At 41.4% G+C, this 133,831-nt stretch overlaps 2 protein-coding genes across 6 annotated transcripts; both read left to right on the forward strand.

Annotated features, from left to right (window-relative positions):
• Nucleotides 1–38,503: 38,503 nt before the first annotated feature.
• Nucleotides 38,504–78,039, forward strand: ccdc112 (coiled-coil domain containing 112). Of its 4 annotated transcripts, none has more exons than XM_078396323.1 (10): nt 53,600–53,734; nt 55,336–55,463; nt 57,961–58,082; nt 67,830–67,919; nt 68,690–68,765; nt 72,026–72,404; nt 72,797–73,213; nt 73,858–73,953; nt 77,297–77,418; nt 77,513–78,039. In XM_078396323.1, the coding sequence occupies exons 1-10, from the start codon at nt 53,696–53,698 to the stop codon at nt 77,541–77,543; spliced, it is 1,500 nt and encodes a 499-aa protein (XP_078252449.1). In that variant the 5' UTR covers nt 53,600–53,695; the 3' UTR covers nt 77,544–78,039. The 4 variants fall into 4 exon arrangements, with proteins under 4 accessions (XP_078252452.1, XP_078252449.1, XP_078252450.1 ...); XM_078396324.1 differs by lacking the exon at nt 53,600–53,734 and adding an exon at nt 53,916–53,995 and having other exon boundaries at nt 77,513–78,038; XM_078396326.1 differs by lacking the exons at nt 53,600–53,734; nt 55,336–55,463 and adding an exon at nt 38,504–38,597 and having other exon boundaries at nt 77,513–78,036.
• A 1,697-nt stretch (nt 78,040–79,736) lies between these two features.
• pggt1b (protein geranylgeranyltransferase type I, beta subunit) lies at nt 79,737–121,647 on the forward strand. Of its 2 annotated transcripts, none has more exons than XM_078397026.1 (9): nt 79,737–79,857; nt 84,488–84,606; nt 87,507–87,574; nt 91,476–91,627; nt 96,104–96,236; nt 116,679–116,724; nt 119,613–119,797; nt 120,833–120,941; nt 121,189–121,647. In XM_078397026.1, the coding sequence occupies exons 1-9, from the start codon at nt 79,763–79,765 to the stop codon at nt 121,368–121,370; spliced, it is 1,089 nt and encodes a 362-aa protein (XP_078253152.1). In that variant the 5' UTR covers nt 79,737–79,762; the 3' UTR covers nt 121,371–121,647. The 2 variants fall into 2 exon arrangements, with proteins under 2 accessions (XP_078253152.1, XP_078253151.1); XM_078397025.1 differs by having other exon boundaries at nt 79,739–79,881.
• The last annotated feature ends 12,184 nt before the right edge of the window (nt 121,648–133,831 follow it).

Below are 133,831 nucleotides of genomic sequence, written 5' to 3' on the forward strand. Positions count from 1 at the left end.
TTCACAACTCTCTGTGTGAAAAAGTTTTTCCTCATCTCAGTACTAAATGCCCTATCCCTTATTCTTAAACCGTGCTCCCTGGGTCTGGACTCCCCCAACACCGGGACACGTTTCTTGCACCTAGCGTGTCCAATCCCTTAATAATTTTATATGTTTCTATAAGATCCCCTCTCATCCTAAATTCCAGTGAATACAAGCCCAGTCGCTCCATTCTTTCATCGTATGACAGTCCCACCATCCCGGGAATTAACCTTGTGAACCTACACTGCACTCACTCAATAGCAAGAATGTCCTCCCTCAAATTAGGAGACAAAAACGACACACAATACTCCAGGTGTGGTCTCACCAGCGTTCTGTACAACTGCAGAAGGACCTCTTTGCTCCTATACTCAACTTCTCTCGTTATGAAGGCCAACATACCATTAGCATTCTTCACTGCCTGTTGTACCTGTATGCTTACTTTCAGTGACTGATGTACTAGGATACCCAGGTCTCATTGTACTTCCCCTGACACCATTCAGATAATAATTTGCCTTTCCATTCTTGCCTTCAAGGTGGATAACCTCACATTTATCCACATTATACTGCATCTGCCATGCATCTGCCCACTCACCCAACCTGTCCAAGTCACTCTGCATCCTCAAAGCATCCTCTTCACAGTTCACACTGCCACCCAGCTTTGTGTCATCTGCAAATTTACTAGTGTTACTTTTAATTCCTTCATCTAAATCATTAATGTACATTGTAAATATAGTTTGTGAACAACTGGGGCCCAGCATTCGTCACAGCCTCCCAACCTGAAGATGGCCCATTTCATCCTAACTTTCATTTACTGATTATTATCCAATCTTCCACCAACACCCATCTATTCTGCCCAACACTAAGCACTCAAGTTTTGTTTAATAATCGTTTTGAGACTCCTTTTTAAAGGCATCTGAAAGTCCAGTTGAACTGTGTCACTTCGTTCACTCGTCTATTCTACTGGTTACAACTTCAGCCTTCCTCTCCCAGCCTCTTCTTAACTAGTCTGTGGGATAGCTCCCAGTTTAGATACCAGTCTCCTGGATAGATAATCCATTCAGTTTAATCCTTTGTTTTTGCACGGGTGCAACTGGATGACTTGCTGAACTATATCAAAGAGCAGTTAAGAACCAACCACATAGGGTGGATCTGGAGTAATCACAGGCCAGGCTGGATGAGAATGGCAGATTTGTACCCACCCATTTTGATGGATGGGTGCGGTGCGTACATATCATATGAATAATATGTGAGAATTTAGTCAATTTCACGGTCATAATTATTCAGTGCCTCTTCCTGCCCACGGACAGCAAGGGACTGCACCCACACCCAGAGGCAAAGACTGAGCTGCCAGGATAAGCCAGGACCACATGGGGGTGGTTTATTCATGAGGTAGTGGTTTATTCTCTGTTCCCAATTATTAAGTGTGTTTAAGTTTCAAAGATTTAAGACCAACACTACAAAATGTTAGTCCATTGAGTTCTTCCAAAACTATTAGGTGTAAATCCATTGAATATTTTTGAGTTTGTGAATTTTGCTTAAGAAATGCTGGTCTTTTTAATGTATTAACATGTGCGAATATGAAATGATCACAAAGTACTAATTTTGAGGTTTTAGATACAGAATGCATGTCAATGTTACCATATGTAAATGTGAATTTTGCTATATAAATGCTTGTCTTTTTAATGTATCTGAACCTAAAATTATACAAAGCACTAAATCTGAGGTTTTAGGTGCAAGATGCGTGCCAATGATACCATGTGTAATCAAGAGTTTAGTCTTCATTTCTGCAGTCTTGTGTTGGCTCTCGTATCTACTTTAACTAAGCAGGAGCAGTGGTGATGCAGTGGCTAAGTTACCAGACTAATAATACAAAGGCCGTCTTCAAAACTTCTATAATAATATTTCAGCTGATGAATTAGTTCTCCTCTATGTTGAACAACACTTGAAGAAGCATTGAAAGTGGAGTCAGCGCAGAATATATTCTGGGTCAAGGACTTCAAGACTGGCCCGATAGCACCACCACTGGCTGAGTCTGGAATGAGAATGCCGCCAGACGAGGCTAGCGTATCCCTAATCCTTTTGTGAGAATCAGAGGATCAATCATGTCACCTGCAGGTTGCTTTCCAGTTCTGTTGGGTCTAAATCCTGGAACTACTCCCCAAAAACATTGTGGGAAAACCTTTACTGCAAGGACTGCAATGGTTCAAGAAGGTGGATACCACCAACTCCTCAAAGTTGGGCAATAAAAACTGTCATTGGCAATAATGCCCATATCTCACAAAGTGAGTAAAATAATAACTACTGGCCAACCTTAAGTTAAATGTTGCAGTTGATCTATTTCTCTCCTCTATGGTATTTGCGCTTTTAAATGATTTGTTTGTTTTTAGACTTCATTTAATTTTTGTCTCAGATATTTAATTCACATGACACCCTTGAATCTCTTGATATATTTCCAATCCCTCAGCAAAGAGAGCAGGGGCAGGCTTTTTTCCAGTCGGCAGTATGTGAGGGCAGAACTTGATTGACTTTCCTTCCTCCCTATCCTGTTACTGTCTCGCAACCAAAACACATTGTTCTTTCTCATATTATAAAGTCATTATTTTCCAAAGATGGAAAACAATGGAACTTCCTATTTTCCTCCTCTACAATCTTCGGACTGGAATGTTGCTCACTCAACTGTGTGGTGAGATTAAAGATGTAACAGGAAAATCTGGTTAATGTGCCCAGTGGATCAGACACAACACTATTAATGGCTGTGAACCGATCCCATGACTTAGACTGAGGTGTGCCACCGTGATGTAAGCAAGTAAATTATTTTAAAATCATCTTGAAAAGCCTGAAGATTGCTCCTACATAACCTCCACCTTTTTCAACTAGGATGCTGTCTGACCTTGATCATTGGGTCTTGATCGGGGAGCTTCATTACATGAAAGAGAACTCCTTTTGTTTCAGGCCAAGCAGATAGCATTTGCAAGGAACTTTGTCAGCCAGCAGCAATACAATTTCTATTACAGGATGTGTCTATCACTACCAATGCCAACAGTTATTGTCCATCCCCAATTGCCCCACGTTAAGAGGCCATTAACTAACAGTTTAATATTGCTCCAATATTGTTTAATATTGAACCACGTTGTTGGAATAAATAGCGGAACAGATTAAGAAAGGGTGGTAATTTTACTTCCTGCAATGGTAGTGACAAATTGATTTTTGTTTTTATTATTATTATTTTTGTTTTATTGGAAGCATTTGTGTGAAAAAAACATGACAATTTTGTGGCTTTATGAACAGCTTCAATTTTAACACTGTTCAAAAAGTGTCAAAAGAAAAAAGGGGAGATACACCCGACAACCAGGCCATGTGCCCGCTCACCCAGCCCTACGAGTGATTTTGAATTGTGTTCAAATATTGTATTGTTCGAGAAAATCTATAAAAGCTGACCATATTTAAAAAAATTGCTTCAGTTTGTCATTTGAGATAAAACTAATTCTCTCTAAATGTAATGTGTCCATCATTTCTGTAATCCACATCTTCACTGGAGGAACTTCAGCACTTTTCCAGAATTTAAGTATGAGTTTTTTTTGCTAATATTAGTCCATAGCCGGCAAAGTGCCGCTGAAAAACAGTACTACATGCTTCTGATATTCCCAGTATTATCAGTTTTGAGTCTGGCTCTAATGGGATTTTCAGTATATTGGAGAAAACGTTGAATATTTCCGTCCAAATACTTTCTATTTCTTTACATAGTATGAAACTATGGATTAAAGTGGCTTCTTGGAATTAACACTTATCGCAAAGAGGGGAAGCACTGGGGAAAATTTTGTTCAGTTTGGTTTTTGAATAGTATAACCTGTACAGCACCTTGAACTGTATCAGGCAATGTCTGGCATTTAAGGAGCAAGTATGGATATGTTGTAAGCTTTCGTCCCATGTATCATTGGAAATTTGTTGACCCATCTCATCTTCCCATACATGCCTGTAAACCTCAGATGATGGGGAGTTGATGTTTTGAAGAACATTGTAAATGTAGGATATCAAGTTCTCTGTATCTGCATGTCTATTCAAACATTCGTCAAGTTTGTCTGGACTTGCAGTGTTGTAGTTTTGCATATGTTTTCACATAGTCCCTAACCTGAAGATATCTGAAAAAATTATTCGTATTCAAATCATATTTCACCCGCAACTCTTGGAAGGAGGAAAAAGTCCCCTTCCAGTATAGGTCTCCCACAGTATTAATTCCTTTGTTCTTCCACCGTCTAAAATAGAGGGTTTAACAGAGGGGTTATTTGCAATAGGAAGAAGAGACATGTCTCTCAATTTAAGACTGAACTTCAACTGTTTCCAGATACAAATAGTACCATGAATTATAGGGTTATAATCGTACATTGACTTATTCAGAGTTATTGGAGAAAGGACAATCGAGCCTATGGAACAAGGCAAACAATCTTCTCTTTCCATTTTTAGCCAATTGGCCTATTGGTATGAATCATCCAACCAGAAGATTATGGTTTTAATATTCGTTGTAAGAAATAAAATTGGGTAAAGCTAGTCCATTCTCTTTGGATTTGCACAAGTGCCGTTTATGTATTCGGTGACTTTTGTAGTCCCATATAAAGTTAGTAACAATGGAGTCAATTTTTTTAAGAAAGATTTGGGAAGATATATCGGTATTGTCTGAAATAAATATAAAAGCTGCGGGAGAAAAATCATCTTTAAGGCATTCAATCTGCCAAGGAGGGAAATAGGTAGAGTTTTCCAAAATTGAATATAAGTATGAAATTTTGTAATTAATGGAGGGAAATTTGTTTTAAACAGGAGGGAATATTTCCTGGTAACGTAAACTCAGAGATATCTGAATTTATCGGTAACAATTCTAAAAGGGAACTGTTGGAGCCGGGTAACATCTTGTTCGTTTATTGGCATAATTTCACTTTTATTCCAATTAATTCTGTAGCCAGAGAAGATGCTGAATTGGTCTATAATGGATAGTAAATTTGGGATACTAGTTCGGGGGCTAGTGATGTATAATAGTACATCATCTGCGCAGAGGGAAATTTAGTTCGTAGTATGTTTAGTATTGTATCTGTATATGCCTGGGTGGGACCTGATGCTCTCAGCAAGTGGTTCTATGGCTAATGCGAATAGCATCGGGGAGAGAGCACATCCTTGTCTAATACCCCTGAATAAGCAAAATTTATATGAGAGGGTTTGATTGGTTAATATTCTGGTGTTCGGGTTCCCATATAAAAGCTTCAGCCATAAGATAAAGTTTTCGCCTAATTGGAATTTTCCCAGCGCTGTGAAAAGATAAGACCAATCAACTTGGTCAAAGGCTTTTTCCGCATCCAATGCAATGATTGTGAGGTCTTTATTCGGTATTCTATGTGAGTATATTATATTAAACAGACGTCTCAGATTAAAGAATGAGTGTCGTTTAGGTATGAACCCGATTTGATCTGAGTGTACAAGTTTGCCAATGACTAGGCTGAATCTACGAGCCAGTGTCTTGGCTAGGATCTTCTAATCGGTATTTAAAAGGGCAATTGCTCTATACAATCCTGGCTCTTCTGGATTCTTATCTTTTTTCGGAATTAATGTAATAATTGATTCTGCTAGAGTGTGCGGTAAAGTCTGTTCCTTGAACGCTTGGATATACAGGCATTGTAGAAGTGGGGAAATTATATCGTTAAATTTTTTGTAAAATTCATTATTGATCCCGTCTGGGCCAGGGGTTTTTCCATTTTTCAATGATTTAATAGTCTCTGAAATGCCCTTTACTGTTATCTCTGAACCCAACTCATTACGTTCGGTCTCACTGAGGGTTGGAAGATTGCACTTATCCAGAAAAGTCTGCATCATCACTGAGTCGGCTGTTGTTTGAGATGAGTAAAGGGTTTGGTAAAATTGTTGAAATCTTTTGTTGATATCTTTGGGCAGTGAAAGTAGTTCTCCTTTTTCCGATCTAATTTTATGTATCGTACGGTAATTTTCTAATTTGCGAAGTTGTCTTGCTAAAAGTTTATGGGGTTTATTGCCGAATTCAAAGTATTTTTTGATTGGTAAATTGAAATGCCCTACTGATTCTTGCTGAGAGTATCTGGTTTAATTTGTATTGAAGTGCAGCTATTTTGTTATGTTTTCCTATGGATGGGTCAGCAGCATTTTCTGAGTCCAACTGTTATATTTGTTTATCTAGTTCCTGTTGCTCTGCCTTTCTTCTCTTGTTCTGCGATGCTCGGTAAGAAATAATGCAGCCTCCAAGGTAGGCTTTAAAGGTTTCCCAAAGCAATGTTGGCGAAATGCCAGGGGTGTCATTTGTCTCAAAGAAGATTTCCATCTGTAACTTCAGGTATTCACAACATTTAGCCTCTGCGAGTATTTGTGCATTAAATCTCCAACACGGCTGTCTTTTCGCCATTCCGTCCAGTTTCACAGAGAATGTAAGAGGACAATGATCTGAAATAATAATATTGTGATATTTTGGGTTGTGGGTATATGGCAGAAGTTTAGAATCGACCAAAAAATAATTTATTCTTGTATATACTTTATGGGCACCTGAGTAGAAAGAATACTCTCTTCCTGAGGGGTTGGCAATCCTCCATACATCTTTTATATTTGTGTTATTTATATACGTATTCAAAAGTTCACTGGACTTGGATGTAATTATTCTACGGAATGAAGATCTGTCTAAGTATTGGTCTAATACACAATTTAGATCAGCCCCGATTATCAAATTGGACTGGAACATATCTGGGATTAAATTAAATACTTTAGTGAAAAATTGGGGGTTATCAAAATTTGGACCGTATATGTTCACCAAAGTCAGTGAGGTTGAATACACTTCTCCGGTCACTATGATATACCTGCCCTCCTTATCAACTATTGTAGATTTATGTTTGAACAGGGTACCTTTGTGGATTAAGATTGTGGTACCCCTGGCTTTTGAGGGAAAGGTGGAGTGGTACAGCTGTCCAATCCACCTGCACCTCAGCCTGTTGTGTGAGTCATTCTTGAGATGAGTCTCCTGGAGGAATATTATGTCAGTGTTAAGGGATTTTAAGTGAACTAGTATTTTACCCCTTTTTATTGGTTCATGCACGCCCTTGACATTCCAACTACAAAAGGTAAGTCCTTCCCCCCCCCCCTTTTGCTTGCTACATCATCTTGCATAGTTAGTGTATGTATCTTCTGCTGAACTAAATGCTCTAACACAGTAATTAAAGTATTTTTTGGAATATAGGCTGAGTAAGAAACCCCCCACCCCACTCCCCCACCCCCCGTGAATATCACCAAGAGAAATGCACATTAGCGCAAGATACTAAGGTATATATTGCAAAAATAAGGGAAAGAAAGAAATAGATAATTAGAAAACAAGAAAAAAGGAACAAAGTACAGAGACGCCGCTAACAAACATCTCGCAACGGCAGTAAAGTTAAGGTAACCTTCCTTACAATTAACTTCTAATACTAGTATTGTACTTATTTGATAACCCTGCACCTATAACGTGTTAAAGAACTAAACAGAACCATCTTTTAAAGGCTCAACATTCCATTCTACTTAACATTCTATAGGATGGCATATTGTGTGGAAGAAGTCAAAGCTCGTCCTATTTGCGTTTCAGCAGATAATTAAGAAATACACTTTGGATGTTGGAGTCTTTAAAGTAACTCCGCCAGTAGCAAAATTTGAGTCGTCAAGGTAACTGAATAAATAGTTAACCGACATAGGTCTCGTAATAGTTATCTTTCAGTTAGTAGTATTTCTACCATATTATCAAGCGGCGAGCCATTAACAGCCAGTAGTTTATAGCCTCTATGGGCTAGTACTTGTCCCTTGGTGACTCTGGTGATGCTCTGGCCAAACAGTAATGCTTCGTTTGGGTCAGTGAAGAGGGATTCAGCACCGTCATGTGTGACACGGAGTTTGGCCGGGTATAATAATCTAAATCAAACTCCTGGTATTAAAGACAAGAGTCTGACAAGAGTATTCCTCTTGTCTTGGAAAAGAGTGCTCTTTGTTTAGCGACTTCAGGGGGATAGTCCCTGAAGATCCTTATCCGTTGAGCTTGATATGATAAGTTCCTATCCTTGGCCAGTTTACGAAGTATTTCCTCCAGGACATGACAGTAATGCACCCGCAGGATCAGGATTTTTGTTTTTAATGACAATCTGGTAGTTTCATGATAATTTTAACTAGAATACTAGAATATTTTTTTTTTAAGTTTAATTACTTGAACTTCAGTTCTCTAATTAACATTGTAAGATTTGAATTGATCTGTGGTCTGGAAACCTGCCTACCAGTCCAATAACTTCCGTTTCCTTTTGGTTGTTTAATTGTTTTTAACATATTTTACTCAAAGATAATACAGACCAACGCTTCGTGAAAGCTGGTATAGTTGTGGTGTTTGACTGAGGAAAGAAAAGAGCGAGGACATGGGTTCTAACTGTGGAAAAAAAACATGATGTAGCTCTCTGCAATCATTCCACTTCACTCCCAGCGTGGGTGAAAATGGTGAGTGGGAGATCTGGCACATCAGGTGAAAAAAACACCTGAATGTTTCAACAGAATGAAATGGAAAACACATCTAAGTACTTCTTAAAAATTGAAAACATTAGAAAAAAGAACATAGTGAGTACAATACAAAGCAATGAGTGCAGGCCAATTAATAATAATATGCTGCCCACACCTTTTCGTAATATTGAGTTGGAATAAGGCTTCTTCTTCCTTTCTGTGAACAGTCATCACTTTAGCAAATGAAACAAAAAGGACAATTTTACTTCCACCTTATCTGTCTCATTCCTCTCCTTGCCCAGTATTTTTGCCTCCTTCAGAATAGAAAGGTATGATAAAGAAGCCCTAATGAACTTGTCCCACCTAAATTCACTTTCTATACTGAAGGCTGTATTTTTCCGTAGACTGGATAAATATAGGAGGCCAGGTTATCAACACCTCCCTGCTTCAAATTCTCTTTATCTCCCACTGCCAGAATTAATAATAGCAGCCTGACCCCATCTATGGTATATTTGTACACGAGAAGAGAAGCAGGGTCCAGCTGTCCATTTACTTATGTTCAAAGGGAAGAAGGGTCTAGACCCGAAACGTCATCTATCCATGTTCTCCAGAGATGCTGCCTGACTTGCTGAGTTTCTCCAGCATCTTGTGTCATTTGGTTTATTTATATTCATCTGTTCTCATTGCATGTGCATGGGGTTTTCTGGTAACTAGGAACTACAGCTTGCATTTATGATGTAATTTTGAGGAACCTTTAACATAGAAAGTCACCTCAAAATGTTTCCAATGAACTATCAAGGAAAGGTTGATATCAGGCAGTAGAGCAATGATTTGTGTGTCTTAAAAGAGGTAACTGAAGTGGAAAGGCCCTTAAGATAGGCAGTTCCAGAGGTAGGAACATTCATTAGATAACATTCATTACAAGAGGATTTGAATACAAGAGTAAAGATGTTTTACCACAGTTATATAGGACCTGAGTGAAACAACACCTAGAGGGGTTTGTATAATGTCGATCAGCTTACTTAGGGCTGTTTGCTGTACAGGGAGTGTGATAAAGATTCATTAAGCTTGTTCCTGGGTTGGTGGAACTGTTGGTGGAATGAGGAGAGATTGAATAGGCGCGGGCTACATTTTCAAAGATTTATATGATTGAAAGGTGGCCCCTTTGAAAAGCACAATCCTAGAGGTTTTGATAGATGCAGGGAAGTGTTTCCCCAGGCTGGACAGTCTAGAAGGGGATCACAGTTTGAAAGTAAGGAGCAGGCCATTTATGATTGAGATAAATTTTGTTACCTTCTTGATGCAAAAGGATGGTGAACCTTTGAAATTTCTGCCTCATGGGAATATTCTACCTCAGAGGCCTGAGGTGATTGAAGATGGACACAAAATGCTGGAGTAACTCAGTGATTCAGGCAGCATCTCTGGAGAAAAGGAATAGGTGAATAGGTGATGCTTTGGGTCGAGACCCTTCTTCAGACTGATGCATTTCTGGATATTGGATGAATCAAAGGATAGGGGTGGAAAGTGAAACAGAAGATCAGCCTCAAACTTGTTGAATACCAAAGCAGGCTTGATGGACCTAATGGGCCATCCTCCACTTCTATTCCTATGTTCCTCTGAGGTTGGCAACCCATCCACATCCCTCAGTATATATTCTCGTCACTGCGCACCTTCGATGCTGTGTGTAGCAGCCAGCAAATCTTCGTGGATAGCAACCCATGGTCCTCAATCTTTACCACACTGAAGGATAATGATGGCAGGTGCATTGGAAAGTCCACTTCAAGTTACACATCAACCTGACATGAAGATAAATCTTTATTCCTTCATCATCATTGGGTCAGATGCCTGGAAAGTACCTACCTAACAGCAACATACAATGATTTACCACAAGCCATACCATCATCTATCACAATGGTTCCTGAAGGAGGTTTCCCATCACCTTCTTATTTAAGAACCAATACCAGAAAATACTGCAAACCCTCAGCAGGTCAATGATAATCTGTGGAAAGAAAAGTAGAATCAACGTTTTAGTTTTAAAGCCTTTGTCAGAAACGTGAAAGAAAGAAAAATAAGTTTGTTGAAAGTTGCAGTGAAGGTAAAGGGATGGATAGGCCAATGAGAATATCTGTGATAGATTGAGGCCAGGGTTGCTCTGGGGAATATTTGATAATAGGGCAGTTAGATTTTGACAAACAAGTATAATGTGCTACAAACAACAGGTCACCCTACTATTTTTTATGTATTTCAGTTTGGTTAATTCTTCAAAACAGAGAACATTAAGCCCTAGACTTATTCTTGTAATTCTGTTAAATGCTCCAGGGTAATTCAAAAGCTGGAACCTACACCGTTGAGGATGACTACTCCATGATTTAATGTTTACAATGGAAATGCAATTGAAGGGAAATTCAGGCGTGCAGCCAATTTTCAGCACAGATGGAAAATCAAGGGTGCACAGCCATGACTTCCCAAAATAAACCTGCTGCAAGTGTCAGAGGAACACAGATCATACATTCATCCTCCAGAATACTTAGATATGATTGAACAGAACGCTTATCGCAACTGGAGTTTAATGGATGGATATTTGGCAAGAGGCTCCTGTGAGATTTGTTTTCTTTTTCAAATGATAGTGATGTACGTTAAAGAGTATTCTGCCTCCTTAGAATAAGTGGCATGAAGTTGTAAGTTATTCTATATTCCTAATATTTTTCTGTAGGAAATTTACCAAACTCCTGCTTTTAGATTGGCATCCTGAACCAAAAATGTGTAAATATTATAAGCTTGAACAAATTGTATGGAATGGAAATAAATGGGGAAATTCACTTATTGTACTTGATCATTTTGTCAGTATGCTGCACATACCTTGAGGTAAAGATTCTTCAACTGGTTTCCTAATAAAATACCTGGATCACTATATTTAAAATTTCTCAATTCCCTTATCAAATTGGCTTTGATCGTATAAGCGGCAACACAGTGGCCACTTACACAATAGAGTTGCTGTCGTACTGCACCAGAGACCTGGGCTCAATCGTGACTACAGGTGATGTCTGCACGGAGTTTGTACTTTCTCCCTGTGACCACATGGATTTTCTCTGGGTGCTCTGGTTTCCTCCCACACTCCAAATATGTACAGGTATATAGGTTAATTGGCTTCTGTAAATTGTCCCTAGTGTGTAGGATAGTGCTAGTGTACAGGGTGATCGCTTGTCCATGCAGACTCGGTGGGTTGAAGTGCTGTTTCTACACTGTGTCTCTAAACTAAAGTAATAAAAGTATGTGATGAAAGTTGATGGCCTGGATTGGTTCAAAAAAGAAAATGCAGTGTGAGAAGAAATACAGAATAAACGTCGTGACTGTGATAGTTAATACATTAAATATATTTAGACATTTCTAGTTCAGGATGCAAATTTAAAAGCTGGAGTTTGGTAAGTTTCTTGCACAAAAATATTAGGAATTTAGAACAACTTCCATCTTCATGCCACAAATTTTCATGAGGCAGAATACCCCTTAAAGTGCATCACTAACGAGCTGTCAAAGCTGTCCAGGTAGAATGCGAAGGCATAAAGTATGTGGGTGTTCCAATGTGGTTCACTGTCTTCTATTTATTTGCCAACTTGCTCTACTTGTGAACTTTGAAAATGGCACCAAAACATGGTGCCTCTTGAACGCGGACTCAGTTGACTATTTCTGTACACTTGGTAATTGATGATCGGGATATGGCAAAACTCTACTAGACTGTTTGCATGAAAAAGAATTTAATTGTGTTTGTATTTCACACATAAAAGCACCATTGAAGCATTGAATCCCAATCAATGCCATCCCTCCCTGTGAGGATACTTTGACATAGCAAGAAGATTTGGATATTTTGCAGCAATTTATTTTCCCATTTAGCTTTGGCATAACGAATCACCAGCTCGGGTACATTGAGGAGAATAGATGGAGAGGGGAGTTGCTCACTCATGATGGAGCCTACCTGGATTTCACCCTCGTGAAATTACAAGAACAGAGCAGACTCTGTTCAGGATGTGTGATTTTACTGAATATGATTTGAGGGATCTAAAGAGAATTAAGAATAAGCATGGTAGCGCAGTGGTAAAGTTGCTGCCTTACAGCGCTAGAGATCCGGGTTCGATCCTGACTATGGGTGCTGTCTGTATGGGATTTGTATGTTCTCTTCATGACCTTTGTGGATTTTCTTTGGGATCTCTAGTTTCTTCCCATATTCCAAAGATGTACAGGTTTGTAGGCTAATTGGCTTGGTATGATTGTAAATTGTCGCTGGTGTGTGTTGGATAGTATTGGTGTACGGGGATTGCTGGTCAGCACGGATTCAGTGGGCCAAAGTGCCTGTTTCTGAGCTATATCTCTAAACTAAACTAAATAAAATTTCCACTGTTACATAATTGTTTTAGTTTGGGTTTCAAGAGGCAGACAACTAATAGCTAAATCATAGACTTCTTTATATTCGTACCATAAATCTCCTGATGTTCATCGGTGGATTAAAGGATCCAATTTTATCAGTTCAAATTCTGGTATCTGGCTTACAGATATTTGCATCCCTGCATCTTAATTAAACAGCTTCAGTCAAGGCAGCTGATGAGAGAAATACACTAAAGTAAACTAAAAGTGTGAAGCTAAGAAGCCTGTCCAAACACAAAATGAAATCTAACAGAGGGTAACAATTTCTTATTTTTAGCAAGCATAATATTCCTGATTCTGAGTCTCTAGATATTCTGGATAGTGTGATAACAGATGAGGCAACACAATACAACTGCAGTACAATGAGATGTAATTGTAAAGTACTGACTCATAAAATCACCAATGAATTGCATCATTTAAAAATGAAGAACCATGCCTGCTGGAAATCTGAAATTGAACAAGCAATTCACAGCCTGTCAGCTACAATGGTGGTGGAGAGACTGCAAGAGGCGAGCAACTCATTGACAGTCAAACCCATCCATGTTACAAACACCTAACAGCCTACATGTCTAAGAGCCTAGAATGAGGATTCATTCATCACAAATCGAGAGGAAATCGACTCCAACTGAAAGGAAAACCTCAACTGTGACTCTGCCCTTGACTCCATCCAGTAACTGTTTACTTAGGCCAGCCTTGTCATCACTCCTGGCCAACAAGACATTGCGAAGTTTAGGTTAGTTTATTGTCATGTGTACCGAGGTACAGTGAAAATCTTTTATTGCATGCTATTACAATTGAGCAATTTACAGTGTACAAATACATGTTTAGTGCACAGTAAAGCCAGAAAAGTCCAATCAAAGATAGTCGAAGGGTCACCAATGAGGTAGATAGACGTTCAGGACTGCTCTCATAAGCCCATAAGTAATAGGAGTAGAATTAGGCCATTCGGCCCGTCAAGTCTACTCTGCCATTCAATCATGGCTGATCTATCTGTCCTCCTAACCTCATTCTCCTGCCTTCTCCCCATAACCTCTGTACGGAGTCTGTCTGTATGGAGTTTGTACGTTCTCCCCGTGACCTGCGTGGGTTTTCTCCGAGATCTTCGGTTTCCTCCCACACTCCAAAGACGTACAGGTTTGTAGGTTAATTAGCTTGGTAAATGTAAAAATTGCTCCTTGAGGGTGTAGAATAGTGTTAATATGCGGCGATCGCTGGTCGGTGCGGTCCCGGAGAGCCGAGAGGCCTGTTTCCGCACTGTATCTCTAAACTAAACTAAACTAAAACTGTACTAATCAACAATCTATCTATCGCTGCCTTAAAAATACCCACTGACTTGACCTCTCTGGTGGTGGTAGGATGATTCAATTGTCAGGCACAAAACACATGGTCTAGTGGACAGCTGTGATCTTTAACTTCACATATGATTCAGTGACCTGGACAACCTTCAGCAAGTATCTCAAAGCACTGGTACAATTAATTCTCTCTCTGCAAAATCCCCTAAATGCAAAGGAAGGATAAATATGTTACATCCTCCAAAGCCAACATCACACCAACTAACCACAAGTCTGCTCCACCCCTCCCATCCCCCCAGGCACCTCCTGCCACATCTGTGGAAGACACTGTTTCCTATGTTGACCTCATTATATACCTCAAAGTCCTACAACGAGCAGAAACAAGTCCTTCTTGATCCTCGATCTCCAAGGAAAGAAGTAGAAAGAGAAAGGAAAGAAGTAGAAGGAGAATTTCCTTGTCTCCTTATTGTTAGTTAGTGGAATTATCATTCAAATTGAACATTTGTCACGTTATAAATGATGCTTGTTATAAGTCTTAGAATTGAGACAATAAGGGAGGTAATTACAGTGTCAAATTGTGATTGTTACAATGTAATATATCAGTCCATGTTTCCTTTGTTTGGTGTTTGTCGTCTAATAGCAATAATGTCAAACGCTTTATCCTCTTGTTGCAAATTCCTGCCATTCCAAGTCAATTCAACAGTTGTTTTGCTGGAATTTAATTGCTTGCTTTCTTTTAGTTCTAATCTTTGGAACATTCACGACGCAAATAAATAACGTCACTAGAATACAAAGTATTTCTCTGATAAGCAAAAATAGAATTCATCTGATGTCATTTAGAGGTACTGAATATTTTAAAACATTCCACTGTCTTTCCAATATAATTACAACAATTAAAGAAAAATGATTTTCATTGTTTGCTCTGTTAATGTATAAACATTAAGCTGGACTTTCATATGAATTTAGAATGGTGCAAAATGATACTGTAGACTCAGCTTTCCAAGATGCTACCAGCTGGTGGGAGGTGAGCATTGGCCAAGATTAGCAGTGAAGTGCATGTTAAAGTAAATAAAGATTTTAGTTTAGTTCAGAGATACAGCATGGAAACAGACCCTTCTGCCCAGTGAGTCCATGCTGACCCAGTGGTTGGCATGGACTTGGTGGGCTGAACGGCCTTTTTCCAAGCTGTCTCTTCAAACTAACCTAAACCAAATGCATTCACATTCATTCTAGATTATCCTACTTTCTCACCAACTCCCTGCACACTAGGCACAATGTTACAGAGGCCAATTAATCTAAAAACTCGCATGTCTTTGGGGCATGGGAGGAAACCAGAGCACTTGGAGGAAACAGGGAGAACGTGTAAACTCTGCACAGACAGCATCTGAGGTCAGGATCGAACCCGGGTCTCTGGCACTGTGAGGCAGCAACTCTATCAGCTGTGCCACAGTGCTGCCTTCAACCTGAAACTTTAACTCTCTCCACGTATGCTGCTTGACCTGCTGAGATTTTCCAGCATTCTCCGTTTTTAGTACTTTACTTATTTGTAACAAATAACAGTGCCTCTATAATGTAGGTGACAAAGGTGTTTGTTTTTAAATGTTGGTTAGATGATTGGATTTCTTAAAATAGACTTGAATTTATAGGGATATGTTGGAAGTTACTCATATAACTGGCAATATTAACTTGCATAGCCAACAGCAAATTCAGAATTTCAGGAGTGGCACAGTAGCAAAGCGGTGGAGTTGCTGCCTTACAGCGCCAGAAAGCCGGGTTCGATCCTGACTATGGGTGCTGTCTGTACGGAGTTTGCATGTCGTCCCCATGTACCTCATGGGGTTTTTTCTGGGTGCTCCGGTTTCCTCCTACATTCCATTAACATACAGGTTTGTAGGCTAATTGGCCTCGGTAAGAATTGTAAATTGTCCCTAGTGTGTAGGATAGTGCTGCTGTACAGGGATTGCTGGTCAGTGTGGTCTATGGGCCGAAGGGCCTGTTTCCACACTGTATCTCTAAACTGAACTAAACTGATTTCCTGGGAAGCATGGAAGTCTTGGAATTGCAGGTAACTGATCAAGGTAGTTTTCCCAACTGCATTCTAGCTCTGCATTGCTGAGAGCCCAGTGTGAGAAGCTGAAATTCCAAAGACTGTTTGTTCTCATGATGGGGCAACCACTTCAACCACCTGCTTCAAGAAACTCTTCTCCACCAAATTCAACGGAGGAAAACAAACACGGGGAAACATGCTTACCATTAGATACACTTTAATTGATGATTTAAACATCATTAAATATTGAGGTATTTCATCTGACTTCACTTTTTTAATTTATTTAATATGTTTTTGAATGTCAGGGCCATTCACAAATACACAAGTAGTTTGAAAGCAATCTAAGCCAGGTTCATGGTCTAACTGAGGAATGGCAAAGGACTATCATGGAGTGATACAGTGTGGAAACAGGCCCTTCGGCCCAATTTGCCTACATCGACCAACATGTTCCATCTACAATAGTTGGACCTGCCTATGTTTGGCCCATATCTCTCTAAACCTGTCCTATCCATGTACCTGTCTAATTGCTTCTTAAACATTGTGATCGTCCCTGCTACCTCCTCTGGCAGCTCATTCCATACAACCACCACCGACCATCTTTCAAAGTATTTGCAATGAGTTGCAAGACAACTTTTTTTCCCCTGGCCTCAACATGTAATAAAACTGACAGAACCGTAGGCCTTCCATGTTGTGTCTCAATGCTGAGAAACATTCTTTAATTGGTGAGCCTTTTCCAGAGGAACCAGATCAAGCTAAGTTTGATGTTTTCATGTATGGTGGCTATGAGTGACACTGTTGACTGCAAATTCTAGGTCAATATAATATCTGCACAATTATAGACAATAGACAATAGGTGCAGGAGTAGGCCATTCAGCCCTTCGAGCCAGCACCGCCATTCAATGTGATCATGGCTGATCATTCTCAATCAGTACCCCGTTCCTGCTTTCTCCCCATACCCCCTGACTCCGCTATCCTTAAGAGCTCTATCTAGCTCTCTCTTGAATGTATTCAGAGAATTGGCCTCCACTGCCCTCTGAGGCAGAGAATTCCACAGATTCACAACTCTCTGACTAAAAAAGTTTTTCCTCATCTCTGTTCTAAATGGCCTTATTCTTAAACTGTGGCCCCTGGTTCTGGACTCCCCCAACATTGGGAACATGTTTCCTGCCTCTAACATGTCCAACCCCTTAATAATCTTATACGTTTCGATAAGATCCCCTATCATCCTTCTAAATTCCAGTGTATACAAACCTAGTCGCTCCAGTCTTTCAACATATGACAGTCCCGCCATTCCGGGAATTAACCTCGTAAACCTACGCTTAACATGGGCTTTGACAGAAACGATAGCATCCTGTAAATTAGTCAAAACATATAATTTATATATTAAAAGTTGATTTTTCTACTTTGCGGGACTTTTATTTCTAATCCTTTTTATTGTAACAGATTTGCTCTCAGCTGGTGTTTTTGCTTTCTGGCAACACACCTGTTTTTTCCTTAATAAAGAATTTGGGTCATCTTTGTGAATCAGGAAGCCTGGCTTTGGCAGAAGAGGACAACGCACAAATCATTTAAATAGGAGGTGGACGGTTCGTGTGTCCTAAGGGTCAGCACTGATGCACCAATGACACTTTCCAGGCTGCTGACAGCGACACAGTCATAAGCAGGTGGTCAGACAGCCACAGATTGTCAAGGAAGAGGGAGAAAAAATGCTTTCAAACACTTGCCGTAGTTTTTATGTAAAGGTTCCATGATCTCCACTGAGCACAGACAGACCTTGCCCCCGGGCAAATGAGTAGATAAAAGCTTCATAACTGGCAGGTAGTTTTTCAGAAAATCAAGTTTAAGCATTAATATGCTGGAAACACCAGATTGGCCAGAGTCCTGTGTGATTCTACCATGCCTCTGACATTAAACCAAATTTGTACTGAGAGAATTCCATGTGTAATATGAAAAATATCGTTCCACTCACCTTTGTGATTTAAACTGCATCTGACCATATTAATGGGATTGACTTTGACATTGACTGCTTATTTAAGGGTTCCAGCAGAGATATGTTTGAGCAATTTTTGACTGCATTTGCAATGCGTGTGAAGGCCTCACAAAGAACAAAACACCCCTAACATGGTTTTAATTAGGAATTAGGGTGCAGCGTCTGGAATGCCAAAGGAAGACATGTCGTTGTGATTCAATAGAAATTACTTTTTTTCTGAATTTGGATTAATACATGATTTAGAGATTTAGTCTACTATGCATAACCTATTACAGATAGTGTGTTTAAATACAAATTATTTACCCCATAGACCTTTGCCAATGATCAGAATCATTTTCAGCAGAAGCAAAAGTGTTCCTTCCCAGATTTGTAGCGGTAAAGTGTGTAATGTGTAAGTCAGACGTCCTAGATATGCGGACAAAGAATGTGTGATCATACAACATAATGTAAGCCAACACAGAGCAGCTAATGTAAAAATACTTTTAAATTAGCTCATTGGAGGTGAAGTTAATGGGGAAAGATTTAACCCCTATCTCTAGAGACAATTCTCATTAGATATTGGTATGTCACCTTAAGAAATATCTTTAGGTTTAGGTTTGTATTTATTATTGTGAAAAGCTATTTTACATGCTATCCAAACAGATCAGATATACCATACATATATATAATCAGTTCAAACTCAAGTACAATAGTTAGAACAAAGGGGAGCTGTTCCCAAACCAAGCTGTGATGTAACTATTGGCACAGTGGCACAGCGGTAAAGTTGCTGCTTTGCAGTGCCAGAGTTCTGGGTTCAATGCTGACTATGCAAAATCTATGCTGAGTTGTGCAAACCTGCAAAACGATCCATCCTTTTCCATTCATACTTTGTTTTTTTAGTCCGAGTCATTGTAGATGAATCTTTAGAGTTCTGGAACATAGTTCCTGTTCTGACATAGAACTATACTGTCTGCACAGAATTTGTATGTTCTCCCTGTGACTGTGTGGGTTGTCTCCAGGTGCTCCAGTTTCCTCCCATACTCCAAAGACGAGTGGGCTTTTAGGTTAATTGGCTTCCGTAAATTGCCCCTAGTGTGAAAGATGCAAAACTGGGATAATGGGTGATCGATGGTCAGTGCAGATGGTCAAAGGCAGTATGCTCGCTATGGTGCATCTGGAGAAGTTTGTAAGAGTCCCTGGAGATGTGCCAAATTTCCTCAGGAAGTAGAGGCATTGGTGTGTCTTCTTGGTTGTCCCAAGAGATTAGTGGGCAAAATTAGAGCACATAGTATTGGGGGTAGGGTATTGACATGCAGAGAGAACTGGTTGGCAAACAGGAAGCAAAGAGTAGGAATTAATGGGTCCTTTTCAGAATGGTAAGCAATGACTAGTGGAGTGCTGTAAGGCTCAGTGCTGGGACCTCAGTTATTTACAATATATATTCACGATTTAGACAAAGGAATTAAATGTAATATCTCCAAGTTTGCTGATGACACAAAACTGGGTGGCAGTGTGAGCTGTGAGGAGGATGCTCTGAGGCTGCAGGGTGACTTGGATAGGTTGGGTCAGTGGGCAGATGCATGGGAGATGCAGTATAATGTGGATAAATGTGAGGTTATCCACTTTGGTGGCAAGAACAGGAAGGCAGATTATTATCTGAATGGTGTCAGATTAGGAAAAGGGAAGGTGCAAGGAGACTTGGGTGTCCTTGTACATCAGTCACTGAAAGTAAGCATGCAGGTACAGCAGGCATTGAAGAAAGCTAATGGCATGTTGGTCGTCATAACAAGAGGATTTGAGTATCGAAGCAAGGAACTCCTACTGCAGTTGTACATGGCCTTGGTGAGACCACACCTGGAGTATTGTATGCAGTTTTGTTCTCCTAATTTGAGGAAGGCCATTCTTGCTATTGTGGCAGTGCAGCGTAGGTTCACCAGATTAATTCCTGGGTTGGCGGGACTGACATATGATGAAAGAATGGATCAACTGGGCTTGTATTCACTGGAATTTAGAAGGATGAGATGGGATCTGAAAGAAACGTATAAAATTCTTAAGGGATTGGACAGGCTAGATGCAGGAAAAATGTTCCCGATGTTGGGGGAGTCCAGAACCAGGGGTCACGGTTTAAGAATAAGGGATAGGCCATTTAGGACTGAGATGAGGAAAAACTTATTCAATGCCAGGGAGTTGTGAATCTGTGGAATTCTCTGCCACAGAAGGCAGTGGAGGCCGATTCACTGGATGTATTCGAGAGAGTTAGATATAGCTCTTATAGATAACGATATCAAGGGATGTAGGGAGAAAGCAGGAACGGAGTATTGACTTTGGATGATCAGCCATGATCATATTGAATTGTGGTGCTGGCTCGAAGGCCAAATGGCCCACTCCAGCACCTATTTTCTATGTTTCTTTCAGTGTAGTTGGTCCACAACAGATTATTGGTAATGTTAACTTCAAGGAACTCGAAGTTCTCAACCATTTCCACTTCCGCACCATTGATGGTGATTAGAACATGTGGTCCACTATGCCTCTTGATGCCAATAACTAGATCATTCATCGTGCTGACATTGAGGGAGAGGTCATTGCCCTGGTTCCGTGTCACTAAGTAATAATGTCAAGAGTAATATTGTAGAAAATTTTTAAAAGGTATATTTGAACCAGACAATGTACAGGATAATTATGGCTTCTAGGATTACAGACTGGCGAAGTCAATTATAATTTTAAAATGATCTCTGACCTACATTCCTTCTGAGGAAGTGCAGAACGCTAGGATTAATTCCACAGCGAAAGCAAATCATATTGTAACTCAAACATTTTATTTAAAATGTGTAAATCAGCATCTGAAAACCAATCATTGATGGAATATTCTACATTCTCTAAGCAACCCCCCCCCCCCCTCCCTGGCATTAATTTACTAGTGAATTTCCTTTTTTTGTGTTTTTTATTTAAAGTTAGATATTGTTGCACTTTTTAAATGCTGTGGGAGGAAAATAAAAATGTAGTATTCAGCAATGTGATAGTGAGAAACTATATTAGTTATTGAAAGGAATTCAATTAATTGTTAACCACCCTTATCCTTTTGCCTAATTTCATCTGTATGTCGTATGCCAGCATATAGCAGTGCCTTTAACTCGTGACTCTTGCCTTTACTTCATTGAGGCTGCTGGCTTTAAAAGCATAAATCTAAATTTTGAGATAGTGTCTTTGAACTCTCTATTTAATGTCATTATAGCAGCATCTTAATGACTGGGTCGGCAGTGCTTTGAGAAAGTGATCAACGTCATCTTCTCAAGGCTAAGCAGCCTGGGTAATATATGCTGTCCTTGCCAGTAACACCCACCTCCCTTGAATAAATAAGAAAAAACGTACAAGTTGCATGAGAAGATAATGCTAAATGGAAAAACAGCCAAACAAACTGAAATGCTTCAAAATAAATTGTTGGGCGTGCATTTTTATTGTATTGTTCTTTTTTCTCACTATGCACCACATTCATGAACACTACTGTATCTTATGTTTATAATTCTCGAGGTATTCTTTTTAAATTTAAAAAACGTCTTCTTTCTCTTGCTTTGTCAATAGCTCTGAGCATATGTAAAGCTCCCAAAGTTTTATATTGGATCGTTGAAGGTGCAGTTGACCCCACAGCAAAAGTTTATTGTGAGTTGGCTGAATTTCCTGTTCTGAATATTTTGTTTCTTACTAACTTCAGTAGATGCAAATGCTGCCTTGGCTTCGGGGTGTTTACAACTTGCAACACTTATACAGGATTTGTCTGTAGTGTGAAGCTGGAAAGATGATGGCTTCAAGTCAACACTGTGCCCAAATTTATATCATCATCTCCCTGATCTGCAGTTGCCAGTAATTGTTACTTTGTGCAGTAGCTTTCAACAAGAAGTGCCCTGAACAACTCAGATCATGCACAGCTAAGCGTTTTTAATCATTTTGTTCATTACCAGCTAAAGAATCTGTGAAATGACCCAATTTAGCCACACATTCAAGTCACCCTCATTCAAGTCAAAACACCATGAAATCCTCCAATTACTTTTAACAATACATCTGTATTTGTCATATGTACCGGAGATAAACCAAAACAATTAAATTATTTTATGGTGTATCACTAGGTATAACAACAATAAATATGCAATAAATTAACAGTTAATCTAAATAGATCAGTTTCACAGAGTATTGTATATTTTAGGAAAGAAGCCACACATTGATATCAATTTTTTGCTGACTGAATACCATTATTTCCTCTTTCATTGCTTTTCTTATAAATCTTGTGTTCGTAAATCCTGAACTCTATTCAGGTATCAACATATGTGGGTATACATGCATGCATGGGTGTACATGCATGCATGGGTGTGCATTAAATGAACTGTGATATCTGGACCTTCATTCACATAATTCTTATTTTCTATCACTGAATTTCTTCATAAAAGTGATGAATAACTGAAGGTAATTGAAATCTGAAAAGACAAACGGAGTTTGGAAATACATAACAGTTTAATAATATGTCCAAGAGAAAATAAAGGTAACCTATCTTCTTCTACCAGTTGCTGATAAACAAAATCTGTATTCTGTTTAAAAAAAAATTATAACTTAAGACATTTTTAGTGTTGAGAAAAGGCCAGGATGTGTTGTCTTCCTGATCTCAGTATTTTTGTTTCTTCAATGGAATTTCCTGACAGCAATAGTACTTCGGTTATGTGACTTTGGGATAACATTGCAAGATTTCTATCTCGGTTATTTTCCAGTGACATTGTTGAAGAGGTTTAAAGAGATTGCACCATCAAACATCTCTTTCTCTACCCCTTTCTATCTGAATTCCAAAGGGACTGCTCACTCTACGATTCCTTGGTTTGTTCTTCTGTCTCTACCATAACTCTTTGGAAAGGCCCTTTCCCATTGCATCCACAGGAGATCCAATATCTATCCTTTGAACTCTTCCCACCATCCAGGTGAAGCAGTAATTGACTTGTCCCTATTCCATTCTAGTATGCTGAATTTTATGCTCACCATGTGGTCTCTTCTGCGGATATTGTGGATGGCACAGTTGTAATCATGTATAGTCTTTCCACTGACTGGATAGCACGCAACAAAAAAGTTTTTCACTGTATCTCGGTACACGTAACAATAAACAAAACTAAATAAAGCACACTAGTTAGGCGACTGCTTTGCAGAACACTTTTGTGTCGTCAACCAGGGCAGGCCTGAGTTTCCATTCTCCTGCCACTTTAATTTTCTGTCCAACTCTCACTCTGACCTTTCAACTTCTTCAATGATGCCCAGCATAACCTCAAGTAACAGCATCCTATCTACTGTCTGAGAATGTTTGAACCTTTGGGAATTAATCGTGAATTTAACAACTGCATGTAATCACCCTTTTTACCCCACAGATGTAGTCGTATATTTTTTTGTTTCAATTTGCTTCCATTTCTCTCTTCTCTCTCTAACTGCCATTTTTAAAACTAATTGTTAACCTGACAACTTTGGTCAGTGCGCGATCACAAATGTTCTCCCTGAGCACTCTTCCCCTCCCACACTCTCTGCAACTTAAAACAGACTGGTTTTCTCAGTTTTCTAATTCTGATGAAGGGCCCTTGAGCTGAAACATTGACTCGGTTTCCATATCTACAGATGCTGCTTGATCTTCTGAATGCATCCAGCATCTTCTGCTGTGTCTTGTATATTTCTGAACTGCTTTGTTCACATTACCCAAGGTGGATAAACTGCTTTTGAAGCTGTTCAGCAGAGCCATGTGAGAAGTGATGGAGTAGAATGGACCTTTATTCTATGGCATTTATAAAATGAATAAATCTGATTTAAGCATATATATTAGAGGATGTGAAAGAATATATGCTGAGGGTTGTTTCTCCTGGCTGGATAGTTTAAATGCAGAGATTATTGTCCAAGAATAATAAGTCAGACATTGAGTTTTGATTTAAGAGCAGACATGATTTTAATGAATTGCAGTGCAGTCTTGATGGACTTTCAAGCGGATCCACATGTTCTTATCTTGAGCAGACCTCAAAACTTCTTGATTAGATTGATTAATGGAGAGAGAGATTGTGGGAGATAATGGAATTAACTTGAAACAAAATGCACTTTAGGGCAAGAGAGAGGGAGGTAACATTGGTATTCTGTCATCTCCAGAATTGCTGTTAGTGCTGAATAAAGATTTATTACAAAACCAGTGCAGGCGTGGTGACATATTAGTCACCTTAGTTTCTGCCTTGGGAATCCTGCAAGCCAGCACAATCCTTACCTGCTAAAATTTTGAAATGCACAAACAATCTTTCACACTGGATGTGTAGGAAGGAACTGCAGATGCTGGTTTAAACCAAAGTTAGGCACAAAAAGCTGGAGTATCTCAGCGGGACAGGCAGCATCTCTGGGGAAAAAGAATAGGTGACGATTTGGGTCGAGACCCTTCTTCACACTAGATTCTGATTAAGGGTGGGATCTCTTGAAATATAAATAATGTGGTACATTACTCTGTTTCACTCACCACAAATGATGCTTGAACTGTTGAATACAAGTATTTGTTTATTTCAGTTTCTAGCATCCGCACTTTTTTGCTTGAAAAGAAATTGTGTTTTTTTAAACACAATTTACCATTTTGGGACCAAGAAAGGTAATACTGTTCCTCTTAGTCCACAAAGAATCTTTAAATGCTAAAAGAAATGACATATGCCTCATGCAACCTAAAATTTGACCTCACTGAACTAACAGTGAGAGGAGGTGCACCTTTGGCTAAGCTTATAAATAAAAATGGTGAGTTTTAACCAGCAAAAACAACATTTTAAAACAACTGTTGTCTGCATTTGCGTACTCTAATCACAAGAGAACAAAAAATCTAATTTTCTACTGTGGTAAATAATATAACTGTGATTAAAGTCCTCTTAAGCAGTCGTTCAAGATCAAAAATGACTTCCTTGCATTTCATTTCTGTAGGATCTGTGGTGACTGATGGAGCTGATGTGAGAATCGCAGTTACATCCGCAGGTGGGGCAGGTGGGGCAGGTGGGGCAGGTGGGGCAGGTGGGGCAGGTGGGGCAGGTGGGGCAGGTGGGGCAGGTGGATTGGGAAGTGCTGCGTTGATTCTGCTATTTTTGCATCGCCTCTGCATACTCCCAATTAGTGGACTCTATGCTCTCAATACCATCCAGAATGCCCGTTCATCTTGAGCAGTCATGGACCAGGGATTGCCCACTGCCAGGAAAGGGTTATTCTGTTCCATTAGACTCACAAAGAACCTTTAATGCCGTTTTTCCAAGAAAGCTTTGAATCCTTTCTCTTCTCTACTCAATCTCTTCCTAATTAAGGTAACTATACATTGGTTGAACAATATGTGTCGATATGTGTAGCCCTTCTATGACTGTAAATAGAAATGCTTGTTTAATGACATTGTCACAGTGAACTTTAAATGTTCCTGATTCTTAGTCTACTTCTGGTCAATGCCAGAGATTTGGTGATGATTCAGCCATATCTTGGAAGTATCATAGTTGCATTCAAAATATAACTGTTTTTAAAATATTCATCCCAGCATTATTGTTTTATTAAAACTGCTGGCGAGTATTTTAAGACACTCATAATTCAGTTTAAAATTACATTTATTAGATCAAAGTATGATATATAATGCAATAGGCAGGTGGGTCACAGCAGTAACACTATCTAATTATCCACATTCTATCATCGATGTTGATAGATCAAGTGTTTCAGAAACATTATCTTGCATCTATTCATGTATTCATGATCTTAATTATGTGAGCACAATGTTGACATGAGCATTTTTTTAAATCCAGCAATTCTGATTTAATGACCATCAAAATCGTTGATTTGCAACAGGCTTCACAAGCCCATTACAGCTGCACCACCCCCATTCTGCATCCTTCATCCAAAATGTTAGAATGATATTTGTCCTTTGCTGTAGTGAGGTAGGTTGAAGCAGGTAATTTTTGTTTTGTTTAGTTTTGAGATGCTGCGCGGAAACAGGCTCTTCGGTCCACACCAACCAGTGATCCCTGCAAACAACTCTAACCTACACATACTAGGGACAATTATACCAAGCCAATTAACCTACAAATCCGAAAGTGTGGGAGGAAACCAGAGATCCCGGAGAAAATTCACGCAGGTCACGGGGAAAGTACATACAGCCAACACCCATAATCAGGATCGAACCCAGGTCCCTGGTGCTGTGAGGCAGCAACTGTGCCACTGTGTCGCCATTTAGGTAGGGCAACATTGCTTTCTTGTGATGGCTGTTGCATTTGATACATATGCTGAAGTTGACCAAAATGGAAGTTTGTAAAGTGGTCCTGATACTTCCTAAGGTTGAAATCTGATGTTTGGCATTTTAGCAGATAGCAATAAGCAGTAACTGAGGAATTAGAATGCACAGACCCCCTCCCCACCAGCGATTTTCATCTTATCTTTGTAACTATGCTTCTTACATTTGTAACCATACATTTGCTATTTGACAACAGTTCATTTATTTCCCTGTTGAAAGTGGCCATTACTCATTTTTCATTGCCATTCTAAAAGTGCAATCAACCATATTAGTATTTCAAATAACTGTGTCTGATCATTGGCTGATATATTGGATGACACTGCCAATACAAGAGGATTCTAATCTGTCAACTTTGGTATCATTAGCCTTGTAGAGAGGGAAGAGATTTTTGCCACTTAGAAGGCCAAACAGAGAGTCTGGATTCATCAGTTGTAATCATATTCCAACCTCCTTCAGTTTTTGTTCTAGAAAACTCCTGAGAATGATTCTGGGATAATCTTTTGCCATAAAGTACCATGCTAAGGACTGTTGTTGAGGCATATAGTCATTCAGGAGGCAACTGCCTATGTTTTCGTATAGCAGTTTTGAGGGATGCAATGAATTAAGGAAGATGACATCAACCAAACTGGAACCTAAATGTTGACTATGTAATATCAAAAGGTGACAAGTCGTCGTCTTCATTTTCCAGAAAAATATATAATTAAGCAAAAAATTGCCAATTTTTAAATCCCAGATAGCTCAACTTTGTTACATCATGCCTTGGATATGGAGCTTCTGTAACTACAATCTCCTAATGAGTATGACACTTCATGATGAGCATCCACGTCAGTGACTGATAAGGTGTTGCCATGTACTGGAAGTTACTTGCAGTGGAAATTTTCTTGGCAACAACATTGCAAAACAAAATGTGAGCTTGGTAAATACAAAAGTACATGATTAAATCTTGGAGGGAGGATTTAGGAGACTGTGGTAGCAATGGATATCATGGTTAGGTTCAGAAGAGCTGCATGGTTATCACCTGAAGATGGATCCTTGTTTGCTCCAGGCATCCGGGGTTAGTTCCAGGAGATCATGAAATACTCCAGGAGATAATACTGATACCCAAGAAGCCATGGTTGGCCCTGGCATGCTCAGATTAGATTCACAATGCTGTCAGCTTCCGGAGGTTTTGCTGCTTTGCTAGACAGTAGTAGGTTTCAGGGTGCATAGGTAAGCTTCAATAATCGGTGATTGGCTTTAGGACACCATGCTTAGAACTAGGTCTGTAGTTAGGTCCTGCCGACATGATTAGTGCCAGGATGTTGACTTTGGCTCTGGAGACTGTGGTTAGATCTGAAAAACAGCATTTAGCCCAACAAAACATAATTGGCTGGGCGGCACAGTGGTGCAGCGGAAGAGCTGCTGCCTTACAGTGCCAGAGACCCGGGTTTGATCCTGATTGCAGGTGCTGTCTGTATAGAGTTTGTACGTTCTCCCCCAGACCGGCATGCGTTTTCTCCAGGTGCTCTGGTTTCTTCCCACATTCCAAACAAGTACATGTTTGTAGGTTAATTGGCTTCGGTAAATTTGTAAATTGTGCCTATCGTGTGTAGGATAGTGTTAGTGTACGGGGTGATCATTGGTTGACACGGACTCAGTGGGCTAAAGGGCCTGTTTCCGCGCTGTATCTCTAGTTTGTACGTTCTCCCCGTGGCCTGCATCGGTTTTCTCCGAGATCTTCAGTTTTCTCCCACACTCCAAAGATGCACAAGTTTGTAAGTTAATTGGCTTGGTATAAATGTAAAAATTTCCTTAGCGTGTGTAGAGTTAATGTGCGGGGATTGCTGGTCGGTGTGGATGCGGTGGGCCAAAGGGCCTTTCCATGCTGTATCTCTAAACTAAACTAAACCACTGGTTTCTGGGAGAAGTGGTAGGTTCCACATTAGAGTATTTTTCCCTTATTTATACTTACTAATATTACAACATTGATTGTGGATGATCAGCTATGATCACAATGAATGGTAGTGCTGGCTCAAAGGGCTGAATGGCCTCCTCCTGCACCTATTTTCTATGTTTCTATGTAACATTGTAGGATGCCATTTAGCCCATCAGGTGCATTGCAAGGCAGCAAGGCAATTCCATCGGTTCCATGCTCCTCTCCTTATTTCTTGTAATCTTTCAGCTTATTCATTCTTCTGCCCATCAATTAGTTTATTAGTTGTTCTTTGGGATGTGGAAGAAAACCAAAACACCCAGCAGAAACCCACATGGTAACAGAGAGAACCCGGAAGGCTCCTCGTAGACAGCACCTAGGATCAGCATTAGGTTCCAGGAGTTGTGAAGTAGCAACACCAACTGCAGCTCCAGGATACAGGACTTTACTCCATGAAATCTTTTCTCCCGGAAAAAAATAAGGCTCCAGGAGACATGACTGGCTTCAGAAAACAATTTAAGTCTTTATGTATTCTCACACACCCATTAACTTTCATAGGCTCGTGGAGCAATATAGCAAGGCATTAAGCCCTTCAGAGCAACTCTTTCATGCCAACGAAGGTGGCCCATCTAAGCCAGTCCCATTTGCCTGCATTTGGCCCATATCCCTCTAAACATTTCCTATCCTTTCATTCTTTACCACATAGCTACTCTGAGGGATAATTTATAGTAGTCAAATATTCTACCAGCATTTGCTTGGGATACGGGAGGAAACTAGAGCAGGCAGTCAGTAGGCAAGTATACCACCTCCATAAAAACAGCACCAATGATAAGGGTCAAAGCATCGTCCCTGGAGCTATGTTTGTTGAGCTACAGGAGACCTTATTGAGCATACAGAAATAATATTTTGTGGTATTTGGCCCGGAAAACAGTGTATGATTCCTGGAACTAGTATTGGCTGTAGGAGGGATAGGGCACTAATGTGGGCAAAGTCAATTAGTTAGATGCTTCATAGAAAGTTCGAACTGGTCACAATAGGCCAAGGAGCCATATGAAACTTATTACTCTATGAAACACAATTTAGCTCCAGGAAATAGTGTTTGGCTCTGAGAAATTTAGAATCCAGATACGAGTAATTGGCTCCAGGAGAAAAGTTTGAATGTTTTACAGAGGGTTTTTTTTAATCCTAGGATTTTCTTTTTAGTGGGATTGTGAATATGAGGAAAAGCTTTCAGATTGTTCATCTGTATGACACATTACAAAATGATGATAGTATATTGGTTTATGTATATTAGTCATATAATTAGAGCCCTGCAGAGGAGTATGGAGCATGATCAAACGAAAACTGACATATACGTGGTTTTGGTAAAAACTGAATCACGACAGAATATTTAGAGGGCTGTTTTAAATAATGTTGCATAAGACGCATGGCTGAATCACAAAAGAGACAAAAGGCAATTATATTCTTCAGAAAAGTTGTTACGTAGATGTTAACCCACATATTCCCTAAATGCTCAATGAAAATGACTGGCAAATTACTTACTACAGGCAATATAATTTTTTGAAAAATACTTTTAGTGCCACAACTATGTAACAACTGATCTCTTGCAATTTCAACATTTTCTCTTGTAGAAGACAAAACTGTTTTCTCGTGTTAGGGAATCAATTTTCATCCTTATTTCTATTCAAGTCAAATTTATTTGTCACATACACATACACGATGTGCAGTGAAATGAAAGTGGCAATGCCTGCGGGTTGTGCACAAAAAGAATTACAGTTACAGCATATAAATAAAGTTAATAAGTTACTATTAGTGTCGACAAAAATTTAGTCTCTGGGGTTATAAAAGTTGACAGTCCTGATGGCCTGTGGGAAGAAGCTCCGTCTCATCCTCTCCATTTTCACAGCGTGACAGCGGAGGCGTTTGCCTGATCGTAGCATCTGGAACAGTCCGTTACTGGGGTGGCAGGGGTCCCTCATGATCTTGCTTGCTCTGGATCTGCACCTCCTGATGTATAGGTCCTGCAGGGGGACGAGTGTAGTTCCCATGGTGCGTTCTGCCGAACGCACTACTCTCTGCAGGGCCATCCTGTCCTAGGCAGAGCTGTTCCCAAACCAGACTGTAATGTTGCCGGACAGGATGCTCTCTACAGCCCCAGAGTAGAAGCAATGAAGGATCCTCAGAGACACTCTGAATTTCCTCAGTTGTCTAAGGTGGTAAAGGCGCTGCTTAGCCTTACCCACCAGTGCGGCAATGTGCGTTGCCCACGTCAGATCCTCTGCGATGCGGACTCCCAAGTATTTAAAACTGCTCACCCTATCCACAATAGACCCATTTATCTCCAGTGGCGTGTACGTCCCAATTTACTTTCCATTCATTGAAATTAAAGGTAACTGGAAGTCTTCATCATCCACATGTGTGCTTTACTAATCATAAATACATCATTCAGTAATCCTCAGCAAAGATGAAGTTAAATGCATGAGTTTTGTAGCATTTCTTTTACGCTATCATTGATATTAAATTGCCCCTGGTCTCAGCTCTGCCTAATTTTGTAATCGCCTTCGAATAGGTAACTCTTCAAGAAATTTGCCCATTCCTACATATTAATGACTCCAACATTGACTCCATTGCCTTCAGCTGCCAAAGTTCAAAGACTGGGATTCCCTTTCTGAAACCTCTTCGCCTCTATACCTTTCCCTTCCTTTATGACACTACATAAAACAAAATGTTCTGATAAACTTTTTATCATCTGCTCTTTTAATTCCTTAACTTAACTTCAGTTGACAATTCTCTTGCGAATGTTTTGCTGCATTAAATGTGTTATATAAAGTTTTTGCAAAAATCCTATAAAGTTTATACAAAAAAAGCTTTTCACTGTACCTTGGTGCACAAGACAATAAATTAAACTAAACTATAGGTGGTGATCTTCCATGTGTTTAACATAATGCATAATTTTGGTATGTTGTGGGCAAAACCGCTTTAAAGGACCCAGTCTAAGCTTAGAATGAGGAGAGGGAAATGGTGAAATGGTCAAATGTAATATACAGTCCGAAGAATAATGTACCAATTAATGATTCAAAGGATATAATTTCATAGTCTGATGTGTGAACATCCTATTGTCTTTTACCATTCTTCAGGTACTCATTGGCTCAATATGGCTGCTTGGGGTGGTGTTCTGGCCAATGTTGAGCAACAGAGACCAAACCAAAGTAAATAACATTTGTCGAGGAAACAACTGCTCCACCCATGCCCAGTGTAGGCTCAATGTTCTGCAGGGAACACCGAGAAATGATTTTAATTGTGGGCGGCACAGTGGCGTAGCGATAGAGCTACTGCCTTTCTGCCAGAGAACCGGGTTCGATCCTGACTACGGTGCTTGTCTATACAGAGTTTGTATGCTCTCCCCGTGACCTGCATGGGTTTTCTCTGAGATCATCGGTTTCCTCTCACAGTACAAAGACGTACAGGTTTGTAGGTTGTGTAGGAAAGAACTGTAGATGCTGGTTTAAATCAAAGGTATTCACAAAATGTTGGAGTAACTCAGCGAGACAAGCAGCATTTCTGGAGTGAAGGAATGGGTGATGTTTCGGGTCGAGACCCTTCTTCAGACTGATACTTGAAGTTAGAGAAGTCAATGTTCATACCGCTGGGGTGTAAGCTACCCAAGCAAAATATGAGGTGCTGTTTGTCCAATTTGCGTTGGGCTTCACTCTGACAATGGAGGAGGCTCAGGGCAGAAAGGTCAGAATGGGAATGGGAGGGGGAGTTAAAAGTGCTGAGCAACCGGGGGATCAGATAGGTTTAGGCGGACTGAGCGGAGGTGTTCAGCTACTACTCGCTTCTCTTTGGACTGCAGCCATTCTAGAAACTTTGCATACAACTACACGAGTAAAAAATACAAAAACACAATCAGATTTTCGAGATTTCGAATTGTGTTTCTGATTGTGTTTTTGTATTTTTTACTCGTGTAGTTGTATGCAAAGTTTCTAGAATGGCTGAAGTCCAAAGAGAAGAGAGTAGTAAATCCCTGCATATCAATTTTTAATGTATACTTATCTTATATATAAAGGTCTTGACAACTTTATTATCAAAAGAAGATTGGAGTGCAATTTCATTCTGAATTCCATAACAAAGTGGTTTTAAAAGAGATCTGTACAAAAGATATAACGGCAATAACAAGAGATGCATCAGTTAGAATATTGTCCTTCCAGAATTCGGGTAGGGATTTTAAGGATTTTGGAAGTGGAGAAATACGAAGGAAAATCATCCCCAATTACTTGAATTCTGATAAAGAACAAAGAAACACGACCTGAAACGTCACCCATTCCTTCTCTCCAGAGATGCGGCTTGTCCCGCTGAGTTACTCCAGCATTTTGTGTTTACCTTCAAAAGAAACACGGGTCCACTCCAATAACTTAAATTAAATTCCACACTGAATATTGCAACCCTTCTCAAAAAGAATAGAAAAATGACTAGCAGGAGAAATTGCAGGAAAACATTGGGGTGAACATGGTACATTTTTGAGGCAGAGTTGCCTCTCCAGGCCCTACAAAGTTGAATAATGGAATTTTATACTCTGACCCTATCTTCAGTTATTTTCTTATGTTCCTTTCATGTTTTATCACACTGTATAATTAGATTTGGGTGAAGAACTCTCATCTGTGTTTGCAAACCTGACTAGAACATAGACCATAGAAAATAGGTGCAGGAGGAGGCCATCTGGCCCTTCGAGCCAGCACCGCCATTCTTTGTGATGATGGCTGATCATCTACAATCAATAACCAGTGCCTGCCTTCTCCCCATATCCCCTGACTCCACTAGCCCCTAGAGCTCTATCTACTCTCTTTTAAATTCATCCAGTGAATTGGCCTTCACTGCCTTCTGTGGCAGAGAATTCCACAAATTCACAACTCTCTGGGTGAAAAAGTTTCTTCTCACCTCAGATTTAAATGGCCTTCCCTTTATTCTTAGACTGTGTCCCCTGGTTCTGGACTCCCCGAACATTGGGAATTTTTTTCCTGCATCCAGCTTGTCTAGTCCTTTTATAATTTTACACGTCTCTATAAGATACCCTCTCATCCTTCTAAACTCCAGTGAATACAAGCCCAGTCTTTCCAATCTTTCCCCATATGACAGTCCCTCCATCCCAGGGATTAACCTCGTGAACCTACACTGTAACTGCCTCAATAGCAAGGGCGTCCTTCCTCAAATTAGGAGACCAAAATTGCACACAATACTCCAGATGTGGTCTCACCAGGGCCCTATACAACTGCAGAAGGACTTCTTTGCTCCTGTACTCAAATTCTCTCGTTTGAACATTTTGGTCCTTTTGCCTGTTTTCTATCTGTTTGCACCTTTCGCCTGTTTTCTATCTGTACCCTGTGTCCCAAGCTTGGATACGAACAGGAGTAACATTGACGTCATGGATTGTTGGCTGCTGGTCTCCCTTATTAAGCAAATACAAAACATGCTCTGTAAATTCACAATGTAATTTTACCAACTAAAGAGGAATTAATTTAAACATTCTGAGACAGTGCATGTTCGAAAGCATTCTTTGAAACCTTATTTATAATTTACAATAGAGAACATAACTGCTAAAGTTCTCCTTAGTGTCAATGTCAAATTTGCAGTCTGACAAAGGATCCCGTTGACAAGAAGTTGGTACAGATCTGAGATCAGGAACCACACTGGAGCCATAACCTAGAGAATGTGTCAAAGTTTCCTCTACTTTAGGACAAATAGTCAACTTTCTGCTGTGTATTTTGTTTGTTTCACAAATGAAGATATTTTAGGGACCGTGTTGTGATTTATGGTAACTATTTCAGTTATTTTGTCTCTCTTGTGGTGCAAAAACAATTTTAACGACATTGAAATCCTGCAAATGCCTCTATTATGAGGTGTTTGTGCAAAGTACAGTATTAAGCTTAATATAACATGAATTTGTCATTATTTGGGGGACAAAATAAGCTAAATTTGTATAATGTGAGGTACATATACTAATCTTTGCACTAATGGTTTTTTTTGTTCATTCACTTTTTGGGTATTATTGCCAAGACCAGCGATTATTGCTTGTTCCTATTTGCCTTGGTAAACCATCTTGTTGAAATGCTGCATCACTTCTTTCAATGACACGACATCAATGATGCTACAGGGCAGAGCTTGTGGTTTTAGACCATGAGACAAAATCTGTCTCATCAATGTAGTTGCAAATCAGAATGGTTGTGCAGGCTGCATGTAAATCTATACAAGTTCCTCTATGCCTGCTGACTGTCCTTTGTGGTGGTAGGTGCCATGAACTTTGGAAGTGCTGGCAGAATAGTCCAGGTGAGTAACCACAACACATTTACATACGTGGCACATTTTGCAGGCACTGTGCACCAATGGTGGATAGAAAGAGTGTTTAGCATGTTGTATTAGAAAGCCAAATAGGCCACCTTGCACTGGTCGAATTCTCAAGTGTTATCAGTGCTGGAGTCATCCACATACGTGTAGAGAACCCCATGATGTCCTGCTATGTCTTTTAGATGGTGAAGGCACAATCACAAAGCGTTTGGGGTATGATGAGGTCTTGCACCTTACTCACTCAAGATACCTGTTTATGTAAAATGGTATTTATGTAGCAGGCTCAATTGAATTCCAGGTCAATGATAACCATTCCCCCCCTCTGACCCCCCCCCCCCCCCCAGCTAACCTCTGGGTATTGATGGTGGTGGTGGTGGGAAGTGGTGATGGATTTAGCTATTACATTTCAAGTTAAATTCTCCATTTACTGTATAGAGTAATTGAGCACAGAACCAGGCCTCTTGACCAATCTTTTAAGCATTTCCTTTGTATCCATCTCTACAGCTTCCTCTGGCAGCTTGTTCCATACAGGCACCACCTTCTCTATGACGAAAATTGAGCCTCGGGTCTCTTCTAAATCTTTCGCCTCTCAACATAAATGTATGCCCTGTAGTTCTGGACTCCTCTATCCTGGGAAAATGTCTGCGACCGTTCGCCTTATCTATAGCCTCATGATTTTGAGTATCTCTATAAAGTTACCCATCTGTCATCTATGCTGTAGGAAAAAAAAGTCCTTGCCTATCCAGCCTCTCCTTATAACTCAAGTTCTCAACTCCAGGTAACATCCTTGTGAATCTTTTCTGCACTAGCTCTAGCTTAACTACATACATCGTTTAGAGTGATGACCAGAACAGCACTCAATACTCTCAAATACGGCCTAGTTAACTGAAAAATGACAGCCCAACTCTTGTATACAATGTAGAAACAAGGAACTGCAAATGTGCTGTACAAATTTTTTTATATAAAGTGCTGGAGTAACTCAGCGGATCAGGTAACAACTCTGGAGAACATGGATAGGTAATGTTTTGGTTCGGGACCCTTCTTCAGACTCTTGTATTCAAAGTGGCTTATGCCTTCTTCACCACTCTGTCCACATGTGTCACTGTTTTTGGGTGTACCTGTACCCATAGGTATCTCTGCTCTACACTCTCCAGGCTTACCATTTACTGTCTTCTGACTATTTGACTTACCAAAATGCATCACCTCAGATGTCTAAGAAAATAACTGCAGATGCTGGGACAAATCGAAGGTATCTATTCACAAAATGCTGGAGTAACTCTGCAGGTCAGGCAGCATCTCAGGAGAGAAGGAATGGGTGACTTTCGGGTCGAGACCCTTCTTCAGACTGATGTCAGGGGGGCGGGACAAAGGGACCTCAGATGTCTAAGTTAAAACCTATCTGCCATGCTTTGGATCACTTCCTTGGTTGATCTAGATCCTTTTGTAAAATTGAATTTCTTTCCTCACTGTCCATTGTATCACCAATTTGGGGTCATCTGCAAATTTACGAACCACGGACCTACAGTATCATCCAAATTGTTAACATAATTGACAAACAACAGTGAACCCAGCATGGATCACTGTAGCATACCACTAGAATGCAACAATCAGGAATGCAACAATCCTCTACCATCCGCTGACTCCTTCCACCAAGCCAATCCTGAATCCAGTTGGCCAGTTCACCTGGATCCATACTGGGGATGGTTATTGCCTGGCAATGACCACAAAGTGCTGGAGTACTCACTTGTTACTACAGCAGCTGTCTACATGTTGTGTAAGTCTTACTGCATTCAAGGGTGGATTGAAGCCAATTTTGAGGAGCTGAAATTTGTGCCGTCATCAGTGAACATACCCATTTCTGACTCATCTAAAGTAGAAGAGTACAGCTCTGAATCAGGCCCTTTGGCCCACAATATCTGCGCCGAACATGATGTCAAGCTAAACTAATCTCATGGAAGTCCCTGTAGATGGCTACACTCGGAGACCGCCCTGAGGAATTCCTGTCATGATAACCAAGCCCTGGGATGATTCATCTCCAACTACCACAGCAACCTTCTTTTGTGCAAGGTGTGACTCCAAACATCAGAGTGGTTTCCCTTTGATGGTCATTAACATCAGTTTTACCAGAGCTCCTTGATGCTACGTTCATTCAAATGCTGCGTTCATTTTAAGGCACGTTGCTCTCATCACACTGCTGCAATTCTGCTGGGGCCTCTTGGTCAGCATTATTAAGTTGGGCCAAAGGGCTTGTTTCCATGCGGTCTGAAACTATGGCTACAAATGAGATGCAGAGTCCACTGGTTTGGGTGATATTAAGAGAAGTCTTTTAGCAATTGTCTTTTAGCAGGTCAATGTTGAGATAGTTGCCACCTAGCAGCAATTTCAGTAACACCTTTCATCATATTGATGATGTCTTGTTTTCTGTAGTTCCAATATACTCAGTTGTTCTCTGTAGTATGGCATTGCTGTTTTTGATACTGATATATATTTGCAACTTCTTTTGCAAGTACATTTGCATAAAACAATATCATTCTACACCTTTTTATCACAATGGTGGTGAATATTTTTCACCAATTGATGCCTGTAATGTTATCAATTTTATTCAAGAAAATTCATCCAAGTGTTCCATCTAGTGTACAGTTATATTAATGCAATAGTGATTGGCCTTTTCCTTTGAATCTCTTCTACTTGGGAATCAAGGCAGGCGATTCTTATTTGGAGTGGTCTGGAAATGGAGTAAGTAAGATTATCATGCAACTAATTTAGAGATCTTGATTTCAAATCCCACTGTGTTAAGTAGTAAATGTAAGTTTAATAAATTAGGTAATTTGTGCCTTCATTTAAATAAAATTTGCGATGAAACTAATGGCTTGCTATAAAATCGCACCCAAATCTTTTCCCAGTCAACTTGTTGAATGCCCTTTGAATTGGCCTAAAGGGTCTGGCAGTTGTTGAATGTATTGGTAGCAAAATTATGCAATGCAATGCATAAGAGATAGAAATTTTAAAAATGAAGAACTATGGAGTTTGAACTCACTTACTACCTTTCCAAAAGGCAGTGTGACAATGATTTAAGTCTAAATGTTATCATGCAGAGACATAGTTCCAAATTTATTCTAATCCCAATGTAATATTGTTGAGAACTTTGGCTTTCTAGTTCTACTGTAACCCTACCCTTGTTTGGGGAGTCTCCTAACTTTACAACACTTGAAACTCTGTGGAAGGAGAAATTAACATTTTAGGTCAGTCACCCTTTATCAGAACTGATGCACTGTTGACAGGTCCGTGACTGAAGTGTACATTTTCTCTCTCTCTCTCTCTCTCTCTCTCTCTCTCTCTCTAAAAAGATTGTCCCTGCACTGATCAGAATATCTGTCACATTCTGCTTTTGTTTTATATTTCCAGCACATACGTTTTTTTGTTTAAGTGGAAAATTGCCAAGTTGCGTCCTGTTCATTAAAACTAAGGCAAATACATACAAACTAGTTAATTATTACCCAATTAATTTCCGATAATATAGTTAAAAGCAAATTAGCTAATGGGCTTGTAGTTTTATCTTTTTTAATATTTGAAAAAAAAGTTTAAAAATTGAACATACTGCATTAAAAAACAATGCTTAAAAAATAAGATCAAGAATTAAATATTGTGATATCTCAGTCTATTTCAGTAGCAGGATCCCTAAACTAATCGTCTTTTCCTTCCTAAGCTCCTGAAGTTGTTCCCTGTTTGTGCCAAACCAAATATCTCACGCTGTTCCACTTCAGAAGGTTCTGGACGCTTCGCCGGTTGAAGGAGTGTAGGTGAGTGGCCCAGTAAGCTTACCGCGTGCTCTGACTGTCTAAGCACAGCCTTTGTGAACCTGACTGGCTCCCGTGAAGCTGGGGAAAAGTGCTGCTGCATAGACAGACGTATCTCTGAAATGTTTTGAGCCATTTCCTGGGTGTTAAGGATCAACCGCTGATTCTGCGTCACCAGTTCCCTGGTGCTGTCGGCCACTCCCTTTGTCTGCTGGGCCACCTGATGGGTGTGCTGAGCAACCAAGTGCGTTTCGTGAGCGAGCTCCCGAGTTGCCTGTGTGAGGTCCCGCATGAGAGGCTGGAATCCTTCCCAAAAATCTCTCAATAGCGCAGTTTGCTGGTTTTGAGCAGCAAGCAGTTGCCTATCAAAGTCATTCATCACGCTGTCCTTGGGTGGGGGGCAAAGATCCCTGTGACAGGAATGGCTCTGGTAAAGAGGATGGCACATGAGGGGAAGAGGGAGATTCTGAGGATGGTGTCCAACTTCTTGCTCCGTCCTCATGGGAAGTGACACGTGTTCCTGATGGCCCAGCCTCCTCTGCAGTGCATTCTCTTTCCTCTTTTACTGTGAAAAAATATTTAAAGTTTTCCTGTTAAATCACTAGAATGACACAATGTCGAAATCTTAATAAGCAATTAAGAATTAAATTGTTTAAACTTAGATTTAAAAACCAAGCTTCAAAATAACAAGATTGTAATTGAAGTTGAAAATATATTGTTTCTAAATGGGTTTTTGGGCAGACCATTTCAAAGGATTGCATGCTGTGAAGCATTTACTGTAAGCCATTTGGAAGAGTTTTTAGTAAACCACACCTGTCTGGCATCAGGTGCCATGAGATACATGTTAAAGCCCTGTGGTTTTCCTCTAATTATAAACACTAAATTATCATGAAATAACATCTCAGAGCAACATTGTCCCTTTCCTATGAAAAACAAAGCAGTTTGGAATTAAGATAATTGAAGCTAAATTAAATTTACAATTATTGTTGCCATTTAAACACTGGATTTTTGGCTCCAAGGTTTAGGAAAAGTAAAAGTAAATTCAAATCATCATTTTGAGGCCTAAGAAAACAATTTTCTCTTCCTAAATAGCACCTTCTTAATCTGTTACAACATTTGTCATAACGTAGCAGTGAAACCTGTGGTACAAAAAATTCTTGGATGTGGGATTTTACTGGAGTAATGACTACTTCTCCATGCAAAACACCCTCCCTCCCTCCCTCATTCCCATACCATCCCCCACACACTACAACTGGAAACATTCCTTATTGAAAATAGAACACTAAAGTGTTGAAATATCTCAGCAGGTCAGGCAGCATCTCTGGAGAACATGGATACATAACGTTTCGGTTCAGGGCACTCTGAGTTACTCCAGCACTTTGTGTCCTTTTTTTTGTAAACCAGCATCTGCAGTTCATTGTTTCCACTTATTGAAAATATCCCCTTTTTAATTGTTTTGCCATTCAAACTGCAATAATTCATTATGATCTGACTCTACATTAATTCAAATGCTTCTTGTAATAAGAAATGGACCCATACACTTCTTGCCAACAGCCGGTCTTTGTTATTTCAAGTCATACGTAGGGACACAAAATAAACCATCGCCAAATAGGAGAAAGGGGATATTCAAAACACAACTATCTCTCAGCAAGCTTTATATAATTTTTTTTTAGTGTACCTCATTTAGCTGTACCTCATTGTTGATGTCTGCTCTCTCCACAAAACCTCAAGTTTCACTATGATATTCACCGTCCCCACTGCCAACAATCATTTATCCAGCCTTCTACTCACATGTATACCCATCTTATTCACTTATTTTTACTTGTATAATTTTGTGTGTTGGTATTTTAGGGTAACATGCTGTATGTACTTGAACAGTTTTTAAATCTGTAATTCTTGCAAAACTTTTCTCCTATGCTCTCTAAAATGTTTTACAAATGTGTGGATATCTGTGGCTGAATATCACGCGTGTTTTCAAATGGCCTATCTAAGGTAATCAGCCATTGTGGTTGGTCTCAAGTTTATTCTCTATTTTTGTCTGGAGAATCATATCGAGATAGTCAATCACCCACATTTTTTGTTAAATGAACCGTGTATGCTATTCTGATCCATGCGAGTGCTGGTGTATCTGCTTTCTGCTTCACTCCTTCCTTACAAAATAAAAGCAATGAAAAATGAATGGATAAAATCTGCCGTTTGTGTCTTGTTAAGGAAAATGCACTTTCATCGAGGCTGTCCTCAATTTTATTCAAACATGAATCTGTTAAATTCAGATTACTTTATCAATTTATGTTAATCGCTCATGTGAAGATGCCTTGGAGATTTTTATGCTTCTCGTAGACACTTTGTAATGATAATTAGACATGTCGCTGTAAGGATTAGCACTTGCAAAGACCAGTGCTGTCTTTGGACAAAGAGACCAGTGAATCCATCTGTGCACAAAATTTTATCCCAACTGGAGATTGAAAATTAAAAGATCTGGAATATTGCTGATAAAAGAATTGGACACAGCTTAAACATTTTTTTCCCTTTAGTTTCTCCATTACAGATCTACTGTCAGTTTGTCTCTGAGGTATTGGTAGTCAATTAGATGAACTGTACATGCAGAGTGACCTTCATTTTCCTTCTCATCATTTCTGTCCTGAAACAATGGCATAGTAATATTTAAGAACATATTTTTCATACAATACAATATATCTTTATTGTCATTGTACAGGGGTACAACGAGATTGGGAATGCGCCTTCCATACGATGCAATAAATTAATTAGCTAATCAGTATAAATTTAGACAACCCAATGAAACAAAATTAGAAACAGTTTTAAAACAGAATAAAGTTCAGGTAGGTCTGTGCCGGTTCGCTGTGTGATGTGATCATCCGGCTCAGCAGGACTGGTTCATAGCAGCTATGGCCCTGGGGATGAAGTTGTTCCTGAGTCTGGAGGTGCGGGCGTAGAAGGCCTTGTAGCATCTGCCCGATGGTAGAAGTTCGAACAGACTATTGCAGGGGTATGAGGAGTCTTTGTGAATGCTGGTGGCTTTTCTGAGGCATCGTGTGTTGCAGATGCCCTCCAAGACTGGTAGCTGTGTTCCGATAGTCTTCTGAGCTTTATGGACCACCTGCTGAAGAGCTCTCCTCTCTGCCTCCGTGCAGCTGAGGTACTACACAGGGATGCCATGCGTTAGGATGCTCTCTATGGTGCAGCGGTAGAAGGTCATCGGCAGCTGTTGGGGCAGACCAGACTTTTTCATTGTTCTCAGGTAGAACAGTCGTTGCTGCGCTTTCTTGACCAGCGCAGCGGTGTTAGTGGACCATGTGAGGTCCTCCGAAATGTGAGTGCCCAGAAACTTGAAGCTGGACACTCTCTCCACACTGTCCCCATTGATAAAGATCGGAGCGTATTCCCCGTTGTGGCCTACGGAAGTTGACGATCAGCTCCTTGGTCTTGGAGGTGTTTAGGGACAGGTTGTTATCTGAGCACCAGTCCGCCAGGTTCTGCACCTCCGCTCTGTAGTTTGTTTCATCACCGTTGGTTCATGCTGCTTTATGTACATGCGTTTATTGAGCCTTGCACAGATTTGTAACCTCCACTGATTTTAATATATTTTCTCTTCTCTCTCTTACCCTCAGTCTTCCTCTTTCTGTGCTTTTTTATTTTCTCTATTTTCATCACGTCTCCCTTTAAATAAATTTGTCTATTTGATCAATAAATCTTTCTTCTTCCACATTGTTGCAAACTAGCTTCATGCCCCTTTCTTAATAGACGCACCTTGACATTCTGCTTTCCTTTAGGCATTATATACAGAAAAATCAATGTTTCTCAGAATGGACTCGGTTCCAGAGCCACAGAAACAGGGCCCAACACATACTTATCAACCAAGATGCACATCTAAGCTAGTCCCATTTGCCCATGTTTGGCCCATAGCTCTCCAAGCACCTGTCAAAATGTCTTTCAAATATTGTTATTGTGGCTGCCTTAACCACTTTTTCTGGCAGCTCGTTCCACAACCCTCTGTGAGGAGGTTTTCCCTGGGGTCCATATAAGAATTTTCCCCTCAACTGTAATCTATGCCCTCTAATTTATGATTCCTCTTCCCTGGGGAAAAAACTATGCATTTTCCTTTATCTACCTATGGCCCTCAGGATTTTATACACCCCTACGTTCGTCTGCCTTGTATGTTCTTCTTCTGTCGTATGTCTTTTAGACCTGCAGCTCCGTTGAGGCGAGCCAGGCCAACGTGTCATCATCCAGGTCAATCAGACCTCGTTCACCATTCGGTGGCCGGTATTTGGGGCAACTGGTGACTATGTGCTCCACTGTCTGTGTTGGGTCCCCACACTCGCAGAAGGCACTGTCCACGAGACCCCCACCTCTTCATCGCTACTCCATAGCGTCCGACGCCTGTCCTCAAGCGATTGAGGGTTATCCACTGCTTTCGGGGCAGGTCCTGGCCAGGGACGTCCATGGTTTCACCGATGTAGCGGTGTAGCCTAGATGGTTCCGCTGACTTCCACTGGTCTCTCCATCTCGTCTTGACCCAGGTGATCTTGGAAGTGTCAACCGGTGTTGTACAGAGCAGCTCGTGGGCTTGCAGGGCAAAGGGCGCCGTGACTTGAGGCGCACATGCCGTGGTGTCTCTGTGACGACCTGATGGAGAAGGTGGAAATCACTGGTCTGTGCCTTTCGAAAAAGGGCCAGTGTGGCTGCTTCTCGTCTGATGTTGGCCGGGGCGATGCCGGCAAGGACGGGCAGTAGGTTTACTGGGGTGGCTCGTAGGCATCCGGAGACAGTCCGTAGGGCGCTGTTGAGGGCAGCATCCAGCTCCATGATGAAGCTCACCATGTGCTTGTCTGGGATGGTTTCCAGAAACTTCATATGTAGACCACGCAGCCAGACAGTATCGTACGCAGCTGTGAGGTCCAAGAAGACAGCCCCAGCCTTCTCCCCTACCTGGAAGCTGTCCTCTATGTCTTGGCACAGGAGGGTCACCTGGTCCGCCATTGACCTACCGCTTCGGAAACCAGCCTGTTCTCTGGGCAGCTGGGGATCGATCACTGGGTTGAGACGTGTATGAAGGAGACGTTCCAGGAGCTTGTAAGGGACACACAGCAGTGAGATGGGTTGGTATCCCTTGGGGTCATAGCTGGGCATGTTTTGCTTCAGTAAAGGGATCACCTTGGTATGGCGCCAGATCTTTGGCAGCTTCAAGCAGCAGAAACACGTGGAGAGGAAGGAGCACAGCCAGCCGGTTTCCTTCTTACCTTGGTTTTTTATGTATTCCGGGTGAATGCTGTCGGTGCCTGGTGCTTACCGGTTCTCAGCCGTCGGATGGCCTGCTCGATTTCTTGTGTCCTGAAATCGTAAGATAGTTTGGAGTCGCAGCTCGGGGCCTTGTGCAGCTCGTGGACTCTCGCCGATGTTGTCCTGGTGAAGTCCTCGTCTGCTTTGGGGAAGCGGTCGTTGCTCAGCAATAGCGACACGATGGAATTTGCAGTGATGGGACACTGTGCCGGAGTTGTCGACCTGCCCATCAGCTTGTTCATGGTCTGCCACGCCTGACGGCTGGAGTGTGTGAAATCAATTGATTCCACTGTCTCCGTCCATCCTTGCCTGCGTTTCTCATTTAGTCTGCGGATTAGGTCGTTTGCTGCTTTGTCCCTGTCTACGCTGGTTTGTAATTCTGTGTGGGCGCGAAGCATGTTTTCACATTCGTCATCCCAGCAGGGAACATAGGCTTTATGTACACCGCGGGGGATGTTCTTCTTGGCGGCGGCCAGCAGCATCTTGCAGTATGAGTCATAGGCGTTGTTCAGGTTGGTGAGGCGTGGGTGTGGGAGACCAGCGGTGCCTTGTTCACTTGTTTTGTGAAGCCTACCCAGTTTCCTTCCGGAATTTCCACCTCAACGTCTTTCCCTTCCACGGGCTGGACCAGAGATGGAATGGTTATGAGCGATGGTCGATGGTGTGACCGGGGAAACCTGTCCAGGGTGCGTCTTACTGGGAGCGATTCGATGTCGCGACATTTTGCGAAGGCCAGGTCCGGGTTGGTGGTGCTGTTCCAGCGTGTAGAGTAGAAAGTGCGTGGCTCCTTTGGATCGTATAGGAGTGTTGCATTGGCGGTCGAGGCCCATGCAGCCAGGAGGTCGCCGTCAGCGTTGGAGCTGCTGTATGCCCAGTCTGTATGGTGGCTGCTGAATTCTCCAGCATACACACAGGGGCTGGGACGTCTGGCAGAGATGTTGGGCCCAACCTGCTCGGAGGCGGCTTATATATATATTGACGATGGTAGTGTCTTGCACTTTGGTTGTGATCCATTCTACCTCTGCATCCTCTGCGGACTGTGCTATGGCTGACCAGGCCATGTCGTTACGAACGACATGATGTTTGTCGGCGGTGTAACCGCCAGTGTATACCCAGGAAGTTTCAGGTAGTTCTTGTTTTCGATGTGAGTCTCCTGCAGTAGAACCACAGTCACCTTGTTTTTGATGGCAATCTGTTCGATGACGTTGAGCTTGGCGGTGGTAAGGCCTTCAACGTTGAGCTGCAGTAGTGCTAAACCTCGACAGTTGACGGCTTTTGACGGTGCCGCCTGGCCTGGGGAGGCATGGCGTTTTGCGGTCTGCAGACGTGGCAAAGACATTAGTTTTGCTTTAAGGGCTTATGAGCCTATAAGCTACTCGTGGGGGAGACTGCGTAGAGGCTGTCTTTGTCTCCCTCCCTTGTATGTTAAACCCCTTCCATTGAAATAATGCCCTTTAAACCATTAAAATTGCTCTCTTTGACTACTTATTTGCCACAACCTCTTATCTGACTCTTCTACTCTTGGATCTACCCTTCTGCCAATCTTGTTTTAGCCATCCCAAAGGGCACCCTCTCAGGATTCTGATCCTCTCCAATTGCGGTATAAATGTGGTTGCTGCATCACTCCCACCTTGCAACATTTAGATGAAACTCCAATGGAGTTTAAGCCAAGCAATTGTGAGCTGTTGCACTTTTGAGGTCGAATGTGAGGAGAAAATATACAATTGATGGCAACACCCTTAACAAATTTGATGTACAAAGAACTCTTGGGGTCCGAATCCATCACTTCTTCAAAGTTGTACCACAAGTAGAGTGGTAAAGATGGTTGGGGCATTGAGTATAAGAGTCAGGAAGTCATGATGCAGCTTTAAAGCATTTTGGTTAAGCCATATTTGGAGTATTGCTTGCAGTTCTGGTTGTCCCATTACAAGAAGGATGTGGAGGCTTTGGAAAGTGTGCAGGAGTTGTTTACCAGAATGATCCCTTGGTTAGAGGGTATTTTATACAGGGAGAGGTTGGACAGACCTGGGTTAGTTTCTCTGGAATGCTGGAGGTTGAGGGGAGAGGGGAGAGCTGATAGAAGTACAGACAATTATGAGAAGCATAGATAGGGTAGATAGTCAGAAGCTTATCCTAGGATGGAAATATCAAATACTAGAACCCAAAGCATTAAGGTGAGAGGTTTGAGGAGATGTGCAGGGCGAGTTTATGTTTACACAGAGGGTGATGAGTGTCCAGAACGTGTTGCCAGGGTTGCTGCTGAAGGTGGATAGGATTAGTGGCATTTAAGAGACTTTTGGATGAGTGCATGGATATGCAGTGAATGGAGGGATATAGATTATCTGCAGGCAGATAAGAATTAGTCATGACATCATGTTTGGCATATACATTGTGGGCCTGTCCCTGTGCTGTACTGTTCTATGTTCTAACCCATCCATTGATGGTTTCAGGTCAAGCTGGAACACTTGAAATATCTGACTGGGCATTTTCAGTTTAGCATAGATGAACTATTTTCCCCACAAAATTACAATATTCTGTGCAATTCTGATTTAGATGATTGCCAGTAGAAATTAGATCATATTGGTCCAGACAATGCCTTTCCTTGGACACCTACAACTCAACCAGGTACTTGTAGACTTGCTCATCTGGTGGCTGTGTAATCTTTAAAGGAACCCTGCCTTAACGTCTCCCAGCACCGTATTTGGAACCTGACTTCGGAAGTTCCCCCTAATTTATTCAAACAGCGTTTCTTCCAGACCAGTTTACAACATTTGGGTAGAATTACTGTGGAATCATTAGGCAACAGACAATAAGAAATAACTTCTCTTTATTTTGCTGGTGAATGAATCATGGAGTCTAATTGGGTTTCTTAAGCTCTCGGGGAGGCTATCTGGCACAAATACAGTGAGACCGTTAAAATTGGTGGGAGAAATCCAATTGTTTGCTGAATGGTAAATAAAGGCTTTCATTGGATTTAATTGAGGCTAATTAAATGTTTTGAATTGTCGTAACGGTAGATTATTTTTTAAAAAGCCACATAACTTTTGAAAGTCTTATCTAATTTTGAATGAGTCAAATTTATTTGGAATCATTGAGGATATAAAGCAGAGTTGGTTTAATAATGCGATGGTGAAAGGGCCTTGCTGCTGCCAAATCAGTTCTTAATGCAGCAGGTTGCTTGCATTGGGGAAAGGTCCTGACTTGCTGAAAGCCAATGGAGGAAGGTGCCAAAAAGAACTGTGTGCAGGCTAAAGGCAACTGGTGATCTTTGGACTTCCAATGGGGAGAAGGCAGGAAAATGCGATTAGGAGGTAGAGATCAGCCATGATTGAATGGCGGAGTAGACTCCATGGGCCGAATGGCCTAATTCTACTCTTATAGCTTGTGAACTTGTGAGATCCGTTGAGTTCTCTCTGACACCCACCTCCGTATCTCAGTCCTCCCTCTGACCAGCACCTGCCAGATCACCCACATTACACACAATCCCAACCTGGAAATATTTAACTTTTTCTTCAGCTCGATGGGTTAATTGCGGGAGCATCTTCAATTTACAGGCTGCCATCTTGAGGAAGAACGCTTACAATACCCTCTCAAGGACAACACTGGGTGGTCATTAAAAGTTGCCCTTGCAATTGGTGCTGACATCCCCTGAAAGAATTAAAAAGGGATTACAACCTGCTGTGACACTTGCACATGACATTTTCCAAAGCAAAGCCAAGACATAGCTGGAAATTCAAAACCAATATAAAGGAGGTGGTTAATGACAGTATTAATTGAGGGGGTTAGAACTAGAGCCAACAGGCCATTTCAAATGCAGATCATACTTCGGAGCTCATTTCCATGGTCTGCATTTGAAATAGCTTGTTGGCTCCAGTGATAACCCCCTCAATTAATATTGTCTTAATCACCTTCTTTAGATCCAGGTGCATTTTTTTCCAAACTAAATGAAATAATTGTCTAGATGCTATCCAGCAGATTGAGTTATTTATTATTTCCAGGACAAGGTATTTGTCAGCTCTGATTCATGAGCTGAATATTGTATTCCTCCTCCTCATTAATTGTAAAGATCACTTGGGAGGCGGGTTTGGAAAGAGTAAGTATGCAAATCCGTCATCCTGTTGTGGAGAAACCACTGTTAAGATAACAAAGTTTGGAATTTGGGTGTACAGGCATTTTACATGTTTGATTAAAGCATTTTTGGAATAAAACGCTTGTTCCTTTAATACCAAAGCTTGATTTGTGCGCTAGTGTTTTTGGACGAACGCACTCAAATTTACTGCTGACGGCTTGGTCAATTTACACGTTTTTGAATTACGTGCTGCTTTTCAGGCACACAATCCCCACATAAAATATTAGGCGCCTGTATATTCAAAATCACACAATAACTCAGCTGTATAATGATGGGTGGTGGGTTTCAGTTTATAAAATCACCCTTCTGGTCGTTATAAGTTTTGAGACAAACAATTCAATATTACTTGGTATCTTATTCAGGGCGCAAGTAGATGGCTGATTTAGGAAATGGAAATAACTTGTATTATCAGCACCTTTAAAGCAGGGAAATAACCCAGATATGGCAAGTGAGTGGGACGTTTGCTGATGGAGCAGAATATGGGAAAATATGAGGATATCCACTTTTGGAAGAAGAAATAGGAAGCAAATTAATTTTTAAATGTAGGGAAATGACAAAATTCTGCAGTACAAAGCATGTGGGAGTTCCAGCATGTGAAACATAAAAGATTATCATGCGAGAACAGCAAGTAGTTAGGAAATTGAGGCGAATGCTGGCCTTTATTGTAGGGGAGTTGAGTAGCAAAATAGGGTCAAGTCAAGTCAAGTCAATTTTATTTGTATAGCACATTTAAACACAACCCACGTTGACCAAAGTGCTGTACATCAGTTCAGGTACCAATAAATGAACAACTAAATGGCACACAAACATAACAGCACAATACATAAACAGTTCACAGCGCCCCCTCAGAGGGCATCAAACACTAGGGAGTAGAAATAGGTTTTGAGCCTGGACTTAAAGGAGTCGATGGAGGGGGCAGTTCTGATGGGGAGAGGGATGCTGTTCCACAGTCTTGGAGCTGCAACCGCAAAAGCGCGGTCGCCCCTGAGCTTAAGCCTAGACCGCGGGATAGTGAGTACCCCCATATCGGCCGACCTGAGGGACCTGGAGATAGAGTGGTGGGATAGAAGATTTTTGATATAAGGGGGGGCAAGCCCGTTTAGGGTTTTATATGTGATTAGGAGGAGCTTGAAATTGATTCTGTACCTTACTGGGAGCCAGTGGAGAGAGGCCAGGATTGGGGTGATGTGCTCCCTTTTACGGGTACGCGTCAGGAGTCTCGCTGCGGCGTTTTGGACCAATTGTAGGCGGGACAGGGATGATTGACTGATCCCAGTGTATAGGGAGTTGCAGTACTCTAAGCGGGAGGAAATGAATGCATGAATGATTTTTTCAGTGTCGTCAGATTTGAGGAATGGTTTGATTTTCGCTATGGTACGAAGCTGGAAGAAGCTGGCCTTTACCACAGCGTTGACTTGCCTGTCAAATTTTAATGCCGAGTCAAATATCACGCCCAGGTTTTTGACGTGCGGTTTGACCAGGGGGGATAGGCTTCCAGGGCTGCCTGTTATCGTTTTGATGGAGTCGGGGGGGCCGAATAGGATGACCTCAGACTTGCTCTCGTTTAGTTGAAGGAAGTTCTGTGCCATCCAACATTTTATGTCCTCAAGGCAGTGCATGAGGCTGATTAAATTTGACCGGTTGTTGGGTTTCAGGGGGAGATAAAGTTGTGTGTCATCCGCATAGCAGTGGAAAGAAATGCCGTGCCTTTGAATGATTTGGCCGAGGGGGAGCATGTATAGAGAGAAGAGAATGGGGCCTAGGATAGAGCCTTGTGGAACCCCGCAGGAGAGGCCAGCTGGGGAAGAGGAATAATTGCCTATGAACACTTTGAATGACATTTACAGAGACCAAATCTGGAATTCTGTATATAATTTAGATCTCTATATTTAAGGAAGGATATGCTTGCATTGGAGGGAGAGAGGTGGAGGAGATTCATTGAGTGGATTTCTGCGTTGAAGGGAAAAATATGAAAAAAGACTGAGCAAGTTGAGTCTATATGTATTTGAGCACAGGAGGATGAGAAATTATCTTACTGAATCATACAAGATTCTGATGACCCCCCCTCCCCCCACTAAGTGCTGGAGTAACTCAGTGGGTCAGGCAAATTCCTGGAAGACATGGACATATGACGTTTTGGGTCAGGACTCTTCTTTAGAATCGATGCGAAACATCAACTGTTCAGGGTAGAGGCGTCTTAGATTGGAGGGGATGGGTTTTAAAGGGGAAAGATTTAAAGGGGATCTGAGGGACGTTTTTCCACACAGAGTGGTGGATATATCGAATGAGCAGCCGAAGCAGGTGGTTGAGGCAGGTACAATTAAAACACTTAAAAGGTATTTTGTCAGGTACTTAGGAGTGGTTCAAAAGGATATGGGCCAAATTGCAGGTAAATGGGATGAGCATCTTGGTTGGCATGAATGAATTGGGCTGAAGGATCTGTGTCTGTGCTGTATGATTGTAATGATGCTTGAGTTTGAACACGTGCAGGGACTGAGTTCCAACTCATTCACCAAAGCATGAGAGGATGGGTCTTGCAGTCTACCTTTGGAAGAGTTGTGGTCATCTACCTATCTGTCCACATAGCACCGTACCACTCCCCGACTATATAGATTCAATGAGAAAAAAGACACAAAGTGTTGGAGTAACTCAGCGGGTCAGGCAGCATCCCTGGCTAAAGGCGAAAGGTGAAAGAAAGACAATATGCTGTTCCTAAGTCTAACATTTCACTTTTATCCCCCATCTTTCTCTTTCTCTTCCAGGAAAGGTCCTGACTCAAAACGTCACCTATCCATGTTGTCTAGGGATGCTGCCTAATCTGCTGAGTTACTCCAGAACTTTGAGTCTTTTTTTTGTAAACCAGCATCTGCAGTTCCGTGTTTCTAGCTTCAATGAGAGATGGATTGATATGAAGTCATAGGTCTTCAATGAGCACCACTATGATCTTTGATCAGTACAAAAATAAGGTTTTGGGGGAGACTTTAAATCGGACATAAAACCTCTGGTTAACCAAGGCAGCCCTGATCCCTGCCCTCCCTTAACATTTTGATGCATGAATCATCTTCAGCAGCAAAGGCACTGGGAAAATATCAATAATGCTGACTCAACAAAATCCTCCAAATTTACTGGAGACACAAACGAACCAATGTCAACATCCTCTCCCAGGTTAAGTTCCCAAGCAATGTTAGGCAGGTTGAGACATTCACATGTCCAGTACCAAAGTTTCATAACAGGCACCCTGGCATGGGAGGAGATTACCATCTGGAAAAAGATTCAAGGATGTGCTGAAGGCTTCCTTAAAGAAGTATTCTCACCATCTGCTGAGAAATTCTGGACCATGCTCAGGTCCAATATGTCTGGGATTGTATTGAAATCCTTAAAACCATGCATTGGGAGTACAGAGAAATCCTGTGAAAGTAGTGCACTACCTAACAATCAACCAACTCACCAGCCTGTCCTTCGGACTTCTCCAGCCCAGTCTGTGAAAGGTCTGTGGTGCCCACATTGGTCCCATTAGGCATCTCAGAAACACCATACTGGAGTGAAAGCGAGTTCTCCTCCATCGCTGATGGACTCCCTAAGAAGAAGAATGTCAGCCGTGATCTTACTGGAGCAGAGATGACTGGTTTAATCCTGTAATTTAAAAAAGATTTTATGTTTTAATATCTGTCCATGGAATATCAAATATGAAGACATAAGGGTTTGATTTAACGTGCGTTTGTTTACCTGTCAGTCTGGGTAGGAGCTTGCATTCTGAACCTTCGGCTTCCAAGAAAGTTACGCTAAGCATATTTCCATTGCCAATTTAAGAAAGTATATTTCCTAGTTTTGTTCCTGAAACTATTATTTGAATAGTCTGGAATCAGTCAGTTTAAATCTGAATCTTGACACACACATGTTAAACATGAAAATAAGCCAAAAAACAAAAGTGCTGGAGAAAATCTGAGTCAGGCAGCAGCTGTGGAAGGAATGGACAACATTTTCAGTCTGGACTCTTTTTCAGACTGATAGTGTAGGGGGGATAAAGAGCTGGAAAATAGAGGTAGGGTGGGGCAAAGCCTGGCAAATGATAGGTGGATACAGGTGAGGATGGGTGATTGGCAGATGGGTGGATTAAGTCGCAAAGGCTAGAAGTGAAAAGGAAATCAAATGCCCTTGTCCAAAATTTCCCTTTTATTCCCCCTCTCTCCCCTTCCACCCAGCTCTCTCCCTCTGGCATTACATTTCTCTCCTTTCTTTATCTTTACCTTTTTCTCCATCGATCACTTGCCAGTCTTTGCCACCCCCCACCCCCCGTGTTTTCCAGGATTCTCTCCTCTTCGCCCCAACCCAAAATATTGTCTGTACATTCTCTCCACAGATGCTCCTTGACTCGCTGAGTTCCTCCAGCACTTTATTTTTTGACTCGGATTTCAACATCTGATTTTTTTTGTGTTCCATGGAAATAGGCCATTTGATCCAATTAACCCGATTATATCCCTACTACCATTGAAAATCAACTTGCCTTTACATGGCATTTAAGGGTTACCAAAGGACTTTACATGCAATGAATTACTGTGATATCAGAAATTAGTTAATGTAAAACATACAGGATAACTAACTCGTGATGAGCGGGTGAGTGTGAAATGCAACAAACAGTTAAAGTGTGATCATTTGGGGGAATCAAATACCTGCATTTGTGAAGTCAACACATTATTTCATTATAATGTAATCTTGGCTCAATGCCTATCACGCTCAAATTAGATTTAGTGCTGTTACGTGTTAATTGAAGGAAACACTTACTTGTCTCCAATATGGAAAGTCTGTGGGATCTGGTCCACCCATGCAAATTATTGATTGAGGATGCATGACCCTATGGACTCTCCATTCCTCTGGGGTAAGGTCTTCTGGTCTGCAGGGTCCAACTTGAATTTGGTGTGCTGCTCTCGCCAAATTAGCTACCTCTATGGTGCGCCGCATTAGGTCATCCCAACGTGTCTTGATGGCCTTTACAGATCTTTTGACACGTGAGACTGCATTGACCTTGGCAGTGATATCCTGCCATATTTTGTCATGATCTCCCTGTGACAATCTGTGGGCACGGCTGAAAAGTTGGTCCCTATGGGTGGTCACCTCTATAATCAGCACCTCCAACTCATCTAGAGCTAAATTTGTGCAGCCTCTGTTGCTGTTCTGCCATTTTGCTGAAATCTGCCAACTCCCTGCAGCACGTGGCCAACTCTCTGCACCACGTGGCCAACTCTCTGCACCACGTGGCCACCTCCCAACGGACAACATGCCCGAAAGTGTTGTGGCCTGTTTTGCGGAATCCGCAGACTTAACGTCAAACACCCGGTTCAATCATGTGCGAATAAAGCGACTTGTGGGGAACATTTCCGCAAAGCCACTCATTTGCGTTTGCGGAAAACTTGCAGACATTTGGTCTGTGTGTGTGTGCGTGCGTGCGCAAAGAGTAAAGGCGAGCAAGGGGTTGGGTGGAGGCGGGCAGGGACCGAGGGGGGAGGGGGAGGGGGAGGGGGAGGGGGAGGGGGAGGGGGAGGGGGGGCGCAGTCATTCACGGCGGGATATCTGGCGGCGGCGGCGGCAGCAGCAGCAGCACACTTGCGCCGCTGATTCTGCAGCGGGTCGGCCTCGGCGCCACCTGCCGGCCGCAGCGGGCACGGCGGCGGAAATGGCCGCCTTGGCAACGGCGGCGCCCTGCGGCCAACGGGTGGGCAGCGGGCCCCCACCCCTTGCCCACGGGGGGGGTGGGCGGCCCTGGGACCACCTGGTGTCGGGGAGATGGGAAGGAGGAGGAGGGGGCCCGGTGTTTGTAGGGGTCCGGGGGAGGGAGGTACCCGGTGTTTGGGGGGAAGGGACATTCCAGCTGTGGGGCGGAGGGCGGGTTTACCCGATGATGTAATTTTTGCTGAAGAGGAGGGAGTCCCCAATGTTATTTTGGGGATGAGGGGCCGCGGCGTGTATTTGGGGGGTAAGTGGGGGGTGGGGGATGACGCCGCCGACTCTGACCGGTTGTTTTGGGGAAGGGAGGTGTTCCCGGGTCGTGTGGAGAGTGGATGGTGTTTAGGGGGATGGGGCTGCTTTGTTTGGGGATAGGAGGGTGTTCCGGATATATGGGGGTGAGAGAGTACCCCGAGTGTTGGGGCAGACGGGGATCCCGGGTGGTTTTGGGAGATGGAAGGGGTTCCCCAGCAGTTTGGGGGTGTCTGGTGTTTGCAGAGTTGCTCGTCTTTTGGGAGATGGAGAGGGGGTCCGGTGGAGGGTGGTGGTGTTTGGGAGATGGAGAGGGGGTCCCCCATGTGTTCTAGTGGAGGGGGGGGTGTTTTGGGAGATGGAGAGGGGGTCCGGTGGAGGGTGGTGGTGTTTGGGAGATGGAGAGGGGGTCCGGTGGAGGGTGGTGGTGTTTGGGAGATGGAGAGGGGGTCCCCCATGTGTTCTAGTGGAGGGGGAGGTGTTGGGAGATGGAGAGGGGGTCCCCCATGTGTTCTAGTGGAGGGGGGGTGTTTTGGGAGATGGAGAGGGGGTCCGGTGGAGGGTGGTGGTGTTTTGGGAGATGGAGAGGGGGGTCCGGTGGAGGGTGGTGGTGTTTTGGGAGATGGAGAGGGGGTCCGGTGGAGGGTGGTGGTGTTTTGGGAGATGGAGAGGGGGTCCCCCATGTATTTTAGTGGAGGGGGAGGGGGTGTTGGGAGATGGAGAGGGGGTCCCCCATGTGTTCTAGTGGAGGGGGGGGGGGGTGTTTTGGGAGATGGAGAGGGGGTTCCCCATGTGTTTTAGAGGGGGGGGGGTTGGAAGATGGAGAGGGGGGTCCGGTGGAGGGTGGTGGTGTTTTGGGAGATGGAGAGGGGGGTCCCCCATGTGTTTTAGTGGGGGGGGGGGGAGATGGAGAGGGGGGGTCCGGTGGAGGTGTTTTGGGAGATGGAGAGGGGGTTCCCCCATGTGTTTTAGTGGAGGGGGGGGGGGAGATGGAGAGGGGGGGTCCGGTGGAGGGTGGTGGTGTTTTGGAAGATGGAGAGGGGGTCCCCCATGTGTTTTAGTGGAGGGTGGTGGTGTTTTGGGAGATGGAGAGGGGGACCCCCAAGTGTTTTAGTGGGGTGGGGGGGGGGGGGTGTTGGGAGATGGAGAGGGGGGTCCGGTGGAGGGTGGTGGTGTTTTGGGAGATGGAGAGGGGGTCCCCCAAGTGTTTTATATTTGGGGGAGGGTGTTGCGTGGAGTTTGGGCAGGCGGGAGACTGGTTTCTTGTGCACCGTTTTGCCCGGGCTCCAGGCCGCCTCTTTGGTCTGTGAATAAGCGGCTGTCCCTCGCTGCCTACAGGTGGGTGTTCGGGCGCTGAGGTCGCAGTCGGCGCCGGGGCCGCGGCGGCAGCGGCTCCACATGTCGGGCCATAGGGACTCTGAAAGGACGACGGCGTTCATCCAGGAGCTGCGGAAACTGGGGCTCCAGTGAGTGTAACTCGCCATCTAATGATGAGGGAATCTCCTTCATTTGGATTGGGGGAGGGGAAGAGGTTGAAACATATTGGAGCAGACTAGATGTGAGACCAATGGTATTATTGGGTGTTTATATTCGTGTCTTTAACTCTTTCGCATCCATTCCTCTATCTGGCTAATGAAGAATCAAATGTCTAGGAACGACCTGCAGATGCTGGTTTACCTCGAAGGCAGACACAAAGGCTGGAGTAACTCAGCGGGTCAGACAGCATTTATGGAGAGAAGGAATGGGTGACGTTTCAGGTCGAGATCCTTCTTCAGACTGAGAGTCAGAACAGAGGGAGTCTAGAGATATGGAAGGATAAAATATGAAAACGACAGATCAAAGCAGACGCTGTCGGGAAAATGTAGAATGGTTCATTGTTAGCTGAGGGGTAGGTGACAAGGAGGCATACAATCAGTAAAATTAACTGACGGTGAGAGGCAAGGAAAGAAGGGTTACCTTCAGTTGGAGGAATCAAATAGTGTGAGGACTTTCAAAAGGAATAAGAATATCTAAAATTTAGTCTGCAAATGAATTAATTCTTAACTCTACATCTACGCAACTCTGTTCATGCCTTGCTGCTTCTCCATATACACTTATTAAATTATTCTTAAGCTATCCATGCAAATCAGTGATTGTTTTCTTTATTAATCGCTTTCAAGAGCCCTGGGTTTCCAGGACTTGAAGTATAATAACACAATTCAAAATTTAAATAACCGGCTGAAAGTGCTTAAATGTTTAATGGAGGTACACAAGTTCTTTGAAAAGAAGAAAATAACCAGATTTCAATAAAGAGGCACAAGAGACTGCAGATGCTGAAATCCAGAGCAAAAAAGGGGAGAACCATTGGATGAACTTTGGAGGGCAATGGACAGTGAATATATAATTAGTGACTTAATTCATCTCAGGGCTTTGGGTTGAATTTTAAAAACCCTGTTGAGATGGTATTGGATGAAAGGAAAATACTTATGATGTACAGTGAAAAACTTTGTTTTAGGTGCTGTCCAAGAAAATCAGCAAATAAGCAGATGAATGCCAAGTCACATAATTCCCAAGGAACTTCTCAGTCACTCCACGGTACAGGAGAAGGTCCATGTAGGTTTGAGATTCCTTCACTGTTTGATTGAAACATAGCTGATCGCCATCTAAAACACATCACATGATTCTACAGTCCTTATCACTTGCCTGACAAAAATCATATTAATCTATCTTTTAATATATTTCAGTTGGATGTGCCTCTGCAGTTTGAGAAAAAACTTTCAGATTTCCTCTCTATCCGTTTTAGACTTTCTGTGCACTCATGACTCGCCTGCCTTATTCTACTATTGATGTCTTCCAAAACTGCTGCCTGCTTCCTAACTGTTCAACCATTAGACAACCAAGTGCTTGCAGACTGGTGTTAGATCCGGGTGATGCAATGCCTGAATTCTAAAATTCTTAAATCCCTCCATGAAGTATTTCCTCCATATCTTTGTGATCTCCAGCCCAACAACACTCGGAAATAACAGAATGCATCTAATCCTGATCTCTTGATTTTTTAATTTGATTAGTTTGTGTGATTTGCAGCTATGTCTTCAGCTACCAATTTTCCTCCCTAAACCTATTCACCTTTTGCTTTCATCTTCCTGCTTCAAAACATATTTCTGACACAAAAATTGTATTTAAAAAAAAAAAAATACTACTTTTGTTGAAACTCTTCCTTTTGAAGATTCTTGGGATTTTCCAATTAAGTCTTCATAAAAAGTTCAGTGTTCAACAAGAAACTAATTTCTAATGTTTTTTATCAATCAAAATTGCAAATGCATACAACAGTTTAAAAAAAAGTAATTTTACTTATTTTATCTAATAAGCAAACTCAGCGCAGCATTAAACAGTTTTGGCTAATAAATTCCAAGCTGAAAGTTGTTGTTGAATTGTAAGATAACTGATTTTAGTGAAGTAGCAGCCCTTTTTGGGCTAAGTATTCCAGTCCAAGGAGGAATAAAATCTGTTTCACGTTTAACACCAAAAACAATGCATGCTGGAAATACTAAGCAGGTGAGTTAGCATTCATAGAGTAACTCTTACAAGAATCTATACGTGAAAAATAAATTAATTTGTTCTGTCTGCGGATGTTTATCTGACCTGCTTATTTTCACTTAACATCTCTTCACTTAACATCCATTTTTAGTATCTCTTTACTTAACATCCATTTTTTAAAATAACAAATCTTGGCTGCAATTTGAGCAATCTAATAACAAACAGCTGATTAGTTTCAAGACTGGCATATAAAGAACAAAGTGCCATGGAATTATATTCCACTTAAAGCCAGTGCTTTCAGCAGAAACATGTTTATAGCTTTGCAGTAATCATGCCAATTACAGTATAACAAAATAAATAGTAATTTGGGATTATATGTTTTTAATTCGAACATTTTTGCATTGGTAAAATATTAATATTTCTCATTGTCTTTCTTTCCTAATCCAGAATAGCCAGTTTAGAAAAGGATAAGAATGCTTATCTTTTTAATAAAAGAAATGAATTTCGAGCGGAATATAGTGCACTTGAGGAGATGGACCTGAAGATGACAGATTACAGGAAAGCAGAAAGTAGGAATCCACCAATTTATGGGGGTGTTGGTGGGGACTTTGATTTTTGTATGATTTTTCTCAATGCTATCTCGGCAATGTAAGTTTGTCATAAATCTATATTTAAGAATGGAGTAGATCTTGCTTTGTTTCAATGCCATTTCTATGCTTGCTACTATTTATGCAACATATCAGTTTGTAATAATCGCCTCTGAGACAAGATTATGGATTCAAAGGGTGAGCTAGTTTGTTTAATTAATCTAGGTTAATGTTACTGCTGGATTATAATGTGGTATATTTGAGATGTTATGCTGAGATTGGCCCTTCATAATCTTTATGAATTCGTATGAGAGCAGGACAGTGGACATATGGAGTTTAGCAAGGCTGCTGTCAGTGTCCCATACGGCAGGCTTGTCTGGAAGATTAGATCAATTGTCTTGGGGGAAGGAGTCGGAGGGTGGTAGTTGAGGATTATTCGTCTGATTGGAGTGGTGTGCACAGAAATCTGTGCTGGGTCCATTGTTTGTCATCAACATTCATGATTTGTATGACAATGTTGTTCACATGCTTACTAGGTTTGTGAATGACACCAACATTTGTAGTACAGGGAGGAAGGCTATCTGAGTTTACAAAACATCTGGATCAACTGGGAAAGTTGGTCATGTAATGGCAGATGAAATTTAACTGTGATATATGTGAGGTGATGCATTTTGGTAAGGCAAACAAGGGCAGGACTTGCACAGTAAATTGTAGGGCCCTGGAATATGTTGCAGAACAGTGTGACCCAAAGGTACAAGTACACAATTCCCTGAAAGTGACGGGTCTGTTAAAATGATGACGAAGAAGGCATTGGACATGCTTAGTTTAGTTAATTGTTTATTGGCAGGTGTACCAAGATATAGTGAAAAGTTTTTGTTGTGTGCTATCCAGTCAGCAGAAAAACAATACATGATTGCAATTGAGCCATTTACAGTGTATGGATACATGATAAGGGAATAACGTTTAGTGTAAGGTAAAGCCAGCAAAGTCTGATCAAGGATAGTCTGAGGGTCACCAAACAGGTAGATAGTAGTTCAGCACTGCTCTCTGGTTGTGGTAGGATGATTCAGTTGCCTGATAACAGCTGGGAAGAAATTATCCCTGAATCTGGAGGTGTGTGTTTTCACACTTCTAACCCTTTTGCCTGATGGGAGAGGGGAGAAGAGGGAGTGGCCAGGGTGCGACTTGTCCTTGATTATGCTGCTGGCCTTGCCGAGGCAGCATGAGGTATAAATGGAGTCAATAGAAGGGAGATAGACACAAAAAGCTGGAGTAACTCAGCGGGGGACAGGCAGCATCTCTGGAGAGGAATGGGTGACATTTCGGGCCGAGACCCTTTAGGGATAAGGGAAACTTGAGATAAACACGGTGATGTGTGGAAATAAAGAACAATGAATGAAAGATTTGCAAAAAAGTAACAATGATAAAGGAAGCAGGCTATTGTAAGCTGTTTGTAGTGTGAAAATGAGAAGCTAGTGCGACTTGGGTGGGGCAGGGACAGAGAGTGAGAGAGGGAATGCCGGGACTACCTGAAGTGAGAGAAATCAATATTCATACCACTGGGCTGTAAGCTGCCCAAGCGAAATATGAGATTCTGTTCCTCCAATTTGCGTTTGGCCTCACTCTGACAATGGAGGAGACCAAGGACAGAAAGGTCTGTGTAGGAATTGGAAGGAGAATTAAAGTGTCCAGCAACCGGGAAATCAGGTTGGTTCAGTTGGGCTGAGCGAAGGTGGTCCGCAAAACGATTGCCCAGTCTGCGTTTGGTCTCATCGATGTATAAGAGTCCACATCTTGAACAACGGATACAGTAGATGAGGAAGGAGGAGGTGCAACCTGAAAGGACTGGGGTCCCTGGACAGAGTCGAGTGAGAAGGTATAGCGAGAGGTTTTGCATATTTTGTGGTTGCAGGGGAAGGTACCTGGGGAGGGGGTGGTTTGGGTGAGAAGGGATGAGTTAATTAGGAAGTTGTGGAGGGACGGTATCTGCGGAAGGCGGAAAGGGGTGGAGATTGGAAAATGTGGCTAGTGGTGGGATCCCATTGAAGGTGGTGGAAATTTTGGAGGATTGTGTGTTGTATACGACGGCTGATGGGGTGGAAGGTAAGGACTAGGGGGACTCTGTCTCTGTTGCGACTAGGGGGAGGGGGAGCAAGTGCGGAGCTGCGGGGTACCGAGGAGATACGAGTGAGGAGAGGGGAACCCCTGTTCCCTAAAGAATGAGGACATCTCCGATGTTCTCGTATGGAACACCTCATCTTGGGCGCAGATGCGGTGTAGACGGAGGAATTGGGAGTAGTGGATAGAGTCTTTGCAGGAAGCAGGGTGGGAAGAAGTGTAGTCGAGATAGTTGTGGGAGTCAGTGGGTTTGTAATAAACGTCTGCCAATACTCTATTTCCTGTGATGGAGACTGAGATCATGAAAGAGGAAGGAGGTGTCGGAGATCGTCCAAGTAAATTTGAGTGCAGGATGAAAATTGGTAGTGAAGTTGATGAGTTCTGCATGGGTGCAGGAGGTAGCAACGATGTGGTCATCAATGTAACGGAGATAGAGTTTGTGTACGCATAGAACTGGAATTGTTCAACGTACCCGACAGAGGCAGGCATAGCTGGGGCCCATGCAGGTGCTCATAGCTATGCCTTGGACTTGGAGGAAGTGGGGAGGAGTAAAAGGAGAAGTAGTTGAGGGTGAGGACCAGATCCGCTAGGCAAGAGTAGACTGTTAGTAGAGGGAAATTGGATGGTTCTGCGGTCGAGAAAGAAACGGAGGGCTTTAGGCTTTCCTGGTGGGGGATGGAGGTGTAGAGTGACTGAACGTCCATAGTAAAGATGAGGGAGTGGGGGCTCGGAAAGCAGAAGTTAAGAGACAAAGGGCATTGTGAGGTATCTTGGATATAGGTCGGCAGAGATTGGACCAGGCGGGATAGGATGGAGTTGAGGTAAGTGGAAATCATTTTCGTGGGACAGGAGCAGGCAGAAACAATGGGTCTGCCAGGGCAGTTGTGTTTGGGAATTTTGGGGAGAAAGTAAAAATGGGCTGTGCAGGACTGGGAAATGATAAGGTTGGAGGTTGTGGAAGGCAGACAGCCAGAAGTGATGAAATCAGTAATGGTGTTTGAGATCAAGGCCTGGTGCTCATCTGTGGGATCATGGTCCAAAGATAAGTAGGAGGAGGTGTCTGAGAGTTGTCGCCTGGCCTCAGCCCGGTAGAAGTCAGTGTGTCATACTACCACTACCAGAACTAGAGGGCAGAGGTTTACGGTAAGAGGGAAAAGTTTTCAGAGAACTGAGGGGCAATCTCTTTGTGCAGCCAGTGGTGCGTACATGGAACTAGCTGCTAGAGGAAACTGAAGAGGCAGATATAATGGTGACTTTTAAAAAGCATATAGACAGGGATGTGAATAGGAATGATTTTGAGAGATTTGGGCCAAATGGGACTGGCAAAGTTATAAAACCTGATGAGCATGGACAACTTGGGCCAAAGGGCCTGTTTACATGTCAGAAAGTCATAGAGCTGCACAGCACAGAAACAGGCCCTTTGATCCAGCTTATCGATGCTGACTAAGTTGGCATATTGAGCTGGTCCATTTGCCTGAATTTGGCCCATAGCCCTCAAAACACTTCCAGTCCAAATATCTTTAAAAAGTCGTAATTGTATCCACTTCTATTGCTACCTCTGCCAGCTCATTTCAGATACAAGCTACCCTCTGAGTGAAAAGGTTGCCCCTGAGGAACCTCTTAACATTCTTCATACTCAACTTTAGCCTACGCCGAAGATAGACACAAAATGCTTGAGTAACTCAGCGGGTCAGGCAGCATCTCTGGAGAAAAGGAATAGGTGACGTTTCAGGTCGAGACCCGTCATCAGACTGAGAATCAGGGAGGAGGAAACTAGAGGTATGGGAAGGTACAGAACAAAGCAGAGCCTGCATCTTGACTCAGGAAAGATCAAGCCCACAATGATCAGCAGCAGTAGCAGCAATCAGCAGCAGTAGCAGCAATCAGCAGCAGTAGCAGCAATCAGCAGCAATCAGCAGCAGTAGCAGCACCAAGCTGTGTTGCTTGGGAAGTATTGTGTGGGGAAAGTAAGGAGTAAGACCTGTGTGATCTCCCGGACAAGTTTCGATCGCCTAGCTTGGGGTCGGAGAGGAATTTCTCGGATTTTTTTTCCCAAATTGGCCTGGGTTTTTTATCCGGTTTTTCGCCTCTCCCAGGAGATCACTCAGTTCTTTTGGGTGGGCGGTTGGAGCGGTTGGAGCTGCGGCCGGGCGGTAGGTTTAGTAAACCGAGCACGGGGCTTTGTTTGGGGAGTATGAGTGCCAGGGCAGTTTATTGTTCTGGGTGTCGGATGTGGGGAATCTGGGAGTCTGATAGTCTTCCAGACATCCACATCTGCGCCAGGTGCGACGAGATGGGGATCCTAAGGGACCGTATTAGGAACCTGGAGCGGCAGATTGATGACCTCCGTCTGGTCAGGGAGAGTGAGGAGGTTATAGATAGGAGTTACAGAGAGGTGGTCACTCCAAGACCACGGGAGGTAGACAAGTGGGTTATGGTTAGGGGGGGCAAGGAGCAGAGGCAGGGACTAGGGAGTACCCCGGTGGCTGTACCCCTTGGAAATAAGTACTCCTGTTTAAGTACTGTTGGGGGGAACAGCCTACCTGGGGGCAGCGACGGTGCCCGGGCCTCTGGCAAGGAGTCCGGCCCTGTTGCTCAGAAGGGTAGGGAAAGGAAGAGGAGAGCGATAGTAATAGGGGACTCTATAGTGAGGGGGTCAGATAGGCGATTCTGTGGACGCAGTCGGGAGACCCGGATGGTGGTTTGCCTCCCTGGTGCCGGTGTCCAGGATGTGTCTGAGCGTGTCCAGGATATCCTGAAAGGGGAGGGAGAGGAGCCAGATGTCGTGGTACATATAGGTACCAACAATATAGGTAGGATAAGGGAAGAGGTCCTGAAAGGAGAATTTAGGGGGCTAGGAAGAGAGTTTAAAAAAAAGGACTTCCAAAGCAATAATCTCAGGCTTACTGCCTGTGCCACGCGATAGTGAGAATAGGAATGGAGTGAGGTGGAGGATAAATACGTGGCTGAGGAACTGGTGCAGGGAGCAGGGATTCAAGTTTCTGGATCATTGGGACCTCTTCTGGGGGAAGTATGACCTGTACAAAAAGGACGGGTTGCATCTGAACCTGAGGGGAACCAATATCCTGGCGGGGAGATTTGCTAAGGTAATTGCGGAGACTTTAAACTAGTACGGTTGGGGGGAGGGACTCAAACACAGATAGCTAATAGGCAGTTTGTGAGGCAGGAGGCAGAAAAGGGAAACACTCAGACCCAATATGTAGGAGAGAAAGAAGGGAAAAGAAATAAACTGAGAATAAGAAATGATGGGTCCCTTAAATGTGTATATTTTAATGCTAGGAGCATTGTAAGAAAGGTGGATGAGCTTAGAGCCTGGATTGACATCTGGAAGTATGATGTTGTGGCGATCAGTGAAACATGGTTGCAGGAGGGTTGCGATTGGCAATTAAATATTCCAGGATTTCATTGTTTCAGATGTGATAGAATCGGAGGGGCAAGAGGTGGGGGTGTTGCATTGCTTGTCAGGGAGGATATCACAGCAGTGCTTTGGCAGGACAGACTAGAAGGCTCGATTAGGGAGGCTGTTTGGGTGGAACTCAGAAATGAGAAAGGTTTAGCAACAGTTATAGGGGTGTATTATAGACCGCCAAATAGGGAACGAGAATTGGAAGAGCAAATATGTAAGGAGATAGCAGATATTAGTAGTAAGCACAGAGTAATGATTGTGGGTGATTTCAATTTTCCGTATATAGACTGGGAATCACATTCTGTTAAAGGGCTGGATGGTTTGGAGTTTGTAAAATGTGTGCAGGATAGTTTTTTGCAGCAATACGTAGAGGTGCCTACCAGAGAAGGGGTAGTGTTGGACCTCCTGTTAGGAAATGAGATGGGTCAGGTGACGGAGGTATGTGTTGAGGAGCACTTTGGGTCTAGTGATCACAATGCCATTAGTTTCAATATCATTATGGAGAAGGTCAAATCTGGACCAAGGGTTGAGATTTTGGATTGGAGAAAGGCTAATTTTGAGGAGATGAGAAAGGATTTAAAAGGAGTGAAATTTAACTTTTTGTTTTATGAAAAGGATATAATAGAGAAATGGAGGATATTTAAAGGTGAAATTTTGAGAGTACAGAGTCTTTATGTCCCTGTTCGGTGGAAAGGAAAGAATAATAATTTGAAAGAGCCGTGGTTTTCCAGGGAAATTGGACACTTGGTTCGGAAAAAGAGGGAGATATACAATAAATATAAGCGGCAGGGAGTAAATGAGGTTCTTGAGGAATATAAAGAATGTAAAAGGAATCTTAAGAAGGAAATTAGAAAAGCGAAAAAAAGATATGAGGCTGCTTTGGCAAGTAATGTAAAAGTAAACCCCAAGGGGTTCTACAGATATGTCAATAGCAAAAGGATAGTGAGGGATAAAATTGGTCCATTAGAGAGTCAGAGTGGACAGCTATGTGCTGAGCCGGAAGAAATGGGGGAGATATTAAACAATTTCTTTTCTTCGGTATTCACCGAGGAGAAGGATATTGAATTATGTGAGGTAAGCGAAACAAGTAGAGTAGTGATGGAAATTATGAGGATTAAAGAAGAGGAGGTACGGACACTTTTGAAAAATATAAAAGTGGATAAGTCTCCAGGTCCTGATAGGATATTCCCTAGGACATTGAGGGAAGTTAGTGCAGAAATAGCAGGGGCTATGACGGAAATATTTCAAACGTCATTAGAAACGGGGATGGTGCCGGAAGATTGGCGCATTGCGCATGTTGTGCCTTTGTTTAAAAAAGGTTCTAAAAGTAAACCTAGCAATTATAGACCTGTTAGTTTGACGTCTGTGGTGGGAAAATTAATGGAAAAGATACTTAGGGACAATATATATAATTATTTGGATAAACAAGGCCTGATTAGAAACAGTCAACATGGATTTGTGTCTGGAAGGTCATGTTTGACTAATCTTCTTGAATTTTTTGAAGAGGTTACCAGGGAAATTGATAAGGGCAAGGCTGTGGATGTTGTCTATATGGACTTTAGTAAGGCATTTGACAAGGTTCCACATGGAAGGTTGATTAAGAAGGTTAAATTGTTGGGTATTAATAGTGAGGTTGCAAGATGGATTCAACAATGGCTGAATGGGAGATACCAGAGGGTAATGGTTGACAATTGTATGTCAGGTTGGAGGCCAGTGTCTAGTGGAGTACCCCAAGGATCTGTGTTGGGTCCACTGTTGTTTGTCATTTACATTAATGATCTGGATGATGGTGTGGCAAATTGGATTAGTAAATATGCAGATGATACTAAGATAGGTGGTGTAGTTAATAATGAAGTAGAGTTTCAAAGTCTACAGAGAGACTTGGGCCTTTTGGAAGGGTGGGCTGAAAGATGGCAGATGGAGTTTAATGCTGATAAGTGTGAGGTGCTGCATTTTGGTAGGACAAATCAAAATAGGACGTACAGGGTAAATGGTAGGGAATTGAGGAATGCAGTGGAACAGAGGGATCTGGGAATAACTGTGCATTGTTCCCTGAAGGTGGAATCTCATGTGGATAGGGTGGTGAAGAAGGCGTTTGGTATGCTTGCCTTTATAAATCAGAGCATCGAGTATAGAAGTTGGGATGTAATGTTAAAATTGTACAGGGCATTGGTGAGGCCGAATCTGGAGTATGGTGTGCAGTTCTGGTCGCCAAATTATAGGAAGGATGTCGACAAAATGGAGAGGGTACAGAGGAGATTTACTAGAATGTTGCCTGGGTTTCAGCACTTAAGCTACAGAGAGAGGTTGAACAGGTTGGGTCTTTATTCTTTGGAGCGTAGAAGGTTGAGGGGGGACTTGATAGAGGTTTTTAAAATTTTGAGAGGGACGGACAGAGTTGACGTGGGTAGGCTTTTCCCTTTGAGAGTGGGGAAGATTCCAACAAGGGGACATAGCTTCAGAATTGAGGGACAAAAGTTTAGGGGTAACATGAGGGGTAACTTCTTTACTCAGAGGGTGGTGGCTGTATGGAATGGGCTTCCGGTGGAAGTGGTGGAGGCAGGCTCGATTTTATTATTTAAGAGTAAATTGGATAGGTATATGGATAGGAGGGGATTGGAGGGTTATGGTCTGAGTGCAGGTAGATGAGACTAGGTCAGGGAGAGTGGTCGGCGTGGACTGGTAGGGCCGGACAGGCCTGTTTCCATGCTGTAGTTGTTATATGGTTATATATAATTATATGATGGTCCATGACCTATGCCTGTGCCCTCTAGTTTTTGAATCCTCTACCCTGTGAAAAACACTGAATATTCACTATATCCATACCTCTCATGATCTTGTATGTCTAAATAAGGTCCCTCATTCTCCTGTCCTCTAAGAAAAAAACCCTTTCCAACTTAGACAATAGACAATAGGTGCAGGAGGAGGCCATTCGGCCCTTCGAGCCAGCACCGCTATTCAATGGCTATTCAATGACATGGCTGTCACTTCATGACATTGTTGCTACAGCTGGGCAGCCAGATCTGCATACATGTGGTCTCATCAATGACGTACAACTAAATGATGATGTGCCACCTTTTGTACTCGAACCCCTTTGTAATGAAGGCAAGCATGCCAAATGCTTTCTTCATCACACTGTCCACCAGGCTCACCATTTTAAGGGAGCCACACACCTGTATTACCACATCATTCTGCAATACTCTAGGGATCTACTATTTACTGTGCAAGCTCTGCACTAGTTTGACATACTTGCCTCACCTCACACTTGTCAGAGTTAAATTTATTTTGCCATTCCTTGGCCCACCATCCCAACTGATCTAGATTTTGTTGTAAACTTCGATATCCTTCTTCAATGTCTACTATACCAACAATGTTGTCTGACTCTGACTAAGAGACTATACAAGAAATATAAACTTTGTGTTTTTCTCTGCCAATTGTAACTTGATTTTCTAAGTCTTTGTGCTTCTTTCTATCTTTCGTTTTATTGTGGATGCTGAATGCTGAAATGACTGACTTGGCTGCCATGCAAGAGTAATCCAATACCTGCAGATGCTCATTTGCTGCCTTCAGTAATTTGATCAACTGCTAAAGATGCATCATCTGAGTAGGGGCAGGAGATCACTTTTCATAGGTGATCCTCCCCAGTCTGAAGAAGGGTCTCGACCTGAAATGTCACCCATTCCATCTCTCCAGAAATGCTGCCTGTCCCGCTGAGTTACTCCAGCTTTTTGTGTCTATCTCCTCAAACCAACACTGAATACAGATTAATTGGCTGTTCACTTATTTGCTCTTGATGGGATCTTGTTTTGCATAATTATTTAATAACAATAGACTGCACGGCAAGAGAAAATAATTGAATGGGAAATGTTTTGAAATGTTTCTGAGCTGTGAAATGAGCTTTTAAAAATTGCATGTATTTTAAAAATGCCTTTTGAAGAGTAGTATTGAAACAGTTATTCAGAAGACATTTAAATTTATTAAGGTTTTAAGGGCATTGTTCAAACCAATATGAATGTGAATAAATTGTCTAACTGACTTAAGAAATGGAAGACCTCAATTTCATTATGATAAATTGAAATATAGAATATTTTGACACACTCTTTCATAAAAGGGGACTTTTATATATTGATGTGACATTTGTAAAATCAAATGTAATTTAGCATTTCTTGGCTGAAATTTTCTAGAGATGAAAGTTCAACAGCAGCTTGCAAAAATACATCATAATGTGAAGAGATTCCAGGGCCAGCTCAAAGATGTCAAACCTACTCCAGAATGTAGGTATTACATGCAAATATTATTAATAAATGTGATTAAATGCTTTCTAGTGCACTACCTGAAATTTTGCATGGGGGTATTATAGTACCCCCAATTCATATTGCAGCATGCATGAAGGTCATTTTAAAACCGAAACCTAGTGATAAATTCTGGACGAAAGGAAAATTGCTCTTTTTTTATTCATGGTGACACACCAGAAAAGAGTGACAAATATGACTTTGGTTGGGCACAAGAAATAACCAAGACACATGTAACTGCAGCCTCTGGTGCTGTCAAAATCTCCCTGTTCTCCCACCTGCCTGTCTATCACTTCCCCTCACCTGGATCCGCCTCGCGCTTGCCATTTCCTGCCTTACTGCTACCCCTCATTTTTTTATACTGGTTTTCTCCTTCTTACACTCTCTTGATGCATGGAATATTTGAAGATTGTAAATTTTGTGGAATTTTAGAAGTTTTCAGAATCTTAAACTTTAATTTTGCATCCTCTGCTGTTGTTCACAAACTTGCCTTGATGCTTTTAGGAAGTGAATGATGGTTGCTATGTGATGACTCTTAACCTCCCAGTTCTCTTTGTAATGAAGATACTCCATTTCATCCTGGTATTTCCACTTCAAGAATAATTTCTCATAACCCATATCATATTTGTATAGTTGATAGTTTCAAATCTATTTCTTTTCAAGTATTTATTTAATTCATTCAGTTATTAATGATGCTAATTGTGGATTTACTAACATTAATTTACTGATGAATTGACGTGTGACGTTTTCAGTTATAGAAAAATTGAGGGAAGTAATGGAAGAGGTTGAAGATGCAATTAGTGAATTCAAACAAGAACAGCGCCAGATGTAAGTGTTTAAATATTCTGACCATTTCTGAAATGCTGCAATGCTGCAGAGTTTTCCATTTCTTGCATATAAAAATGTTACCATTTTAGTTAAAAGCTTAAATAAAGATATAGACAAGGAAGAATAGCATTTGGGATCAAAGGAAAACTAACCCAAATATCAGAATTGGACTTTTGTAACTTTTACTTCAAATTTGTTATGGCATGAAAATTGTGCATAGATTTCAGGTTTGTCAATGTTTTTTTTAGCAGGGTGGCCCTTGGTATATTCTCTCACTTGAAACCTGGCTCCTTCCCTTGCCCAGTGAAATAGGGAGGCTTTCTCTGTAGGGGTAGCGAGCTGGCTTTGTAAAACTACTTTGACACTCAGGGAAACCCACTCACAAACTCACAGGATGTCAAAGTTATCAGTGTGATTGGATAAAGTTGGTGACCTTCACAAACATTCAGTAATACATTGAACAGATTTTTAAATAATTTTGTTTAAAAACTTTTTTTACAATTAAGCTACAAAACTACATCAACACAAATAATAATAATAAATTAAAAATCACTTGAAGTAACATTTAATGAAAACATTACTACTTGCCCTTCCCCAGGATTTGAATGTCCATGTTACAATGTGAACTCCTGTATTTGTAACCAAGCTGTTCAGTGGGCAGATCTCCTAGTCTGAGAGCTGAAAAGGTTATAAAAGATCACAGTAATTCCTCTGCTTTTGGTGAGGTTTTGGATTAGGCAAGGAGTCTTCTGGAGTAGCTCAGCAGGTCAGACAGCATCTCCGGAGAATAGGTGGACGTTTTGCTTTGGGACCCTTCTTCAGATTGGAGGTGGGACAAAGTCTGGTAAGTGATAGGTGGAAACAGATGAGAGGGTGGGTGGGGGGGTTGATAGTCAGATAGACAAAGGCCACAGATGAAAATACCAAAGGTGTGAGATAAGGTGTTTCCAAATTGTGAAACAGAAGAGGGAATGTAAATGGTAGGGGAGGGGAGAAATGGGCGTGAGTCCAGGTGGGGCACAAGGAAGAGGCGGGAAAGGAGAAGTGAAAAAGGGAGGGGTGGTTGTTGTAGGTTGGTTACCTAAAATTGGAGAATTCGACATTCATTCTGTTAAGTTGTAAGGTTCCAAGGGGAATATGAGATGGTGTCCTCCAGTCTGCTTCTGCCCTCACACTGACAATGAAGAAAGTCCAGGATAGAAAGGTCAGTTTGAGAATGTGAAGGGAAACTAAAAAGCAGGCCTTGGTAGACCGAGCACAAGTGTTTGACGAAATGGTCCTCAAGTCTACGCTTGGCCTTGCCAATATAAAGAAGGGCATATTGGGAACAACAAATGCAGTAGATGAGGTTAGAGGAGGTGCATGTGAACCTCTGTCTCACCTGGAAGGACTACTGAGGTCCCTGGGTGGATATAAGGAAGAGATAAAATGACAGGTGTTACATCTCCTGCAGTTGAAAGGGAAAGATTTGGGGGAGGGGGGGGGGTTTGGGTTGAAAGGGATGAGTGACCCAAGGAATTGTGGAGGGAGTAATGTCTGGAAGGCAGAAAGGGTGGGGATGGGAAGATGTTTGGAGTGCAGGGGGCATTCCTAAGGACCTTCTACAACAAGGTGGTTGCATCAGCCATTTTCTATGGAGTGGTCTGCTGGAGCAGCAGCATCTCAGCGGCGGAGGGGAAGAGACTTGACAAGCTGGTCAGGAAGGCCAGCTCTGTCTGGGTTGCCCCCTCGACTCAGTGCAGGCAGTGGGAGAGAGGAGGATGATGGTAAAGTTAACATCGCTGCTGGACAACGACTCCCACCCCATGCAGGACACTGTCACTGCACTGAGTAGCTCCTTCAGTGACAGACTCCTTCACCCCAAGTGCGTGAAGGAAAGATATAGGAGGTCCTTCCTTCCTGCTGCTGTGAGACTGTACAACCAGCACTGCTCCCAGTAGATGAGTCAACAGGAACAGTTAAGGAATACACAGTAAACTGTTGACAATTTATCCTTGTCTTTACTTTTATTTATAATGAATGATCTCTTGCTATCCACTTTGCTGCTGTAACACTGTAAATTTCCCCTGTGTGGGACAAATAAAGGAATATATTATGTGATAGTTAGGGGGATCGCATTGAAAATGGCAGAGAATGATGAATTGGTGCAGAGACTGGAGTGAAAGGAAGGACCAGGAAAACTCTATCCTTGCTTTATCTGGGGGGGAGAGGGCAGAACCACGGGACACAGATGACACAAGTGAGGAATCCATCTATGACAGCAGTGAGGAAACCATGTTAACTGAATGGAAAGATGGAGACGGAGAAATTGAGAGTACGGGATAGTGTCTTTGCAAGAGGCAGGGTAGCAGGAGATGTAGTCCAGACAACTGGGCGTCTGTCCCCTGTGATGATTCCAAGACTAAAATTCAACACTGTTGAAGGAATGGCAAAAATATTTTCAAATCAGGATGCTATGTGACTTAAAACTTTAGGGGCAGTCAAACTTCACCAGGGGGAGGGTGGTACAGGTCAAAGAGAAACAATACTCCATAACTTGTACATTCACAGTGCTTGGTTTTCGCAGGGCACGTTGGAATATTAGATCTTCTGAATATAAAGCACCATCTGAATATGTAGATATAAAATATGTAGGTAACAAACTGTCTTTACAACCAATGGGTACATTTGTGGCTACATTTAGCCCAGAACATTAGTAGCTGAGCACAGAGAGAGGCCGGTCAACAGAATTGTCCGTGTAGACCAGATGTCTATCCAAGCTTGTTCCATTTTCCTGCATTTGGCCATTATCCCTCAAGGTCATTGTATGTGTCCAAGTCTTTTAAACATTGCAATTGTACTTGCCTCTGCAGCATCCTCTGGCAGTTCATTCCATATACCCGCCACTCTTCGTGTGGAAAAGGTTGCTTCCCAAGTCCCTTTAAAAAAATATTTCCTCTCTCGCCTTAATTCCCTCCCCTCCCTTCCTGCCTCCCCCCCTGCACTTGCCCCTTCCCTCCTTCCATATGCCCCGCAATCCTATCCCCCACGCTCGCTGTCCTCCTTCACCAACCCCCTCCTGTTTGTTCTTACTACTGGCCACTAAAGGGTCTTGACCTGAAATGTCCCATTTTGTGTGTGGGTTGTATTTCTTTTATTTGGACAAAAATACACATTTCTTGTGTCATGTGTTGGATGTAAGGAGGGCACATTACATTTTGAGCTGTTGAGTTCCTTTGTAGGATTAACTATAACGTAGTTTAATTTATTTTTTAATATAGATATGAAGACCTTTTGAAAAAAGAAAAAAATGCTACTCAGGAAATTTCAACTACAGAAAAACAAATGGAAATATGGGCCAGGAATCCACCAGAGAAACCCAAGGCTGCCTTAGCAAAAGGATCATCAGTTAAATCTGATACAGACAATATGCTGGTAGAAATTGCAGAGTTCAAGCAGTTCCTTCAGCGGACAGGTCACCAAGGTGGCTGGGATGATTTTGATCATAAGAACTTTCTTAAAGTATGGATAAAACGCAAAGGAAACCTTTCCTTTATTGAAGAGGCTATGCAGTACTTGGTGGGAAGGGCTCGAGAGGACATAATTCAGCATGAACGATGGTATCAAGAGTTTCTCTTTCTTGAAAAGAGGCAGAGAGAGGTAGGAAAGATATTGGATTGGAATATTTTAAAATATTGAGTGGATCTTGAATTAAAAATTCTGCATTTTACCACGTTAAAATGACCAAACATTTTTATTAAAATTGATTTAAAAACATTCCCTCTCCACAGATTAAATTGAGATTGAAGATAAACATACAGTATTTCCTTTTAATGAAAAGCATTTGCTTGTCAATATATGTATATAAACTATAGTTTCAGCTGAAAGAAAAAATCTGAAGACTATTATCGTTTTGTGAAAATCTTACCGTTTAGGTTTGAGTGGAATTAAATGATTTATGACTTTCTTCAAGGTGAGAAATGGTAATTCGAGGAAGTAGGATTATCAGTGTTCACTCAGCCATTTATATTGTTGTTGAAATTACCTGACAGGCTATTCAGAAATGGAGAATAGAGAAGCAACAAGAAAAAGCAAAGTTGATGAGGATGCAAGCACAGAATGAAGCTGAACTAGATGCAGAGCAACAGGCAAAAGAAGGGGCTAAACAACATAAGTTTGAGAAGGAGAGAAAAGAAAAAGATTTCCAGCTCCAGATGTGGAAGAAAGAGAAGGAAAAGCAGTTTGCTCAAGATAGAAAAAAACAAATGAAAGAAGAAGCAGAGAAATTGAAAAAGCAAAGAAAGGAAAACCAAAGGCAGTACAAAGTGAAGAAAATACTCGAAGTTTATGCTCAACAAAAGGAGGAGGAGGAGGAGTTTCTGAAACTGGAATCCCAAATGAAAGAGCGAGCTGAAAGAGAAGAAAATCGATGGCTTGTGACAAGAGAAATTTCCAGGTTTCAAGAGAGAGTAAGTCTTTTAGCTTGCTTATAAAATTCCTAAATTAGAGAAAACTCAAGTAATCTGCCATCCCAGGGTTTGCCATTTGCTGACTGAGTGGTGTTTCCTATGCACCCTTTAAATTTGTTTGGTCCTAGTTCCTACGCTACCTTTAAACTTGCCTGGGCTCCGTTCCTCACACTCACTTTAAAATTGCTTAATTTATTGGCAGATTTATTGTACCATTGTGCAACTTATTTTAAAATGAAGTAAAAGTATTAAAAGGATTAACAACATCCAATAGTGTTGAAAATCTGCCAGTCCAGCACACCAAAGTCATGGGGTTGTCGGATGTTCTTCATTGTTTGTAACTGTTAAATATGTAGAATAGTACATGTATTATTGTATCAGCAAAGTATTAATTTTAGTAACATATTTAAAATATATAATTAAGGTATAATTCAAAAATATAATTTGCATTTTAAACCCTTTCAATTTGGAGTACTTTGTGTTTCAATGAAAAAGCGATATTCATTATTTTCTGTCATTATTGATTAAGTCAAGCAATTAGAATGTAGAAAATTATAACACAGGAACAGGCCCTTAATGTCTAAGCTGAACATAATGCCAAGATATACTAATCTGATTGCTCAATGTATTTTTATATCACGCAGGATTTTCTCAAATTGGAGTTCAAATTATCAGGAAAGCAAATAAAGAAACAGTTGGAGGATGAGCGAGAGAAGAGATTTGCCAAGCTTAAAGAGAAGGTTTTGTTTCTGATTTTTAATAGAACATTAGCCACTGCCTCAATGAGATTTGCAAGATTAACTACGTTTGTTGAGCACATTTTCTGAATGGAGTAATAGTGCCAGATTACTGAAAATTGTTTGCAGCAAATGGGTCAAAATATGAACTCAGCATCCCTTTCATGGTTCTCTTCTAACTTGGGATTTTTTGATCCTTTTGTGCTTTTGAAAAAGACTTTCTACTGATGGTTATGAGCTGGCTTTAAGAATGTAGAATTTTAACTCACTTAGATATTTTTATTTATTTATATGAACTCTAGCCAGATGTCAGATGCCACCAACCAACGACACTACTTGGAGCCTTTATCAAGGTGGAGTTGATGGGCATGTGAGAAGGAATAACTTGCAGGGATGTAATTTGGGGGATGAGATTGCTCTGAGAGCCAACATACACTTAACGGGTTAAATGCCACTTTCTAATGGTATAAAGAAATACAAAATATGAAGCAAGGGAAAAAATTGTAATGGCTCTTGCCATACTTTTTCAGTCCCCTCTGGCTACTGGAGTGGTGCTGAGGATTGATGTATGATAGTTTTTTAAAAAGGGAGGTAAATATGGACTGTTATTCCAAGATATAACACTAGTGGTTTATTTATTTATTGGAATTTGATTAAAAGAAATTTAATTATTAAAAACGCAGCTTAACCAAGAGCAATCAGCTTGGATTTGTATGGCGAGGTCAGTCTGACTGATTTTTGATTGAATACTTTGAGAAGGTAACAAGAAGGGTTGATGAGGGTAGTGGTTTTGTTACCAACCATGCAGATTTTGGCAATACTTTTCACAATGTACTTATGGTAGGCCGATCAAAAAAGCCAAAGTCCATTGGATACAAGGTAGACTGGCAAATTGGATTTAAAAAAATCATAATGGATGGTATGGTTAATTTGACAGAAGTGGCAAATAGAATTTAATCCTGAGAGTCATTAACTAATGCTTTTGAGGAAATACAACAAAAACGGGAAAATGTACCATTAATGGGAGGACCACAGGCAGAGCAAGGAATTAAAATTCAGAAAACAGATTAGAAGCCTTCATAGCGGCAGTAGATTGGACGTGGAGTCACACAAGAATCATTGCTGGTGCTCCTGTTGTTCACAATATCAGTAAATAATTTGGGTAAAATTACAATTTGTGAATTTGAGGAGAAGATTAGAATGGGAAGAATAAGGATATAATAGAATTTAACACTGATACATGAAACATGTTATATTGTTGTTTAAGAAAAAAATAGCGAGCTTAAAGTAAGAATCTGAATTTGTATATTGAGAATAAAACCACACAACTAATTACAAGCTATTTCCCCATTGAAGGAAACTGAATGCTGGGGTGAGAATTGAAAGTTTTTGCTAAAATTGTATTGAATCTTGCATACATTAGGCTCTATACTGTTTGTAATTCATTAAAAAAAACGATTGAGGTTACCAATGAATACAGAAAAATGATTTCAGATTGGGAAAGGATTAACAAAATGGAAGCCTTGACTCTCAAAGTAAAGGCCACTTGTGGTTTTAAAAAGTTCAATAGAAATACCAAGCAAGCAGTGGGAATGGGAAACTTGCTTCCAAAGAGATCTATTGACGAGTGCATTTAAAGAGTGCTGGGTAGGCATCAGGGAATTGTTCTGAGACAGTTCGATGAGGGGTTGTGTGCAAGTTGAACATAAAAGATTGAGCTAATGCAGGTCTATTTCTATCCTGTATATTGAACATAATAAGGATCATTTATCAGGTTTCATCATTTCTCATTCATAAGTTAGAAAGCACAGTTGAAGTGGGTGGCTTTTGTCTTTGTTTTTTTTAATCTTTGGAGTACAGTCTATTACTAGGTGTCAGACTGTATGATGGAAATATGATAAGCTGCATATGAATATTTAGCAGGTGGCATCTGGATGCGTTAGATTAAATTAAACCCTCTTCGAGCTGGGCCAGGCATTTGAGGTCCAATCTTTCCAAACTGTTTTCATTTTCCATGATGATGGGCGTGAAAAAGAAAAGTTTTAAACATCTTTTTTCAGAGTAATTCTGTTTAGATTAGGTAATGTAAAACAAACAGTAAAATTGACAGATAATTGGCTCCAAATTTCAGCAAACCAATTTGCTAAAACCTTAAGTATACAATTGAAGAATTCAAAAGGAGAAAAAACAAACATTTACATTGTCACAATTAAATCATAAAATGTAGATTACCCGCAAATTGTATACCTCTCGTATTAATTCCATTCTCTTGAACCAAATGGTGTTACTAAACCTCAGTCAGGACTAAACCCCATAGTTTCAGCCTCATTGGAATGATGGTTGTCATCAGAAATGGAGACTGGCATTTATGCATACGTGCAAGGGAACCTAAACTTCCACATGAATATAAATGCTGAAAGTTGCCTGCAGACCCGTGTAGCCATGTAGCAGAAATTTTAGGCCAATGGAGTAAAGAATGGAGAAAAGAAAAATGTAATACAAAGATAACATCATATTTCAGATAAAGGTTCCAGTATTTCTGTACCATAATCACTATCTGAATTAAAAAGCACCTGCAGGTGCATGAAACATGACAGAAAAAGGGAATGGAAATGCTCGGCAGAAATAAACATTTCAAATTGATGCCATTTTATTGTCGATATTGTTTTGGCATTGGGTAGCCTTGGAACCACTAGATCAATAAGAGTGAAATTTTCCTGCATCAGATTTATATTATAGGGTGGTATTTAGACACTAACACAAGTTATATCCACTAAGCAAGAAATAGGTAATGTACAAAAAATAATTTTATTTAATCTTCCAATTTTACACTATATTGGCTCTGATGAATAATGACCAAATGGCAGGGTCTTCAAATGATTACAAAAATCACATTAAATACCCAAATCTGAGATTTTTGCTAAAACGTGGCAGGCACCAAGCAGGCACAGAGAATCAAGTAAAATCATAAACTTTCATTAAAACATTGTTTGTTCCAATAAAAGAGCATCAACTTGAAATTATAACGTTCTTTCTTTTAGACACCTCCTGGCCACTGAAATTTTGCTTTTAAAACTCAATCTTAATTTTGTCTACCCTGATATAAATCTTTGGTGGTGGTATGCAGAGGAGAGAAGAAAGAACGTTATAATTTCAATCGTTTAAGTACGATTGGGCTGAGTTTTACCTAGACATAGAAAAATTACTTTAAATGTCTGAAATAAAACTGCAGTTGATTTATCATCTTTAGAAAATGGGATGTAAAATGGATATCTGATTTTAGACAGCGTGTTACTTTTGGAGAAAAGTTTAACACAAATATTTGTACTGCTATACATTTGCTTAGGTTGAAGCTCAAATACAACATGATTCATCAAGACTATTCAAACCAACCAAAGGTTGGGAAGAACACACAAAAAATATAGGGAAAACTGATGGTGGGGTTATGCTGCATCTTCCTCACCGGCGGTAAGTGATTTAACATGGCAAAAAATTGGATATTGAAATAGTATTTTTAGCTTTGCTTGGTTTTCTCATGATCATATTTTCTTTTGTTTTTCAGGGCTATTCCTAATTGGCGGAAAGGGGTATAAAGATATTGTTTTACAAGTAATTACATTAAATAGTGATTGTATGTTATCTTCATTATTAAATAAATTGAAAAACAGTTGAAGAAAATGAGAGTTCATGATTTGATGGAAAAGAGGCAAGGAAAAATGTTAAAATCTGGATTTGTGTACCAGAAATGGAACAATGATTGAATTGTACTTGAATGCGCAAAATAATAAAAGCAAAATGGAAAAGTTAGAATCATTGATAACAAAAACAAATAATACAATAGCAATAATAAAGACATAACATATGTTTGAACTGGATTGGTAACTTAAAATTAAATTGATTGTTATAATGACTTTAGAATTAGCCCATATCACTATGGAATTATCAGATTGCTGACCTTATCCATTAATGGTCCTTTTACCAAGAAAGGCTACATTTATCCATGTTCTAAAGATATGGGGAGTTCTTCTTGCATGCTTGTCATTTATTTATCAGTACCTAAAACATATCACCTGGTAAATGTATTTCTCTTTATGGGACTTTGCTGGGGGCCATGCTCTAATTGCAATGATCCGATGCTGACAGTTATTTTGAGAGTCATAGAGTGATACAGTATGGAAACCGGCCCTTCGGCTCAACTTGCCCACACCAGCCAACATGTCCAGCTACACTAGTCCCACCTGCCCGCATTTGGTCCATAACCCTCCAAACCTTTCCTATCCACGTACATGTTTCTTAAATGTGGGGGTAGTCCTTGCCTCAACTACCTCCTCTAGCAGCTTGTTCCATACACCCACCATCCTTTGTGCGAAAGGGTTACTCCACAAATTCCTATTAAATCTTTTTCCCTTCACCTTAAACCTATGTCCTCAATTCACCTACTCTGGGCAAAAGACTGCATCTATTCCTCTCATTATCTTATACACCTCTATAAAATCACCCCTCATCCTCCTGCCCTCCAAGGAATAGAGTTCCAACCTACTCAACCTCTCCCTGTAGCTCAGACATTCTAGTCCTGGCAACATTATCGTAAATCTTCTCTGTACCCTGTCCAGCTTGACAACAGCTTTCCTATAACACGGTGCCCAGAACTGAACACAATACTCTAAATGCAGCCTCACCAATGTCTTACATATCTGCAACATGACCTCCCAACTTCTATACTCAATACTCTGGCTGATGATGGCCAAGGTGCCAGAAGCATTTGTGACCACCAATCTACCTGCGACTCCACCTTCAAGGAACCATGCGTCTGCACTCCTAGATCTCTCTGCTCTACAACACGACCAGAGCTGTACCATTCACTGTGTAGGTCCTGCCCATGTTAGATTTCCCAAAATGCAACACCTCACATTTCTCTGCATTAAACTCCATCAACCATTCCTCAGCCCACCTGGTCAATCGATCAAGATCCTGCTGCAATTTTTCACAACAATCTTCACTATCTGCAAAACCACCCACTTTTGTATCATCTGCAAACTTGCTAATCTGGCTGTGTATGTTCTAATCCAAAACATTGATTTAGATATTAATTTCTAAACAGCAGCATGTAAATATGGTTCATAATTAAGCATTTGAGTGGGGTTTTAATAACACTATTTTTAATCATACAAATCCTGGACCATTGGACCAATTGAGAATTATGTTGCTGCTATCCTCAATTTTGTCAGTGATCATGATTGGCTTACTGTGAAGACCTGATGTTTCCAACCATTAATCATCTTTGGTTCTATTTAAGACACGGACTGTCTTTTATCGGACTTTGCTGGACCTTATCTTGCACTAAACGCTATTCATGTTATTCCCTTTATCATGGATCTGTACTCTGTGAGTGGCTGGATTGTAATCATGCTGACTGGTTAGCACGCAACAAAAGCTTTTCCCTGTACCTTGGTACATGTGACATTAAACTAAACAACTTTTAGGATAGCCAAGAAATATTTCACATAGCATTTTAAAACAAAAATACATCTTCACAATACAACTATGTTTATATATACAAGAACACGTTTAGTAATTTCTTTAAATCTGAAAGATTTTCCCCCATTTGTTTGCGTTGCATTGAATAAAGTTAATATTGGAGATTTGACTTTTGTTAGATTTTGCACGTTAAGGAGTATTTGGAAGCAAATTCACTGCAGGCGCTAGCTAGCCTGGCGTGCGGCTCCCGCCCCGGTGGTGGCGGCAGCGTGTTGCAGCACTCGCTGGGCGGGGCGGGCCGGGCCGGGGCGGAGCGTGTCCATGGCGATCCAACATGGCCGAGGAGACGGCGGCTGGAGAGCACCTGGAGTTTCTCAGGGAGCGGCACGTCTGCTTCTTCGAGCGATGCCTGAAGATTTTGCCCGAGAGGTACTGCTCACTGGAGACCAGCAGGTAGGGCAAGGCCCGGGCGGGTCAGCGGGAGCTAAAGGCGGAGGCAGATTAAAGTGAAGGTCCAGGTGACCGGTCAGATCCGCCGCACCCACCCACCCACCCAGTGGCGGGGCCGGGCCGGGCCGGGACAGGGGGCACAGGCTGCAGCAGCACCAGGGCATCCATCCCCTCTGCCGCATAACGTGTCGCCAGAGAGCGGCTGGACCCTCCTGGGCTGTAAAGTCAGCTGCACCTTGCAGGCAAATAACGTGCGGTCATCACTTGATGGGATGAACGATTGCAGGGACTGGCGAGGAAACTGTCAGGCATAGGCAATAAAATAGTGACCTTCTGAGAAGTCATAATGTGCAAAACACAGGAAGTTCTTGCTTGAAGCAAAATGTGACTGAAAAGAAATTGGGTCCGGTCCGTCCACCACACAACTGAGAGATCTCAACTGTTCCGTGCGTTTGTATCGGAAATATACCTCTCAATTTTCCATGCAAGCCTGCCTTAAAAAGCGTTACACGTCGATACTGGAATTTGATATTATTGAGATTCACCATGTGATTTCAAAATAATAAAAACATGGAGCACATAAGCAGTTATGTTTACTACACATTTCATTCGCCACTTTTTACAGATGTTGAATAACTATTCATAGAATGTAAGAAATAAAAATCGACTTACACTATCTCTGCTCACAGGCTCCACCAATCAATAACGATGGCTAAATCTACCAGGCATATTTTCATCAGGTCTCATTGCCGTTGTATTAGTTTCTGCTAACTTTTTTATTAATTTGTGAATGTAAATTATGAATGTCTTTCAGGTCAGCGTTTATTACCCATCCCCAATTTTCTTTGAACCATTTCAGAACATTTTAAGAATCAATTTCATTAGTGGGTCTTGGATTATAAAGATTGTTCCATGTGAGGATGCCAACCGTTCCCTTCTGAAGAGCATGAATGACACAGATGGGTAACAATGGTTGACAATCTTTAGCATTGATGTAATGAATTCCAAAGCTTCCAGACCTCTACATTTATTAAAAATACAGTTCCAAATAGCTAATCCCATCCCATGTCCTCTGGTTCTAGATTATCTAGCTAAAGCAGCATCTCATCATTTGCACTGTCAATTCCTAGTTTTTTGTATAATTGCTCTTTTCAAGCAACTTTTCCATGTTTACTGCTTCACCCAGTTTACCCAAGAGCCTCAAACTTATTTAAAATCATGAGTTCACAAATTGATCAAATTTCATAAATATTCTATCTAAGGAATGTAGTTTAGTTTAGAGATACAACCCAGAAATAGGCCCTCCAGCCCACTGAGCCCACACACTAATACTACACACAAGGGGCAATTTATATTTATACCAAACCAATTAATCCACAAACCTGTATGTCGTTGGAGAATGGGAGGAAACAAAAGATCTCGGAGAAAACCCACAGAGGTCACGGTGAGAATGTACAAACTCAAAACAGACAAGCACCCGTAGCCAGGATCGAACCCGGGTTTCTTGTGCTGTAAGGAAGCAACTCTACTGCTGTGCCACCATGCATGGTTTCTCAAGTTTGTCAGAAGTTCCTGTTCATTTGTGCTCCCCTACTCTAATAAATCACTTGCACACCCAGTATTTCCCAGTGATTCCCAGAAATGAATTTGGTCATCTAGTTAGGTCATCTAGTTAGGTGCTTGGTAAATTTTGGGTTCATTTTTTATTTTCCCTTTTTATCATTTGCATAGCAGCTTTTTTATTCGCAGCCATCTCAATGTCTTGCCACCTTCAAAAATTTGTACTTTAAGTATGATTTTTATATTAGGTTTTATTTTTTCTGTCCTATAAAAGTAAGTTTACTTTTCTGTGCAATTTTACTGTGGCAGATACCTTCCCACTTTGCCAGCCTGTGGTTGCCATAATTGGCTATTTTTTACATTTAATCTACTGTAAACCTAATGCATAGCAAACATAATGGTCTAATTCAAAAGCAAACATAATGGTCTAATTCAAAACCTGGAGTAATAACTTACCATCATTATCTATTTCCTACCATCAAACCATTTGGATAGAGGTTGTTTTTTTGGACAGGAGGCTAGTGGTGTGCCACAGGTGCCCTTTGTGCCCTTTGTCATCTATCTCAATAATTTGGGTGAGAATATATATGGCATGGTTAGTAAATTTGCAGATGACACCAAAATAGTGATATCATAGAAAGTGAAGAAAATTATCCAGAAGAACAGTAAAGTCTTAATCAGCTAGATAAGTGATCCAAGGAATGGATCATGGGGTATAATTCAGATGTGTGCGTATTTTGGGTGTGTTTTGGTAGGGCTTCCATAGTGAATGGTGGGACACTGGGGAGTGTTGTAGAATTGAGGGACCCCAAGGAAAGTATAGTTCCCTGAAAGTGCATCCCAAGTTGACAGAGTGGTGAAAGTGGCTTTTGGCACACTGAGCTTCATCAGAAAAGATAATGAGTATAGAAGTTGGGACGTTATGTTGCTGTTGTACAAGATGTTGGTCAGGTCACACTTGGAATATTATGTTCAGTTTTTGTCACCCAGCCATGGGAAAGATTCCATTAAGCCAGAAAGAATGCAGAAAAGATTACAAGCCTGTTGTCATGACTCAAGGGACTGGGTAATAGGGGGAGGTTGGGCAGACGAGGACTTAATTCCGAGGAGCAAAGGAGACAGAAGTGTTCTTATAGAGGTGCATAAAATCATGAGGGGCATAGATAGGGGGATTGCACAAAGTCTTTTTCCCAGGATTAGTGAATTAAGAACTGGAAGGCATAGGTTTCAAGTGAGAGGGGAAGACTTAAGAACCTGAGGAGCAACATTTTTACTCAACATTTTCACTCAACTTTTCATACATGTATGGAACAAATTGCCAGAGAAATTTGTTGAGGCAGTACAAATGGACTAGTGTAGTTGGCTATCTTGTTTGGCGCAGAGGAGTTGGACTTACTCCAGCTTTTTGTATCTATCTTTGGACTGAAGGTTCCTGTTACTATGATGGAATTATATCTCTGGGGGGAAAAAACATTTGCCAATCTACCCATTTTATCTCGCATTCCATTGTCAACTTTATGATTCATAGTTGCCACAAGCAGCATGTGTTTGGGATGTGGCAGAAAAATGGAGCATGTGGGGTAACTCATAGTCATACAAAGAAAAATGCTAACTCCAGAAAGCACTGGTGGTCAGACTCAAACCCAGCTGGATGGATCTACGAGACAGCTGCACACCTTTTGGCTCAACTGTGCCACTGTGGTGTTTCCTTAATCTCAAGGGTTTTAATTTTCCAAATAACAATTGGCCAGTTGAAAAAAAATCATTCCTAGGGTAAACTGTGAATTGGAAACTCTTTTAAGTAGCCTTCAGCTCCGATGCCTTTCTCATCTTGACTGATCATCTTCTGCAGGTGGCAACATGGATTATGAGAAAAGGTATCGTAGCTTGGCCTGAACTTAAACTATCTAGCTCTGTTCTGTACTTATGCAACAATGCTTCTATCTTTTTACATTGCTGCTGCTGAAATTCTTCTTCATATCATCATCCCATCAAGACTTGACTTATTCAGCAATGTCACAACTGATTTTCCTGAATTCAAAACAGGTTATTTCTGATATTAACGGAATCGGGGAAATACAGATGGAGCAGGAAAATGGCATTGGTGTAGAAGATCAGCCGCAATCCTGTTGAATGGCAGAGCAGGCATGTGAGGCTCCACAAGGCCTATTTCTATACCATAGCTTTATAATCTTCGACCTCCCCAACGCGGGAGCTTCGATCGCCCCGACTGCGGATGGTTCGACTCCCCCTACCGCGGGAGAATAAACCAGGAAGAAGATTAGACTTTATTGCCTTCCATCACAGTGAGGAATATGGGGAATCCAGTGTGGTGGATGTTTATGTTAACTTTTATGTTGTTGTGTGTCTTGTTGCTTTTTTTTTAGTATGGCTGTATGGTAATTCGAGTTTCACTGTACCTTAATTGGTACACATGACAATAAACAGACTTTTGAAACCTTTGAATCTTCAAATCATTCAGAATATTGCAACTCATCCTGGTTGCTGTGTGATTGGCTTCTTTAAAAAGACATTACCCATCTCTCTGAGGTAAAGTTGATTGTGGACTGTTGCCTTTAGTAGTTTGATACAGCAGAATATTCATGTGGGGCTGGAGTTGCATGTAGGGCAGAATAGTCTATTCTTCTTTAGTAATCGTGCCAGCCTTGGTCATTAGTGACACTTTTGTTTCTGAGTTCTCTAAACTCCGCATTCCTTGTTCGACGTAATTTGCGACAATCTTTATTTCTTTAAGATGCATAAGGCATTGCAAAGGGTATTTGAAATATGTTTAAAGTTGTAAAGTGGGGAAATGAGATGAAAATTATTAGCTTCACCTTGGTCTCCTTTTGTGCAAGGATGCCGCAGAAGACATATTCTAAGGTGTCATCTTTGCAATTTAGATTCTTGGCTGTGTGGTTTACAATGAGGAGCACTTATCAGGTTTTCCAGTGAATGATAATTAAAATGTGTTGTATATGTTTTATAATGTAGAACTTAATCATGTTCATTAGATTAAATTATGATGTATCTTTTATGATATTTGCAGATTGACCATTGCCTTCTTTGCGTTGTCTGGTCTGGATATGCTGAGTGCCTTACATCTGGTGGATAAAACCAGTATTATTGAATGGATTTATTCCCTGCAGGTCCTTCCTACTGAAGACAGTGAGTGAGTTTTTTGTTTTTGATTTTGTATTTAATGCTCAATGAAGATGTTTTGATATTTAATGTTTTTGAACTATTTGCTTAAATGTTAGCAATTTTGATATATCATCTAATGAAGGATATTTTTCTTTTGTATTTTTCAATACATGAATCATGAAATTGCTATTGGTGGTGGGAAAGGAGGTTTGTTTATTAGATGGGCAGTGAATAACAGGGATTCAAGGCTAATTTATCAATCTGATAAATTATACAGATTAAAGAGGTGCCTAAAGTTTCAACCATATATGATTTCCAGATTAGTTCTTTTGATGTTTAGTCTTGTTCCATTCTGGAGCACGGCATTCGTGAACTTCACTATTTCAGTGTGCATTACAATAAAGAGTATATGGGGCTCAGTAAGTTTTGATTTTTGGGGATTTAATGTAATTTTGGCATTGGCCTGTGAGCTGTTAGGAAAGGAGATAGTTTATGGCACATGCTCATAAAATGGTTTTAGTCGTGTAACTTGAAATTGTGGCTACAGTAGCAATTTTTGGAACAAGTTTGGGCATTGAGAAGTTGGTCATCAGCAGGATAACCTGAATTTGAAGAGCTAGAAAACCTTGTGAAAAGAGATATTTAATCCATTACAAAATCAGTAAAGGAACAGAACACAAAGACAGTTATGTGATGCAAGTTTGAGAATACTCTGAAGATTAGTTTTTTTTTAATATACATTTTGAAATTGTGGGTTCGCTGGCAAACTGGCATTTATTATTTTTCTCTGGTAAAGAACCCATATGACATTTCTGGCTTCATAGGCCAGGCCATAGAATATAAAAGCTGACATACTAAGCTGCACCTTTATAAAACACTAATCATAAGTGTGCAGTTCTAATTGCCATACTTGTAGGGAGGTTATGGTTGCACTGGAGATGTAAGCTGATTTCTAGAGGGGCTGCTATCTTTTTGAAGATGATGTTATGCTGTTAGATAAAGAATACCAAGATTTAAACTTGGTGGTAGGACATTTACAAGTTAGAAAATTATGCTTCTTGGAGGGCAATCTGCTAGTGACGTTTCTGTATATCTGCTGACCACGTGACTCTTGGTAGAACAGGTTAGGAGTTTGGCAGTGTTATCAGATAAACTTGGGTAAACATTTTGTAGAGAGTTGTTAAGAGAGTGGAGAGAATGCTGTCTCTGTGCTTTGCAGAGGATGTCATGGGTGAAATACTCATTGTGGAACATAATGTCTGATCTATTCTTGTAATCAAAGTATTGCTGATCAGTGGTAACACCCACCTTCCCTGCAGAATGTTGATGGAATGCATTGAGTGTTAGGATGGGTGCCTAGTTTCTCATGTTAGAGGTGATCATTGTCTATTACTTGGATGGCATGAAGATTTCTTGGCACTTCTTAGCTTGTGGAAGTAATGACGTTGTTAGTTTTGAGAAAGTTGTGAATGGAATTGAACATTGTGCAATAATCAGCAAAAGTCCTCACTCTTGCCTTTGTTGTGGAACTTCATTAATGCGGCAGATGATTCTCCGGCTTAAGACACGGTTCCCAGGAACTCTTGCAACAGTATCATGCTGTTGGGTTGATTGACCTTCATCACAGGCTGTCCCTGGATAACGAACAGGTTCTGTATTATAGATGTCCATAAGTTGGAAGATACACAAAAATCATTCGATATTAATCATACCTCCACAGTATTATAATGAATGGCATCAAAACCACAGAAGACTAATAAGAAAGAAAATTTACTAATAAGAAAGAACTAAAAGTGGAGAGAGAGGAAAAACTAGATCTGCCAAATGTACGTATGATGGAATTCTGAATGTAACAGTATTATGGAAGCTTGTTCATATATGCAAGTGTCCTTAAGTTGTGGGTCTGTTACCCTCTGACGACTTGTAATAACAGCTTGCCTTTGTGCAAAGTTTGGTGTTCAAGAATTATTTGGTACCTTCAAAGTATTTGTTCTCCCTCTCTGATTATGCTTGTATTATGTATATTGTGCCTAATGTATTTCTATATCACATGGATTCTTTATGGATTAAAATTACTTGATCTGCTTGCAATCAAGTGTGCAATAATAGAGGTTTTATTGTGACGTTGAAGGCTCAGAGTCTCCCCACCCGTTTGATGTTACCAGTGGCTTTCAATGATTTGTATTTTTGGGATAATAAATATTCTCTAACTCCGAGATGACAAATTGGAAAGCAAACAAATATCATAAATAGCGATCAGAAAACATTTTGATGTCGGTGTGGAAATTGTTTTTTGGTCTGATGAATTTGTTAACTTTTATTAATTTAAAATAAGAAAGCAATTTAAAACTGAACATTCTTAAATAATTATCTAAAAAATGTGAATAATAAAAGCAGCAAAATAGTTGTTGCTTGACAAAAAAACAGAAAAAGAAAGATGAGTCAGAACATTTGCAATAAAAGATAATCTGCCAGGCATCTGCCCACTCACTCAACCTGTCCAGGTCACCCTGCAACCTCCTAACATCCTCTTCACAGTTTACACTGCCACCCAGCTTTGTGGATAGAGATGCTTTCTATGGACTTGGAAGTGGACATACTGTAAGGCATTAGATGGCACTGTTGAGATGGTGTGCCTTTGTAACATGATGGAAAAACAATTCATTGCAGACAGCATTGTACTTGTTATAGTTTGCTCCAGCTGATAACAAGAAATCAATTTGTTCGAGATCTGAAGGAAAATTTGTTTTTAAGTTTCATTAAACAATAATGGACCCTAATGTATTATTTATTGATACTTGCAGTGCTTTTGTAGAAAATGAATTCATTAAAATACTTCAATACTTGAGGTTTTTAGATGCACAGAAAAGGCACGGAAGCAGGTTCACACTGCTTTATTTTAACATTATTATTCTGATTTTCAGAATCTAATCTGTACCGCTGTGGATTCAGGGGTTCATCACATCTGGGAATCCCATATAATGTATCAGAGGTTAGTGGAATGTGGAAAGTATTTCAATGAGAACACAGTACTTTATTCAATGGTGACTAAACTGGAAGTTAGAATACAAACCCCTGGAGTATTCCTTCATTGGGACCATCATTCTAATCCTTGGAGCACAGGAGAATGAGGGGTGATCTTATAGAGGTTTATAAAATCATGAGAGGAATAGATCGGGTAGATGCAGAGTCTCTTGCCCAGAGTAGGTGAATCGAGGACCAGAGGACATAGGTTTAAGGTATTGTGGAAAAGATTTAATAGGAATCTGAAAGGTAACTTTTTCACATAAAGGGTGGTGGATGTATGGAACAAACTGCGAGGGAAGGTAGTTGAGGCTGGGATTATACCAACATTTAAGAAACAGTTAGACAAGTACATGGATAGGACAGGTTTGGAGGGATATGGACCAAATGTGGGCAGGTGGGATTAGTATAGCGGGGACATGCTGTCCAGTGTGGGCAAGTTGGGCCGAAGGGCCTGTTTCCACGCTGTATCACTCCATGACTCGAGGACCACCAGCAATTTTGAATTAAGACAAAACCGTGTGACTTGGGCATTATCTTCTTGATGTGTTTACAACCATAACATATACATTATTATAGCCCTTTAATAAACCAATTAGTATTTGTTAAAGTTCTGTGCTTTGCTTAGGTAGTTGTTCCTTTAAAGGGTAAGTGATCTTTTTTCAACGCTTCCTTGAGATGCTTTACTGTGTACAGCTATCCAGTTTAGATCAGAAATCATGTAATCTATAGAACATAGAAACATAGAAAATAGATGCAGGAGGAGGCCATTCGGCCCTTCGAGCCAGCACCGCCATTCATTGTGATCATGGCTGATCATCCCTAATCAATAACCCATGCCTGCCTTCTGCCCACATCCCTTGATTCCACTAGCCCCTAGAGCTCTATCTAACTCTCTCTTAAATCTATCCAGTGATTTGGCTTCCACTGCCCTCTGGCAGAGAATTCCACAAATTCACAACTCTCTGGGTGAAAATGTTTTTTACCACCTCAGTTTTAAATGGCCTCCCCTTTATTCTAAGACCGTGGCCCCTGGTTCTGGACTCGCCAAACATTGGGAACATTTTTCCTGCATCTAGCTTGTCTACCTTTTATAATTTTATATGTTTCTATAAGATCCCCTCTCATCCTTCTAAACTCCAGTGAATACAAGCCTAGTCTTTTCAATCTTTCCTCATATGTCAGTCCCACCATCCCAGGGATCAATCTCGTGAACCTGCGCTGTACTGCCTCAATCACAAGGATGTCCTTCCTCAAATTAGGAGACCAAAACTGTACACAATACTCCAGATGTGGTCTTACCAGGGCCCTATACAACTTCAGAAGAACCTCTTTACTCCTATACTGAAATCCTCTTGTTATGAAGGCCAACATTCCATTAGCTTTCTTCACTGCCTGCTGTACCTGCACACCAACTTTCAGTGACTGGTGTACAAGGACACCCAGGTCTCGCTGCACCTCCCCCTTACCTAACCCAACACCATTGAGATAATAATCTGCCTCCTTGTTTTTGCCACCAAAGTGGATAACCTCACATTTATCTATATTATATTGCATCTGCCAGGCATCTGCCCACTCACTCAACCTGTCCAGGTCACCCTGCAACATCCTAACATCCTCTTCACAGTTTACACTGCCACCTAGCTTTGTGTCATCTGCAAACTTGCTAATGTTGCTTCTAATTCCCTCTTCCAAATCATTAATATATATGGTAAACAGTTGCGGCCCCAACACCGAGCCTTGCGGCACTCCACTCGCCACTGCCTGCCATTCTGAAAAGGACCCGTTTACTCCTACTCTTTGCTTCCTGTCTGCCAACCAATTTTCTATCAATGTCAACACCCTAACCTCAATACCAGGTGCTCTAATTTTAGTCACCAATCTCCCGTGCGGGACCTTATCAAAGGCTTTCTGAATGTCTAGATACACTACATCCACTGGCTCCCCTTCATCTATTTTACTTGGCACGTCCTCAAAAAATTCCAGAAGATTAGTCAAGCGTGATTTCCCTTTCATAAATCCATGCTGACTTGGACTTATCCTTTTATTGCTATCCAAATGCACCGTTATTACCTCTTTAATAATTGACTCTAGCATCTTTCCCACCACCGAAGTCAGGCTAAATGGTCTGTAATTCCCCGTTTTCTCTCTCGCTCAGTTCAAAACAGTTTAGTTTTGAAGATTTTCAGCAAATCAATTAAGCTGCATGGAATTCCACCATAGATGAGGGAATAAAATAGGGGAATTTGTTGGGTGGAAGAATTTAATATCCATTTTTGAATGCTAAGAGTGTTAATATTAAAATATTCGTATTGTACCATGTTCTTAAGATCATAAATCATAGAAGCAGAATTATCCCCTCGTGTACAGGGCCCTGGTGAGACCACACCCAGAGTATTGTGTGCATTGTTGGTCTCTTAATATGAGGATGGACATTCTTGCTATTGAGGGAATGCAGCGTAATTCCAGGTTAATTCCTGGGATGGTGGGACTGACCTATGATAAAAGAATGGATCGACTGTGCTTATATTCACTGGAATTTAGAAGGATGAGATGGGATCTGAAAGAAACGTGTAAAATTCTTAAGGGATTGGACAGGCTAGATGCAGGAAAAATGTTCCCGATGTTGGGGGAGTCCAGAACCAGGGGTCACAGTTTAAGAATAAGGGGTAGGCCATTTAGGACTGAGATGAAAAAAATATTTTTCACCCAGAGTTGTGAATCTGTGGAATTCTCTGCCACAGAAGGCAGTGGAGGGCAATTCACTGGATGTATCCAAGAAAGAGTTAGATACTCTTCGGTCTAACAGAATCAAGAGATATGGGGAGAAAGCAGGAATGGGGTACTGATTTTGGATGATCATCCATGATCATATTGAATGACGGTGCTGGCTTAAAGGGTGGAATGTCCTACTCCTGCACCTATTTTCTATGTTCATTGAGTCTACTCCACCATTTAATCATGGCTGATCTATCTTTCCCTCTCAGCCCCATTCACCTGCCTTCGCCACATAATCTTATTAATCAAGAACCTGCAATCTCCACTTTAAAAATACCCAATGACGGCCTCCACAGCCATCTGTGGCAATTAATTCCTCCAATTCACTACCCTCTGACTAAAGAAATTCCTCCTCATCTCCTTTCTGAAAGTACATCCTTTAATTCTTGAGGCTGTGCCCTCTGGTCCTAGACTCTTCTGTTAGTGGAGACATCCTCCTCGCATACCTCTAACCAGGCCATGTTATGCTATACTGCTTATGAAAAGGGATTAAAGAGGAGACCTAATCAATATGACCATTGAATTTCCTGTAGATCGACCGAATCAGCATTGTCATTAAAAAAATTGACATTAGACTCTATTTTACTTTTGACTTTATTGATACAGTGGAAACAGGCCCTTCGGCCCAATGAGTCCACGCCGACCAGCGATCACCCTGTACACTAACACTAGGGACAATTTATAATTTCACCAAAGCCAATTTACCTATCAATCTGTACATCTCTGCAGCGTGGGAGGAAACCGGAGCACTCAGAGAAAACCCACACGGGGAGAATGTACAAACTCCAGACAGACCGCCCATAGTTAGGATCGAATCCAGGTCTCTGTCAATAGACAAGAGACAGTAGGTGCAGGAGTCACTGTAAGGCAGCAACTCTACCGCTCTAAAATTGGTTTCACGCATTGCCTTTAATCTAGAGAAATTCTTTTGATCTATTATCATCCCAATCTCTGATCATTTCTGATTTCCCCCTTTCCCTACCCTCAGACAGTTCAATTGATTTATTTAATCTATTTTTTAAGCAATAAAACAATTGAAATGCTGATATTTATATTACTGTCCCTAATGCATGGTTGTTGGTATATTTTAGAGTCACGGTACACATCATTTGTATGACAGTGGTCACATAGCAATGACCTACACTGGCCTAGCTAGCCTGGTGATTCTTGGAGATGATCTGAAACGGGTAAATAAGGAAGCATGTTTAGCAGGACTTAGAGCTCTGCAACTTGAAGATGGCAGGTATGGTAAATTCTTTATTATCATGGAAGCAATTGTATTAATACCTTGCATGCCTTGCAATTTAACGCCCACTTTATGTAGCAATGGTATAACATTAGATAATTATAATCTGGGTTTATTTTCACGATTGGTTGAGCCTGAGCTTCGTTCTTCTTGAAACCTTTGGTGTCATGTCAGTAAAATCTAGTTTTCTTTTTATGTAAGTGAAGTGAGAAAGTTCTAATTATCCATTACATTTGGGATTTTGTTCAATTACTGGGTCATTTTTTTTCATTAGCCAAACCTCGGGTAATATTCCTTTCTCTCAAACTTTGACAGCCTTGTGGAGCAGTTTTTCAAAAATGCCAAGTATTCTTTCTGTAAGCCTGTAGATATGGCCATACATGATGGGTCTCATGGCTTTCCACACGAGCTTCACAAGTTCACAAGCTATAGGAGCAGAATTAGGCCATTTAGCCCATCGGGTCTACTTCGCTATTCAATCATGGCTGATCTTTGCCTCTTAATCATATTTTCCTGCCTTCTCCCCATAACCCTTGACACCCATTGTAATCAAGAATTTGTCTATCTCTGCCTTAAAATATACACTGACAGCCTCCACAGCCCTCTGTGGCAATGAGTTCCACAGATTAACTACCCTCTGACTAAAGATGTTCCTCATCTCCTTTCAAAAAGAGTGCCCTTTAATTCTGAGTCTATGACCTCTGGTCTTAGACTCTCCCACCAGTGGAAACATCCTTTCCACATTCACTATATCTATGCCTTTCATTGTTCTGTAAGTTTCAAGAGATCCCCCCTCAATTTTCTAAACTCCAGCGAGTAGAGGCGCAGTGCATTGATCAGGTAGATGCCTTTTGGGAGCAGGATTTTGTTATTTCTCCTCCTTTTCTAAACGGGACACTACCAAATAAAAACTTTACCAGCAAATTGGTGTGCCTGACTCAAACCAAGTGGGAAATTGGAAAAAAAAAACTTTTGTACTTAAAAATATATGTTTTGTAGCTCCTGTTGAGAATTAACTGCTTCCTTCCTCAGCAGCCAATTGTCTAGGTTAGAGGGGAACAGGGCATAGGCACTGATAACACAAAGGAGAGGGGTTATATTGCTTTCTTCCAAACCTGGGCTGGAAAAGGTGCGTTCTGTTCTGTCTAACCCTGGCAGCAACCCAGCCTGCAAACTGCCCCTCAATGGTATGCGGTCCACCGTGCCCAGTACCTTTGCCCCACTGATAGTTCCTCCATGACTCTCTCTTCCACTTTCCTGCATGCCTCTGCTGTTGATGTTGCTTATTGTCAGACTAGTTGTCTGGAACTCAGAATGAGGGAGTTAGTTGGCCAGTAGCTAATGGAGTGGCAGATAGCACTGAGGACTGGGCAAAAAAATTGCTGTAAAAGCCTAAAATTGCAAAAGAATCTGCAGTATCATAATTTATAGAGTCATGCAGTATAGAAACAAGCTCTCTGGCCCAACTGGTTCATGTCGAACAAGATGCTCATCCAAGCTAGACCTGCATTTGACCCATATCTCTCTCTGTCCACGTATCTTTTAAATGGTGTTGGCAGACACAAAATGCTGGAGTAACTCAGCGGGAGAGGCAGCATCTCGGGAGAGAAGGAATGGATGACGTTTCGGGTTGAAACCCTTCTTCAGACTGATAATCTGAAGAAGGGTCTCGACCCAAAATGTTGTTATTGTACCAGCCTCAACCACTTCTTCTGGGAGCTCATTCCATATATGTACCACCTATAGTGTGGAAAAAGTTACCTGTCAGGTTCCTATTAAATCTTTCCCTTCTCACTTTAGTTCTTGATCCCCCTAGCCCTCTAGTTCTTGATCCCCCAACCCTGGGGGGGGGGGAAACTGGGTGTGCTTTCATCCCCGTCTATGCCCCTCATGATTTTAAACACATCTATATGGTCACTCCTCAGTTAGTTTAGTTTATTATTGTCATGTGTACTGAGGTACTGTGAAAAACTTTTTCTTTGCATGCTAACCAAAGAAAAGACAATACATTATTACAATCAAGCTATCCACAGTACACGGATAAAGTCCGATAGTTCGATTCAAGATAGTTCAAAGGTCTTCCATGAGGTTGATGGGTGGTCAGGACCGAACTTTAGGTGATGAGGGGACCATTCTGTTACCTGATAACAACTGGGAAGAAACTGTCCCTGAATATGGAGGTATGTGTTTTCAAACTTCTGTACCTCTTGCCTGATGGGAGAGGAGAGAAGAGGTGAGATTGGTCCTTGATTATGCTGGTTGCTTTGCCGAGGTAGTGCGAAGTAGAGATAGAGTCAATGGAAGGGAAGTTGGTTTGCAAATTGATCTGGGCTACATCCACTACTCTGCAAATTCTTACAGCCTTGGATGGATCTGTTCCCAAACCAGGCTGTGGTGCATCCCAATAAAATGCTTTCTACGGCACATCTGTAGAAGTAGATGGGGGTTGTTGGGGACATGCCAAACTTCCTAAACCTTCTAAGGAAGTAGAGACTCCTTGGCCATAGCTTCGATGTGGCTGGTCCAGGTCAAATTGTTGGTAGACACAAAATGCTGGAGTAACTCAGCAGGTCAGGCAGCATCTCTGGAGCGAAGGAATGGGTGACGTTTCGGGTCGAGACCCTTCTTCAGACTGATGTCAGGGGAGCGGGCGGGACAAAGATAGAATGTAGTCAGAGACAGTAAGACGAGTGGGTGAAAAGGGAAGGGGAGGGGATAGAGAGGGAAAGCAAGGGCTATTTTAAGTTAGAGAAGTCAATGTTCATACCACTGGGGTGTAAACTACCCAAGCGAAATAAGAGGTGCTGTTCCTCCAATTTGCGCTAGGTCTCACTCTGACAATGGAGGAGGCCCAGGACAGAAAGGTAAGATTGGGAATGGGAGGGGGAGTTGAAGTGCTGAGCCACCGGGAGATCAGGTGGGTTAAGACAGACTGAGTGTAGGTGATTAGCGAAACGATCACCAAGCCTGCACTTGGTATCGCCGATGAAGAGAAGCTAACACCTGGAACAGCGGATACAGTAGATGAAGTTGGAGGAGGTGCCAGTGAACCTCTGCCTCACCTGGAAAGACTGTAGGACCAGGGAGATGGCAAAATTACCACAGTTCCAAGGGATCAAGTCCTAGTCTGCCTAGCCTCCCCCTATAACTCATTCACTCCAGTGCTGGCAGCATCCTCGTAAATCTGTTCTGCACTCTTTCCATCTTAATGGCATCTTCCCATAGAAGGGTGACCAAACATAACATCCCAGCTTCCATATTCAGTGTCCTTGCTAATGAAGACCAACATGCCCCAAAACAGCCTTCATCACCCTGTCAACCTGTGAGGCCACTTTCTGGGAACTGTATACTGGTAGTTCTAGGTCCCTCAATTCTATAAAACTTTGTAGGGCCTTACCTTTGTGAAAGTCCTACCCTGGTTTGACTTCCCGAAAATGCAATTCCTCGCATTTCTCTGAATTAATCTCCATTTACTATTCCTCTGACCACTTCCCCACCCGATTAAGATCCTGGTATAAATCTTGATAACTTTACTCGCTGTCTATGATACTACCTTTGGTTGTGTAATCTGCAAATGTATTAATAATGCCTTGTACATGCTCATCCAAATTGCTGATATAAACCACAAACAATAATAGGCAATAATAGACTCTTGAGGTGCATCACTCATCATGGGTCTCCAATCTGATTTTTTTTTTAAACATCTGTCATTACCCTCTGCTTCCTGCCATCAAGCCAATTACGTATCTAATTAGCTAGCTCTCCCTAAATTCCATGCAATCTAATCCAGAACAATTTACAATGCGGAACCATATCAAAGGCCTTGCATAGTTCATATAGAGTACATCTACTTCATCAATCTTCTTGGTTACTTCTTCAAAAAGTGGATTCAGTTTTGTGAGATACTATCACCCATGCACAAAGCTGTGTTGTGTTGCCCTGTCTTTCCAAATGTATATTATATCCTTCAGTACTTTACCTAGCACAGATATCATGCTCTTTTGGCCTACAGTTCCAAGGTTTTTTTGTGGCTGTACAATAAAGACACAACATTGGCCACCCTCTAGTCTTCCAGCAGCTCACCCGTGGCTAATGAGGATTCGTACATGCATAGTTTAGTAGAGCTTTGCCACCTAGCCATGATGACATCTGTATAGCACTTTAGTGTGAATTGTTTATAAACAAATTTTAGTGATTTGGGTTGAAATTTGATTCATTTGAAGTAAGATCTGTTTTGCTACCTAACCAGATGAGACAAACTATTCATAACGTAAATGAAAACTTGTCCTGATTGCAACCAATTTAAGATCCTACAACATACACTTTTGAAACAATTAGACAAACTTTATTTTTAATGTCTCAATAATATTTCATGCTGTGGAGTCCAATGAAAATTAAAGGCTAGATGTATTTGTCACTTCTCTATAGTTGCAATGGTGTTTCTTTGTTTTCCCTTCTTTGTCTACTTTGCAGCTTCTATGCTGTGCCAGAAGGAAGTGAAAATGACATGAGGTTTGTCTACTGTGCCACTTGTATCTGCTATATGCTCAATGATTGGTCAGGAATGAACACAAAGAAAGCCATAAATTACATCAGAAAAAGCATGGTGAGTAAAGTAAAATTGGATCTCTACCATGAAAAATTGTTGAAGTTGATTTTCAGATTTTGATTACAAACTAAAATACTGGAAATGTTGAAAAAGCTGAAAACCCCCAACAAATATTGGGAATACTCAGCAGGTGGGTGATATCTGTAAAGAAAAAACAGCTAATTTTGTAGGTCTGTGACCTTCCATTGCGCTTAAACTCATTCAACATAAAATTAAATATGATGTGTCGAGGGTGCCCATTTCTAATGAAAGATTATTAACTTGAATAACTAACATTTATCTCCAGAAATGATTTCTGACATGAATATTTTTTGCAGTTTCTGCATTTAACCAAGTTTACATTTTATTGAACTGTTCTCTTAGCTCAAACAACTTAATATTTAGTTGTTAAAATTAGTTGTTCTGTGAAAAGCTTAATTGGCTGGGTAAATGTAAAAATTGTCCCTAGTGGGTGTAGGATAGTGTTAATGTACGGGGATCACTGGGCGGCACGGACTTGGTGGGCCGAAAAGGCCTGTTTCCGGCTGTATATATATGATATGATATGATATGAAAAGCAATTGTGTTTCCAAGAAACCATTTGCTTTTAAATGAAGATATTTGCAAATAATTTATATATATTACATGAGAAGTAGGAGCAGATAGACCACATAGATTTCAAACCTGGTTCTCTATTCAATGAATCTTCTACTTTCCTGTGTGATCTCAGTAGCCCTGGATTTTGTTGCATTCCAGAAACCTATCAGTTTCCGCAGTGAATTGGTATTTAAGTCTTCAGTAGAATCTTTCCTCATAAACTAACCCTTGAACATAATGAACAAGGCTTCTCTGCACCACCTCCAAGTGTGTGTTTTTTATTCATTCGTTTTTTTGGGATGTCGATATTGATTGGAAGGCAGCATTTAATGGATATCATTGTTCTTGATAATTAAGCTGCTGCCTTAAACCATTGCGCTCCTTGTGTTGGGGAAAAAACTGCAGATGCTGGTTTAAATCGAAGGTAGATACAAAATGCTGGAGTAACTCAGTAGCTCAGGCAGCTTCTCTGGAGAGAAGGAATGGGTGACGTTTCGGGCCGAGACCCTTCAGACTGAATAACACAAGCAATCCTTGTTTTATTGAGTAAGAAGTTCCAGGATATAGAGCCAATGATTGTGAAGGAACAGCAATACATTTCCTGGTCATGATAGTATGCGACTTGAAGGGGAACTTGCCAGTGGTAATGTTCCTAAGCTCCTGCAGTCCTGGACCTCCTGGACAATAGAGGTCAAGGATTTGAGGGTTACTTTGGAGTAACCGAGGTGAATAACTGCAGATCATCTTGGTGATTTACACAGCAAATACTGTATGCTGGTGACAGAGGGAATTAATGTTTAGGGTAATTAGGGCATCAGTGAAGTGGGCTACTTTGTCAAGGATGTGTTATTTGAGAATTGTTGGAGCTGCATTCATCCAGGCAAGTAGAGCCTATTCTGTTGCTATAAAGACCTGTGTGTTATGGATGACTAAAAGGCTTTGGGATGTCAGGAGGTGAGTCACTTGCTGCAGAACACCTAGCCTCTGACTTGCACTTGTAGCCATGGGATTTATGGATCCTAAAATGATCAAAGCTAGGTTCAGAACTCTTAAGTGTGACACCACCAATTTGAAGTGCAGTTGAATCAAATCTTCTCGACTTTTGTAACTAATCCACTTTGCCGTAAAGGGCAGCATTTTTAGACTTTAGAAATACAGCACGGAAATACGCCCTTTGGCCCATCGAGTCCGCGCCCACCAACCACCTAACACTATCCTACACGCAGTACATTATCCTATCCCACACAGTACATTAACACTATCCTACACGCTAGGGACAATTTTACCGAAGCCAATTATCCTACAAATCTGTACGTATTTGGAGTGTGGGAGAAAACCGGGCCTCCGAAACCCCATGCAGTCACAGGGAGAACGTACAAGCTCCGTACAGATAACACCAGGATCAAACCCGGGTCTCTAGCGGTTTAAGGCAGCAACTCTACCACTACACAATTGTGCTTTCATCTCATTTGCTTTCCAACTTATTGCATGCTAATTTTCTTTTTGGTTGCTTGAATTTGCAAATCACTTTGTAGACAATGCAATTACAAGAAACAAATATAATACGATATTTTAAAGGATGACACAGATTATGGTCTGTCAGCTCGATTTTGTTTCATTTTAAGCTATCTAAACACGTTCAATTGAGAATTAAGTAAATTGTGTGGATATTCCCCGTCGACCTTTCAGAATTGGTGTATTATAAATAGGTATTTAAAATCCCTCTTGAATGTTACTAATTGTTTAAATTTCTTGAAATCTAAATTATGTAATCAACAATAGTTTAGTCTGAAGAAGGGTCTCGACCCGAAACGTCACCCATTCCTTCTCTCCCGAGATGCTGCCTGACCTGCTGAGTTACTCCAGCATTTTGTGAATAAATAGTTTAGTGGTAAGTAGTTAATAAAAAGCCCTACTTGTTCTTCACTTAGAATAATCACTCATTTATGACACAGAAGGAGGTGATTGGGTCTGTGCCGGCTCCCAACAGAGTAACCCCATCTGTCGACTCCTTCCCTTAGTTTCTATATACCGCTGCAACTCATTGTCTCTTGTAAGCTCAACACTGGTTGCTTCTTTGGTCTTTTATCTGTACTGAAGAATAATTTACAGTAGCCAGTTAGCACATTATAGGAATATGGAAAGAAATCCTCAGCCTTTTTTCCAAAATAAACCACCTTTTCCACTTTCACATATTCAAACTTTCCCCATAACTACTATTTTCCAATCCTGGTAGCATCCCCCTTAGGTTCTGCATCCTCTCTGTTGCAAATTTTTGCACAATATGGTGACTAGAACAGTAAGTGTGGTGAGAAAGCATTGCAGAGGGTGTAGAACAAATGGCTTCAGGGACAAGGAACTGATGCCCAGAGAAAGGGCTGAAGAAGCTGTGATGGTTTTCCATTGAGTACAAAAAGGCTGAGAGGAAATATGATAGAGGTGCACAAATTGAAGAAAAGTCAGGACAGAATAGAAAAGAAGCATTCCTATTTGTGGAAGAGTTCAGAACCGCAAGGTGCAGGGAGTAATTTGATTTTCAGTGGAAGCAAAGATAACATGAGACGCCACTACCAATGTGGGGCTAATATCAAATAACTATGAGACGGAGTACAGGGAGGAGATCGAGAACCTTGTGTCCTGGTGTTGAGACAACAACCTTTCTCACAATGTCAGCAAGACAAAGGAGATAGTGATCGAATTCAAGAAGCGAAGCGGTATACATACCCCCAGTTTACATATTCGGCGCCAAAGTAGAGATGGTTGAAAACTTCAAATTCCTAGGAGTCAAGACCACCAACAACTTCTCCTGAACCACCCATAATTTAAACAACGACCAAAAAAGCACACCAACATCTCTACTTCCTTGGAAGGCTTAGGAAGTTCAGCATGTCCCCTTCAACTCTCACCAACTTCTTCAGATGCACCATAGAAAGCATTTTATCAGGATGTATCGCAGCTTAGTTTGGGAACAGCTCCTTCCAAGACCGCAAGCAATTGCAACGGGTTGTGGAAGCAGCACAGACCATCACACAAACCAACCTCCCTTCTATTGACTCCATTTATACTTCACTTCCTCGGCAAGGCCAGCAGCATAATCGAGGGCGAATCACACTCTGGCCCCTCCCTCTTCTCCCCTCGCTCGTCAGGCAAAAGGTATAGAAGTGTGAAAACGCACACCTTCAGATTCAGGTACAATTATTTCCCAGCTGTTATCAGGCAACTGAATCATCCTTCCACAACCAGAGAGCAGTGCCGAGCTGCTATTGGTGACCCTCGGACTATCCTTGATCGGACTTTGCTGGCTTTACCATGCACTAAAAGTTATTTCCTTATCATGTATTTATATACTGTAGTTGCCTCGATTGTATTCATGTATCGTCTTTCTGCTGACTGGATAGCACGCGACAAAAGCTTTTCACTGTACAAACACTGAGAAAGTAAAGCAAGAAAATAACTGCAGATGCTGGTACAAATCGAAGGTATTTATTCACAAAATGCTGGAGTAACTCAGCAGGTCAGGCAGCATCTCAGGAGAGAAGGAATGGGTGACGTTCTGTCTAAAGAAGGGTCTCGACCCGAAATGTCACCCATTCCTTCTCTCCTGAGATGCTGCCTGACCTGAGTTACTCCAGCATTTTGTGAATAAATACTGAGAAAGTAAAAGTACACAGCAAGTTGTTAATGAAATTTCTTGAAAGAAAGAAGATTTCTCAGCCATGAATAAACTCGGTAGGGAATGGATTTAACTGTCTTATACTTGCAGAGTGTTGGCATTGACTTGATTGACTGCCCATGTGCTTTGCTGTTACATTATGTGATTAAAAGTTACTCAAAGTTTTGCACGGTTACATTTTAAATCAATTAATGATTTTTGGTTCTCCGTCTCAATGGATTTGGTTTAACAGTAATAGACCAAAGGCCATTTAAAAACCCCCAATTTAGTGCTTTCCGGTCTGACAAATATAAATTTTATCTGTAAGTACTTGCATCTTCGACTTTTTGATTAGATGTAATTTTTATTATCTGAGAGCTCATGTCATTTGACAATTTAAGAGAAATGAGGAGCAAGTCAGCATCACGTATAATAAATGCTGCTTAGCTGCAACGATATTTAAATGCTTAATCTAAACTAATTTCAGATTCTTAATTTCCCTACATATTCCTACCTATTCCCCATCTGACCTCCCATTTGACACCCATCATTCTCCTCCCCATATCCCTTACCTCTGTCCACCCACGCACTCATCCTCCCTGCCAGTCCCCATGCAATACTTGTCGCTATACCTCCTCTGTTGACTCTGTCCAGGGACCCCGACAGTGCTTTTAGGTTAGGCAGATGTTCGCTTGCACCTCTTCCAACCTCATCTACTATATCCGTTGTTCAAGATGTGGACTCTTTTACTTCAGCATGACCAAACGTAGACTGGGCGATCGTTTTGCTGAATACCTTCGCTCAGTCCGCCTGGACCGACCTGATCTCCCGGTCGCAAAACACTTTTAATTCCCCTTCTCATTCCCACACTGACCTTTCTGTCAGAGTGAGGCGGAACGCAAATTGGAGGAACAGCATTTTTTATTTCACTTAAGTAGCTTACAATCCAGGGGTATGAATATTGATTTCCTTAACTTCAAGTAACCCCTGCATTCCTTCTCTCTCCATCCCACCCCGCCCAAGTCACACCAGTTTTTCGTTCTAAACTAGCAAACAGCTAACAATGGCCTGTTTCCTTTATCATTGTTACTTTTTTGCATATCTTTCATTCATTTGTTCAAAGGTAGACACAAAATGCAGGAGCAACTTAGCGGGACAGGCAGCATCTCTGGAGAGAAGGAAAGGGTGATGTTTCGGGTCGAGTTAAGTCTGAAGAAGGGTCGTGACCCGAAACGTCACCCATTCCTTCTCTTCAGAGATGCTGAGTTACTCCAGCATTTTGTGTCTGCCTTTGATTTAAACCGGCATCTGCAATTCTTTCCCACACATCCTATTCATTTGTTCAATATCTCTCTACATCATCGTCTATATCTTTCGTTTCCCTTTCCTGTGACTTTCAGTCTGAAGGAGGGTCACAACACAAAACGTCACCCATTCCTTCTCTCCAGAGATGTTGCCTGTCCCATTGAGTTACTTCAACATTTTGTGTCTCTTCGGTTTAAACCAGCACCTGCAATTCCTTCCTACACCTGTTTTCGCTCCCGAATGACCATTGACGAATAATACCCAGCACACATTTTCTGTTAAACTAACATCAAAGTATCTTTTGTTCTGAAATATAATCACTGGTTAGGTGGTTGATTCCAAAATGCTTCCTGTGTTCTAAAAATAGAAATTAGTCTAGGAATAGATTGGAAAACACTGCTGTATATTGTTGCAAGTTATCCTGTAACTTTCCCGGTGTGGGACGAATAAAGGAATATATTATAGTAACCTGATGATCTGCTTTAATATTTGCAAACCAATTCATTAATTGTAACATTGTGATTCTTAAACATTTATTTGAAATAATAAAACAGCAGTTTATGATTGATATTCTATGCATAATCTAACTATCCTCATAATCTTTTATCTCCAACTGTCAGGCTTAAGCAGCTTAGTTGGAAGTAACATTCGTAGATTGTACCTTGCATTGGTTTTAGTAACTTGGAATGTGGCATCTCCTTGGAATTCGAATGGTTGCTGAAACCCTCAGTTACCTTGGAGAAGAAAAAATGGCTCTGAGCCACCTCTCACAGTATTTTTTGAAGGATTGAGGTCTCCCCTTGACAATATGATTGTATGTGCCTGACTATTTGATTAGCTATAATAATTACCGTTTTATAAAAACAGAATTATTGCACAGATATGTCTTATTTATGTTGAATTTTGAAAACTTCATCCTGTCTCCTTTTGTAATGTCACTGATGCTCATTTCAGTAGAATTGCTGCAACGTATATTCCTAAGAAATCTCACTGAAACCAGAGTTGTCAAAAGGATTATTTGCTGATATTGCTACCTGTTTATCTTTCATTTCTGTTCCCATATCAACTAGATTGACAGCAAATTCATGGTTTTGTTGACCTTTAGAATGTAAGAGTGGATCTTGAGAGCAACATGAGAAAGAATGGTTGTTTAATCAGACTACTGAGAGATGGACATTGGTGTCCAGGATTAATGCTGGCACCCTTCCTATTTTCAATATTTCTGTTATTTAGTTGTGGGTGTGTAGAGTAAATTTTCCAAATTTATGGAGGATACAAAGTTTATCCTGTGGATTTTAGTATACTTAAAAGGGGCAAGCTGGCGTTATGAACAGACAGACACATGATGGATGATATTTAATAGCAAAAAGAAATAACAAGGTAACATATAATTCTAAAGAGGGAGGGGGGTTGCAAGAATAGTAGCTTGATTGTACACAGATATAAAACTGAAGGTGACAGGGTAAACTGGAAAGAGAAGCCTATGGCATCGTAGGATGCATGATTGGAAATGTAAAGTAGAAAGAATTATTTTGCAGAGACATTTCTGCTTTGGAAATATTGAAAAAGCAAATGTACTTTGCAAGGGTACAGGAAACATGACTGATTTGACTGCTGAATAAATAGTTGCACAGACTCGTTAAGCTGAATGGATTCCTACAGTGCAGTAACAGTTTAATTTAGTTTTGGGATATACCATGCAAACAGGCCTTTGGCCCATCGAGTCCGCGCCGACCAGCGATCGCCTGTACACTAGTTCTATCCTAGACACGATGGATAATTTACAGAAACCAATTGACCTACAAACCTGCACATCTTTAGAATGCAGGAGCAAACAGGAGCACCCGGAGTAAAAGCCATAGGGTGTCCATAGAAACAGCACCCATAGCCAGGATCTAATGCAGGCCTCTAGCGCTCTAGGGCTGCACCTCTACTGCTGCGTCACCATGCTGCCCTCATTATGGCCACTGCTGTTCTGGCATTGCAAAAAACAATAAGTGAATTAAAGTGAAATAACAACAGAAAATACAAGAAAAACTCAGCAGCTCAGGGATGATTTCTGCAGAAAGAGACAGTTAATATCTTAGTTAATAAACTCATTGTCAGAACTGGGTAAAAGAAAATATTAATTTAAAGATGAAGAGGGGCGGTAGAGAAGGACGGGACAAAGAGAATATCTCTTGAGTGAAACCAGGGTTGCTGAAGGAAAGTTTAATTTTATTATTGTCATGTGTACCTAAGTACAGTGAAAACCATTGTTTTGCATGTTATTCAAACAGATCACGTATACCGTACATAATAAGTGCAATCAACTCCAACTCAAGTACAATAGCTAAAGCAAAGGGAAGATACAGTGTGCCGAATATAGTTCTCAGAATTGTAGCACATGAGTTCCATAGAGAGTCCGGTGACCACAATAAGGTTGAGGTGAATTGAATAGCACCTGAGCTTATAGAAGGACCATTCAGAAGCCTGATAACAGATGTGAAGTGCTGTTCATAAGTCTGGTGGAGTGCACTATCAAGCTTCTGCAGGACAGGAGGAATGACCAGGGCAGAACGCCTTTGATTATGTAGGCTGCTTTTCCAAGGCAGCGTGAAGTGTAGACAGCGTCAATGGTGGGAAGTCTGATCTGTGTGATGGACTGGACTAAATATATAACTCTCTGCAACTTCATGCGGTCTTGGGCAGAGCTGTTTCCAAACCTAGCTGTGATGCAAACCAACAGTACGCTTTCTATGGTGCATCTGTAGAACTTTGTAAGAGCCACTCGTGACATGCCGAATTTCCCCAGTATCCTCAGGAAGCAGAGGCATTAATGTGCCGCCTTGGCTGTTGCATCAATGTGGTTGGTCCAGGACAGATCATTGGTAATATTAATATCAAAGAACTTGAAGCTCTTAACCAATACCACTTCATCACCATTGATGCTGATTGGGGCATGTACTCCACCGTGCATCCTGAAGTCAATAACTTGTTCATTCGTCTTGCTGACATTGCGGAAGAGGTTGTTGTCCTTACACCATTTCACTGAGTTTTTTAATCTCCTTCCTGTGCTCAGTCTCATTATTGTTCGTGACTTGGCCCACCACAGTGGTGTTATCTGGAAACCTGTAGATGAGTTGGATCCGAATTTGGCTCAAAAAGTCGATCCAGTGGTAGAAGGGGGGTACTGATACCTGGGTCCAGGAGTTTGGAGATGAGTTTAGATTGGATTAAGAATTTGAAGGCAGAGCTATAGTCGATATCTTGGAGTCTAATGTCTGAGCCCTTGTTGTCTAGGTATTCCAGACATAGGTTAAGGGCCAGGAAGATAGCTGTAGGCTTGTTGTGACAGCAAGCAAACTGCTGTGGATGAAGGCTGGCTGGAAGACTGGTTCACTACTCTCTCAAAACACTTCATGGTGGTGAATGCCAGAGCCAGTGGACAGTAGTTATTAAGGCAAACTATCTTTTTGACTCTGGGATCATAGTGGTCTCTGAAGCAAGTGCGGACCTTGGAATGGAGTAGTGAGAGGGAAAGCTGTTAATGAGGTTATCCAATTGATAGACTAATGAAGGCAGTTAGAAGAACATGAACATATGAATGGACAATCTAGAAACTGCAGAGGTGTAGAAAATGCTTGACATGTTAGACTGTGTGGATGTAGGAAAAGCTGAGACAGTCATCCATTTGTAATACATGTATCAGAATTAACATTTGTTAAAATAATCCAAATGCACAGATGGTCTAGATTTTACTGCATTTATCTAAATGATCAAAACTAAATATCTGAGTATTCAACCAATTTATTGTGCCAGATTATGCTTGATCTGCTCTGTTCCTTTAACTTTCCCTTGTACTTTTCCTGCACTGCTCCTTTAGTTACTTTTGTACTTTTTCTGCATGCCCCGGTGTACTTTGGCTTGCAGTTTTCCTGCACTTCCCGATACCCTGCTGGTAAGTAAATTTGAAGGCCAGTCTGCAGCAACCATCCTGCACCAGCAGAATGGTCCACGTGTAATTATTGGTCCACTGATAGTTCTTGAGGTCCCACCCCAACTTTCTTGATGTTCTTTTACCATCTCGCACCAGTCTGCAGCTAGTTGGCAGTATTCCAAGAAACCTTTAAATATAATCAAGCTCAGTTGGTGCAGTGTAACAATTTTAGAAAAAAAAAATATAGGAGTAGCTTATTGGGGCAAGCAGCATCTCTGGAGAACGAGATACTGCCTGACCTACTGAGTTACTGCAGCAGTTTCTCTTTTTTAAACCATCCTCTGCAGTTCCTTGTGTCAACAATTTTAGGCAGATTGTGTGGCAATGAGATGATTTTCATGTTTCAAACTAAAAGCATAGGTATAATCAAGGCTTAACCTCCACCTTGGGGAAGCATTGCAGAACACCTCCATTCAGTCCAAAGGGGTCATCCTAACCTTCCAGTTGCCTATCACCTTTCCTCCATCCATTCTTATCTCTAACGCAGTATCAATAAAGTCTCTTATGAGACGATGGAGCAGCATCTTTTCTGTCTGGGCATTTTAAATTCAATTAATGAGGATTCCTTTGGTACTTAAATTTAGAAATGCAGACATACAAGTCATCAACTATTCCAGTGATGTTTCAGGAATTGTTTTGTTCAATAAGCCACTGAAAGATCTTAAGAGATAATATTAGTGGTTTAATGTTACAGCGCCCTTTTTAGATAATAGAAGACTTATTTAAAGAAAAAAAAGCACATGCAAAAGGGATTACTGAATTGGAACAGCTTTGAGTTTAGAAACATAGAAACATAGAAAATAGGTGCAGGAGTAGGCCATTCGGCCCTTCGAGCCTGCACCGCCATTCAATATGATCATGGCTGATCATCCAACTCAGTATCCCGTACCTGCCTTCTCTCTATACCCCCTGATCCCTTTAGCCACAAGGAATCCCTTTAGCTATAGTGCTCTATAAAGTTTTTCTTTCCTTCAACTTTTGTTAAAGTTGTGAAATTATTTCCTATAGTAACCTTTCAGTGGAGGATTGGGACAGAATCGTTCCGTAAATATCAGTCTTTATTGGAATCGGTTGATTATTTGTCTGCATTTCTCATTTAAATGTACCAAAGAAGTTTGCATTCATTAAATTTAGCTTCCAATTTTGTGCTAGATGTACTGTACTGTGATTGCTAAACCTATTGGTGAGGGTAAATTTAAAATCGATCATGTATAATCCTTGTTATTAATCAGCACCTGGTATTTGTTAATACCTCAACCATTGTTCAAGCTTGGAACTGAATTTCGTAGAACAATTGGTTTAGAGGTCAATATCAATAGTCAATAGTCGTTTATTTATCACATACACATAAATGTGTAGTGAAATGAAACATTACCCACAGTTCAACAATAAGACCAATAAGAATAATCAATAAAAATGCAATAACACATACAATCATAATCTAACACCAAACAAAAAAAACATCCATCACGGTGAGTCTCCTCCAGTCCCTCCTCACTGTGATGGAAGGCCACAATATCTTTTCTCTTCCCCTGCTGTCTTCTCCCGCGGTCAGGCTGTTGGAGTTGCCACGTCGGGGCGGTCGGGGCCTTCGACATTTAAGCCCCCGTCGGGCGGAGAAAATCCCGCGGCCTATTTCAGGCCGCGCCGGACGGTGAAAGGTCCGCTGCGGGCCGACCCAAGCCCCGCGATTCGGGGCGGGCGAAGACGCTGCCGCTGCTGGAGCTCCCGATGTCGGCCCCCACCCAGGGGCCTGCGGGCTTCCAACGTCCACGCGGCCCATGCCGGAGCCTCCGGAGACGAGTCGCAGCCGCTCCCGCAGCATCCGAAAGTGGCCAGCGCCGCAGGTGGTGAGTCCGGGCCGTGGGCTCTGCGAACCAGAGCCCCAGGTGGTCCCAGGTGCATGGCCGATGGTAGGCCGCAGCGGGAACGGAGACACGACACAGAAAAAAAAGGTCACGTCTCCGTTCAGGAGAGAGAATTTTTACAGTTCCCGTTCCCTCCCACCCCCCCCCCCCATAACATACAAACACTACACCATATTAAAACTACAATTCAGACAAAAACAACTAAAAACACAAAAGACAAACGGACGAGCTAATGCGGATGAGTTTGAGGATTGGATTGTGCACACACTTATTGATGTTTTCATTTTGTTTTCTGTTTAAGTTTACATAAAGTCATATTAAAAAATACCTATTTGGCCCATTACACTGTTGTTGAAAATGTGCTACACACCTTGCAACTCTTGTATTGTTAACATGTGTAAATGAATGCTTGTGATAAATTTCTGTCACATTGTGTCTTGAAGTGGAGAGAAAAGTTCTCCTTGACTCCCTCTAAAAACTTCACTTCACGAATGACTAAATCCTCCCTGGTTATTGGACAATGTGTCCACAACTTAATTATTTTCAATAAAATCTTCCCTCAGCTCTTGTTCCATTAAAAGCAGGACTCAGAATTGAAAACATTCCGGTAGGCCACATCCTTTTAAATCTCTGTACAATGTCAATCGTATTCTTGTAATATTCTTGTAAAATGGTTAATAGACTATAGCTGTGCCATAGTAGGAAAATAACTGCAGATGCTGGTTCAAACTGCAGGCATCTGCAAGGATGAGAGAGGATCTTATAGAGACATATAAAATTATAAAAGGACTGGACAAACTAGATGCAGGAAAAATGTTCCCAATGTTGGGTGAATCCAGAACCAGGGGCCACAGTCTTAGAATAAAGGGGAGGCCATTTAAAACTGAGGTGAGAAGGAACTTTTTCACCCAGAGAGTTGTGAATTTGTGGAATTCTCTGCCACAGCCCGGACTCTGCCAGAGCCCACGGCCCGGACTCACCACCTGCGGCGCTGGCCACTTTCGGATGCTGCGGGAGCGGCTGCGACTCGTCTCCGGAGGCTCCGGCATGGGCCGCGTGGACGTCGGAAGCCCGTAGCCCTGGGTGGGGGCCGACATCGGGAGCTCCAGCAGCGGCAGCGTCTTCGCCCGCCCCGAATCGCGGGCCAGTGGAGGCCAAATCACTGGATGGATTTAAGAGAGAGTTGGATAGAACTCTAGGGGCTAGTGGAATCAAGGGATATGGGGAGAAGGCAGGCACGGGTTACTGATTGTGGATGATCATCCATGATCACGATGAATGGCAGTGCTGGCTCGAAGGGCCAAATGGCCTCCTCCTGCACCTATTTTCTATGTTTCTCTGTATCACAAGCTGACTCCCACAGCCAATTTGACTACACTTCTTCCCAACCTGTCTCCTGTAAAAACTCTATCCCCTACTCCCTATTCTTCCGTCTATGCCACATCTGCGCCCAGGTTGAGATGTTTCAGACTAGGGAATCAGAGATGTCCTCATTCTTTAGGAAATGGGGGCTCCCCTCTTCCATTATAGATGAGGCTCTCACGAGGGCCTCCTCTATATCCCGCATCTCCGCTCTTGCTCCCCCTCTCCCCATTCGTAACAAGGATAGAGTCTCCCTTGTCCTCCCCTTCCACCCCATCTGCCAGCGTATACAACAAATTATCCTCCAACATTTCTGTCACCTCCAACGGGATCCCACTACTAGCCACATCTTCCCATCTCCTCCCCTTTCTGCTTTCCGCAGAGACCGTTCCCTCCGTAACTCCCTGGTGCACTCGTCCCTTCCCACCCAAACCACCCCCTCTCCAGGTACTTTCCCCTGCAACCGCAGGAGATGCAACACCTGTCCCTTTACCTCCCCCCTCGACTCCATCCAAGGATCCAAACAGTCTTTCCAGGTAAGACAGAGGTTCACCTGCACCTCCTCCAACCTCATCTGTTGTATTCGCTGTTCCAGGTGTCAACGTGTCTACATCGGCGAGACCAAACGCAGGCTTGGCGATCGTTTCGCTCAACACCTTAACCAACCTGATCTCCTGGTGGCTCAGCACTTCAACTCCCCCTCCCACTCCCAGTCTGACCTTTCTGTCATGGGCCTCTTCCATTGTCATAGTGAGGCCCAGCGCAAATTGGAGGAACAGCATCTCGTATTTCGCTTGGGCAGCTTACACCCCAGCGGTATGAACATTGATTTCTCCAACTTCAGATAGTTCCTCTGTCCCTCTCTTTCCCCCCTCCCCCTTCCCTGGTTCTCCTACTGTCTTCCTGTCTCCCACTACATCCTATCTTTGTCCCGCCCCCTCCCCTGACATCAGTCTGAAGAAGGGTCTCGACCCAAAACATCACCCATTCCTTCTCTCCTGAGATGCAGCCTGACCTGCTGAGTTACTCCAGTATTTTGTGATAGCTGTGCCATAACTAGTTTACAGCACTGGAAGAATTTCTTTACTTGTGTTAATACAGGAAAAGGAAGAATCTAGTATATTGCTTTACCTTCTTGCTAACTATGAACATAGAATATATGAAATGAGTTTAAACAAGCTGATTACTCAAAGTTACTCATTCATTAAAATCATGAATGATCTGATCCTGTGTGTGTTTTTGGCTTTGCTTTTGTCTGTCCCAGGAGATTTGTTTTTGGGTTAGGGAGTGTACAGTTCTAATGCTCCAAGCTTCATAAATGTGAAGTATATAAATATATTTACTACTCATCATTAAGAGATAAAATTGTATGGTCTATTAAGACTGACAGATAGCAAGCCTTCACTTGATATTTGGTTTATTATCATCATGTAGAGTGGTACAGTGAAAATCGTTGTTTTGCGTGCAATCCAGACATCACATACTATACATTCGTACATCAGGTAATGCAAAACAGAGTACAGAATATAGTGTTACAGCTACAGAGAAAATGCAGGAAAAAAAGTGCAAGGCCACACTAAGGTATATTGGAAGATTAGAAATTAATTCTTTACATATAACTTGCCTAAGGGTAATAATAACAGAGAAGAATTTGTAAGAGCATATGCGAGTGCATATGGTTGACTTAAAGTATTTAGATTTATTGATAAAAGGCTCCAGGTATTTCTCTATGTTTGGAATGTGGTTTGTAATTTAAATCAGGATTATGTGGTGTTGGAATCTTGTGGGCTGGTCATATTCAGCCTTTTTAACCATGATAATTACTTCTTTTTTTTCCTGCAATCCTGTAAACATTCTCTTGATTGAACAATAATAGAACTAAATCTTAAATATTTAAAGTAAATTCCTTATATCAAAATTGCTTGGAAATGAGTATAGAATTAAAAATAAGCTGGCATTTTACTGCTGTCTTGGTGTTCAAGATGACATGGAATGTATATACTCTAGATTCTGAAGAGAATGAACCAACAGTTGGCCTGGACTAAATGACATCAATAAGCAAACGGGTTATTTTATGTCCTAATATGTCTAAAAGTGCATTTTATATCCTAATATGTCTGGGGTGGAATCAATCTCATTCTAAAATTACACGTTGAAGAGGAGTTCAGTGATATATTAATATTGGAATATCCTACAGAAGCCTTAGCAGGGGTGTAACACAATTTCTCGGTTGTGGAAGCAGTCTTCTGGTGCCCTGCACTACATTAGCCTTAGGTTTCCCATTCTGCAGCAAAATAATTACGTTCATATAGTAGAGGAACAGCAGTATCTAGATTTGTACTCTAGCAATGTGTGTTCACTGTTATCAACACTTCAGCATTCCCTTGCTGTTACTCTGCTACTTTCATCAGTCTGTTTGCTCGCTGTCTTTAAACTGAGCATCTGGTCTGACAGAAGTAGGCCAATGACTGTGATTATATTTAGTAACTGCTGAGATTAAAAGTAGCAGGGAGTTGTCAGCGATGGTAACTGGAGGAAATATCTAATAGCTTGCTTGCAGCAAAATGTCCTGACATGCAGGAGTATGCAAAAATGTAGCCAAACGTTAATTATTTCAGTGACATGATTTGTTTTAATTATTTTTGAAACTTGCAAAATGCTTAATTTATTTTCTTATGTATAAAATCCTGTGATTGTTTTTTTTGTACCTAACTAGCAGTTTCAGGTTTAACCATGCAACTGCTGTTTGGGTACAAAAGTCTTTCCTCCATCTCAATATTTACCACAATTATATCAACTTGGAAAAAATATTTATGTCAAGAAATCAAATCTCATTATGAACCCTTCATGCTTCTGATCACAACAATACAACCAGGACAATAAATTATTTTTCAGAATATAATTTCACCTTTGTCTTGATTTTAAAAAAATCTAAAAACTGTTGCTACTATTCCTTTAAAATTCACATTCATCAGACAAGATCAAGCAGATCTTTCGATCTGTGAACAATGTTTTAAGTAATGACTTATTGTTTATCAGCTCACTACTGCAGCTGTAGTGGTGGAGTTAAATAGCACAGATACAAGCCCTTCAGCCCAACTCGTCCTTGTCAACCATTTACCCCATCGAAGCTCGTCCCATTTGCCGGCATTTGGCCCCTATCCCTTGAAACCTTTCCTATCCATGTATCTGTCCAAATGTCCTTTAAATGCTGTTATTGTACCTACCTCAACTGACTCGTTCTAGATACCTACCACTCTCTATGTGAAAAAGTTTCCCATCTGGTTCCCTTTAAACAATTCCCCTCTTCCCTTAAATCCTCTGCCACCTGGTTCTTGATTTCCCACACCCAGGAAAAAGACACTGCATTCACCCTATCTATTTCCCTCATGATTTTATATACCTCTGTAAGATCATCCCTCAGCTTACTCTAAGGAATAAAGTCCTGCCCAACGTCTCCCTATAGATCTGGCCCTTGACCAGGCAGAATCTTCGTAAATCTTCTCTGCACACTTTCTAGCCTGCTGGCATCTTTCCCATAGCAGGGTGACTAAAACTAAACACTTTGCTTCAAGTGCAGCCTTACCGACGTCTTGTACAACTTGTAACATAACATCTCAAATTCTATATTAATTTCCCTGTCTAATGAAGGCCAACGTGCCAAAAACTTTCTTTACTGCCCTATCTACCTACTATGGGACTTTCAGGGAACAATGTTCTTGTATACGATCCTTCTGCTCTACAATACTCCATAGAGCCCTACTGTTCACTATGAAGGTCCTGCCCCTGTTCGATTTCCCACAATGTGATACCTCTCACATATCTGAATTAAATTCCATTTACCATTCCTCGGCCCACTTAGAACTGATCCCAAAAGGCTCACCCACTGACACTTCAGCCACTTGACCTGCCCAATTCCTTAAGAGTAGGTCAAGCTTTTCCTTTTCTATTCTAGGATCATCTCCATGTTGCCGAAGGAAACTTTCCTGACCACACTTGATAAGTTCCACCCCATCTAAGCTCTTGACACTCTGACAATCCCAGTCTATGTTGGAAAAGCTAAACTCAAAGGTTTATTGTCACATGTACCAATTAAGGTACAGTGATATGCAAATTACCATGCAGTCATACGAAAAAAAAAGCAACAAGATACGCAAGTGCATAAAAGTTAACATAAACATCCACCACAGCGGATTCCCGACATTCCTCACTGTGATGGAAGGCAAAAAAGTCTATTCTTTCTCTTTATTCTCCCGGGGTCAGGGCAGTTGAACCATCCGTCGGGGCAATTGAAGCTCCTGCAGCCAGTGGTCGAAGCTCCCGCATGGATAGCAGTAACAGGATTGTTCCGAGTCAGCATGGATTTACGAAGGGGAAATCATGCTTGACTAATCTTCTAGAATTCTTTGAGGATGTAACTAGGAAAATTGACAGGGGAGAGCCGGTGGATGTGGTGTACCTTGACTTTCAGAAAGCCTTTGACAAGGTTCCACGTGGGAGATTAGTGGGCAAAATTAGAGCACATGGTATTGGAGGTAGGGTACTGACATGGATAGAAAATTGGTTGACAGACAGAAAGCAAAGAGTGGGGATAAATTGGTCCCTTTCAGAATGGCAGGCAGTAACTAGTGGGGTACTGCAAGGCTCGGTGCTGGGACCGCAGCTATTTACAATATACATTAATGACTTGGATGAAGGGATTAAAAGTACCATTAGCAAATTTGCAGATGATACAAAGCTGGGTGGTAGTCTGAACTGCGAGGAAGATGCTATGAGGTTGCAGGGTGACTTGGACAGGTTGTGTGTGTGGGTGGATGCATGGCAGATGCAGTTTAATGTGGATAAGTGTGAGGTTATCCACTTTGGTGGTAAGAATAGGAAGGCAGAGTATTATCTGAATGGTGTCAATTTAGGAAAAGGGGACGTACAATGAGATCTGGGTGTCCTAGTGCATCAGTCACTGAAAGGAAGCATGCAGGTACAGCAGGCAGTGAAGAAAGCCAATGGAATGTTGGCCTTCATAACAAGAGGAGTTGAGTATAGGAGCAAAGAGGTCCTTCTGCAGTTGTACAGGGCCCTAGTGAGACCGACCGCACCTGGAGTACTGTGTACAGTTTTGGTCTACAAATTTGAGGAAGGATATTCTTGCTATTGAGGGCGTGCAGCATAGGTTTACTAGGTTAATTCCCGGAATGGCGGGACAGTCATATGTTGAAAAACTGGAGCGACTAGACTTGTATACACTGGAATTTAGAAGGATGAGAGGAGATCTTATCGAAACGTATAAGATTATTAAGGGGTTGGACACGTTAGAGGCAGGAAACATGTTCCCAATGTTGGGAGAGTCCAGAACAATTGGCCACAGTTTAAGAATAAGGGGTAGGCCATTTAGAACTGAGATGAGGAAAAACTTTTTCAGTCAAAGTTGTGAATCTGTGGAATTCTCTGCCTCAGAAGGCAGTGGAGGCCAATTCTCTGAATGCATTCAAGAGAGAGCTAGATAGAGCTCTTAAGGATAGCGGAGTCAGGGGGTATGGGGAGAAGGCAGGAACGGGGTACTGATTGAGAGTGATCAACCATGATCACATTGAATGGCGGTGCTGGCTCGAAGGGCCGAATGGCCTCCTCCTGCACCTATTGTCTATTGCATCGGGGCGACTGAAGCTCCCATGTCGGGGCAGTCAAAGATCCCCGTCGGGGCGGTCGAAGCCCCCGCGCTGAGGCGGTCGAAGCTCCTGCGGCTTGGAGTCCCCGAAGTCGGTCTCTGACCAGAGACCACGAGCTCCGTGCTGTTAAAGTCCGCAAACACCCATGGTTGGAGCTCCGAAGTTGATCCCTGGCACAGGGAATGCGAGCTCCGCGATGGTAAGTCCACAGGCACCCACGGTGGAGCTCTCGGAATCGGTCTCCAGCAAAGGCCGCCAACTCCTCGATGTTAGGCCGCAGTGCGGACGGAGATATGATACGGGAAAAAAACCCACATTTCCGTCGAGGGAAGAGATTAGAAAAAGTTTCCCTAACCCCACCACATAAAACAAGCTAAAGAACACTAAAAACATCCATTTAACACATACTATTAAAACACAAAGAAGGAAGGGACAGACAGTCTCTTGGCGATTTTAGCTACACTCATGTAGCCTCGCTGGATAATTCTTCAGACATGCCATCTTGGGTTACTGCCGTAATGTTCTCCTTGATCAGTAAGGCAACTTTACCCCCACCTCTATCTCACCTGTAGCTGGGATCATTAAGCTGGTAGGCCTGTCCCTCCTTTAGCCCGTTTTCTGTAATGGCTATGATATCCCATAAAATCTATCCCATAAAATGCAATTTAATCCAACCTCTAGTATTGAAATAAATTCAATTTAATCCAAGTGTTAGTGTTCCCTAACTTGTATGTCCACCTGCACTTCTTTGGACGATGGTGAAAGGGATGTAAGAAATGGGGACACTGCTCAAAGCACTTCCATTTCCCGCATATTATTTGTACCTATATCTATCCACTGATTGGCTAGTGACCTTTTCACTATTGAATGTTAGTGCGTTTTGCAGGAGTGCTTTGTATTGTGGGAAGATTGTGGCTTTTAACTGGGTGTCTTGGTTCTTGGTCCTCCAAAATATTCCAAATTGAATTTAAACTGGAGGTGGCGGAGTATGGACTTAAGCAAGAAGGGCTTCTTGGAGAAGAAGAGCCGCTTTAAATTTAGTTGCGTCTGGTTGAGTCCTTTTATTCTGAGGTCATGACCTCTGGTCCTACACTCTCTCACGAGTGAAAACATCCTCTTCACATCCAATCTATCCAGGCGTTTCACTATTCGGTAAGTTTCAATGAGGTCCCCCTCATCCTCCTAGCCATTATAAGTCAAGAGGTTGGAGAAATGTCTTCTTTCTGCAGATGTGAATCTTTGAAATTCTTGCCTCTGGTAAGCAACAGATATGGTGAAGCATATTCAAGAAATTCTGTTGATAATTTTTTTTTACTGGGATGTGAAGTTGAGGTAGAATGTCAGCTTAATGACAGAGAAAGGTGGAAGGTCTAATTGGTCTACTCCTGCTCCTTGTGTTGTCCTGGAATTAAAATAAACATCAACACATGTTTGTGTTAAAGGTTAATTTATGATATACTGTACTATTGAAACACCAGGCATTTCATCCAAAAAAAAGTGTAGCTGCAATGTTTCTGTTTTTGGGCAAACATTGGCTTATTTTTCTTTTGAAATTTATCATCATTGCTTGTAGTGTTCTTGATTTGGTTTAGTCTTGTTCTTCACTTTTGCTCATTCCCCACAAGTCTCTTCATACTTGCCCCAAGCCCTTCATCCTTTTTTTCTGGAAATCCTGCATGAAGAATACAACAAGAAATCATCTGTTTCTTGTGAATATTATTCAACATTGTAGGTAGTGATGAATGGATGAGAGACAAACAATTTGAGAAATTGGTAGTAATACAAGCAGATAAAGAGAGAACATATTTACGATGATAAGCATAGGTTATCTGTAAACTGAAAAGATTGTCACAGTATCAACAATTTTGAATTTCATATGAACCAACAAAACATTTTTTAGTATTGACAGAACTCAATACTAAAATATTAGCAGAATCATCTTTTCTTGTGTTACTGCACTTGTATTGTTGCACTTTAAAAAGTGCATATTGCTATTATTATATTTATGAAACACTTTTAATTTTTTTCCAGTCATATGATAATGGACTCGCTCAAGGAGCTGGACTGGAATCACATGGTAAGCACTTATTTACAGTGAAAATATAATTGTTTTTTACCACCAATAAATTGATTTTTTTTCCCGTGTGTTTGGAATGATTTTCAAAATGGTTATCTTTGTCTGAAATACTACCTGATCCAAAGTGCTTCATAACAAAATGTAGCTCCTATATACCAAATTCTTCACAGGTTCTGTAGCCCAAATGTAATTGAAGTGTACAAATAAATACAAGCCCAGGAAGCAAATAAAATCTCTGAAATTAAATTGTCCACTTGCTCATATTATTCATTTATAGAGTTTACATGATTTGCACTGGGGATTATTGGTAGTGCCTGGTTTCATATTTGGTGAGAACTTTTCATCCAGATTTTCACTAAACTCGTTCCAAGAACAGGGAGTTTGCCTTATGAGGAGAGGTTAAGTAGGTCTGTGTAGTGATTGGCGCAAAGTGCTAGAGTATGGATAACTGGTGATTGCACAATGTTCAATTCCATTTGCAACTTAGCAAATCAGACAGTTCACGATTGCATGCAGCAAAACTTAAACAATATTGAGAATACACTGATAAGTGGCACGTAACATTTCTGCTACAAAAGCACCAGACAATGATCGCTTCTACGCAAGGATATAATTGTTTTCTTTTTGGCATTCAGTGGCTTTATCATTGGCAATCTCCTCTATCAAGGATCTGGATCAATATCATTGATCCAGTATCAATATCCTGAGCTTCACTATTGTCTAGAAATTCACCTGGACTAGTCACTTAACACAATGGCAGCAATACCAGATAACTTAAGTGTTTAGTGAGAATGAGGAACCCAATGGAAATAAGTGTTAATTTTTATATTAAAAACTATTAGAGCTACTTAATGACAATACAAGGAACTGCTAATACAGGTTTACAAAAAAAGACACAGAGTGCTGGAGTAACTCAGCGGCGCAGACAGTATCCCTTGAGAACATGGATAGGTGACGTTTTGGATTGGGAACTCTGGTGAACATGGAGAGGTGATGTTGGGACCTGAAACATCGCCTATCCCTTTTTTCCAGAGATGCTCCCTTTCCCGCTGAGTTATTCAGTACTTTGCGTCATTTTATTTGAAGAGGTACTTGCTGCTCTGATTATCGTTTTGCAAAACTTTATAAATTCTTGAATCTTTTTTTTCAAGAGGAGGGTAGCAAATTTGTCTTCATTCTTTAAGATGGGAGGAAGAGAGAAAGCAGGGGGACTACGAACAACATCAGTGTAAGGAAGATGGTAGAATCTGACGTGAACAATGTAGTAACAGAACATCATGACCAGAGTCAGCATGAAGTTATGAGGCAAATTATTTGACCGATCTACTAGAATGAGCATTAATATATCAATAGGGATTGAGAATATTTCATTGCACAGAAAACAAGTAGTGACAATACACTAATCTTAGGTTGGCAGTCTGAAACTAATGGGGATTTGGGAATCAGCGCTAGGAACTCCGCTATTCACAATCTACACCGAGGAGCCAAAACATTATGACCGCTGACAGGTGAAGTGAATAACATTGATTATCTTGTTACATTGGCACCTGTCAAGGAGTGGGATATATTAGGCAGCAAGTGAACAGTGAGTTCTTGAAGTTGATGTGTTGGATGCAGGAGAAATGGGCAGGAGAAAAGACCTGAGCGACTTTGACAAATTGTTATGGCCAGACGACTGGGTCAGAGCATCTCTGAAACAACAAGGCTTGTGGGGTGCTGCTAAAGGATCTGCTGCTAATGTTTTGGTGCCACATACCATAGGACACCTTCAGGGGTCTTGTAGAGTCCATGCCTCGGCGGGTCGGCGCTGTTTTGGCGGCACACTGAGGACTAACAGCATATTAGGCAGGTGGTCATAATGTTTTGGCTCATCAGTGTAAATCAACAAGTTGTGGGGTCCAAATGTATTATTTTCAAACATGATGATCCAAAACTAGGTGGGTTGGTGAATGGGGAGGAGTATGTAAAGGGGCTTCAAGGGAATAGAGGTAGCTGAGTCAGTGGGTAAGAACTAGGCAGAATAATGTGGAACATTTTGAAGTTAACCACTTTGAACGTTACATTATCCAAACATTCCTTACTTGAAGAATATTTTGCTTTTCTGTTTCACTCAAAGAGGAGCCTAGTTGTATAAAATTAATTGAATGCCAATGCACAATGGAGTAAGCAATTGGTTTCTCCATTATTGCAAGGAGATTTGAATACCTGAGCAAGGACATTTTGGTACAATTTCCGGGATCTTGGTGCGATTGCGCCTCAGGTTTTGTGTGCTCTCAGGTTTCTCCTCTCCATATAACCTACTGGTAATGCCTTTCTATATTGTCCAGTTTGGCTATCTGAAATCTGATTAAGAATGTGTATGTAGTGCAATTTGTTACCTAATTGTCTCCGCTATCAAATGAAAGGGAGTTGAAACCCCTTTGTGATGAGATATATAATGGAAAAAGAAGACACAAAGAGAAAAAAGTGTTTGATTCCTAGAATTACAGAGTGATGCACCACAAAAGCAAACCTTTCGGGGCACTGTTTTGTGCTGACTATCGAGTGTCCATCTACACTAATACCCACCAACTCGCTTCCCTCTCCCACCCACTCTTCTGCCACCCACCTCTTTACAGAAGCCAGTTAACCTACCAACAATGAACCTCTATTTATTTGTGTACAAGGGCACCCAGGATTATGAGAACACTAATTTAATATCATTTAATATTGTCAAAATTGCAATCCAATTCCTTCATCAGTTACTCCACCTCCTTCCTAATGCAAATTTAGCAAAGCTATGACTTGTTTAAAGTGGCTATATTTTGTTGTGAAATGAAACATCAAGAGTATCTGCATTGATCTACATGTTTAAGCAAGCTGTGCTCTTTTCCTCTGGTCATGAACAGGTGGGTCTACTTTTTGTGCCATCGCATCACTCTGTCTGATGGGAAAACTGAATGAAGTCTTTTCTGAAAAAGAGTTAAATAGAATAAGACGGTGGTGTATAATGAGACAGCAGAATGGTTTTCATGGACGACCCAATAAACCTGTAGATACCTGCTATTCTTTCTGGGTTGGTGCAACCTTACAGGTAATTTTTAAAAAATTGAATTTTGGTTGTACCATCTTTCATGAGATCTAGTTTTGTTTAAGTTCTATGAAGTTCGTATAGAGCATACAGGCGAATGATTTGCCTTGATTTAGCCTAAGAAATGGGTAGCTTGATAGTTGATGGCAGTAACCTAGTTCTTGCAAAAGCTCTTGATTTTTACTGTCTATCTCCCACGTAAAAATAAATGACTTGAGGGATTTTCTGCCTTCCAACACCCTGCCAACCCATCATCAGAATTTCTGCCCTAGTCACAGGGTACCATCCTTACCATCTGGAAATCTCACCCCAGTTATAAGCCAGCTTGTAATAAATTGATGAGTGGTTATCTTCTGTGGGAATCAACTTCTTCCCACTTGCCTCTTGAGTGTGAAGGCTCTTTAGCTTCCCGCATCCAGCAAAGGCAAGTAAGTGTGGGCAGGTGACTACTGCAGATGGCAAGCCCAAGGAGCAGGGGCTGCAAGTATTTTAGACTTTCAGACTTTAGAGATACAGTGCAGAAACAGGCTCTTCGGCCCACTGAATCCATGCCAACCACCAATCACCCCCGTACACTAGCTCCATCCTACACACTATGGACAATTTAGAATTTTACCAAAGCCAAAGCACCCGGAGAAACCCCACACGGTCACAGGGAGAATGTACAAACTCCTTACAGATCCGTAGTCAGGATTGAACCTGGGTCTCTGGTGCTGTAAGGCAGCAACTCTACCGCTGCGCCACTGTAGTTTATAAACCTGCTTTGGGCGAGAATAGGAGTATATTTACAAACCTATAAGGAGACAGTAGCTTTTGTATTAACTTAACTTTACATTTTTATGTCAGAATTAAAGTGCGGCTAGATATTCTAGTGACATGACCATGATATACTAAATGAGATGAACCCAGATCGACAAGTTAACGTCACACACACACACAGCAGTAATTGTTTTATAATCCTTTATAATACAATGTATTATTGGCTCATGGAAATAATTTTTAAAATGGTGAATGCAATTTTTAAAACCTTTTTTGCAGCTTCTGCAAATATTCCAGTACACTAATTTTGAGAAAAACAGGAATTACATTTTGTCGACCCAGGATCGCATTGTTGGAGGATTTGCAAAATGGCCGGATAGTCATCCAGGTAAAATTGAAATTTAGTAACTGGGGTATGAATAGATATAAACAAAGCAGATTTCCATTTGAAGGTGCCATTTTTTAATTTCGTCAATCTTAGGAGAGAGGAAAAGTTAAAATTAGAAAATACATCTTTCTAAGAAAAGATCAGTTATGATCAGATTAAATGTTTTCATCCATTTTTTAAATCCTGTGTCATGTTTTTCTTCAAACTTCCCCTAATCCAGAATACTTTTCTGTCTTTTTTTTTCTAGATGCTTTGCATGCGTACTTTGGCGTTTGTGGTCTTTCGTTAATTGGAGAGGCAGGTGTTTGCAAAGTACATCCTGCATTGAATATGAGCATAAGGGCTTTTCAACACCTTCAGCACCTGCATCTCACAGCAAAGACTAAGGGGCTGGAGCAGCACTCAGAATCTGTGCCTCACTGCACATGACAAACATGGTAGCAAAAAAAATTAAACTTAAACTAGGTTGAATATTTTTGCCCAAGGAAAAAGCCATCACCTTAGGAAAAAATCTCGTTTGAATGCTGTGGTTCCATATTAATAAGACAGCTGTACAGAATGTTCCTTTTAAACAATTATCAATGGTCAGTAAATAGACCAATTGCTATTTGTTCTGAAATCTGATAATGCATTGAGTATATGTTTTGAATGAGTGGTTTGTCTATATTCTCTATAAGAAATCATTTATACTAATTTTTTTAAGAATTTTGAGCATTTAATAAATAAGTAATAATATATCTGCCTGTTCTCCATTTCTTTTGTGATCACACAAAATACTTCAGATGTTCTTGTTACGAATTTGCGTTAATGTTTCAGGGGGTTTTCAAACTATTTAAAAAGCTCTTAAAATATACCTTTACAAAATCAAAAAGTTGTGTTTTTATATGGAAGGCTATCAATATTTCATCAGGTACATTGAAAACTCACTAGAGTGCATAATTTTGTCAGCATGATTTTCAAAGCATTCACCTGCCAAGAAGTGTTTTCTGCAGAGCTACTCTTGCACTCGCATTGAAATTTTCAAATTCTTAAAGTTAAGAATTGTCTATGATCTAATTTGCTTTCTGCCTCAGCAGATTAGTGTAACAAGGACAACTAGATTGGTAGAACTTCTGTGAGGTCCTTCAATTATATATACCATTGTTATAATTGCACCATGTCCTCCCCAGTTTACGAAGACCAACTCGTGTACAGCCTATACATATGAACGAGCGTTTGGGAGACTATTGGTATGGAATTATTGGCTTCTCAGGGATTGTATGGGAAGTCAGTTTGCGGCTGCCTTACCAGCTTGCAAACTGTCTGCATAGAACAGTTCTCAGGGACGGAACTGTGCTGTAACCTGGGGAGAATCTGTACAGGAAGTCCTTGGAAATATTCTTGATCGATATCCCACCCTGCTATCAGGCTAGAATTGACTTTCCAGTATCATAAAAATGGTTTAACTATCAGAAAGTTAAAGTCCATATGGAGTTTTAAATTCTGTACCTATGACTAAATGGCTCATATTTTCTAATTAGTGAAGGTCATAGAAAGGATATTGAAAATCTTATTCTGGCTCTTGATGTCTTGGTTTGTGGAGCTAAAAAGTTAAGCTTGTTTTGATTGATTTCATGGATTTATTTTTGAAAGTTTCATAGTTTCATAGTTTCCATTAGTGTAAACAAATGAGAAACGTAGGAGTACTACCTATGAGTAAGGTCAATCTTTTCATTAACATTGGGCAAGGAATCTGTAACAGTATCAATCAATTACATTTGGAGCACCTAATTTGGAAATTGAATCTTCATTTCATCTGTTATGTCGGCATAAGATTTATGAATTCCGATAAGCATTGATTTTCTACGCAGTGATGATGTAGAAATTGAGGTGGCTTCCTATGCATGTCAGATGTGCAGATTGAATTTAGAGATCATCATAGTCCATTGGCTTTGCTGCTAAAGTTAATTATCCCATTCAGATGAATGGGCTTTGTCATATACCATGGCCATTCACTGCATGAAACTACAAAAGTCAATGTGAAGTATATCTGATTCCATCTGGTTGATCTGTGAAGCAATGTGGTTCTTGATGGATATGCCAACAGCACAAACTTGGCACTGCATAGAGCAATGCCATTCTGATGAAGTGTTTAAAGAAGTTGGTTATGATGCAAATCAGCTCTTGCCTTATTAACCGGGTTCCCAGTGACAAGAAAATCCCTGGCGGCAGGCGAATCCCCAAACTTGAGAACCTATTGAGTCTAGTACCTGGAGCCGCCAGAGAGTTCTCCATTGTGTCCGGAAAATGTGGTTGGCAGGGTGGCCTGCAAATAGGGGACTACGACCCCCTGCCCCTCCCTCCCACCCCCAACAGCATTTTATTGGCCAATGTACAGTCTCTAGAAAATGTGGTCACGGGTAAAGGCAGCTTTCCCAAAGAGATATGAGGAAATGCTGTGGTCTTTTTTTACGAGGCCCTGGCTCAACCCCAGCTCTCCAGACCTTCAGCCCAAAACCTATACTAATTGTATGCACCGGATGTCGGCATCAGGGAAAGGGAGAGGTGGTGGCACCTGCCTCATCATAAACACTTTGTGCTCAGACATAGCTGTCCTGTCCAACTCCTCTCCATACCTGGAACATCTAGCAGTGAAGTGCAGTCCCTTCTACCTCCCAAGGAAATTCACCTGCATCATTATGACCAGGGTCTGCATCCTGCCCCAGAAAAGCAGCTAACCTTGGAGGAACTGCACACTGGAATCAACAATAACAAGACTGCGTACCCTGGTGTCTTTCTGATCATTGCCAGAGGTGTCAACAAGGCCAATGTGAAGAAGTCATTTCCAAACTAACACTAGCATGTGTCTGTAAGCACCATAGGATCAAACACCCTTTACCTTTGCGACTCCACTATTAAACATGCCCTATGCTCCAAATCTCATGTTAGGAAATCAGATCACCTGGCTGTGCTCCTTCCTGTATAGGCAGTGACTGAAGAGTGCAGCTTCAGTGGTGAGGACTGCAGAGAGCTGGCCAGGGGAGACAGAGGAACGATTGCAACTGCTTGGAGTTGGGAGAATGGGTGATGCTCAAGGACTCAGTGACAGACCTGAAATAATACACCATGGTTGTTACCGAAATGAAATCATCCGAGTGTTACATCTTAACCAGAAACCTTGGATGAATCTGGAGTGGTCCCAATCTACTGAAGACCAGATCTCGTGCAGTCTGGCAAAGCAGGTTCATATCTGAAGTCCAGGCCTAAGCTTGATAAGACGTACTTTTACTCTAAACTGGAAAATGTGATGGACATTCGGCTGCAGTCGCAGGGCTTGCATATCATCACTTCCTGCAATGTGAAACCAATTGGCAGCTCAAGAGACAGTGAGGCATCATTCCCAGTCAATCTCAATGCATTTTACGCTCACTTCAAAAGGGAGAACACCAATGTGTCCTCTCAGGCCCTCATAACTCCCAATGGCTTTGAGTCACCCTGCCAATGTCAGAAGATCCTTCTTGAGGGTGAACCCTCGTAAAGCATCCGGCCCAGATGGTGTACCTGGTCGTGTCCTTAAAACCTGCACAAGCCAACTGCCTGGAGTTTTTGAGGACACCTTCAACCACCATGAACCTCATCTTACTGTTCAACACTATCATCTCTTCCAAACTAATTGTCAAACGTGGTTAACTGGTTCTTATGGAACTGGATTCTTGAATTCCACACCAGACCTCGGTCAGTGTGAATTGGCAGCAACACCTCCTCATGGACCATCAGCAAAAGGGACACTGCACCTGTGTGCTCAGTGACCTGCTCTACTTTCTCCATACCCTTGACTGCAGCCAGACACAGCTCCAACACCATCTTTAAATTCACCAATTATTGGACAATACCACCCAACAATACCACCATCATTGGACTAATAATATGTAATGATGAGTTATATACAGGAGGGAGACCGATAATCTGGTTGAGTGGTGCCAAAATAGCAATCTTGCTCTCAATCTTAGCAAGACTGAGTAGCTGATTGTTGAAATCAGGAATGGAAAGCATAGAGACCATGCACCCGCCTTCATCGGTGGGACAGCAGTGAAGAGAGTCAGCAGCTTCAAGTTCCAGGGCACACACATCTCTGATCTGTGTTTGCCCAGCACCTTGATGCAATTTCAAAGAAAGCTCACTCATGCCTCTACTTTCTCAAGAGGTCTGAGGAGATTTAGCATGTCACTGACCATAAACCTGTGTGTGGTGGAGGGCATACTGATCGGTTGCATCATGGCCTGGTTCAGTAATTTGAATACTCAAGAAGGATGGAGACTGCAGAAAGTGGTGGAATTTGCTCGTCCATCATGGATATTGACCATTATACAGAAAGTGCTTCCTCAAGAAGGCAGCTCTTCTTCAAGAAGGCAGCTAATATCAAAGACCCATACCACCCTAACCTTTTTCTCATCTCGCCACTACGATTGGGAAGAAGATACATGAACTTGAGAACTCTGGGTTCAACAGCTTGTTCCTATTAACCAACAGGCCCTTGAACCACCCTGCACAACATACCTTGGCAGTGAACTACTTTGGACTTAGCACGGGTCTGGTTGACCTATAATATCTGCAAATTTATTCCATCTTTATTTGTTGAGTTGGTGCATTTAATGCCCTGTGAAGCTGCAGCAAGTGACAATTAAACACTTAGTCTTGAGAACTGCAGCACATCCGAAACCGCTTAAAATGTGCAGTTTGTTCCTATTTAAACAAATTGTGTCTCCTGATCTTGCCGCCCAACTCCAACCCCAGCACACCTCTACCTAACATTTCACTCATGGAAAACAAGCTTGAAGAGCTTTGAGCAGGGCTGCTCTTTTAAAGGGAGATCGGGGAATGCTGTGTTCTTTGTTTCACTGAAGCCTGCTCGCTCTTGGCGCACGTGACCCTGCTGTACAACCCATGGGTTTTTCTATTTATCGTTCGGAATCTTCAAGTAGCAGGCACCGCTGGATTTTTAGTCAATGCTTCGTGATGCACTGATGTGACGGTCTTAGCTCATTTCTGCTCCACTGACTTTGAATACCTGATCATAAAATGATGTCCCTTTCTTCTACCGAGGGAATTCACCTCTACCGTCTTGTTGCTAGTCCAGGTGCTTATCATCTGTGGAGACGGTCGTCATATTCCTTCTGAATTTCATTCCCCTTATCATAAACCGATATACTTTAATTTTATCTACCTCTGTTACTGGAGAAAGCTCCTGCAGTATACCCCACATATACCCCTTATCACTTTATATACCAATCATATCTCTTCTTAATCTGAGCTCCAGGGTGAAAAGAGTCTCCAGTCTCTCCTCATAACACAACTGCTCCATCCTGGTGAATATACTCTGCGTTCTTGCCAGCTCCATTATATCTTTCCTATTCCCTGATCATCAGTACTCCATTTGAGGTTCAACCAAATTTTTACATAGTTGTAATATAGCCTCCATGCTTCTGTATTCAATGCCCTACATATTGAAGGCCAATACCCCATATGCCTTCCTAATCACATTGTCTGTTTACATTGCTACCTTCAAGGATCTAGAGACTGGTACACTGAGGTTTATCTGTTTTCCCTACTCCCTAAGACCCCAAATGTGCATGGTGTATGGCCTCACATAATGCACCACCTCACATTTGTCTGGATTAAACTCCATCTGATATTTTTCAACTCTTTCACAAAAACATTGATCTGCAGCCTAAGACCACCTTCCAGACTACCAACAATTCCACCATTGTCCGTGTCACCCCCGAAATGACTGTTCTTGCTTCCCACATCCAAGACATCAAAATATTACAACCAATAATGCTCCTACCGCTGATCTTTGTGGGACACACGAGTTACAGCCATCCAATCGCAAAAACAACACAATGTCATCACTCTCTCTGTTTCCTGTCACCAAGCCAGTGATCCAGTTTGCCAACTTATCTTGGATCCCATGGACCCTAACCTTTTGAACCATTCTTTGAAGTTGCACCTTGTCAAAAGCTTCACTGAAGTTAATGTAAATCACATCTAAGGCCCTGCCCCCCCCCCCCCCATTGATACAGTTTGATATTTCTTCAAAAAAAATCAATCAGTTTGGTCAGAAAGGATCTGCCTTTGACAAAGGAACGGTACCTTTTTCTGAATAGTCCCTTGCCTTCCCCTAAGATTACTCTCTGAAATTTAGTTTCGTTTATTGTCAAGTGTACCGAGGTACAGTGAAAAGCTTTTGTTGCGTGCTAACCAGTCAGCAGAGAGACAATACATGATTTTTCATTCCCTCTGGAAATGTTGCCTGACCCGCTGGAGTTATTCCAGCACTTTGCATTTTGCTGAAGATTCCAGTATCTGCAGATCCTTGTGTCAGCAGTTGTTCTATAATGGGTGACTGTTTTTGTAATTCATTGTAATGAGTTTGGTACAGGAGCTTGCATGATGATACAGTTAATTGGTCTTGGAGGAAGCCTAGAATCCACCCAAACTGCAGAGCAGGCTGCACTCTTGAGTCGTTCCTGGGGAATAATCTGAAGCTGTTTATTTTAATTAAAATATGAATAGTCATTTGCTTTTTGTAAGCATGAACAGTGAGGGACTGACTTGCTAGTTTCCTTATTGTGTTTGGAAAATAGCTCGAGGCAAGGAACCTGAGGCCCATAGTAATCCCAATTGCATTAGACCTGACAGTGCCAGCTGTGGCAATAAGTTGCACGTCTGCTCACAAGAGACAATAGACAATAGACAATAGGTGCAGGAGTAGGCCATTTAGCCCTTCGAGCCGGCACCGCCATTCAATGCGATCATGGCTGATCACTCTCAATCAGTACCCCGTTCCTGCCTTCTCCCCATACCCCCTCACTCCGCTATCCTTAAGAGCTCTATCCAGCTCTCTCTTGAAAGCATCCAACGAACTGGCCTCCACTGCCTTCTGAGGCAGAGAATTCCACACCTTCACCATTCTCCCTGGGGACATTCAGCCTCCTGATCCACTACTCTTATAAAGCTCTGCAGCTATGAGTCTCTTTGGTCTACCGGAGTAGAATGTTTCTCTCCGCCTCTGTGCTCTTCTAATTCTGTTTGGTTTGTTCAGTTGTTGCTGCTGCTCCTCTTCAGGGGTTCCCAACCTTTTTCATCCCGTTTCGTGGCAACGTTTCGAAAGTAAATTTACCCCCACCCTGTTTTGTTCAGTAATTTGAGTTTACACTTCTACCATAATAAAACAACCGACAAAGGGGAAATTTTAAAATACTGTTTTTAACGTTATTATTTTAAGTTCAAATAACAATAATGGTAGGTGAAATTTACACCCTGGGGGTAAATTTACCCCAGGTTGGGAACCCTTGTCTTACACTAACTCACATGAATTGCCAAAAATATTTCCATTTCCAGATAAACAATATTGCTGCCCCTCCATGAAAAGCCATAAGGTTGTGCAATTTATGGAAATGAACTGACTATAACTTTACAACCAAATGCAGCATGCCTGACATTCAGTCATGGAGCCATACAGTACAGAAACAAAGCCTTCAGCTCCACCTGTCCATCCCAACCAAGATATTCCATCTAAGCTGATCTCATTTACCCTTGTGTGGCCCTTTCCTTCTAAATGTTTTCTATCCATGTACTTGCCCAAATATCTTTTAAATATTGTTATTTTACCTGCCTCAACATTTTTTTTTCCGGTAGCTCATTCCATATACTCACCACCCTCTATGGGAAAGGTTGGCCCTTGGGTTTCTATCAAATTCTCTCCCTCTCACCTTAAACCCAGGCACTCTAATTATAAATTCCTGTACCCTGAGGGGAAAAAAACTGTGCAAACCTATCTATTCCCCCCATCACTTTATGTACCCCTCAGTCTTCTGCACTTCAAGGAATAAAGTCCTAACATGCCCAACCTCTACCTTATAGCTCAGACCCTGGGAACATCCTTGTAAACCCTTTCCAGATTAATGGCATTTGCACGCAATTTTAAAAAGTGCCAGATGAGTGTCTCTTTAAATACCACTGGAATTTAGGAGAATGTTCTCTTCTGCACAGCCAATGTTTTCTTAATGGGTTGTGGAGTCAATGTGGCAAGTCTGACTGAATATCAGCTCATAAGAAACTCATTTGAATAAGTTTGTTAGTTCCCGTCTCTGCCTATTTTGGAAACTCATAATTTAAATCACTATCAGCTTTAACATCACAAGGGACAAATGGTCTTAGGAAACATTTTGTGCACCCTACTCATCTTATGGTCAACACTTCCCATTGAAAGTTTAATGTTTCATTTTACAAAAATACTTTCACCAATTTAACCTTCTTGGTGTTAACATTTCTACAAGATTCCAGTCTCAACCTTGGCGTGGCTACTGTTTGAATTCTGTATATTTTTGTAAACCAGCATCTGCAGTTCCTTGTGTCTCCACTGCCCATCATGTGCAGTAAATAAAGACTTCCGCCTAATATTAGGTATGGCTTTAACTTAGGAATGAGGTTTATTGAGACTATTCCTTAGTTCTAGTTGCCACTTTCCAAAAAAAAACGACCAAAAATGTAACAAAATCTATAGTATTGTCAACAGAATATCCTTGGATCTTCTCTGTTGGGTTACTGTAAGTCAACCAGGAGATTGGCAGAAATGATTGTTTGTATATCCAGAGTTTTCACCAATATACATTCACTAAATCTAACATTGGCCTAGAACTTGAAGGCACATTCCTTTTGTGGTGAAACATTTTCTTACTTCTTTTCTGCTCTCTTTTCCATGGAAACCAACAACCATTCCAGAGACCATTGGCTGCACAGTGGCGCAGCAGTAGAATTGCTGCCTTACAGCGCCAGAGACCGGGTTCATTCTTGACTACGGATGCTGTCTGTATGGAGTTTGTACATTCTCCCCACATGGGTTTTCTCTGCGAGCTCCGGTTTCCTCCCACCCTCCAAAGACATACATGTTTGTAGGTTAATTGGCTTCTATAAAAATTGTAAATTGTCCTGAGTGTATAGGATAGTGTTAGTGTATGGGGATTGGTGGTTGGCGCAGACTCGGTGGGCCAAAGGGCCTGTTTCGGCGTGTAACTCTAAACTAAACTAAAAAATAAGTATCACATTTATTATTGACATGCCATGCACGTTTCAATCAAAGATAAAATATGAAGAAAGGCACTGTATAAAAAGGAGTAAAGTATGTTTATGTTATAAGGGGGATGGAGTGGGCCAGTGGGTAAGCGGAGAAAGGGAGGGGAGGGTGCTAGACCAATGCTGGAGAGGTTTGGACCCAATGGGTCCACAGCAGCTAGTCAACAATAAATTCATTTTGTACAGCCTCCCCCTTTCAAAGTATTTTCTGACTTGAGGATATATTTACAGTTATACTTTCTACTTTAGCTTTCAAGCTTTGGTTTCATTTGGAGCACTTAATCAACAGAAGAAGGCAAATAGCTGCAGCCTCACAAATTAAACACAGTTGTACTTCATAGGTATAAAAATAGCAGAAATTGTAAAACCATAGAGCACAGAATGAAGCCATTGAGGACAAAGGAGCCTTTGGAGGGTCCATTGAAATAGTTATTTATTTAATGCCAATTTTAGCTCCGTCTCCATATCCCAGCAAAATATTAAATACATCATCATATATCAAATTCCCTTTTAAAGGTTACTGTTGAATCTGCTTATACCACCTTCTAGGCAGTTCCTCCCAGGGCAAACACTGCTTAATTATTTTTTCCTTCTTGCTGGTTCTTTTGCAGTTATTTTAAATTTACATCCTAGAATTAACAGCCTTTCTATCAAAGTATTTTTTCATACTTCATTGAAACTCTTCATATTTGTCTAGTTATATTAAATCTCCCTCTGAAATTCTCTGCTTTGCTGAACAAAACCAGGTCATTTCCAGATAACGGAACTCTCACATTCCTGGTTCCTAATTTCTCATTCCTAATTTCAGTAAATCATCTCTGCACTCTACCAAAGATTAAGATCTGACATTCTCCAAGCAACCGCAGGAGATGCAACACCTGTCCCTTTACCTCCCCCCTCAACTCCATCCAAGGACCCAAACAGTCTTTCCAGATGAGGCAGAGAGAGGTTCACCTGCACCTCCTCCAACCTCATCTATTGCATTCCCTGCTCCAGATGTCAACTTATTTACATCGGCGAAACCAAACGCAGGCTCAGCGATCGCTTCGCTCAACACCTGTGCTCAGTCCGAATTAACCAATCTGATCTCCCGGTGGCTGAGCACTTCAACTCCCCCTCCCATTCCCAGTCTGACCTTTCTGTCATGGGCCTCCTCCAGTGCCATAGTGAGTCCCACCGGAAATTAGAGGAATAGCACCTCATATTTCGCCTGGGCAGCTTGCAGCCCAGTGGTATGAACATTGACCTCTCCAACTTTAGATAGTTCCTCTGTCCCTCTCTTCCCCTCCCCCTTCCCAGATCTCCCACTGTCTTCTTGTCTCCACCTACATCCTTCCTTTGTCCCGCCCTCCTGACATCAATCTGAAGAAGGGTCTCGACCCGAAACGTCACCCATTCCTTCTCTCCTGAGATGCTGCCTGACCTGCTGAGTTACTCCAGCATTTTGTGAATAAATGACCATTTCAGGATCATTTCAAGAGGCTCAGATGATTCCGCCGTTCACAATCAACAACTTAGGTCCTTGTGCAATCCCATCAGATTCATCTCAAATTCCCTATGTAAGGTTGTTTATGAAGCACTGTGTGGTAAATTAGACCATGTTGACTGATGACTTTGGATTGATCATTACTGGACACTGTTGGGATAAAACGTTTTTAACAGTGCAACACTGGTATGGGAATAAAAAAATGGTTCATAACTCTACTTTCCTTTATCCTTCAGCCCACTACATACTTGCACCATGGCTAAGCTAAATAGGGTGTACAAGGCTATGAGTATTTTAGGGTCAATCAAAGAAAGCTGTTCCTGTTAGCAGATGTTCAAGGCCATGGTCTAACATAATGAACAAAAGATATTGTTTTACTCCAAGATTATTTGTGATCTTGAAGTCATTTCCTGTAAGGATGTTGGAAACATAATCAAACTGCTTTCAGAGTGGAATTGGATAGGCACAGGAGTAATGTGCATAATAATGGAGAGAGGGACTAACGAGTTTGCTCTTTGAAGAGCCAGCTAAATACCCTCCTTGAGTTGTAATCATGCAAGTCCCTTACATTTATATCCTGTTCCTCTACTTCCAAACCCAATGATTCGGTTTGGCATTGTAATAACTTCAACAATACAGCACAATCAGATGGAGATATTGATCATTCACAGAAGGGATATTTGCAAAATAAATGGTAGCAGTCTGCTTGAACCTTAATGCCAAATGGACTGGAAACTACTTTAAATTATCCTAATTTAAAAAAATGAATTATGTTTAATGAGCATAAAGATTCACGGGCATACATTTATTAAACCTGGTTATGTTTGCACAATACCAGAAGATAACCAGGAAAAAATGCCTGATGGTTGTAAAATTATAACTGTCTCATTTGTGACCCACCACCTTTAGTTACACTGTCTTCTTTATACAATTTCTGATTTCACACTACATAATGGATTTTTAATGTCCAAGAGCAACTGGGGACTTCTAAAGCCTCACTTATTTAAGTAATGGTTAATGAGAGTTTGTGAGTACCTGCATTTATAAAAGACAAATAACAAATACTACATCATATCAAAATGAAAGCACAAATGACAGCAAAAGTGTGGATACAAAATTGGCTAAGTTGCAGAAAGCAATTGTTTAAACTGCATGAACTATACCACAGTGCCCCTATGGACTACTGCTTGCCATTATAATTTATCCTTCTTTACAAGTAAATGACAATGTCTGAAAAATTACAATAAGGCACAAGATGTATACATTCAGAAAAGTGCTAATTTATTTGCAAGGTAAGAACATTTAATGAATACATATAAGGTAGATACAAAATGCTGGAGTAACTCGGCGTGTCAGACAGCATCTCTGGACAGAAGGAATGGGTGACGTTTCGGGTCGAGACCTTTCTTCAGACTGTTGAGTCCTCAAGCCCTTGCATTTTCCAGTCAATGTTACTGTTAAATTATTTCAAAATAGTTGTACCACTTCTGCCCAACAGGATCGCAGTATATCACTAATATAGATAAATTACACTGCCTCCCCTTTTATAAGTTTTCTTGTCTGTGCCCCTTTTACTCTTTCAAAACTGGGCTGTAGAAAACGTATAAATATGTGACTGTGGCCTTCCATCACAGTGAGGAGAGGACTGGAGGAGACTCACTGTGATGGATGTTTCTTTTTTTGTGTGTTTTTGGGGTTGGGTAATTTTAATGCCTATTTAATGCTTTTATTGTTGGACTGTGTTTTGGGGGTTTTGGGGTTGTGTAATTTGAATGCTTATTTAATGCTTTTATTGTTGGACTGTGGGTGACCGAATTTCGTCCAATATTGGATGACAAATAAATAAAGCTATCTTGAAATTCTCCCTATCAACTGCTTTTCAGAGATTTTCTGATCTTCTGTAGGTTATAATTTTAATCCGTTTTTGAACTGTTCATTCACGATTTGAACCCAAAGGAAGCCTTACTTTTATGACAGCGCAGTTTGGAATTGGAACTGTCACCGGTATTGGTTTATTATTGACATGTGTACTGAGACACAATAAAAAACTTTGTTTTGCATGCTTACCAGGCAGTTCAGATGTCAGTGCAATCACAGCATACATGAGTACAAAAGGTAGTGCAAGAAGGGAAAGGAAACAGTGCAGAATATAGTGTTACAGCTACAGAGAAAGTGAAGATAAGAAAATAATGCAAGAGCCACGATTAGATAGATTGGAAAATCAGGAATACATTCTTAGCAAATGAGAGGTCCATTCAAGAATCTTCTTACAGTGGAAAGAAGCTGTAAT

Source organism: Rhinoraja longicauda, chromosome 3 (assembly GCF_053455715.1).
Source record: "Rhinoraja longicauda isolate Sanriku21f chromosome 3, sRhiLon1.1, whole genome shotgun sequence".
NCBI classification, from domain to species: domain Eukaryota; kingdom Metazoa; phylum Chordata; class Chondrichthyes; order Rajiformes; family Arhynchobatidae; genus Rhinoraja; species Rhinoraja longicauda.

Excerpts from the sequence above, each read along its gene's own strand:
- pggt1b (XM_078397025.1), top strand. The coding sequence starts at position 79,763 with ATGGCCGAGGAGACGGCGGCTGGAGAGCACCTGGAGTTTCTCAGGGAG. Across the intron at positions 87,575-91,475 it reads TCCCATATAATGTATCAGAG|AGTCACGGTACACATCATTT; the intron begins GTTAGTGGAATG and ends GGTATATTTTAG. Across the intron at positions 116,725-119,612 it reads AGCTGGACTGGAATCACATG|GTGGGTCTACTTTTTGTGCC; the intron begins GTAAGCACTTAT and ends GGTCATGAACAG.
- ccdc112 (XM_078396323.1), top strand. The coding sequence starts at position 53,696 with ATGGCCGCCTTGGCAACGGCGGCGCCCTGCGGCCAACGG. Across the intron at positions 58,083-67,829 it reads AGATTACAGGAAAGCAGAAA|AGATGAAAGTTCAACAGCAG; the intron begins GTAGGAATCCAC and ends GAAATTTTCTAG. Across the intron at positions 67,920-68,689 it reads TGTCAAACCTACTCCAGAAT|TTATAGAAAAATTGAGGGAA; the intron begins GTAGGTATTACA and ends TGACGTTTTCAG.